Below are 144,179 nucleotides of genomic sequence, written 5' to 3'. Positions count from 1 at the left end.
AGGGCTTTGGTATGCTATGCTTGCCCTCTATTCATTGAGCTATATCCAGGAACTTTTAAAAACCACCTTTTTTAAAAAAAAAACTGTTTCTTTTTTGAGACAGGTTTCCCATGTGTCCAGGCTGGCCTCAGACTCCTCACATGGTTAAGAATGACATTGAACTTCAGATCTTTCTACTTCTCCCTCCCAAGTGCTGGGATTATAGGCATGCACGACCACGCCCAGAGAACATCTGATGCTGAGTGTAAACCCAGGGATTCCTGCCTGCTAGGCCATTTAGTGTATGCTACCTACCAACTGAGCTACGGTTCCAGTCCTTTTTAGCTGTGTTTGAATGTAAAACTCCATGGCAGGAAGTCCACTGATTCCGCGTGCAACCATTCCTTACGACTATCCATCTCTAGAACTTACTTTTTCATTCTCTCCAACTGCATCTCTGCACCCGTTAAACATTAACGCCCCGCCTGCCTCCCTCCCCTGGAATCCGATGGCCACCACTATGCGCGTGTATGAGGCTCATCACTCTCAGCATCTCACATACAAGGATCCATGCCAGTAGTTGTAACTTTATGACTGCCTTATTGCCCTTGGCGTGAAGCTTCCAAGGCTCATCTTTGGTGTACCAGGTTTTGGAATACTTTATCTTTTATTGTATTTCGTGAGGTGGGGTCTTGTGAAATAACCTGGGCAAGGCTCGACCTCATTCTGTAATACAAGCAGGCTTTGAACTTGGGTTTTTCCTGATTCTACTTCCCAACTGCTGGGATGACAGGCCTGTGTATAGCGGCAATTAACAAGGCAATTCCACGTAGTTTATCTGGTAATTAAAAGAGGTTCATTTCAGGGGTAACTTACAACCAATAAGGGGTTGATTATAGGATCTGGGAGAGGTGAGGTACAGTCCAGTGTAGTTCTCTGGGGACCTCTGACTTGGTCTGCAAATCCAAGAGGAGTTAAGAGAGTGAACACACACACATCTTGAGTCTTAAAGGGTCTCTTCTCAGGCACACCCCAGGGGCAGATCATAGGCAGTTGTGGCAGTTACTGGCTGTCTTACTAGGGGCAGTGTTTCAAGGTCAAAGCTGGAACAGCTACCCACTACTTATGTGCCACCACCAAGCCCAGGTCAGAATTTCCTTTTATACAGATAATATTCCATTGTTTGGTACCTTGCTTGTGTTTGTCCCGTTGTTTAACATTGTCTGTAGTTGTGTTATTTGAGTGTTCATTTGCAGATTCTCTGAATCCTCTGAGGGCAAAGACACGCGCAAAGCATGTGGCACGACACTTTTCAAAAGCCCCAGAGCTGTGCGATCCCAGATTCCCACACTGAAATTCAGCTCTCTGTAAGATGTTGAACAGAAGCGCTGTGACAAGCATTGTTCTCTCTTGTTCGTTTGTTTGGTTTGGTTGTTTTGTCCGGCACTGGGGATGGAACACAGGGCTCCACGTGTTCTAGGCAAACGCTGCGCTGCCGAGCATTTAACCCATTTTTCCTGTTTCCTTTGACCTCTCGGCCCTCTTGACTTACTTTGTTTTTATTTATCAGTCTCGTTATGTTGCCCAGGCAACCAGCCTTGAACCCACTCTGTAGTCCAGCCGGCCTTGAATCCGTGTTCCTCCTGCCTTAACCTCCCTAGCAGATGGGTGTATCAGCCTGTGACGCCAACCTTGGCTCAAGATAAACAACTTAAAAAATTATGTATTTTATCTGTATGAATGTTCTGCCTTCCTATGCATGCCTAGTGCCCTTGGAGGCTAGAGCAGGCATTGGATCCCCTAGGGCTGGAATTACAGATAGGTGTGAGCTGTCACATGGGTGCTGAGAATCACTCCTGGGTCCTTGGGAAGAGCAGCCAGTGCTCTTAAATACTGAACCATCTCTCCCGTCATCCCAACATAGACGACTTTTAAAATAAAAATAAACAGTTCCCCACAGTTGCAGGGTCAGGCTGTTTGTTTTTTGTGGGTGTGGAATCTATCTCTCTTGTACAACGTGGCCAAACACCCAGAAACAGAGAAGGGCTCTTACTCATCAAGGCTGTCCAGGAAACAGGATCCAACACACTGACTCAGCGTCTAGGCAAAGACACTGAGTATTTGCTCCCAGGCACCATTTCTCAATCTAAGTCATCACCTAGAGCAACTCCGTGCTGTGTGCTCACAGTAGCAAGTCCTCTAAGGTCCTCTCTTAAAGCGTCTGACAGGCAGATGTCTGACAAATGTGTGTGAATGGGTATTTTGCATTATTGATGTTAAGCAGGCAGGGGTAATCTGATCATTCTGAATTCATTACAGTCAGGTTACTTATGTATTGACAGGCTTCCATCTTGGAAGTATATTTTCTCTGACTCCCCCACATCAGTCTATTCTTTTGTTTGTTTGAGAAAAGTCTGGCTATGTATCCCTGCCTGGCCTAGAACTTGCTATGTAGACTAGGCTGTCCTGAGTGCTAGGATTACAGACATTCACCTTCATGCCTACCTTTGGTCTACTTTAAAAATAGTAGACCAAGACCAGCATCAGAATATTATGCTGATGATACTAAATAAAATTGTCTAATTCAGTGGTTCTCAACCTCTGGGTTGCAGCCCCTTTGGGGCTCACATATCAAAATCCTACATATCAGATATTTACATTATTTTTCATAACAGTAGCAAAATCACAGTTATGAAATAACAACAAAAATAATTTTATGGTTGGGGGTCACCACAATATGAGGAACTGTACTAAAGAGTTGAAGCATTAGGAAGGTTGAGAACCACTGGTCTAATTATTTTTAAATTGTATTAAGTATGCCGGGTGGTAGTGATGTGCACACCTTTTATCCCAGTATGCAGGAGACAGAGGCAGGCAGATCTCTGTGAGTTCAAGGCCAGCCTGGTCTACAAAGTGAGTTCCAGGACAGCCAGAGATGTTACACAGAGAAACCTTGTCTTGAAAAAATTAAGTATAAAGCCCAAATATGTCTAATTTCACACTATTGCAAAATTCCTTTCATTGACATATAAATGGTCTATTTCAATAAGTTTTTCTTTTTGTCTTTGTATTTTGTGGCTGCTGTGGGTGCAGACGTAGAAACTACTTTCATAGGAAGTCCTTGGTGTTGCAAAAGGAAACAGTTTTTACATCACATTGGAGTCCAGTCAGTCTTACCAACTTGAAGTCTTTACAAACCCCAAACATGGTATAGAATAAAATTCTCTAATTCAAAATACGCAATCATGGAGAATCACGCAACAGTAATGTCAGATGGAACTTCAAGGCTGAGTAATTCCATGATCCATGGTCTCTTGGGTTTGTAAATGGAGAATCCAATAAAAGCCCTGGATCTTTTTGCTCAAAAAAAAAAAAAAAAAAAAAAGGTGTGTCATTCTGTCCACTGGTCTTCTGATGCACATGGTCAGGCTTCAAATTAAGAATCTGATGTCAGCCAAAGAATGCATACTCACAGTTAGGTAGGATTAATGAACACAAGAAATGTGCTGTACAGCATACTTACTGATGATATAGTGCATTCTTGAAATATGCATTCTTGCCAAGATATTATGCTGGCCATGATGAGTACATATAATTTTATGGTTAAGCTTTAAAAAAAAAAAACAACTGATTTTTAAACAGATGTGGGCGTTATTTAACTCCTTCTTTTATAGTGGTTGGAACTGGGAGGCATGGTGACTGGAGGATGCTCATATGCTACAGAGTAAGGCAGGGTGGAGAGTTCACCACAGTGCAAAGTGATTGTTAATATCAGTTATGAAATTCTTCTGGGTGATAGTGGGTTTTTTGTTACTGTTTTTTAAGCCCTGGGAACTGAATCCAGGACCTCACACATGCAAGACAAGAATTCCATCTGAGCTATATTAACACATGCAAGATAAGAACTGTCCATCTGAGCTGTGTCTGTGCTCTGCCCTGGTTACGAAACTTGTAGCCAGAATTCACTTAACTTCGGTGGATGGATGTGAGAGACCCCCTCCACCCAAATGTGCCCTGCCCCTCAGTTTTACATAGTGCCTCATGTTTTCATCTGTAGGGTCCTTTGCTAACGTGTGTGTAGTAACTTTGACAAGTCTTTAATTACTGTGCTCTGTTAGAACACTAGGTAAAGGCATGATAGAGAATGCTATGGGCCCCTAGCCCGGAATCCAGGTCTCCCCACCTGCTGTGAAGCTTGATCACAATGCCTTTGCCCGCTTCTCCAAGACACATATCAGCAGAGCACCGTGGAGGTGCCGGAGAGACCTGGAATCTTTAAAACAACCTTGCTAAAGCGGACATGGGGCCAAGAGTCTAGCAGGATTAACATTAAGCAAACGCAACATTTGGAGAACTTCATCTGCTTCCATTTTTTTTTTTTTCTTTCTTCTAGCTGGAAGCCAGAGTTCTTGAAGTGTTTTGTATTGTAATACTAAGCAACTGGATTCCTGGCATTGTTGAAATGTATTTAAAAAAAAATTTTTTTTTTATGAGCCCTGACAATTAGCTTGGACAAACTGCACATGCTGGTGAAGGGCTATGTTAAGGCCAAGGAGGAAGCTTAGCTTGATATTCCAGGAAGGGAGAATTTTCCCTGTGAATACATTTGTTCTCCAACAATCACAAACTGAAATATGTAAATATAGCATTACACGGGACAAGTGATTTTAGGGACTACTCAGAATATATCTATGTTGTTTTGTTGCATGTATTTCTTAAAAATTTTAAAAATCTTATTATGTGTATGAGTGTTTTGCCTGTATGTATGTCTGTGCACCACATACATGCAGTGCCTACAGGAAGCTAGGAGAAGGCATCTGATATCCCCTAGAACTGGAGTTACAAATAGTTGTGAGCTGCCGTCTGGATGTTGGGAATTGAACCCAGGTCCCCTGGAGAAGCAGCCAGTGCTCTTAACCACTGAGCCATCTTGCCAGAATAATATGCATTTCTTTTTTAAAAAATTTACATTTTTAATTAATTTACGTTTTCCACTTAATTTACATATTGGCCACAGTTTCCCCTCCCTCCTCTCCCCCTGTTCCCTCTCCCCACCTCCCATCTGTCCCTTCCCCATTTACTCTTCATCTGTCCCCATTCCAAAGGGGCAGGCCTCCCGTGGTCTTGAAAAAGCATGGCACATCAAGTTGAGGTAGGACTGTTCCCCACCCCGCCCCAGGATCAAGGCTGCATGAGGTCATCCAGCAATTATTCTGATGATAAAGATAGTGCCCAGTATAGAAATTGCAAAATACAAGAAGAAGAAAATAAAATTGATGTAATTCCAATAAACAGAAATGAACGTGACATTTGATACATGTATTTTCAGGCTTCTTTCCATGACTACACATATATAATATAATTACCCATGTTTCCATTTTAGATCAAAGTTTGGTCATGTATTATATGGAAGACTGCATCTTGATATTTTCAACACATGTTACAGGATAGATTGTTTAAGTTATTAAATTTTCTTAGAAATACTTTTTTTGTTTTTAGTGGTGCTGGGAATGGAACCCAGGGCTTTCTGCCTGTTAGGCATGTGTTCTCCACTGACTGATCTAGAGAAGAACCCTATGGAAAACACCTCTATCACACATCCATTCTGATGTCTATTTAACCATTTACTCTGCTGTTAGAAACCCGGGTGTCTTCATTTTTCTCCACTGAATGCTGTTATGTGTGGATCCTTGAATATGTCTCTATTTTTGAAATTCTTTTTAAGTTTTTAAACCATGTATTACTAATATTTTCTCTAAAACTCTATAAAATTATACTCCCATGTATAATATATGAATGCACTCCCTTTCCTATTCTCTTATGAACATTGGGTGTTTGAAAATTGATGACAATTTGGTGGACTAAACATGGCTTCTGCTAGGGTTTGAATATGTCCCCCATGGGTTCCTGTAATAAGGGATATCCTGTGATGAATCTGAGTTTCACTGTGGCCATATTAAGGTTTGGTGGCTCTTTAAGAGATTTGTCTGGTGTGAGGTCTTCATCATCATCATCATTATCATCAACATCATCATATGTGTATGGGTGTTTTGTCTGTATATATGTCTGTGAACCACATGTGTGCAGTGCCTGCTGGTGCCAGAAGAGAGTGTCAGACCTCCTGCAACTGGAATTATAAGGGGTTGAAGCCACCATGTGAGTGCTGGGACTTGAACCCAGGTCCCCTGCAAGAGTAACCAGTGATTTTAATCACTGAGCCATCCATCCATCCAGACCCAGTGGGAGGTCTTTATGCCATCCCAGAGTGCTGCTCTTTGATAAAATTAGGGTAGTTCTTGTTGGACTCTGAATTAGTTCTTACAGGGGTTCTTATAAATGAACAGGCCTGCTGGGCCAGTGGGATGGCCTGTATACTTAGCAACATAGAAGGGTGGGGCAGGAGGATGGCAAGTTCAAGGCCTGCCTGGATAGCAGAGTGAGTTCAGATCATCCTGGACAATTTAGTGAGAACTTGTCTCTTTTTTTAATTCTTATTTCATATATTACATCCCAACTGCTGTTTCCCCTCCCTTCAATTTTTTTTTTCTTCTTTCAAGACAGGGTTTCTCTGTATAACCTTGGCTGTCCTGGAACTTTGCAGACCAGACTGGCCTTGAACTCACAGTGATCCGGCTGCCTCTCCCAGTGCTGGGACTAAAGGCAAGTGCCACCACACCCAGGCAATTTTTTTCTTTTTCTTTTTCTTTTTTTTTAATTTAAGACAGATCCTTATATAGCCCAAGCTGGCCTTGAACTTGCTATAGCTGAGGATGACCTTGAACTTGATCTTGAACTCCTGATGCTCCTGCCTCTACTTCCCCTGTACTGGTAGACAGACATGCACCACTCCAGTGGTTTACACCATGCCAGGGAGCAAACCTAGGGCTTTGTGAAGGTTAGGCAAACACTCTACTAACTGAGTTCCATCCCCAGGCCTGTCCCGTGATTAACATATTAACACACACACACACACACACACACACACACACACACACACACACACACACACGAGTAGGAATATTGCTCAGTGACAGAGACCTTGACAAATATGTAGGCATGTGTGAGACCCTGGGTTTAACATCTAGTACCACAGAAAGAGAACAAAGAGAGCAATGCAGAAAAGAGCCAACCTGGCCACGGCCTGGTTGCTCTGATTCCCCTCCGATGATGTCACCGCTCCATCTTACATGTGCCCCAACCATTGTGATTCCAGCCACCATGGGGCTCTCAGAGGAGCCAAGCCAATTTCAATTCCATGCCCTTGAACCTTCAGAACTGCGAGCTAAAACAGCCTCTTTCCTGTATGAGGTATCTGTCTAACGTCAAGACTTCAAAGTAAACCTCAGCTACATCGCAAGTCTCAGGACATTCACTCTAGTGACAGGAAGTTGACTAAGTTGCATCACTTTGCTTAATCCATGTGGGACAATTGGCAGCTGAGTGACCAAAAACACCAAAATGCTGAATTCACACAAACACTACAGAGTTGTACACCACACTGTGTTTCTAAAGAACATATTTTATATTCCATTAGATTTAATGTTACAAACAAACAAAAAAATAAACTGAAGCTCTCCATTTTAAGATTACATAAAGAAATAATTAGTCAAAATATGATATTTTAAACCCCCCTTTTCCTATACTTATTATTTCCTTGATTTTCTTCTAATGGAAATGTTTGCTCATTTTTCTACTGTAGTATTTCTCTTCTGTAGATTGGCTTGTAGTCATTCTTCTATATTTTGAGTATAAATTCTGTTCCAGGTATTGAAAACATTCTTTATCATCGATGTTCATGGCATTTCCCCCTGTGTCTCCCAAACCGTCGTACGTCACAAGCAGGCTTATAGAATGAATGGAATGGATTAGCCATAGGCAGGCCTTCGGGCGCTGGACACATCTGGTTTCTCTCAAACATTCCTATTTCAATTGCCAAAATTTTACCATTTTCTGCAGTGACTCTGACTTTACGTTTTTAAAATTGCAAAGCAGGTCTCTTTGGCGGAGGGTTGACTGAACCCTGCCTGGGATCAGCAAGGTAGAGGATTAGATTGAAGCCTGCCTAGGATCAGCAAGCCTTCTTACATTCTTACTCTGCTTTCTTCTGACTGCTCCAGAGATCCAGAGATCCAGAGATCTTGGCCTGGAGTTCCTCTCTGCTCCTCACTTCACTTTGTTCAAAGACTGTAAGAACTGAGCACACTCTATCACACTGCTCCTGGATGGAAGAGGACCCACTTCTCATTGGGTCTGCTTGGGCAGAACTATTTTGATTCGAAGCATTGCAACTTGTGGTCACCTCGAGACAAAATTTGCTAGGCTAAAATGCTTTTAGCTTCAGAGAACAGAACCCAATTTAAAGGCAGTCTAGCAAAAATGAGGGGTTTATTACGATTTGTATTACCTTGGTGTGTGTGTGTGTGTGTGTGTGTGTGTGTGTGTGTGTGTGTGTGTGTGTGTAGAGGGTGGTGGTGCCGTAATGAGATTGTATAGGTCAGAGGACAACTTGCGGAAGTCTATTCTCTCTTTCAACCATGTAGGTCCCAGGCCTTGAACCCAAGTTATCAGGCCCAATAGACGGCACCTCTACCGGCTGGGCTGAGCCATCTCACTGGACCAGTTTATTGTAATGTTTTAGGACATGGAATGTAGTTAGGACATAAGACTACCAGTCAAAAGCCAAAATGGTTGAAAACCTGAGAAATACGATTTCTTTCCTATCTGTTATTTTATTTGCTTTCTTATCTGTTATTTATCTGCTCCCCTGCTTCCTTATGAACTGCCTGCCTGTCCTTCCTTCCTCCCTTCCTGTTCCTGTGTGTTTGGTTTTTATGTAGCCCTGACTGACCTGGAAATTGCCGGGATCACCATGCCTCTGTCTGTAGAGTGCTGAGATTATAGTGTGTGTGTGTGTGACCATGTACCAGCCCCTGATTTTCTTTTAGATAGACTGGCTTTCCCCAGCTCTGAAGTCACTTTAGTAGGGTGGAGATGGCTGCTGGTAGCTTCAAATTTATTTGTCCAGATGTACAGAAAGCCTGATTTTCCTTCTTCAACTTTAACACCTGAATGTTTTCCAAACTCAGAAAAAGTACGAATAAACTCATTTCATGTTAGAACCAAGCTCAAATCCCCAACATAGAAACTGAACATTCCAAGTGTTATTTGAATAACTTAAAATGTAAATTATATGATATACTAGCACTTAAGAACCGACACAATACGAGAAGAAGGGAAGGGCTGCCTCCAATTGTTCTTTGATACCTGAACAGTAACTGTAGTTAGAACAAAGGAAACATCTGAGATATCCTATAGCCACTTTATCTAAAATTCCAATCTTCTCAGAGAATGTCGAAATCATCTCTTTTTAACCTTTCACAGCGCCACAGCTTTTGAAGACTGCCGTGATCAACAGCAGACAAATGTACTATTTTATACCTCCGTGAAGGGAGCAGAGATAGGTCTCAAGTTATCTTCATCCAGGCCCCTTAGACACGATGTTACATAAATGTTGTTGTTGGATAAATGAAAGCAAAAACGAAATGATCAACCACCATGCTTATCTTACGACACCACAGTCTCTTATCCTTTCATGCCATTATGCCAAACCATCTCTCCATTTTGTAGGATGGGGTGGAAAGGAAATAGGGAACTGGGGTTTGGTTCCGTTTTGCACAAGAGTCAACAGAAATTCTTTCTTCCTACCAGAGTAGTATCAAGATACCAAAAATTGCTCCTTGATGTGTACTTGATAGATTTTGCTGCGGTTTGGATCTGGAATGTTCTTCGTGTTAAAGGCTCAGTTCTCATCTTGTTGCTTTCGGGAGGTAGAAGAACCTTGAAAGGCAGAGGCTAGTGGGATGTTGAATGCAGGTCTTTGAAGGGAAAGGTGGGACCCCTGTACTTTGCACTCAGTTTGAGGTGAAGTAGCTTATTTTTTTCATGTGTTTCCACCATGATGTGCTACCATAAGGCCAAAGCGACAGAGCCTGTGGTCACAGATGTAAACCTTCAAAATGAGGAGTCAAAGTAGCTTTTCCTTCCTAAGAAGCTGATTGTGGAGGCCATTTATTGGAGTATGAGGACAGTCATAGCTGGGCTTGACCTGGCTCTATAATAATAATCAAATAATAGTAATAATCAAATAATAATAATAATAATGATAATAATCAAAACTGCAGTTATTTGTTAGGACTTGACATTTTTGATGTTATGCTTTGTAATTGCAGTGCTTTGAGGGGAAAATGTTCCCCATAGGTCTGCGTGTTTGAATACTTGGTCCCCAGTTGGTGGCACTATTTGGGAAGGAGATGGAACTTTTAGGATGCAGAGACTTGCTGGAGGAAGTATGTTATTGGGGGCTGGCTTTTAGAGTTTATAGGCTTGATCCACTTTCAGTGCCCATCTCTCTCTCTCTCTCTCTCTCTCTCTCTCTCTCTCTCTCTCTCTCTCTCTCTCTCTCTCTCTGCATCCTGTTTGTGGTTGAGATGTGACCTCTCAGCTTCCTGTTCCTTATGCTTGCTATCATGCCTCCCTACCACTACGGACCCTTATCATTTGTCGTATTTTGCTTTCCATTGCTGTGCTGGACACCATGACCAAAACAGCAACCTGGGGAGGAAGGGCTTTATTTGGCTTACAGCTCTTGACTACAGTCCCCCATGAAGGAAGAAGCCAAGGTATGAACTCAAGCAGGGCAGGAACCTGGAGTCAAGAACTAAAGCAGAGGCCATGGAGGAGTGCTGTTTACTGACTTCTTCCCCATGGTTTGTTCAGCTTGCTTTCTTATACAACTCAAGACTAATTGCCAGGATGGTACCACTCACAATGGGCTGGGCCCTCCCACATCAATCATCAATCGAGAAAATGCCCATATGCTTACCTACAGGTCAATCTGAAGGAGGCATTTTCTTAATTAAGGTTCCCTCTTTTCAGACACCCCTGTGAAGTGAGATTTTTTTCTTTGGTCTTTGAGGTCACAAATAATGGCATGGGGACATATTATTCATTATGAAAGCTCGGCCTTAGCTTAGGCTTGTCTCACTAGCTCTTATAACTTGAATGAACTCATTTATATTAATCTACATTTTTGCTTCATGGCTTTTTACCTTTCTTCACTCAGTATGTTTGACTCCCTCCACACCTTGTTGGCATCTCTTGGTCTCTTAGTGTAAATTGTGAGCCTAGATTCCTCCTCCACTTCTTCTTTCTCCCCAGAAATCCCGCCTATCTCTTCTGCCTACCTATTGGCCATTCAGCTAGTTATTACACCAATCACAGCAATGTATCTTCATACAGTATACAAATATTCAACAACACCCTTGCTTGTGCTAAGTTGACAAAAACTAACTGGAACCTCAAGGCAAAACAAATGCCTTATATAAATTGCTCTTGGTTATGGTATTTTATCACAGGATGAGAAAAATAGCTGATATATATATATATATCTGCCATTGTGTTGTGGAATACTGAACTATGCACAAATGAGTTCCATTTGTTTGTGATGCAGAGTAGTACTTCAACTGTGTAAAGGTGTGTTACATTTGTCCATGCTGCATTTGTTTAATGATGTAAGGATGTATGTTTAATCATGTACTGATGTGTTGCATTTGTTTCACCTTGCCTGCCTAGGGCTTCTGATTGGTCTAATAAAGAGCTGAACAGCCAATAGCTGAACAGAAAAAAGCATAGGCGGGGCTGGCAGGCAGAGAGAATAAGCAGGAAGAGAAATCTAAACTCAAGAGAGAAGAGAAGGAGAAGAGAATGAGGAGAAAGAGGGGACGTGCCCAGGGCCAGGATCCAGGCAGCAGCCAGCCAGCCAGACATAGAGACAGGAGGAAAGTGAGATATACAAAGAGAAAGGTAAAAGTCCCTGAGGCAAAACGTAAAGAGAAACACATTAAAGTAAGAGCTAAGCCAAGCCTGAGCATTTAAAGCTAATAACAAGTCTCCGTGTCATGATTTGGGAGCTTGTTGGTGGCCCCAAAGAAAAAGCTGGCTATACTGTTGATACTTGAAACAGTTTTTTTTTTTTTTCCTTTTTTTTTTATTTTCCATCACAGGCAATTTATTTTGTTCTATTCATTCACAGTTAATACAGAAAATACTTGGAAACATTTCCATATAATGTTTGACACAGAAATCATCAAATAGAAGTATACAATGTTGACAGGAGGCAGTATATTTATAATTTATAACCCCAAATGTATTTATAAATTAGAAATGGAAAGATCTACAAATGAAATTATGAAGGTTCACCAAAGTCATTTAATCTGTCAGTTTCTCATTCATTTTTATGTCTTAATAATATTCTATTGTATGAATAAGCCACATTTTATTTCTCTCCAGTATTTGATAGCTATTTGAGTTATTTTAACTTTTTTACTATTAGCAACACACTGCTGTAAACCTTCATGTACATGTTTTATAGGTGCACATTTTCAGTAGTTTGAGGATATATTCCTAAGGGTAGAATTGTTGAGTAACAGAGTAACAATGTTTTGCATTTTGACCAACCACCAAACTGTTTTGCCAAAGTGGCACACCATTTTACAATCTCACCAAATCCTTGTTTTTAAGGCTCTGATCTTTGTACAAAAGCATTCAATCATTCTGTCAGACCAAACCAGGAAAAGTTAGCTATAGTTCAGAGCTGTTCTATTCCATTTACTATGCAAAGCCATTCTTGGCGTTTACAACTCTCAGCCCTTTTGAGTATTCTTACAGTGTTCACCTTTTCCTCCACCACTTTTTTTTCTTCTTTTTTTCTGGTTTATTTCTATCTATTACAAATGTATAAAAAATCCTCCATCAACGCTGCTGTTAGCAGCAGAACCTTGAGAAATATACCTTTGGTTTGCCTCAGAAAAGGAACACATATTGCACTGTAAAGTTTATAAAATTGGCACAAAACATTGTGATAATGTTACAATACCAGTTTTAAGAGTTCAGTGACTAATGGGGAGCCAATGGGATACATGCAGAACTGTGAAAGCAATCTCACTTAGCCAGCTATACACGTAGACTGTAAATCTACATTCAGATCATTTCTGAACTAAGACTATCATCTCAGTTTATCTGTTGAGGTCAACCAGGAAACCCTAGAATATACCTTGATTTTTGCAAAAAACAAAATAGGGGGAGGGGTTTCTTCAGCATTTCAGTCCACGAGTAACAGTATCCTAACAGGCAAAGTGTTCTCTCACTGTCAACATAGAATGAACTGCTGCTGGAGGTCAACTTGGGCTTTAATTTGCATTAGCACTTACATGCATAGTAGTCCAAGTTGTTGACCTCATGACTTTAAAAAGTAACTCTAAAAAAGTACAATGGCCCTTCTTGGAAGACTAAAGAAAGACATCCAGCCACAGTTGTAAAAAGTCTCATCAAAACAATATACCCTTTTATGAATTACGCCTAATTTAAAAAAAAAAAAAAAAGTAGCCCCAAATAAGAAGCAGCTCTGAAAAAGAAAATATAACTTAAGATATTTGAAAAAAACAAGGTGAATACAGGTTCAAAAATAATTAAGATACATTTTCTTAAGGCTACCTAGAATTAGGCTTTAAAGAATTCTACCATTTCAAGTTTACTACTAGTTACTAGATACCTATTTACAAACAAGATGTTCACCTTTTTTGTTTCTTTATCAAGAGAAAAATCTACCTTCAGACTATGAGGGTGGTGATGGGGAGGAACTAGAAAACAAGATTCAAACAATCCCATGCAAATATCACATTTTTCAAATGGAAGAACTCCAAACTGCACTAGAAGTTCCAATCACTAAGACACTTTCTATTGAAATGATTTAAGTACAACTACATGGCACCAAGGTTTAGGCCTAATAAAGGCCTGACAACCAAGTCCTTGTTTTCTGGAAGAAAGGCCTCAAAAGTCCCACTCAATTCCACATAACAATACTTCAAAGATCAGTTAGGTTTTCCTTTCCTTAATATTTTTGTTTTTGACTTCTAATCTTAAAGACTAGATTAAAACTTAGCTCATTTCCCAGAAGGCATTGCTTCCCTTTGCTCTATGAATGAGTCCACCAAGACCTCTTCCTCAAAACCATCTAGCCCCCAGCCTCCAGCCTGTGCTTGTGATGCATCTTTCTCAACATCCTGATAAGGTAATGTAGGTAAAATATGCTCATAAACATTAAAACTAGTTGTTAGAAAGACGTAACTAGCTTTAAGTTTTAGAACATAAATACTTGCAGCTTAATCTGCACTGACAATAATTGTCGAAGCCTAGAATTCAACATTTACAAATTCTCATCCACACACACAAAACACACTATTATCACACAACTTGTATCTTGAGAGAATCTTCTGCTTTTTAAATCTTTGGCCTCCCAGTCAATCCCAAGTTCAACCAACTTTTCCAAGTTCTGGTAGTTACCTGGACCACTGAGCATTGCCACAAGACTTCTTCTCTTTTGAAACATCCTTTTTCTCTAGATATTAGGATAGCTACACCAGCTTGTTTCTTCTGTGGTGTATGTTGGTGTGGGATTATCTATTGCTTGATTTTTCATGGATGTGTTTAGCTTCTTTGGGTTGAATTTTCCCTTCTAGTGCTTTCTGTAGGGCTGGGTTTGTAGACAGGTATTGATTAAATCTGGTTTTATCCTGGAATATTTTGTTTACTCCGCCTATGGTGATTAAGAGTTTTGCTGGGTATAATAGTCTGGGTTGGCATCCGTGGTCTCTTAGTGTCTGCATGAGATTTGTCCATGATCTTCTAGCTTTCATAGTCTCTATTGAGTAGTCTGGTGTTATTCTGATGGGTTTACCTTTATATGTTACTTGGTCTTTTTCCTTTGCAGCTCTTAATATTTTTTCTTTGTTCTGTGTGTTTAGTGTTTTGATTATTATGTGGCGAGGGGACTTTTTTTTTTGGATCCAGCCTATTCGGTGTTCTGTAAGCTTCTTGTATCTTCATAGGTATTTCTTTCTTTAGGTTAGGAAAGTTTTCTTCTATGATTTTGTTGAATATATTTTCTGTGCCTTTGAGTTGGTATTCTTCTCCTTCTTCTATCCCTATTATTCTTAGGTTTGGTCTTTTCATGGTGTCCCAAATTTCCTGGATGTTTTGTGTTAGGACTTTTTTGTCTTTAGTGTTTTCTTTGACTGATGAATCTATTTTCTCTATCGTGTCTTCAGTGTCAGAAATTCTCTGTTCCATCTCTTGCAATCGGTTGGTTATGCTTGTTTCTGTAGTTCCTGTTCGTTTTGTCAGGATTTCTATTTCCAGCATTCCCTCAGCATGTGTTTTCTTTATTGTCTCAAATTCATTTTTCAGATCTTGGAATGTTTCTTTCATCTCTTTAATTGCTTTTTCTTGGCTTGATTTGATTTCTTCCCATTTTTTGTTCATTTTTTCTTCCATTTCTTTAAGGGAGTTTTTTATTTCCTCTTTAAGGGAAGTTTTTATTTCCTCTTTAAGAGAGTTTTTCATTTCCTCTTTAAGGAAAGTTTTTATTTCCTCTTTAAGGTAGTTTTTCATTTCCTCTTTAAGGAAAGTTTTTATTTCCTCATTGAGGGAATGTTTTATTTCTTCTTTAAGGGCCTCTATCATCTTCTTAAAGTCATTTTTAGGGTTGATCTCTTCTGTTTCTTCTGTCATGGTATGTTTAGGTCTTGCAGGTGTAGAATCACTAGGTTCTGATGTTGCCATATAGGTCTTTATGTTGTTGCCTGTATTTTTGCACTGGCGTCTACTCATCTTTTCCTCTGTGCGGTGCAGGTGGTGTCTGTGTCTGAGAGTGCCTCTCTTGTTCTAATTTTTAGTCTTGGTTTAGTAGGGGTTCTTGGTTAAATTGGTGCTATTGGGCTGTTTCTTCCGGGACAGCTGATTTCAGTCAGTGAATTATATACTTATGATTCTGGTGATCTGGTTTAGTGGCTGGGTAGCGCCTTCTTCTGTGTTCCCAGGTCACGTTTTGTTCATTTGTCAACTCCTCAGCTGATCTTGTTTCTTCAGACTTCAAACTGTAGGCATCTGAATCCTCTCCCAGATGGGTTTCAGCTGAGCAGGGTAGTCTCACCAACACCTTCAAGTTGTTGGGTTTCACAGGATCAGCAGTTGGGCCCTGGGTTGTCCCCAGATGGAGTGCCCAGACTCGCCCTGGTTCTGACCCATGGAGATAGCCTCTTCCCCAGGTGTTGGGGCTAGGGGCTTCCCTGTTCCAAGCTGTGTCCGCCCCTCTCCGTCCCCGGGCCTGTCCACCCCTGTGGCCCGCTGCCACAGGCCCACTTGTGTCCGCTTGTCTCCTCTGCCAGGCCTGTATGGCCCTGTCAGCTGCCGCTGAGTCTGTCTGCCTCTGCGGGCGGCCAACGGGCCTGTATGTCTCTGCCGGCTGCCACTGTGGGCCTACCTACCTCCGTCTGTCACTGCTGCCCTGCTGCCGGGCCCATCCACCTCTGCGAACTGCCACCGGGCCTGTATGTCTCTGCCGGTTGCCACCGCGGGCCTGTATGTCCCTGTCGGCCACTGCCACGGGGCCCTTCCACCTCCGCGAGTCACCGACCTGCGTCCGCCTGTCTCTGCTGCGTGGCCCGTCTACTTCTGTGGACCGCCGCCGGGCCTGAATGTCTCTGTCGGCCGCCTCCGCTGGGCCCGTCCACCTCAGTCTGCTTATCTCTGCCGCAGGGCCTGTCCACCTCTGGACCGCCGCTGGGCCTGAATGTCTCCGCCAGCTGCCGCCGGGACTGAATGTCCCTGTCGGCCGCTGCGCCGGACTCGTCTACCTCTGCGGGCCGCTGCCACAGGCCTACCTGCGTCTGCTTGTCTCCGCCATCTTGAATCTCTCTGAAACAGTTTTATAATGGGGGCTGGAGAGACTGCTCAGCAGTTAAGAGCGTTTCAATGGCTATTTTTGGTTGTCAACCTGACTACATCTGGACTTAACTAAAACCTGAGCATCCGGATATACCTGAAAGGTAGTTTTCTTAATTAAATCCTTTGAAATGGGAAGACCCACCTTTAATTTGGATCTTTTGAGGTGCGAGGAACCCCCATCAATCTGGGCCACCCCTTCTGGGGGCAAGCTATATAAAGACATGGAAGAAGGAAGCTTCGCTCTTGCCTGCTTGCTCTCAACCTTGCTAGCAAGTCCATCCCTTCGCTGGCATTAGAGCCTGCTTCTTCGGGTTCCAGCTGAGACACTCAGCGTGGTGGACTGAACAACTACTGGATTCCTGGACTTTCTGTTAGTAGACAGCCATTTTTGGACCAGCTGGACCACAGTCTGCAAGCACTCTAACAAACTGTGGTGGTTTGAAAGAAAATGGCCCCCAAAGGAAGTGGCATTATTAGAAGGTATAGCCTTGTTGGAGGAAGTCACTGAGGGGGCGGGCTTTGAGGTCTCTCTTGCTCAAGCTTCCTTCAGTGTGACTGTGAGTTGACTTCCTGTTGTCTGCAGGATGTAGCACTCTTAGCTCCAGCATCATGTCTGCCTGCACACCGCCATGCTGTCCATCATGATGATAAGGGACTGAACCTCGGAAACTGTAAGCGAGCCAATGAAATGTTTTCTTTACAAGAGTTGCTGTGGTCATAGTATCTCTCTTCACAGCAATAAAATAATAAATAAATAATAAAATAAAAATCTTAACAGAAGACAGAAGTCATATATATATATATATATATATATATATATATATATAGAGAGAGAGAGAGAGAGAGAGAGAGAGAGAGAGAGAGAGAGAACCCTGACAAATACAAGTGTGTTCTAGCCCTGCAGGAGACCAGAGTTACATTCCCAGTATCCACTTCAGCTGCGTCACAAACCATCTGTCACTCTCAGTAGGTGATAAACGCTTTCTTCTAGCCTCTGCAGGCACCTTCAGTCATGAGCACACACACACACACACACACACACACACACACACACACACACACACAAAGTCTTAAAAATTATAACAAAGTTCAAAAAGGAGGGATTACTACCCCGTGGGACCCATTTATAAATTAGGCAGGTTAGGTTTTGTTAGTGGGACATGCTTTTAAAAACTGCACCTTTCGAAGTAAAACCTTTAAAGCATTCGTCTGACTCACCATCAGCAAATCTCATGCAATTTCAGACACACCACTAAATCCATAATAAAGCTGTTGGGTTCGTGTGCCACATACACCATCCTTGGAGGGAGGGAGTGGAAGCCAAAGCCGCACTGACTTCCTGGCTGGTGAAACACAGTGAGGTCTTCAGAGCATGATGCCTCACTGTGCCTTGCACAGGTACAGAGAGGCGCCTTGTACAAAGCCTGTCATGGTGGACTCCCCAGGTCACCCTTAGCACCAGGCGCAGAGCTGACTCCATGCTTCTCCAGCGCTAGTGCCATGCCCCTCCCCCACACACTCCAAAGTGCCAAGTGAACTATAGTCAGCCATGTTTGCCACAACTATTTCACAGGTGGTTCCCATTCCTTTTTTTTTCTGGGCCCATTTGCCGCCTTTTTCTTGGGAAGAGACTGTCTTCTGCAGGAATTGGGGCTGGGACTGGTGGGCAGCCAGTCAGTGTGGTTGGTGGTGGTGGTAGTGAGGAGACACACTTACACAGCCCCAGAGGAAGTTCTGGAGTTTCAGGTGACAGTGTGATAAATCCTTCGGCCTCCAGGGAAATCATCTAGCCCCTGCCAAATATCTTTAGCTGAAAGTACTGCCAACAGATGCCAAAAGTACATCGCTGTTTATTTTCCTCCATGGGGAGCCTCTGTGTTCCCACTCGACCAGAAAACAGAGAGAAACCCGACGTTCAATTGAATGCTGCCCATTCCAAGATACATTTGTTTTCTGTAGACCCAGGGAAAGAACTAACAAGAGACACATTGGCGCAACCTGCCTCTGCCCTTTGGAGAAGCTGGCATCTCGAAGGCATTGTTTATGTTCCCTGTTTGCCGCCAGGTGAGGAGTCTCGGGCTGCTTCTCCACTACCGATGGGAACTGGCTTGCATTTAAACCAGATGGCATATCCAGTGCAGATTTATTAAATTTTGGAGGAGAGAAAGGGTGAGGGCTGAAAAAAAAAAAAAAAGAACACAAACAAAAGATGTCTGATCGTGGCGTGTAATCTCAGCTTGATCAATTAGTGTTTGAAAAATGTCCTTAGCAAAACATAGAATATGAACTGCTTTTTAATTGAGATCCATGTTATATAGACACTCCTATTAAATCCCTTCTGTGTAAAACAAATCAAATAACAGCTAGCAGAGAGCGTGTGTTTCTTTCTTGCGGTAACAGGACCAGATGTCAAGCTCTGACCTGTAGTTCAGGGACTGTTGGTTTTGAGGGATTTCTGCCTGCCCAGTGATGTTCTTCGAATTTATAAGAACCCAGTACAATGGCCCCTGAAGTCAATGCCAGCGCTCCTCTGCACCTGGTCTTGCTATTCTTCCACTTCAAACACCGCCAGCTCCCAGGGACCCCCAGACTGGTCACATCTACCTCCCCAAACCCTCAACCACGGGACCAGCTGTTTGAGTGTTGAACTCTACCATGCTTTGAGTCTTCAATCTGCCATTCTGTAGCTTTGCTTTCATTTCTCGGGGTAATATTAAGTGTCTATTATTGGTGGAAGTATTAAGGCAACTCCATGTAGTTAAAGGGGGGGTTTATTTTGTGGGGTAACTTACAAGTAAAGGGATTGGTTATAGGGTCCTGGAGAGGTGTAGTGCAGTCCAGTTGGGTTCTCTGGAGAACTGTGCTCAGTCTACATCCAGCATCCAGGATCCAGGAACCAAGAGAGCTGGCACGTTCGGATCTTGAGTCTTAAGGGCTCCTCTCTCGGCCCCGCCGGCATCCTCAATGGGGGTGGTACTTCCAGGTCAAAGCTGGAACAGCTACCCACTACAGCCTATGACTCAGGGAGGTTGGGAGAATTAGATGAAATATGGCGTGAAACGCACACAGTACCATGCCCTGTAGACATTGAAATTCTTAAGACCGCAGCCCCTATGACTAGCTGCTACTCTCAGACTTTGCAGTCTCTGGGGCTTGGGATCGGGGGTTTGGATGACACCATTCAAGCACTCTGCCTTCCTTTCAAGCTATGAAGTGAGGAGGCTGGTGGACATTTCCACTCAAGCAGCTGCATCTTGAGGACTGCTGCCTTCATCGTGGGCAGCAGGGCGGGGCCCCATGCTTCTCCTCTCTTGTCCTTTTAGACAGAGCCAGCGGTTTGCAACACAGCTCCTTCCTGTCTGGCTAAGGATAGATAGCAGAGATAATCTCACCTCCATGGTTTGGAATAGACCATCTCCCTTTTCATTCGGCTTTACAGACATGGAGGCCATCCCGAGGAGAAACAGAAAGAAGGAAAGAAATAGGTAAAGGGCCGGCATTCTTAAAGGTTCTGAGAGACACAGAAGCCAACCTCCCAGACTTTGAGGGGAGCTCAAGTTTACCTTTCCTTGAAGTGTAGTAACCCAGCCCCGGTTGTTGTTAGCTTTGCAGGGTCGATGGATTATCAAATTTCCTGTCAAGACCAGCCAGGTCCTCTCTATACTCCAAAGCTAGTCAGAACCTCCAGCCATGAGTACCTTCACTTTGGAACTCCAAAGCAGCTGAGTGAATGAAATCAGAACTATTTGAAGGAGCTGAATTTCTGGGACACAGTGTTTTCTGGAACTCCTAAAGCATAAAAGAAGAGCAAAATAAAGAAAAAAAAAAAACTCCTTTTCAAGACCCAGGAGGTGAAGTAGCTGTACTCAGTTCCCAGGGTTGCCTGGTTTTGAGCCCAGAATGTCTCTCATTGTGGGAAACCCCGTAGTTTTGTGTGAACTGGAACATTAGGTCACTTCAACAAAAAGGTTGAATTGCTACTGAGAAAATTAAAATTCCATGGCAGAGTGTGCTTAACTGATTTTTAGAACCATGCCTCTTAATACAGGTAGATGAATGTAACTAGAAAAGGCAGGGTGACAAGTTCTTTCCTAAGAAGCCGTCTGTATCTCAGGGAATCCCGGTCAGTTTTCTCTGTATTTTCATTTGGTAGCACTTACTCCAACTGCAAACTTGATCCCTGGGAGGAAATAATTAATGCTGATAGGGTTCTTTTCTTAAAAACCCAGACTGTCATATGACACCAAACACCCTACGGACCAAGGAAGAAACCAGTGTCCAAAGGAAGTTTCCTGTTTCAAGAATGAGTATTCTCAGGAAAGGAAAAGGGTGACGTGGCCTTTGAGAGAGCAAGCCTAGCCGGGCGGTGGTGGCGCACACCTTTAATCCCAGCACTGGGGAGGCAGAGCCAGGAAGATCTCTGTGAGTTCGAGGCCAGCCTGGTCTACAAAGTGAGTTCCAGGAAAGGCGCAAAGCTACACAGAGAAACCCTGCCTCGAAAAACAAAAACAAAAACAACAACAACAAAAAAAAAAGAGTTAGGTTTATGGGGTTGGGGATTTAGCTCAGTGGTAGAGCACTTGCCTAGCAAGTGCAAGGCCCTGGGTTCAATCCTCAGCTCCAGAAGAGAGAGAGAGAGAGAAAGAGAGAGAGAGAGAGAGAGAGAGAGAGAGAGAGAGAGAGAGAGAGAGAGAGAGAGAGAGAGAGAGAGAGATAGCAAGCCTGATGACGTGATGTAGAGAAACAAGTTGACAGGGATGGCAATGATGGGGTGAGTCAGACCAAGAGAGAAATCTGACAAGATGGAGGAGTGTTAACTACGCTGAAGATGGACCCAAGAGGGGTGTATAGGGATGGGAAAACTTAACTGGCATTTGTGGCTGGTCTTAGGGACAAGAGCATGCTGTCATTTGGTCTGGTACTGACAGATATGTAAATGGTGGACCTTTATCTGGGATGCCCAGGATGCTCCCAGCACCTTTGGCATATATCTGCAGCTTAGCTCAAGACATTGCCTTAAACACACACACACACACACACACACACACACACACACACACACACACACACACACACTCTTTCCATCCCTGAGAAGACTGTATGCCCCAAACTCTAGGCTAAGGCTCTGTGCATGGGATGTCGTTGTACTCACAGAGCAGCAGCTCCAGGGCAAACAGTGTCAGGGGAAGAGAGGCAAGTTAAATAAAAAGAAGGCTTACACTGGGACACTGGGCAGGTTTTAGAACGTTTATGGATTGGATCCACGACGTCAGATAAACATCCAAGGCAAGAGAGCTTCTGATAGTCAGAGTCTTCATTTGCCAAACTGCGACCACTGCATCGGGAAAAGGGAGTGAGGAGAGACTTGCCATCTGCAGGACGTGGGAGTTGCTACAGAGGCCCATGGTCCACATGCTTGTGCATATACATGGGCTACTTCACGCGAACAGATGTGGCTGCTTCCTGTCCCCACCTGGAATTTAAGGTCTTTCATACTTAACATGTTCTAGAAGGTGGAGTGGGCATGTCCTCCTGGCACATGAGAAAATTTACCACTTGGAATTGGAGCATGGGCTCAGGAGGCCAGGATGAGTGTCCATGGCAGAAGTTATACATAACACAGTTCGTTCCTCCCTCCCTCCCTCCTTCCTGCTATTTAAAATATTGTTTCTCGTCGGGGCGGTGGTGGCACACGCCTTTAATCCCAGCACTCGGGAGGCAGAGCCAGGTGGATCTCTGTGAGTTCGAGGCCAGCCTGGTCTATGGAGAGAGATCCAGGAAAGGCACAAAGCTACACAGAGAAAGCCTGTCTCGAAAAACCAAATAAATAAATAAATAAATAAATAAATAAATAAATAAAATAAAAAACGTTGTTTCTCCTGATTTACCATTTTAGTTTTCAATAGACTGGTTCAAAGAACTCTGTCCTCTTCTTTATTTGAAACCCACAAAGCCCACGGTGGCTTCCTGCTTTAAACCCTCTGCTTTCACACCTCAGGTGCTGGAGGGACAGGCGTGCACTGCCACACATAGCTTCAGGGAACTCTGGAACAGGCTTCTTCCAAACTTCCTCAGCATTAACTTTGCTCCAGGAAGATACTTTGCCTTACATGCCTGAGACCCTGGGCTCTAACTCTAGAACTGTGTGTTGGGGGTGGGGTGGGGTGGGGTGGGGTGGGGTGGGAGTCTCTCTAGTCATAGGGATCTTGAAGGACCTTGCAAGGAGAGACTAGTTCCTTGCAGGCAGACTCACTCACATCATTTATACCAGGCCTGGGAAGGGGCACACCTAAAGGCTGACTGGTTGGACCCCACTCAGCTCTCTTGAACAGATCAACAAAACGACAGATTATCTAATGACAAAGGGAGAAGACGTTTACCACGGAAGGATGCTACTTTTCTGATGGCTTCAAAGGGCAACAGTTTAGTCAGGGCTATTTGGATGCAATTTAAACCACTTTAGGACTGAAGGCGAGCTACTTAAGATCCAGCAGGGCACTGAAGGCTTGGCCCGGCTTCCTCCTCAGGCAGAGTTTCACATTATTCTATTTATTAAAAGCAGAAGTGCGGAAAATTCAGAGTTCACCCTCATGAAGACCGTGTGTGTGTGTGTGTGTGTGTGTGTGTGTGTGTGTGTGTGTGTGTGTAGGGGGAGGATGTGCTACAGTGCACCACCTCGCCTTTGGAACCAACAAACCTCCTAATAGTCAAGGGCAGACAGGTTGCTTCACATCTTTTAGGCCCTTCCTACTTCTGTGAAAAACAAAAGGGTCGGCCTCCGTGATTTAGAACACACACACACACACCACACCACATCACCTCTAAGAGAATACTGGAATCCTCGAGTGTTTCATTTCTCAGGAAGTCCTTCAGAGTGAAAGCAGGTAAGTAGTGACTGCTAAATTACTGGTTTTAAACAAGGTATCCAAGACTAACCCCGAGAGCATCCTTATTACAGGATTGCTTGCTTGCCCAGGACTTGATAATCATCATTGGGGTGGATTTCTCTGTCAGTTTCTCTCTTTGAAGAGCCGTATGCACTGAACATGGTCCATGAACATCGGTGTGTATGGAGTAAAGCTAGAGTATGTTAAACACCGAATTTAACCAACTCAGTTCAAATCCCTGAGGCTGAACTATTTGATTACTTGAAAAGATCTCTTGTCTTTATTTTTTGAGAAGTTCATACATGGATACAATGAATATTGATCATATCCTCCCAATTTCCCCTTCAACTCCCTCGACTCCCCTCCCCCACTTCCCCCCTAACTTCTTGTTCTTCCTTTCCTCTCTCCTTCCTCTCCCCATTCTCTGCTCACTCGCTCTCTAGAATAATGGAGTCCAGTTAGTGCTTTATTTGCACGGGGCCAACCGCTAAGGCATTAGCAACCCATCAGAGGCCTCACCCCCAATGAAAGTGACTGTCCCTTCCAACCAGCCTTTACCCTGCCAAAGGTTCCTAAGATAAGGTGATTAACAAACTGGGAGGCAATGGTGGAGGTGATACCCATGGTCTTGATGGGTTTCAAGGCTTTGATAAACTCAGAGGGGGTTGCTTGGTATAGATAGGATCTCAGACCAACTTCCTTTCAATGGAAACAAACCCAAGCTGAACATAGCAAAAATATGGCTGATCCCACCGTCATTTTCTTGGCTCCACAGAGCAGTGGGAATGTCGGATTCAAGACGTAGCATGTTTCATGTGGTTGTGACGCTAAATGGGATGGCCCAGGTAAGACATCTTGCATTGCCTCCGACCTCCAACCACCCACAATCAGGCCAGAAAGGTGCTGGCTCAAACCAGGGGAGTTGAAAACTAGGCTTTGGTGGACCTAGTTAGTACAAATGAGCCCCAATAACTCCTTATCAAATGGACCAAGGGTTATCTACTTTCACCTATCTGCCTTTTGTTTAACTACCCTCTCATTTTTAAGCTCCTTGACCCCGGTCCCTTGAATTCTGCCTGTTCCATAATGGTGTGGGTGTATGATGCAGGGAAGGGACAGTGAGTAAGAATGAGTAAGGAAGCCAGCTAAATCCTACGCGTTAGGGATGAATAAGAAATCCTTAGAGACCCAGGGCCAACAAAGAGCCAGATGCGGGGGAGCCCAACCCGGAGACCCCAGAGTCCCACACCAGCCTTGAGGGTCGCGTCCGGTGAGCCTCGCAGAGAGGGACAAGGTCCACGCCGCTAACCTTACCACCATGCCCGGCGCCCCCAAGCCTCGCAGCTTGTGCTGGCTTGCAACTCCCGCCCCTGGGGCGGTGCCGGGAACAAGCGGCGCCTCCGCCGGTCACGTGGGGGCCGCTCCACCGGGCGGCGCTGTAGCTTTCCGATCGAGCCCTCCCAAGCGCCGGGGACGCGGCGCTCGCGCTCCCGCCCGAGCCGCGGGGAAACGGAGACAAGGAGACGCCGCCGCCCCCGGCGCCCCGGCCCTGCGCCCGCAGCATGCCGGCAGCGGAGCCGAGCGCTGCCCTCCTCCTGCTGCTAGCGGAGGCGACGCCGCCGGCCTCCGGGCCGCCGCTGCGAGGGTAGCGGGGCTGGAGTCGGCTACCCAGGCACCGCGAGGCGGGCGGAGCTGGAAGAGGAGCAGGCATCCTCCGCGGCGCGGCGGGCGGCGGCCCTGCTGCCCGGCGCGCCCATGGCCCGGGAGCACGGAGAATGCGAGCCGTGTTGCGCGGCCGCAGCCCAGCTCCGCGCCGCTTGCCCGGAGCCCCCCAGAGCTGCCCGCGTCGCCGCCGCCGCCGCCGCCCCCCAGCTGCGGGCGCCCGGCTGCTGGCTGCGCTAGGGACCCACGGCCGCTGGCCGCGCAGGGGTGGTGGCCCGGGAGCAGCGGGAGCCAGAGGAGGGCCCGGGCGCCGGCTGGGGTGCAGCGCGGCATGCAGCTGCGGGCTCCGGTGCCGGCGTGAGGGTTGTCGGCGCCGGGCCCCGCCATGGCTGGCAAGGACAGTGGCAACCTGAAGACGGTGAGACTGTGGCGGGACGCCGCCCTGCGCGCCAGGAAGCTGCGGAGCAACCTGCGCCAGCTCACGCTCAGCTGCCCGAGGGCCGGAGGCGATTCACTCGAGTCCCCCGACGCCCCCCAGCTGGTGCTGCCGGCCAACATCGGGGACATTGAGGTGCTGAACCTGGGGAACAACGGCCTGGAGGATGTGCCTGAAGGTCTGGGGTCGGCTCTGGGCAGCCTTCGCATCTTGGTCTTGCGCAGGAACCGCTTTGCCCGGCTGCCCCCTGCGGTGGCGGAGCTAGGCCATCACCTTACGGAGCTGGACGTGAGCCACAACCGGCTGACCGTTCTGGGTGCCGAGGTGGTGAGCGCCCTAAGGGAGCTGCGCAAGCTCAACTTGAGCCACAACCAGCTGCCGGCGCTGCCTGCCCAGCTGGGTGCCCTCGGCCACCTGGAGGAGCTGGATGTCAGCTTCAACCGGCTAGCGCATCTGCCGGATTCCTTCTCCTGCCTCAACCACCTGCGCACCCTCGACGTGGACCACAACCAACTCACCGCCTTTCCCAGGCAGCTGCTGCAGCTGGCTGCCCTGGAGGAGCTGGACGTATCCAGCAACCGGCTGCGAGGCCTACCTGAGGATATCAGTGCCCTGCGTGCCCTCAAGATTCTCTGGCTTAGTGGGGCCGAGCTTGGCACCCTGCCCAGCGGCTTCTGTGAGCTGGCCAGTTTGGAGAGCCTCATGTTAGACAATAACGGGCTGCAAGCTCTGCCCCCCGAGTTCAGCCGCCTGCAAAGGCTCAAAATGCTCAACCTCTCTTCCAACCTCTTTGAGGAGTTTCCTGAGGCGCTGCTGCCCCTGGCTGGTCTGGAGGAGCTCTACCTTAGTCGGAACCAGCTCACCTCAGTGCCATCTCTTATCGCCGGGCTGGGCCGGCTTCTCACCCTGTGGTTGGATAATAACCGCATCCGCTACTTGCCGGACTCCATTGTGGAGCTGACGGGCCTGGAGGAGCTGGTCCTTCAGGGCAACCAGATCGCTGTTCTGCCCGACAACTTTGGCCAGCTCTCCCGGGTGGGCTTGTGGAAAATCAAGGACAACCCCCTGATTCAGCCCCCTTACGAAGTCTGCATGAAGGGGATCCCCTACATCGCAGCCTACCAGAAGGAATTGGCTCATTCCCAGCCAGCTGTGCAGCCCCGCCTCAAGCTGCTCCTCATGGGCCACAAGGCTGCAGGCAAGACCCTGCTCCGACACTGCCTCACGGAGGACAAAGTGGAAGGAGACCAAGGAGGAGGGGACAAGGAGAAGAACTACCTGCTTTTCCCTCCCCTTGGGAGCAAGGGCATCGAGGTGACCAGCTGGACTGCGGATGCTTCCCGGGGCCTGCGGTTCATTGTGTATGACTTAGCCGGTGATGAAAGCTATGAGGTGATCCAGCCCTTCTTCCTCTCCCCAGGAGCCCTGTATGTGCTGGTGGTCAACTTGGCCACCTATGAACCTCGCTGCTTTCCTACTACCGTGGGCACCTTCTTGCACCGGGTGGGGGCCCGGGTGCCTCACGCCGTGGTGTGCATTGTGGGCACACACGCGGACCTGTGTGGGGAGCGGGAGCTTGAGGAGAAGTGTCTGGACATTCACCGCCAGATCTCCCTACAGGAGAAGCACGATGCAGAGGGCCTAAGCCGTCTAGCCAAGGTGGTGGATGAGGCCCTGGCTCGGGACTTCGAGCTGCGCTCTGCCAGCCCCCACGCAGCCTACTACGGTGTTTCCGACAAGAACCTTCGCAGGCGCAAGGCCCATTTCCAATACCTGCTCAACCACCGGCTGCAGATCCTCTCCCCCGTGCTGCCCGTTAGCTGCAGGGACCCCCACCAATTGCAACGCCTCCGCGACAAGCTGCTCTCGGTAGCTGAGCACCGGGAGATCTTCCCCAACTTACACCGAGTCCTGCCTCGATCCTGGCAGGTGCTGGAGGAACTCCACTTCCAGCCACCTCAGGCGCAGCGACTGTGGCTGAGCTGGTGGGACTCGGCCCGCCTGGGTCTGCAGGCAGGTCTGACGGAGGACCGGCTGCAGAGCGCCCTTTCCTATCTGCACGAGAGCGGCAAGCTGCTCTATTTTGAGGATAGCCCCGCCCTCAAGGAGCATGTCTTCCACAACCTCACCCGCCTCATTGACATCCTCAATGTCTTTTTCCAGAGAGATGCTTCTTTGCTGCTGCATAAACTGCTCCTGGGGACCAGTGGGGAGGGGGAGGGGGAGGGGGAGAGCTTCCTCACTCCGGCAGTGCCCACCCCGGGTCAGGACCCACTCCGGGCCACTCAGCTTCATCATTATGTGGAAGGCTTTCTGCTGCATGGGCTCTTGCCGGCCCATGTCATCCGGTTGCTGCTTAAGCCTCACGTCCAGGCCCAGCAGGACTTGCAGCTCCTCCTGGAGCTGTTGGAGAAGATGGGACTCTGTTACTGCCTCAATAAACCCAAAGGCAAGCCATTGAATGGCTCCACGGCTTGGTACAAGTTCCCCTGCTACGTGCAGAATGAGGTGCCCCACGCAGAGGCCTGGATTAATGGGACCAACCTGGCTGGGCAGTCCTTTGTGGCCGAACAGTTGCAGATTGAATATAGTTTTCCCTTTACCTTTCCACCTGGATTGTTTGCACGCTACAGTGTCCAGATCAACAGCCATGTGGTGCACAGGTCGGATGGGAAATTTCAGATCTTTGCCTATAGAGGAAAAGTTCCTGTGGTGGTGAGTTACAGACCCGCCAAGGGGGTCCTGCAGCCAGACACCCTGTCCATCGCTAGCCATGCATCGTTACCAAATATATGGACGGCATGGCAAGCCATCACCCCTTTGGTAGAGGAACTGAACGTCCTGCTTCAGGAATGGCCTGGACTGCACTACACCGTGCACATCCTCTGTTCTAAGTGCCTTAAGAGAGGGTCCCCCAATCCACACGCTTTCCCAGGTAGGTGGAGAGGCTGTGCTGGGGTTCATTGGTGGTTTGTGTTACATTGTGGTTTTTTTGGAGACGTTTGTTTCTCACGTGGCAGAATGTTGCTGTAGCCTCATAGGCTCTCCAGCAAAGCTTTCCAAGGTAGACCCAGGGTGACTGCGGCATAAGCCAAAGCAACAGGAATTGCAAACCACGAGCATCCGTTCTCTTCAAACAGGGAGACTTACACTGCCAAATTTAAAACATTTCCGGGTCTCCTTTATCCTTCTTCGGAAGTCAGCCGCATTTTGTAGAGGGAATTCTCAGGTGGTTGTACAGGAGCTGGGATGAGGGTGACATCAGCCCTGTGCTGATGCTCACACGTTGTCGGAGGGAGAGAGGGAGGAGCCTGAGTCTGTGTTGGTGGTCATAGGCTTTTGTTTAAAGTCCTGGTGTATCTGGCAAGCCAGAGTTAGGGCTGGCTTTCCTTGAGCAATCCAAAGAATGTTCTGTAACTGGGGTGAGTGATGGCTGAGTGGTCTGTAATGCATGCCTGCCTTTGGCGAGTTCAGCCTTGACCAGTTCAGAACAGAGAGGACTCACTTCTCCGAGGGGAATTTCCTCCAATATTTCCTGGCAATTTTGAGTTTTATAGACGCCGTCCGATACGTTTCTCTGGTAAATGGGGCTTTCCGATGGTGGTTTATAAGTCATGGAAGGGGAAACGAGACAAGAAAACGCACGATAGAGTCATATTTTGTCTTTGTCTTTTGTCTTTTTCTTTTGTAAACAGTTACAGGCGAGTGAGAGAATTTGAGGACTAGTTTGAGATTAAAAGGAAAGAAATCCTCATTTTTTTTTTTTTTTTTAAATGAGCAGTTTTAAAGATGCAGCGGCACTGAACAGAAGGGTATGGGTTTTTCTCCACCTGCACCCTCCCTCACAGATGCACAGCCTCCCTGTCGTCATCCATCATCCCCTGCTCAGGAGCAGTCTATTCGCTCCTTCCCTCAACCCACTGGAGTGAACCCTTGTCTGGAATTCCTAGCTTACATTGGAGCTCGCTCTGGGTATTTATTCCCATGGGTTTGGGCAAATGCGTAATGAATGACATGCATCCATCACTGTAGTGTTATCAAGGGTAGTTTCCTGGGAAACCATCCTGGGAACTCCTGGTCTTTTTCTCTGCTTTGCCTGGGATTTTTTTTTTTTCCTGGCTAATTAGGCTCAAGTCTTCATCTAGGAACCGTCTCCTCATGGTTTGGAGTTCTTTAACAGCTGGTTTGTGTGTAGCCCACGTGGTCGATAGTGTTACAAACATCCTTAGCACAAATCCTGTAACAATGGTACCACTGAGCCTTTCTCACCTGGGTCCCGCCGCCAACCAGGGGTAGGCTGTAGGGTGACTGAATGCCACTCTGATCTTTGTCTGGGCGTGAGTGCCAACGAGAATGCACCTTGTAATAGTATCGGGAAGGAATAGGATACCAATATTTCCGGAGGTAAAGTCTTTCCGTTGCCCCAGATCTAGGTTTAATTCTTCAGCTTGGGGAAAAAAAAAAGGGAGCACCATATTGGGTTTCCAGCCTGTGGAGCCAGCCATTCTGTAGGATTATCTGGCATCTTGTCACAGGCCCGGACTTGGTGGGTGTCTCCGTGTATCTGACACTTGCCATTGTATTTTATTCATGGAAGCCAAACTCTTTCTTTCTCACGTTGCTGAGCTGTACAGAGAGGTTGGGAGCACTGTACTCATAACCTACTCAGTTGTTGCTCACTGCAGAGACAGAGTGTGAATTAAATGGATGTCCTCGCCCACGACAAAGGGAAGCACATCCTTGAGCAAGGACCAGTCTGGGCTGAGGAATTCTGTTAGTGAAACCGTGAGGCTAGCGTGGTTTTTACCGTCACCTGTGCTCTGAATGTCTTACCGTCACCGTCATCTACTGCATAGAGGAGCTGGCAGTGAGACGGGAACACTGAGCAGGGGGCGGGGCTTGCGTCTCATTTGCCTTTCAAATGAGGCCCGTCTGGTCTGGTTGGCAATCCAGGCTATAAGGGATTTTCAAGTTGAGAAAGGAAGAGATGTATGTAAGAACATACATCTATATTGAGACATATGCCATTAGTTATTTTTTAGTTATTTTTTTTATAACACGCATGGAATATTTCTATCAGAGATTTTCTTTTTTAAAGAATTCATTTTGGTTTGTATCCCCCCCCCCCCAAAGTAGAAGAGCGATCCGAATATTGGGGAAAAGTTGACAGTACTGTGTTTTTCTTTACATTATGACAACAGAAAAAGAACAGGATTTTTTTTTCTCTGACATATTTTTTTTCTGGGATTCTCATCATTTATTAGTAATTGTCATAATTCTGAAAGATCGGGTAAGAACTAAAAATACTGAAATCTAGACTGTCACATGGGAGAAATGACAACTTTTGATGTTCATTAAGGGGACACACACACACCCTTAGGTGATTAGAACATGTTTCAGTCATGGGAGGAGCTTTTGAATCTATGAGTAGCTCTCTGTCTTTCTGTGGAGTCTTTTTATGTCTTTCGTTCCCTTTTTAGGGACAGAAAATTGGTGACTTCACTACATTAAAGTATCAAGTTTTCTTGTAAACTCACAATTTTCCATGTAGTGGTTTTAAAACTGATTTTTTAGTTTTTTTTTTTTTGTTTGTTTGTTTGCTCTGGGACATCAAGTACCAATTCCCATGTTGCTCCGTCCCATTCTGCAGAGGCACTCCATCACATTAGTACCTTTTAAAATGTTCTTATATGGAAAATTCTCCTGGCCCTGCCCACCTGCATTTTCTGGCGAGAACTACTTTAGCTGGCTGGATGATGTGGGGCTGGGTTTCTCCTGCTTTAATTTTGGAGATCCTTAGCCAACAACCATGAATTTAAAATTTCTCACAGACAAGATCCAATCCCATTGTCAAAGGGATTACAGATTTATTTTACTGAAGACAATTGGGATGACATACAGGAGTTTAAGTAAAGATTTATTTATTTTATCTGTGGATGTTCAGTCTGCATGTCTGTCTGTACAGAGGAGAGTGTTGGCATTACAGATCGTTGTTAGCTGCCCTGTGGGTGCTGGGAATTGAACCCAGGTACTCCAGTGCTCTTACCCCCTCCCTGGGCCATCTCTCTAGCCCTCCAGGGTTCTTCCAGAAACCGAAGAAAGGTCACTGTGGCTCAACAGGTAAAGGCCCTTGTCTAGCAGGTCCCAGAGACCTGAGTTTCATTCCCAGAATCCATGTAAGGGTAGAAGGAAGAACTGGCCTCCACACATGTACTGAATCATGCGCGCTCACACAAACACAGTAAGTTTTCAGAATATCACTGTGAAAATCTAATGTTTCCTCTGGGTATCAGTTCCTGCCTATATACCACCACGACCCACCACCCTCTTCCATTTCTGCCCCATAATTGGTCCTGCGCTCTCATTCCCAGAGCATACTGTCCTTCCTATGGGCTGTCTAGTCATGTTTTTATTCTCTTGGCCTGTGTCATTTAAACCAGAATGATCGGCCCTCTGAGGCTGGCTGGCTGACCTGACGGACTAAGTGGCCAGAACACTGGACTGCACCACGATTGCTGAGCATTGATAGCATTTCAGCAATCACAGGACTGCTGTGTGGTTTTAAGCTGGAAGAATGTGGCTTTGTCTACCTGACTTTGAATATAAGTTTTCACTTTCATTGACATATCCACTCTACAAATTATGAGCTGTAATTTTTTAACAGTAAGGAGAAAGCAATCCAGTAAGTTTCATTAATTGTGTGGTTTTCTTCAATTTTGGACACATTCATTCACACAGAGCCTTTCCATATCCCACAAGTGCTCTTTGCTCCTCCATATTTTGCACCTAATGTGTACCTGTCAGACTGTATATGCCCATAAGACAGTGTGTGCCTGTCTGACAGTGTGTACCCATGTGTACAATGTGTGGTTGTCTGACTGTGTGTGTCTGTCTGTGTGTGCCTGTCTGGCAGTGTGTCTGACTGTGTATGTCTGTCTGTGTGTGCCTGTCTGACATTGTGTACCCATGTGTACAGTGTGTGGCTGTCTGACTGTGTATGTCTGTCTGTGTGTGCCTGTCTGGCAGTGTGTCTAACTGTGTATGTCTGTCTGTGTGTGCCGATCTGACAGTGTGTGTCTGCCTGACCATGTGTACCCATATGACCGTGTGTGACCATATTGTAGTGATGCCTGTCTGACAGTATGTGCCCATATGACTATGTCTGTCTGTCTGAAAATGTGTACCCATATAACAGTGTGTGTTTGCTTGACTGTGTGTACCCATGTGTGTGCAATGTGCACTTGTTTAACTGTATGTACCTGTCTGACTATGTGTGCCCATCTGACAATGTGTACCCAGATGATAGTGTGTGCCTTTCTGGCTGTGTGTGGCCATATGACAATGTGTGTCTGCCGGACTGTGTGTGTGTGTATACCTATCTGACAGTGGGTGCTCATAGAATGGTGGATGTCTGTCTGACAGTGTGTGTACCCATCTGACAGTGTCTGTTTGTCTGGCTACACGTTCTGACACTTGGTGCCTATCTGATTGTCGTGTGTACCCATCTGTGTGTGCCAATCTGACAACGTATGCTTGTCTGACTATGTATGGGTCTGATGGTGCGGGCCTGTCTGATGGTGTACGCCTGTCTGATGCTTAGCATATTTCTCTTGTTCCAGGAGTGGCTGTGTGTGTCACAATACCCCTTTGATTAGATTGTTCACTTGCTTCCTCTAAGAGGAGACCTGCCCCAGGCTTTGTGGTCCCCGGAAGCCTCTCAGGTGTTTCCCTCAGTGACGGTTTGGCACTTTATAAGAAGAATCTCTTTGTTGCACTGTCAAGTTCCCAGGTAGTACCGGATGGGGACGCTGCCCTGCCCTGCTCCCCCCACCTCAGATGTCCTGGCTCTCCTGCTGGGTTTGGACTGCAGCACTTGGCCCTGAATGGGCCCTTCATTTTGACTACTGAAGCGAAGCAAAGTTCTGGCCTTATTATATCTAAATTTTACAATTACTGGAATCTGAGCATGACCCAGTTGCTTGGATTGAATTAGTCATTGTTTTTTAACTCCACAAAGGTTATGTTATTCAGTACCTTTTTAATTTAGCTTTATTAATATTGATGCCCCTGGGTTTTTATTTTCATAAACAGGCCTCTTTGAACTTCGTAGGACTTTGCTCCGCATAAAAAGAAAAACCTTGACCATGTAGGAGGAGAAAGAAACGCTGTGCAGAACAGAGCTCAAAGACTGGGGGGAAGTTTTTAGTAGTGCTCAAATTATTTTAAGATTTGGAGTCTCAGTTCTACAGTGCACTTTTAAGGCTGCCCTTGCTCAGGTACTGGAGAAAGTCCCAGAGAGATACCTTTTGTTTGTGACACACAGTTTGTGTATGGTCTGCCTCCTGCTCCCCATGCTCCCTGGTGAGCCTGGCCTGGTTTAGCTCTCCCTTATTCCCATATCTAACACACTGTTGGGGTACACTCAGGGATGTTTCGGGAGGACTAGGGAGGATCTAGATAATAGTGCTTTCCTGGTGGCTGGGAAGAAGCGCCAGTTCTTGCTGGGGGTGTGGGAAGGGCCAATTCGGAAGTGAATGTTTCTGGTGGTTCCCCCACCTTGCCCCTCACCTCTCTTCACTCCATTGGCGCCCTTTGATTATAGACTCGGCAGCCATCACTAGCGGGCTTTTGTTTGTGTTGTTGAAGAACCAGGGCAAGTGCTGGCCCAGTCTTGACGCTTTCTTGTCGTTCCTGTGCTGTTCCCTCATCCACAGTCTCTGAGGAAGTACACCAGGCAGCCCTGTTCTGGGCAGGCCCCACTCAGCCAGGCCTCAGGTCTCTCAGACTCAGCCTTTCTGCTCGGAAGCCAGTTGCTGGGAGTTGAGGGTGTCCTCTTGTCCTTCTCTGGGCTGATGCCTTTCCCTCAGAGGAAGTGAAAGCACATTGGCACATATCCACATAATGCTCTGGCGTGAATGAAGCTGGCCTTCTTGTCTTGCCCTCAGAATGATTCATGGGCACCTCAGACACCCACAGACTGCATGTGATCAACTCATGGACCTAGAGACACCCCCCCAACCCCCATCTGAAGAAGGGTATCGTCTTGCGGGCCGCAGAAATATATCATAAGAACTCAGCTGGTTATGGCAAAGTCACTACCTGGAGGGATCAGGGAATTCCTCCAGAGGAAGCCAAATCCCAAGGAGTTTTTGGTGTTACTTGGCTTGTTATATATCAGCTGTCTTCTGTTATGAAAATCATGTGTTCCTTCATAGTTTTCCCAATTGATTTTTCCCTAAGAAGGGCTAACAATGTGGACTGATCACTCTCTAGACATACACATTCCAAGCATTTGGAGAACAGCCTCAGGAAAGGCTTTCTCTGGAATCAGATATCTCCCCTAGCCACTTTCAAGGACTAAAGGAGACATCACCCAGGTGGTCACCCAATTTCCGAGGATTAACAGTGATAACAACCCACAGGCGAGTCTCCTGACTTAAGGTAAATTCCACAAGGGGACACCGCCTGGGTCAGGTAGACATTAAGTAATAGCTTTACACAATTTAGCTCAGACCCCTCCTTTCTTACAGCCTTACTAACTTTATAGATCTCTAACTACTTACCTAACCACTTCTAGGAATATTTAGATAAACTTCTGTGCTAACAGATATGCTCAGCCAGAACTCCCAGTTCAAGCCTCCCTGTAATTATCATTATTGGTAGCATCCGGCCAGGTCCATCACCGGATGGAGGAAAGTACCTTATCAGAGATACCTCTGTACTCTCTAAGAACAGACTTAAGCATCCAGGCTACCTGTTTGAGAAGGCCTGGTGGATGTGCTAATTAAACTTAACTTCCTCCTTTCCCAAATCTTACCTCCAGTTCCAGATCTCCCTTTAACTATCACCAGGGGCATCTAGCTGTACACAGGTTGCCTAGAGACTGAGATCACTGCCTGAGGAAGTTCAGGCTGAGTGTCCTGGGTGGAGGGGAGGATTGTGATTTTGGGGAGATATATAACTGTAAAGCAGAGGACAGAAGGAAGAGAGAAGAGAATGGAAGAACGAGATGGGTAAGAACTTGAGAGGAACAAACTGAGATGGGGAAGAACTAGATTGAAGGGCTACAGGAGAGTACTAGAGGAACGAGATGGAAGATGAGGAAGAGCCAGATGGGGAAGAACTAGATGAGTTAGAATGAGAAGAGGAGAGAGGAGGTGGGAGAGGAGATGATATGGGAAGGAACAAGATGGATGAGAACCTAGAAGGGGCAGAACTAGATGAAGGAATTAAGATAGAACATAGAGGGGACAGTAGATAAATATAGAGAGAAATCAGACAAGAAAGGAGCTAGACATGAGAACAGAACTGAAACTGTGTATAAAGGATGTTATGCCAGAGGAATTAAAGCAAGTGGACTATAGAACTCGGTGTGCTGAGATTATATTTCCTGATAATAGTCCTCGCCGTTAGTAGTTCTCTCTCCTGAGCCCCTGGGATGTATAATATTGAGGCTGGTCCCTCTAATATTATACAAGACCTGGCGCCCTTGGGTACCCAGTCTCAGGAAGAGTAATCTACCAAGCACACTCAAAAAGCAGTGGTGTGCTTGGCGGAGGCTGTCCAGAGACGAGGCAGTCTCTCCGGGGAGTCGTAAAGGTGACCCCTGAAGTGCCGGCTACCGACGGACCTCACCAAAGGTGCTGCAGACCGGGAGGAACCCCAGGCCTCTTTGTGGTGAGTAGGTGAATAGTTAAATATCTCCCTTCCCTATTAAGAATCCTTCTTGCAGACGGGCGGTGGTGGCGCATGCCTTTAATCCCAGCACTCTGGAGGCAGAGCCACAGGATCTGTGAGGATCTCTGTGAGTTCGAGGCTAGCCTGGTCTACAGAGTGCGATCCAGGAAAGGCGCAAAGCTACACAAAGAAACCCTGTCTCGAAAAAAAAAAAAAAATCCTTCTTGCACCATGAGTCCACGAGTCAAAAGAGAATCAGTTTTTGATAGAAATTACAGGACACAGGCATAAGACGAAAGGCATTTCAGTCAGCTCTAGTCTGTTTACAGGCTTAGATAAGGAAGCAAAGACTATCTTAATTCCATAAAGCCCCCCCCCCTAAAAAATGTAAGGAAAGATTTAGGAGACCCCCTAAAAGCCACCAACCTTATGAGATTGATTTACCATCAGAATATGATAAGCGGCAGAGATTCTAACCCCTCCCTTTTAGGGAGAAACCTGCCGTTACTTCATTCAGGGTCTTACAAGGAGGTAACAATATTCTCACACTACCAGACCTCCTGAGAGCATAAACCAGAGCTAATGAAGTTCACTATGTTCTCCATAGTAGCAGCAGCGTCCTGCTACAAACAGCCTTTTTTGCTAAAACTACTGGAATCTAAGGGCTAACTTGAGCCCTAAACTTGCCCTGCAGCTAACTAGGAGCTCCGCTCCAGCAGCCTTCATTTAAATCAATGCAAGCCTCACAGCCAATGCCGATTTAAAAACTAATGGCAACTCCCAGCTCTCCTAAAAAAGTGTCTCTTTCTCTCTCTTTCCTTTTTCTGGGTTGACTATTAAGTTCTTGGTAATTTACAAAAATCTTGGCCAAGTACAAGAACTTCAGTTAACCCATTTCAAAAAAAAAAAAAAAAAACAGGTCCTGGTTAGGGGACGCCCTACTACGACCTGTATGGATTCATCAGACCCCTGAAGACGTTTGGGGGTCGGAATCCTAAACATCTGCCTTCTTCCCTCTGAACCTAACTATCTGCTATCTGCATCTCAGCTCACTTGGGCTCCACCCTTCTCCTCACCTTGCCATTCCCGGTGGCGTGGCTATCTGGCTTGATACAGACTGGACAAACAGGCTGCAACTGCTACAAAAAAAAAAAAAAAAAAAAAAAAAAAAAAAAATTTTCTCCTCCTTTGTTTTAGTTTGGGCCTGTAAATTTACTGTGCTTATCTCATTTCATGATACACCTTAAAGGATTTATTAAATTGTTACTCTCCTCATATACTATATTTTTGAATAAGAGTTCCTGTTTCTATATTAAAAAAATTTCAGTACAAACTTAATATTTTTAAGGCTAAACTGACAGGTATAAAACCAAAGTTCTAAGCTTATAAGGGCAACTAACTTATAAATTGTTAAGAATATGTTTACTTTAATTAAAGATAATTAAGAAATAAAACTTGTTGATTGTTTGGCCGACCTAAACTGTAAACTGTTAAGGATAAGTTGTATTTAAGCTATAAGCTATTAGAAATAATTTTCAGGATACAAATCAAAACTTGATCATCATAAATGATCAAATTCCCTAACGTATACAAAATCATATTTATGTACATGCTATGTATGCTAAATTTCATATAATCAATTCATTACTTAGCCCCCTAGCATTTAAAATGTTTAAGCTTTGGACAAAACTGCCATACCCTTTATTGCCAGGGTTTTTTCCAAACTATGCTTTGAGATAATTTAGATTATATTTCCATTTATCAGGTTTAAAGATAATTTGCCTTACTATCCAATTTCAAGTGAAAGATAGCTCACCTAACAGATTTCAAAATGACATAGATGCTTTTGGATATAAAGTTTTTATAAAGGGATATAAAAGTTTAGATTTAGAGAATGTTTAGGAAAGTTAAAGAATAATTTATGATATATGAATTGCCAGTTATTAGGATAGATCAATGTAACACATAAACATCTAGATGTTATTAATGATACATGAATCTCAGTAATAACCTAGAGATACTGAGGATGTATGCCTAAATTGGATCTATGGATAAAGTTTTTATTGAGGTATGAGATATATAAGCTTATGGACCTATATGCCTTAATACAAGAGTCTGGACCTTCCCAGAAGGGACACTGGGGCTAAATATAGGCTGTAACTCCTCTGCTGTACAAGGTATAAAAATTGTCCCAGTAAAGGTTGATCCTGACTTTACTAAAGAAATTAAGATTATTGTACAATTCTCTAGAAAACAATTCAGATTCATGCAGGGCAGTGCCTAAGGGAGCTGCTGGTGTGGATTCCAGCAATATGGCCTTCTGGGTTCAGGAAATTAAATATTCCAAACCAACTAAACACTTAAAATACAGGGGAAAAATAATTGGCTTGCTAAACATAAGCACGGTTGTTTCTTATATTTCAGGAAAAGATTTGCCAAGTACTTGAGACGACTATTACTCCTTTGTTTCTTATAGGCCTAGGTCAGCCTAATATTATTGCTAGCAGCTAAAAAATATTAAGATGGTCAGATAGATAAAATTATGACATATTCTGACCATATGTCATCCACCATACCTAACACACTATGGGAAAAAGACATACTGTAACAAATGGATGTACCATTAATTTCTGCTATGAACTAATATCATCTCAAATGCATTATATGGGTTTTAAACTTAAAGGAACTTGAGTAAACAAGCTCAAGGCATAATTGGGCCCTTTATCCCAGAAATCATACATGACAGACATAGCCTAAGGTATCAAAATTTATCCTAGGGGCCACTGTCCACTGTTAACTCCGTTACTTGTAAATCTGATGCTCCTATCTGGGTTAAGTAATGACCTTTAAATGCTGAGAGAATTGTAATTGCTACCTGCCTGGTGGAGGAAAAACTTAAATATTGGGCATATAAAGCCCCCCACCAGCCTTTAAATCACCCCAATATCTTTTTATTTAGGAATATCAGGATTATAGACTGTTACAAGACCTTAAGAAATTAAATATAATTTATTAAAGCCAAGGGGAACCTCACAGCCTGGCTTCCCATCTAACGCAGCCATCCCCAGAAACCAAAAAATAATTGCCATAGATGTACAAGATTGCTTCTTTACCATGCCTCCTCACCCTAAAGATTGTCAGCATTTCAAATACTTTTAGCTTGCCTACTCACCCTGCCATGATGGAGGCCAAAGCCGACATACAGAGCAGGAAATGCGAGTTCTGTTTATCCGGACTCATTCTTTGAACAGAGCTCCTCATTTTATCCATACAGATTAACTTTCAGAACTAACTGTCAGTTATAGCTTCCTCACAGTCCCCCAACCTAATAATTATATATATATGTATATGTGTGTGTGTGTGTGTATCTTACAATAATTTTATTGCACAGATGATATGTTTATGTCAAACTATGAAACTTATGAGTCTATAGAATGGCAAATAGCTCTACAGGATATACTGGCACCTTTTCTTATGTCTGTTCAACAATTACAAATTCTTCCCCTATGGAAGCTCACCAGTAGGCTTACATCCTTATGATTTCTGTTTATGAAATAAGAAGTAATACACCATTTATTTTACTGCTTTTCAATTTTAGGAATGCCTAGAACTCATATATAGACAACAGCCTTACATACACTTCAAGAACTCTTAAGAATTAGTGCTTAATTTTTCATATCTCCCACTACAGGCATTCCTTATTACCCCCAGGCCAAGTCACAAAGTTACACCTAAGCCTCTGTGATCTTCTCACTGGTTTTTGTAAAGGTCCTGATGTTTTCATACTGTCAGGAGGAGGATATGCCTACATGTCTTCACAGGACATTGACCTGCCTTTATGAATCCTGGATCGCCTGGTCACACCATAAGTTAGGCGCTACAGGATAAAGGCACTCTAAAGCTGCCAGACTGAATACAGACTGTTATTTACCTCTAGATTCTTAAATATTGAGTGTTAAATATAAATAAATTGATACAATTCCAGATCCTTTTGATGAATTGTTCATCAATGATATAAAACTCATAGAAATATGATTAGAAATAATAATTCTCTTCTACAAAATTTACCACTGTTATATTGCTAACATATCTAAGCTTTTGTCCATTAAGAAGGTTCTTACAAGCTTCAGGAGATCAAAATTTGCCAACGCTCACAAACCAAGAAGGACTGGGAGAAATGCAACCTAACTACAGTTCTTATCTCCCACTTACAAAATTTCTTTTTCTCCTCTGGATGGAGGAGGAGCCTTCCCTCTCCCTGGCCTGGTATCCCCTTCTCTTATCTGCTAACCATGCATTTAATGTCCCATAGGTACGCCTAAGAGAAAAAGTTTCCTCTTTAAAACTCCTCATCTTTAAAACTCTTCGGCTGCATGTTCTACCATTAATACACATATTTGTTTCCAGCAGAAACTCTAATCATTTAAAGAGTTACAGGTTGTCATCCTCTGGACCATGGACATGCTGTCTAGCTGCAGGTCTACACCCCACCCTCCAGCCCACACCGATGTGCTGTCCAGGCCCAGTCCTGCATCACGCCCTCCAGCCCACAAGACAGAAAATTCTGCTACACTGCCTGTCTCACAGAGCCTGAAACAGCCTGCGCTTCCTGGGTTTCCACTGCATCCCAGGCCTCAAGACCCCCAGCTTCGCCCCCATATCCGCAGGAAGCAACCATGGGAGATTTCTACAGCCCCCTTTGTCACGGACCCCTCTTTGTGAACTGAACTCTCCAGCCCAGGGGCTGGACTGCCCTTAAAAATGCTCTATTATCGATTGTATAAGTCTTGCCCATGATCCTGAAATGTATGTACTATCAGATAATTCTCCTCATGTACTTATGATATGTATGTAAGTCTTGCTATGTATACCCTGACACAGGTTATTGCTGTTTTCTCATAGCTAGTGGTTTAATATTGCATTGATTACAAATTTAAACTAGGTAAGCTTCATCTACAACATTGGTCCCACAGGTGCTCATGACTTGCTCAGGTAACTCTTTAACTATGCCTCCTTAAAAGACAGGTTAACCAAATTAATACCACTAACCAAAGATTAATAGATACAGTTAATGTTCCAAACTAACCATTTCTTTTTGATAAGTCACAATTATAGTATTCAGACACTTTTGACCATATTATGCCATACTAGCTAAGGATAGATTTTTATGATTAATCATCTGCTCCCTTTTGGAGACAGAGATATTCTAACTATATACAGATATACCTATTAGATGGTTAAACTAATCCTCAGCCTGCCATCTATATAGAGTATTGATTATAAATATATATTATAGGTACAATATTGATTAAATATCAATGTTAATTAATCATTATTTATCATTTTTCAGAAATCTCCAAACTTAAGTTTATCTACATATTCAATGTCCTACAAAAAAATTTTTTTTAACTAAATGAAAAAAGGGGAACTCTTGCGGGCCGCAGAAATATATCATAAGAACTCAGCTGGTTATGGCAAAGTCACTACCTGGAGGGATCAGGGAATTCCTCCAGAGGAAGCCAAATCCCAAGGAGTTTTTGGTGTTACTTGGCTTGTTATATATCAGCTGTCTTCTGTTATGAAAATCATGTGTTCCTTCATAGTTTTCCCAATTGATTTTTCCCTAAGAAGGGCTAACAATGTGGACTGATCACTCTCTAGACATACACATTCCAAGCATTTGGAGAACAGCCTCAGGAAAGGCTTTCTCTGGAATCAGATATCTCCCCTAGCCACTTTCAAGGACTAAAGGAGACATCACCCAGGTGGTCACCCAATTTCCGAGGATTAACAGTGATAACAACCCACAGGCGAGTCTCCTGACTTAAGGTAAATTCCACAAGGGGACACCGCCTGGGTCAGGTAGACATTAAGTAATAGCTTTACACAATTTAGCTCAGACCCCTCCTTTCTTACAGCCTTACTAACTTTATAGATCTCTAACTACTTACCTAACCACTTCTAGGAATATTTAGATAAACTTCTGTGCTAACAGATATGCTCAGCCAGAACTCCCAGTTCAAGCCTCCCTGTAATTATCATTATTGGTAGCATCCGGCCAGGTCCATCACCGGATGGAGGAAAGTACCTTATCAGAGATACCTCTGTACTCTCTAAGAACAGACTTAAGCATCCAGGCTACCTGTTTGAGAAGGCCTGGTGGATGTGCTAATTAAACTTAACTTCCTCCTTTCCCAAATCTTACCTCCAGTTCCAGATCTCCCTTTAACTATCACCAGGGGCATCTAGCTGTACACAGGTTGCCTAGAGACTGAGATCACTGCCTGAGGAAGTTCAGGCTGAGTGTCCTGGGTGGAGGGGAGGATTGTGATTTTGGGGAGATATATAACTGTAAAGCAGAGGACAGAAGGAAGAGAGAAGAGAATGGAAGAACGAGATGGGTAAGAACTTGAGAGGAACAAACTGAGATGGGGAAGAACTAGATTGAAGGGCTACAGGAGAGTACTAGAGGAACGAGATGGAAGATGAGGAAGAGCCAGATGGGGAAGAACTAGATGAGTTAGAATGAGAAGAGGAGAGAGGAGGTGGGAGAGGAGATGATATGGGAAGGAACAAGATGGATGAGAACCTAGAAGGGGCAGAACTAGATGAAGGAATTAAGATAGAACATAGAGGGGACAGTAGATAAATATAGAGAGAAATCAGACAAGAAAGGAGCTAGACATGAGAACAGAACTGAAACTGTGTATAAAGGATGTTATGCCAGAGGAATTAAAGCAAGTGGACTATAGAACTCGGTGTGCTGAGATTATATTTCCTGATAATAGTCCTCGCCGTTAGTAGTTCTCTCTCCTGAGCCCCTGGGATGTATAATATTGAGGCTGGTCCCTCTAATATTATACAAGAGTATCGTGCCCCAGGAACTCTTTTCTCTCTTGCCTTCTGATGTTTCATGCATTGGCAGTGGGAGGGTCTCCACAGACATTGTTTCTGAGAGATCAGGATATTATGTTATCTGAGTGATTCCTAGCAAGTGGGTTTTGGCTTGGCTTGTTTCTGGTGTTTTTTTTGTTTGTTTGTTTGTTTTTTTGTTTTGTTGTTTGTTTTTTGTTTTTAAATCTCCAAGTGTGTATGTCGAGGTTTTTCCACACAATTCTTCTAGTATGTTTTTAATTTTTGTGTACGAACTCTTACAGAAATGGATGGATGAACAAGGGGCAGATGATTAGGACACCAAGTTGAGTAGAATGTAGGAGCTGGCTGCCTAAAGCCTTCTGCTCCCTGACCTCTTGTTTATTCACCTTTCATCACTGGTCCCCCTTCCTCCCAAAGCAGAGGGTCTCATAGTTCTACCTCCTGTGATCGACTTCTACCTTTCCCTTAAATTTGACTCCCATGAGAAGGAAAGGATCAATGATGAGCAATACGAAGCTGTGACGGGTGGAGGTTGAATGGGTGCAGAAAGGCAGATTTCTTCTGGTGGCTCTCTGGTCTTCCAGGTGATGTTGCTTCCGGGAGCTCTGCCCTGCATTCAGCCTGCTGACTGGAGATCAGGGGGAGACCATGGTGGAGTGGCTGGCTGCGGCATAGACAACCCCATGTGTACTGCATACTTGGCAGCCACGTGGATAACAATTCCCAGATACCCTTGCCAACAGGGCTGACTTATTTGTAGAGAATGAGAAGGAAAACTTTGGAGTTATTTTTATTTTTGGCAGTAAGTGCTCAGAAACATGTCTTACTTATTTTTCTTGCATCTGTGTAATGTCCTAGCTGGAAATACGGGGTCTTGTTATTTTTTTAAAGAGTAAATGAGGGAGTAGCCCTGAGCAACAGTTATCTCTCTAACACGACACCCACAAAAGGTAGAGAATACAAGCAGTGGGGTGCAATGGACCTGGTGGTCGGAGGAGCCCGGCAGCTTTGTGGGATGCTAGGAGCCTGGAGGCTCTCCCTGCTTGCTTCTGGAAAGTTCCTGCTACTCCAAACCTTAGCACTGGGCACCCAGGCTATTCCAGCTGTCTCTCTTTCTTAACGGTTTGTACAGAGGCACTTGGTAGCAGAGCGTGTTTTGGGGTGGGGTGGCTTCATGAGTCAAGTGCCTGGAGTGGCTGCCTGTGCTGTTCTTCCCCTCTTTGTATGCCTCCTCCTCCCCTTCCTCCTCTTCTCCCTCCTCCCTTCCTTGTCTGCCTCTCTTCTCCCTCTGCCTCATCTCCTTTCTTCTTCCTCTCAAGGTGAAATTTATCAAATACAAGATCAACCATTTTCACGTGAATAGATCACTGGTGTGTCCTACCTTCACAGAGCTTCGGAAGCATTACCTCTGAGTTGAGTGCTTGTCTAGGCAAGGATCACTGGGGCAGGGCTTGGCCTCCTTCTTCCTGAGATGAAAGGGCCTGAGAATTCTTCCACCTGGCTCTGGGTGACAACTTTCTGTGCAGGGCATGACTTAAGAGTTAGAGTTTGGGTGCTTCCCCAGGGTTCTCCATTGACTGGACATCTCTCACATAGGGATACTGGAATCCTCTTGTTAGGGTTGATGAGGCTGCCTAGGCCCTTGGGTCTATCCGTGGCAGGTAGAGTTTACTCTGTGTGTGTGTGTGTGTGTGTGTGTGTGTGTGTGTGTGTGTGTGTGTGTGTGTGTTATATAATATGTATCTTTTTTTGGTAATTTTTGAGTGATATACCTTAGACCTTAGGTAGATAAGCAGGTAAGGGTTGGGAATATTTTAATATTATAATATTACCATATAAGACAACAAGACAAGTTATTAGTTTGAGTCTGCCATCAATTACCTTTGAATACCTACTGTATACAGACATTTGAGCTGAACTGGGAAATTTAGGAAAATAAAATACCTGACCTTGGCCATAGGGAGCTGAGGTGGGATCTTAACATGATGATTGATCCTTCACTGATGGAATCTGACCATATAGAGAGGAAATCATTGTGTGCTGGTGAGAAGTCTAGCTTTTTTTTTTTTAGGAAAAAAAAATCCATTCATTTAGAGTGAAGCCGACTCCCAGATTGAGTTTGCTTGATGAAGAGGAGTGGGTAGAAAGGAATGCCCACATCTCTCTCTCCAGCTGGCTTGGCGTCTAGATCGTTTGTTGTGGTAAATCTCAGGCAGAGCCTGAGAAGATGCTGGAACCAGCATCTGCACCAAGTCTTTCTGTGACCTTCCAAAGCTACTTCCTTGGTCATTTATTAGCTACTGGTTTGGAAGGATCAAGGTCATGAGTCATTTCCAAATGCCAAAGACTATGAATGTTGACTCTGAAGCCAGCACAGATTAAAGTGGGCGTTGTCAAGCGTGTGCGACTACTACTTACCGGTTCCTTTGTTGAGGGAGGCTTTGTTGAGATGTTTTCCTATTATTAGCCTATTAAATGTTGAGAGAATCAAAGAGTTAAACATCTCAGATCCTCCCTGCTTCCAAGATGCATCTCAGATCCTCACTGTCCCCAAGGTGAGTCATGTGCTGTTGACATGGAGTTAGAACCATGTGCTGATGAATTGGGGGCAGTAACACCACCCTTTATCTCTCCATCGTTCGTAAGGAGGGAGCTTAAGAATGGTTGTGGAGGTGATGGAGAGGTGGCTCAGTGGGTAGCAAGAGGACCTGGCTTCGGGTCGCTGGTACCCATGTAAAAAGCCACTTGCGACTGTAATCCCAGCATGCAGAGGTAGAGACGGGAGGATCCCTGGAATTTGATGGGCAGCTAGTCTTGATGAATTGACCTCTGGCCTCCATATACACATACATACACTTAGGTATGTACATACATACATTCTCTCTGTCTCTCTCTGTCTCTGTCTCTCTCTCTCTCTTAAGGTTTTTAAAAGGTAATGGGGAGTGACAATGTCAAACCAGAAAGATACTTCTCTTGGGTGTTTTGTTTGACTTCCCAACTCTATTGTTATTTTAATGGTTCTCAGCTTCCATGCCACGCACGTGTGTCTTTATAAAGGAGATGGTTGGGGGACACCATAAGACTGAGTGTATACTGATTTTTTCAGCATGTTCAGAAGCGTCAACTGGATGAGCTCATTCAGCTCCCTGGTGACCCTTATGAAGTAGGATCATTGTTGCCCTTATTTTCCAATGGAGATGAGCTTTAGTGAGTTCCCTATAAGAGCGCTCTGGGTTCGCTCCAGCCTTCTGTTTACCTCTCAGAGAGGTTCGCTCCTTAGCAGGCAGTTTGCAGTGAATGTCTTTCATATGCCCTGTAGGGAGTTGGGGGGTCAGCAGAGGTCATGGTCAGGGGTGTGAGCCACACGGAAAGCATGCCATCGTGGTTCCTGCAAGGCCGCTCTGCAGCTGAGTGTTAGAGAGAGTTTCCAGGTGACCACAGGAGGAAGATCGTGGGTCTCAGTATGTGAAGGGGACTGAAAGGCTAAGTGGGTGTGGCATAGATTGTGTGGTCTAAGCATTTGGTGTTTAGGAGTTGTGATAAGGAAGGAACTTCTTTAAATGACATTTCTGGACCAGCCAGCTTTGGCAGCGACTCCTGCTGGCCCTTGAATGAGAGCTTTGAAGCACTGTTCCAGCCTGGCCTTTGCCTTTGGACAGCTCTGCTGAGCCCTGGAAGGCATTTGCATCTGGGACAAGGGAAAGGTAGCCTCAGATGATCTGCACGGGGTACTGTGGTTAAGTGTGACACTGGCCACTTTCTCCAGGTCAGAGTACAGGGAAGAAAGGGCTGTTGATGATTGCCACAGCAGATAGCTGCATGCCTTGGTGATTCATAGACTTGTATGTGAGACTGATTTTTCTTGCTGTAATTCTTACCATAACAGCCCCTGAGAAAAGCAAATTTGGATCTAACACATCTCCACTCGCTTTATGCGTTGCTTGTAGCTCTAGAGTAAATGAAAATACCACTTGAATTAACTTTGCTTCCCAACACCCTTTTTGATGCATATCATTCACGTAGATATAACTGACTTCAGGGAGACAGGGTTTCTTGTATTGATCACGTTGCTCTTGCTTGAGCTTGTCTGTCCTTGCCTCTGAGTTCACCCAAATGCCCTCTGTTCCTCTTTGACTGCAATGCTTGGAAGTCCAAGATATTTTCAAATGTCCTTTATATATATATATATATATATATATATATATATATATATATATATTCTGATTTGACTTGAAGCATAGAATATATGTTGCTTTTAAAAATTGAAGCATTCTGAGCTGGTAATATGGCTTAGGGGGAGAGGCGCTTGCCATGCAAGCCTGAAGACCTGAGTTCAAGCCCTGGAGCCCCACAAAGGTGAGAGGAGAGAGTAAACGCCACAAGGCCGTCCTCTGATCTGTTTGTGTCCAGGCTTTTGCACTCTATATGTGGTATACATGTACTATACATACTGTACATCTACTGTACATCTGTGTGTGTGTGTGTGTGTGTGTGTGTGTGCGTTTGTGCACACACAAGCTTGTGGGTAAAATCTTTCTTTTTTTAATAGTGGGGCTATGGCAGAGTGCAATCTTTTAAGAACTAAATTTCCCCATACTGTAACATTATAAATTTGGAGGGCAAAGGGAAAAGATGTCACTCATGGCTGACATGTGCCATAATCACACTGTTTCTTTCAGTCCCCCCTTTAAGCTTAGGTTCTTAAAATATGTACTTAGCTCATTGTATAAATGATTTAAATATTGATTTTTTTTTTAAAAAGCTCAGCTCTTGTCCATTATGTTTCAGGGGGATTTCTACCTGCATAATAATTGTGAGTGTTTACATAATAGTGAGCAAGATGATTCTAGCTGTTTATTTAACCGTGTGGCCTTGGCTCAGCCATTCAGACACTTGCATTTTATTGTTGTAATTCTGTGCTGAACTCTTCTCCTTCTTTTTCTTTTCTGTTTTTGTTTGTGTGTTTTTTGAGACTTTTTTGCCCAGGATGGCCTCAAATTTGTAGCAAACCTCTTGCCTCAGCCTTCTGAGGATTACAGGCATGAGCTACCTTGCTTGGGTGTATTTCTTTCTGAAAGTTGTTTTTTGTTTTGCTTGTTTTTTTTTTCTATTTGGGCTGTGAACTTTTATTATTATTCACAGACTTTATAGATAAAAGAACCTAGCAAAAGTGTGTGACAACTGAATCCTGGATGTGTGTGTCACTGTATTTACTCACGGGAGCAACACTGTCCCCACATGGGGGGGTGGCGGGCAGCAGACTTTAGATGCTCCTCCGCAGACAGCCCTGGGCACACTTGGAGCTGCAGCCTTCCTGCAGGAGGGCGCCTGGTCTTTGCAGCTGCAGGAGCTGGAGCAGGTGCAGGGACTGCCAGTGGTGTGTGCAGTAGCAGTTGGGGTCTATTTCTCGTGTAAGTGAGTCCAGGTCCAAAGGAACCAGCAAAAATCGGCCATGCTTTTGGAAGGCGTGCCAATGAGATGTTTGCATTTGGGTGGCCATTTCTGAAATAGGATCACTAAGTGTTAGGCAGAGAATGTCATGGTCTCAGAACATGTTTCCATTGCTTTCCTGCTACCTGCCAGAGCCCTTAACTAGGCTTCCCCTCTCCTGCCCATCATCTTAACAACACACTGATAGTTCATGGCAAACAGCACCTCAGTGAGGACTCAGAGTTCTAATTAGTGAGGATGTTCACTGGCATGCGTGTTCCCTAATTATGTGGCAAATTTTCTGAGTTTTCAGATAATATCTTTTGGCATCATCTTACTGGCTTTCAGCTTTAAGAAAAATCATCACAGTGTTTTATCAGTTTAGATGAACTCTTCATGTATCTTTGTTGTATTTAAGGTTTTTTTTCCCCCAGCTTGGTTGCCTTTTTGGCTATCTAAAAATTTTTGTTTTAACTTTAATTTTTTTTTTTTTTTTTTTTTTTTTTTTTTTTTTTTACAATTGTCTTCTTAGAGAACTTAAAAAAAAAAAGAAATCCATCACATCACTGCAGGGAGAGAACAGGAATCATGCAATGATTTTAACAGTAAGAAAGTAATAGCTGCTTATGAAAAGTAAATTCAACAGCAGAAGCCCCGCCCCATCCCACCCCTCATCATCAACCTCACTTCTTATTTGTAAAATGTTTCTTGTGGTGTCTTGCAGGGATGTGTTAGCATGTACTTAACCTGAAAGAGGTCACCCAGGCTCCTTTTATAGCTTGTATTTGGTCACAATATATATTTTGGGGGCCTGGAGAGATGGCTCAGCAGGAAAGAACATGTACCACTCCCCCAGAAGTCCTGAGTTCAGTTCCTAGTATCCACACCAGGTGGCTTACAACCACGTATAACTCCAACTCTGGGTGGGTCTGACATCTCTGGTTCTTGGGACACCTGAACTCAAGTGCACATACCAACACACGTACACTGTTTATCTATATAACATATATGGATTTTGGAAATGCTGCCATAGTGGCAGCGTGAAAACAAGCACCCTCGTAGACACATCAGACACATCGCATATACATACATCTATGGCGTATCACGTAATATTCCGCCCTCTCCCTGTACTGTTTAGTCAGCCCGTGCTGACAGACCTTTGATGTCTTCCACCCTGTTTTCTAGATTTTTTTTTTTAAGCTGAAGAGGTCTTCTCCCTCCAGGAAGTTTCACAATGAGCTACTTTTGAAAACCTTCTGAGTTTATCAGGCTCCTTTGTGCTCAGAACACTCTGGAGATGCAATTAGTCAGAATGGCGGGACAGGACAGAGGCTTGGGAATTAGGAAAGCTCGGCTTTGTGATTTCAAAAGGAGGTAATGTTCCTAACCGGCTTCTGTGATGCATGTTGGAACGCTATTGCTTTGAGCATAATTATGCTTTTCACAGCTTAATTTATCCATTATTGTGCGATGCGGTGTTTAGACGTAGCCGTAATTACAAATCTTGCATGTTTATAAAATAAGAAGATCACCGATCAAAATAAGACTGTGGCGGTAGAATAATGCTTGGCCCATGTAAGAAATCAATGAAAAGTAATTGGTCGTGAACCATGTCCCACTGACTGAAAACACTGCCTCTGCCTCGCTGCTGGTGGCAGGGTGGGCTTCTGCACCATCGAATTTTCTAGACTTATGCTTGGTGTGGTATAGAAACCAGCACTGGATGTCTGGTTCTCATAGCAAGTGGGAGTATAAATTTTAAGAGGTTATCCATGTGGTTTGCCTTTTTTTTTTTTTTTTTTTTTTGTGTGTGTGTGTGTGTGCAATGAATATGGGATGGGTCTAACCTAGTGCAACTCAAGTGATTTGCCATGGTTGAACAATACAAAATTAAACTCTGTTTCTGTTGCTCCCGTGTTTTAAAGATCCTTGCTGGTACATTTCACAGGAAGCCAACAGCATCAGAGTTGGCTTCTTTGAGTATGAGTTTCACCATATGCTCTTTAAAAATCTTTCTCCTCACCCTGTGTGCCCAAAATCAATGCAGTCAGTATGGAGGAAAAGGGTGATTCACATTTTCTCTGAACATGTTACTAAAAAATATATTCAGACTAAAAAAATATATTCAGTGGGACTCTATAGATGCATGGGATAGCTGAGGTGACTTTGATTCAAGTGTTGCTCATGAATTGCATGGGAAGTACTAAAAAAAAGAAATGTGAATTTTCCAAAATACATTGGTGCCAAAACTGGCTCCCCTGTCTGCTGAGAGCTGGGCTGTTTCATGCCTGGGGGCACAGGAACAAAAAAAGGACCTTTGGAGTCCTCAGTAGCATTCATCTGTCCTGGTCCCTGACATGGCTGGTCCCCAGATGGCTCCTGAGTGGCACGGCCCTGGTTCTCTCCCTCTCTTGGGTGAAGCAGGTGTTCTTTTCAGCTTATTTCGTATCTTCAGCCTCTGCATTTCCACAAATGCAAGCGGGCAGCCCTCAGCTTCTCCCTAGTTACTATGTGACATTCTTTCTTCTGGGTGTAAGCAAAGGCAAGTGTACTGGTTTTCTATTTGGTCATTTCAGGAACACGGCTTCCAGGCGGTGGGTGGCTCAGCTTCAGTGTAGCTAGCTAGCACTCTTTATCAACAGACCATTCGCCTGCCCAGCCCCTTCTTGAGCATTGTGGATGCAGCTGAGCCTTGCTTCTGGAACATGCTGCAGAATTCATGCTTAGCCCAACAGGAGGGCTCATTGCATCTTGTTGATTACCAGAGCTGCCAAAATTCTCTTGCCTAGCCAAATAAAACAACAAAACAAAACAAACAACCCCCACCCGCAAACAAAATCAAAAACAAAAACAAAAACAAAAAACCCACCACCACCAAAAACAAAACTCAAACAAAAGAGGTGACCATTTCCAGGACCACATACCACCTGCAGCCTCAGGTGTTCCCCGGGCTGGAAGCTGCAGGCTCAGGGTATTTGGACCGCCCCATCTTTGACCATCCGTAAACCTTCTGATTTACAGTGCGCCATTTGTGATGCGAGACACGCTTATTCATGGGGGAATCTCCATCGAGATCATAAACCACTGGAAACCAGAGAGGAAGAACCGGTAGTTAGAATGGCGTCCATTGTTCTTTGTTAGGAAAAGAATGGCATTCTTTGGCTGTGGACAAATATTTGCTTTTGAAGAATCTGGTGGTGTGTCAGTGGCTTTGTTCGCGGCCGTGCGCGAACGCATGCTCTCACCTCCGAGGATGCTGCCGCATGTGCGCTGTGGATTTTATGCTTGGAGCCAGGCTGCTGCGCGTTATCTGTGCTTTGAATTGCTTTCTGCTTCATATCCCCCCCCCCCCCCCGCTATCGCCCCTCTTCTGACCCAGCTCATTTCTGTAAGGACCCCGATCTTTGTCTCAAGGAGTCCACACGGTTTCCTATGGAAGTCGGCGCCGAACCAGTGTCTCTCCTGCTGCAGAGGTGAGAATTGCCATACAGCTTTCTTTAGGCTAGACCAGCACCCGAGAAAGAGCCTTTGCTTCTGTTTCATTCACATGAAATTCAAAGCCATGGGCTGGGGCCTCTAGGAAGCTACTTGGTATCCTAAAGCCTCAGCTTTATCCGAAAACCAGGAGGAAAATTCACTCAGTTCCTAGCATTGGTGCCTGTGTCGCTGTCTCCTTAGAGATCATGAGGATTAAATAAATGAATAGGCGTCCAGTCCCTAACACAGTGTTTGCGACATGGTAAACACTCAATAAATGTAGACTGTGATTACCATGATCTGTGCTCACAGATAAGGAACACTGATGCCTGAGAGGGCTGAATACCTTGGGCACACAGTATGCAGCAGACATGAGGCTGTCCCCCCAGAGCCTACCACCTCTATTATTTTCAAACAGTTCCTCAGGGAAAAAAAAATAGCTTCCACCTGTCAAAAGTGGGGATGACTCGAATGCAAAAGGAAATGACATGTGAGAAATTCCTAAGATTGTCTTCAACATGGAAACTGGACTATGGCCGTGCGCTAGGGCTCTGCCATGACCAGGCAGGCACAGGGTAGGTCATGGGGCATCAGGGGAGAGGGAAGCCGCAGAAGGAAGAAGAGCAAGCTGTAAACAGCCTTGGTGCTCTGCAATCAATTCCGAGGGCAGAGGCCTTCTGAGACATGGGGAGGCCGGGGGGGGGGGGGGGGGGGGAAGCATCCATCTGGAGCCAAGTGGGTGGGGCAGGAAAAGAGGCCTCCAGCAAACTGCATGCCTGCAGATTTTCACAGAGCCCTAAGGGGAGGACGGAGGTGGTGGACATGTCGGGAGCTCAACTATTCCATCATCAACGCCCATGAAATGTAAATGTGGTATGTGTGTATTTTATGTATTTTTTTTTTTTAGAAGAGAACTCTTGGCAGCTCCCTATAATGTTAAAAGAAATCCTGGTGATTTTCCCCTGTGAGTCAGAGGGGCAGTATTGAACGGTCAGCTGGAATTGCTGGGTTTGCATTTTTGTAGACACTCTCGTGGCCGCCTCGTGGAAGAATGGAGTGAGAATGAAGTCCAGTGGCCACTTGAGCTCACTCAGATGTAATGAATGGCAAAGGCCCCAGAGCATCCTCGGGGACCAAGGAAACAGAGTCCAGGATGCTAAGGAGGCAGACCCGGATTCTTCCTCCGGCTCTGGCTCGCTCTCTTTGGGCTTCACTTTCCTTAGCTGTCATGTCAAATGCCAGACCCTTTGATTGGAGTGTACAGTTCAGGATCAACTTGAGGCACCGTGACATGAAAACTGGAGCATTTATTTTAAAAACAGAAAAGCAGAAGCGATCTGGTAACATTAGTCTCCACAGGACTGCTGACCTAATTGGTTTATGTAGGGTTATTAGCCCCGCCCTCTCTGATGGATGGCACATAAACTCCAGAAGACTTATGATCTTAGATTTGTAAGCCGTGCCATTCCTTAAAATTGGCAGGGTCCTATAGAAATAAGAGACTTTATAAATAGTATCTGGTAACTTTTCTCCGACTTAAAATATGGAAAGGATAAATGATGTCGATGGCGGCTCTCTTAGCATCATGAATTATGTATGTAGCAGACCGAGGCATTTTTTTTTTTATGGCTGTCCGTAACCAATCTTCTTTTGTTCTAGTTCATTTTCAGCCGCGGTGCCTGTAAAAGAAGAGGTCAGATCAAGTGCCTTAAAGGGGTCTGTTCAGGGTAGGGGCATCGGGTTTGCTGTCTAAGTCATTGTGTTGTTTTGGTTTGTGTTTTGTTTTGTTTTTTCATCATCAGATTTGGGGGTGGGGGGTGGGGAGGAGGGACTGCGCGCTGGTCACAGCTGTGGGTTGGGCTAATGATGGCAGTTCAGAGCTGGCAACGCTCCTTGGTTCAGGGCCCCTGAGATGCTGCTGGCCCTCCTGTGTCCTGACCGACCTCATTACACGGTATGCAAAACCAGGCTGCATTGTAACTATTTTCTCACCTAGGAAGTGAAACAAATTGGAGCAAATGATTAGGAGTGTGTCCCCGATCTTTTCTTCCAGCCATTTTTCTCTAGTCACTGGATGACATGAGAAAGGACTTTCAAATGTCGAGTGCAGAACCCTGTTTGCCTCCCTTGGCTTTACTCTTTCTTGGCCTCACGGTGATCTGAGTGAGTCCCGGAAGGCAGGGTTCAGATTCCTCACATGAAAGTGGCGAGGACTGTATGTTGAAGCCACTTGTGACGATGATTATTTCAGTCACTCCCTCTTTCTGTAGTGGGAGCTACTACCCAGCTGCCCGATGCAGGTGTCCTCAGTAACTAATTGGAAAGAGCCCCATCTACGCATCTCACCTTGGGTGTGTGGCTGTCTGTAAAATGGTCTAAATCAAAGATCCAAGTTGTTGAAAGTGACCTCGAATTGAGGAGAGCCCACAGCCTGTGGGCCAGCTCTGTGTAGAAGTGGAGGCCTGTCTGCCCAGGACTGCCTCCAAGGCATTTGTCAAAGCGGTACTGTGATCATTCAGGATCAGTTTAAAATGCTCTGGAGCTCCTTCTAAAGAGTTCATTTTGGGTGTTTGGTTCACTACTGGATTTAAAAAAATCTCAGCAAGAATAATTAAGTTAATTTATTGATTAAACGATGCAGCATTCTGCTCCTATAATATAGGAAATAGGATTGGATGAAGGATTTACATGGCCAGATGGTAGCTGTCATGATACTGATTCTTTCAGGCCTGTGTTCATTCAGCTGGAGCTTACTGTGGCCTTCCACCCGCAGGCCATTAGCAGGTCCATCTTTGGAACCTGCCCTCAAGGACTTGGGTTCAGGCTGAGCAAGGCTGTAACACAGTGCAAGAGGGCAGTAGACCAAATGCCAAGAGATTTCAGAGGAACAAGAATCCTTCTAACTGAGGGGGCCTGAGGAACCAATGTTCGGTTGATTACTGGTGGAAGGGGCGTGTGGGAATAAATGCTCTTCTTTTCCAATACACAGACCATCAGGTCCCCAGGTTTTTAACTCGTGGTTAACACTGGGAAGTCATTACTACTTTTGAATCACCGTTAGTTTGTTTTAATCTTTGCATTGCTTTTGAAATCCTGGGGTTAAATTAATAAAGGAGTAGAAATACTCATTACTGAAAAACGATTTTCTAAGGGAAGCCTTATAAGGAGATGAATATATAGGTCCTTTTATTTTTACACCCTATCAGGAATGCTTGTTGCCTGATCCTAGCATTTGCTAAAAAGCACCCTTTCAGGAGTGTGAGATTATATTCTTAACTTGTGCTATAAAAATGTAGCAGAATGTTGAGATGGAGAAGAATTTAGTTGGTCACTGTGCACTAATAATGTGATTTTAACAGCCATGGCCATGGGTTTTGTTTAGTTGTGTTCTCTTTTGGACCAGTCTTTTTTTTTTTTTTTTTTTTTTTTTTTTTGAGACAGGGTTTCTCTGTGTAGCTTTGCGCCTTTCCTGGAACTTACTTGGTAGACCAGGCTGGCCTCGAACTCACAGAGATCCGCCTGGCTCTGCCTCCCGAGCCAGAGCCCACCACTGCCTGGCTTTGGACCAGTCTTGAAGTACTCAATCCATTTGCTTTGTCATCTCGGTTTCTTCATCCCAAAGAGACGATTTCTCTCTCCTCTGTTTTATGCTAGTGGTAAAGGACACAGCTCAACTGTACACTAAAACCAGACCACTCCAGGTCACCTCTCTCTCTTCCTGTTACCTTTTACATTTGTATTATTTACAAATGATGACATTATGTCTTACAAATTGTCTTGTATATCTGTCTCTATAGATGTAGATCCCAGATACAAACCATCTTGTATATCTGTAGATGTATATTCCCATCCTCTAAACAAACTGTCTTGTATATGTCTGTTTATATATATATCCCCATCCTCTAAAGACAAGGACAACTCCGGTTTCTTCATTCCTGAATTCATATCATAACTATTTTCAAACTGCACCCAGGTAATTGTTTATTAGGGGAGCTCATAAGATGAGAGAGATCCAAGTGATAATAGAACATTTTCCCCACCACCCCTAAAGTTATGGTAAACGAGGCAGTCACTTCTGTGTGGAGACATAGGAGTCGGAGGGAAGGGGATTCAGTGACCATTTGGTATCCCAGACCCCCTTGCCTACTTCTTCCTAGGTAGCCATCGATCACTGTTTCCACCTCCATTTCGGTGTCTAAGCATTGTCTCTGAAACAACAGTCACCATTAGAAAGGGACAGGCACAGTACCTGTGCCAGGACTGATACCCAGGTGACCATGACCATGGGCTGGTGATAAAGGGCATCAAGCCTCCTGGATTCCCTGGATCTCCTTTTCTATATTCATATGGCTTAGAGAAAAAGAATAATAACATGACTTTAGCTACAAATAAACCCTCCCCCAAATTGCCTCACGATACCCCAGGGAGCCAGAATTTAAGTTTCTTTATCATCACCATGTTTTTCAGGTTGGCTGGCTGGGTGATTTTTTTCCCACAGCTCTTCTGTCCGGACAGCCAACTGGCAGACTGGATAAGGCGGGTGGGGACCTCTATTCTGAGGTAGGAATAAACCCTGCCCTAGTTTTTTTGTCTTCCTGAGTCAAATAATAGAACTGCAATTGTTTTACATAAGCAGTTTGGGCCTATGAAAAATTAAAATTTCCCAAGGTATTTAATATCAGATTTGGGAACACAAAGTAGGTAGGCAGTCTAAGAGTCGCAGCTTAATTTTCCTAATAATTACTAGAAATTTCTGGGACACTCCAGGCAGTTCCCCTGAATAGTTGAGGGTTTGGCAGGAGCCTGATATAATAATGTACCTGGTAGTCCGTCTCTAAAACTAAGCATTTCCAGATAGAAATAAACTAATGCCATGTGACTCTTCTTAGGGTTTTCCTGGGTGATGTCTCAAATTGGAGTCCCATTCCATCTGAGTTACGATCACCCAACCTTCATTATCTTCATCCCGTGAACCTGTGGCTACCTACCTAGTTTTGTCATAATCTCAACATTCCCAACCTCTGTCTTTTAAGTTTCTTATCTTAAACTAAGTGGATCTATATTTTCTCAACCTCTCATTTTGAGGTCAAAACCATCTTTTTATAACTTTAGATTTTTTTTTTTTTTTTTTTTTTGCTTAGATGAAATCCTAATTGATTTGTTCAGACACTGGATATCCTTTTGAATAGTGAGCATATGAGTCCTACACAAAATCACAGGGGGGCTCAAGTGATCTTTTAGGTGAGAAAATAGTGCTGTTACGTAACTATATATGACACCATCTCCTCTCAGTCCGTCCATCTGTCTGTCCTCTGCCCTTTCTTCCCTCTCTCTTTCTCAAGAGCCTGGTATTAGTTACTTTTCTAGTTGCTGGGACAAAATACCTCACAGGAAACAACTTAAGGGGAGAAACGTGAACCTGCCAGTCCCGTTGGGTCAGCCCACAGAGAACGACAAGGAGCGCACACTGGTAGTGACCTACTTCCTCTGGCTAGGTACCAACTTCCTCTCCCCCACCCCCAGCCAAGGATCCTGCATTTGAAAACAGGAGCCTATGGGAGCAGTTTACATTCAGCCAGCATGGAGCTGAGCTTGCACCAGCATCTATCACGTGACCCAGGCCCAAGGACCTCAGGCCTGAGATGCAGCTGTTACGTGATAAGTTTCAAAACTATCCTGGAGGTAGCCAAAAGCTGACGCACATAGTTGAGTATTTTAGGACAAGGAAACCTTAAAAAGTCACTGTGGTGGCTTTGAATGAGAATGGCCCCCATAGGCTCATGTATTTGAATACTTGTTCTCCAGAGAGTGGAACTGTATGAAAGGATTAGAAGGATTAGAAGGTGTGGCCTTGTTGGAGGAAGTGTGTCACTGGGGGGCAGGCATTGAGGTTTCAAAAGTCCACACTAGGCCTAGACTATCTATCTCTCTTTCTCTCTGCCTGTGGATCAGGATGTAGAACTCGCAGCTTCTTCTCCAGCACCATGTCTGCCAGAGTGCCACCATGTTCCTCACCATGATGATAATGGACTGAGCCTCTGAAACTATAAACAAGCTCCCGGTTAAATCCTTTCTTTTAGAAGAGTTGCCTTGGTCATGGTGTCTCTTCACAGCAATAGAGCAGTGACTGAGATAGTGACCAATGAAGAATCAGAGTCAGGGACAAGGACATCTGACTGGGTGGTGAGCTGGGAAGTGGGCCACTGTCTTGGCCATGGGCTGTTTCAGTTGGGTTTGAGTTGGGGAAAGGCTTTGCTTATTCATTTCATGGCCTGTAGGCAAAGGTGGCTTGGTGAGGTGAGGTCTAGACACTGAACTGAACCAACATGATCTACCTTAAGGACCAGCATGCTGGGGCAGTGATCCTCTGAGGCAGGTCAGAAGTAGTAAATATATATGTGTCTCTTATGGTCAAAACAGATTAGAAACCTTTCAGTGATATCATATAGAAAAATCCCAAGACTAGAGACCCAATATTGAGTGAAAAGTTGTGGTATCCATATAAATCATGGCTAGTGGGATAAGAAAAAAAGAAATTCATGCTAAAAAATATAGGTGATGTCAACTGGATAGGAATTCTTTGTGCCTCATGTAAGCAAGAGGTTGGTGTGTGTAGAAGGAGCCTCTGGGAACATAAGAAGAACAAATATGATAGAGTAGTAGCATCAGTTGGAAGCCATGTTGAATACACCCCTGGAATTGAATGGGCCCCTGGAAACCAGTCTACAGTCAGTAAGTGATTTAAGAACAAGAGTTCTGAGTTGGAGACCTCACTACCTGTTTTTACTATTTAGTTTGAAGCTATAGTTACTAAGACAGTATGATATTAAATATAGATAGGTAGGCCTGAAATATGTAACTTATTGGTTTTGGACAGAGTTACAAGTGTCCAATGAGAAATGGGCATTTTCAATCAACAAGGCTAAAACAGACAACTGTATTCATAAAAAATAAACCTTGACCCATAGTGAACACACAGATTAACCTGAAATGGATTACAGATGTAAGCAAAACATCCAAGATTATGAATCTTCCTAAGAATATATAGGAGAAACATTTTGTGACTTTTGTATAGGCAAAACTTATTATTGTTGTGATTTTTACAAAACAGTCCTTAGAGGTTTGTTTGTTTTCTGAGACAGGGTTTCTCTGTGTAGTTTTTGTACCTGTCCTGGATCTTGCTCTGTAGACCAGGCTGGCCTCAAACTCACAGAGATCCGCCTGGCTTTGCCTCCCGAGTGCTGGGATTAAAGGCATGTAACACCACTGCTCAGCCAGATCTTAGTTTTTAGGATTGTTTGAGGTTCACAGCAAAATGTATTGAAAGGTACAGGAATGTCCTTTATGCTCTAATGTCCCTGAACATGCAGCCTTCAGGGTGGACATTTTACTGTGACGGACCTATACTAAAAGGTCATTGTCACTTTGATTCCACAGTTTGTGTTAGGCACCACTGTAAGTGTATTTCCCACATACAGTGGAAAAAATGTACAATGACATGTATATACCATGTTTACTGAGTGTTTTCCTGCCCCAGAAATCCTATGTGCTCAAGTCTATCCTTCCTGCCTAACAGCAAATATTGGCTTTTAAATGTAGAAACTATCTAAGAAAAAAATGTGGTTATCAAAATGAAAAACTTTTGTCCCTTGAATGAACTGTTAAGAAAATGATCAGGCACACTGCAGTTAGAGGGCATATGCTTGCAAAACACTGACCTGGTTTAAAAAACAAAAAAAAGTAGAGCTACAACTCTGTTTTAAAGTAGCCAAATGGTAGCTGGGTGGTGGTGACGCACACCTTTAATCCCAGCACTCGGGAGGCAGAGCCAGGTGGATCTCTGTGAGTTCGAGGCCAGCCTCGCTTTGGAGTGAGTTCCAGGAAAGGCACAAAACTGCACAGAGAAACCCTGTCTCGAAACCCCCCCCCCAAAAAAAAAAATAGCCAAATGGATTTGAAGAGTCTTGTCCCTAACCCTGATATAGTAATGGAAAGTGAGTGTATAAAAATATGCCATCGAGTGTCATTAGAGAAATGTAAATTTAGGATGTGTCACTACATACCCTTGCCGTGGCTGAGATACCTATGAAATGTCAGGAAGGTATGTAACACTTGGGACTTCCACACTGTGATATTGGGAATGGAAAATAGTGTGGACACAGTGAGGAAATCTGTTAGTTTCCCACCAAGGCAAAACTACATTCACCACATAGCCCAGGAATTCATGCCTAGGTGTTTTCCCCAGGGAAATCAAAGCCTGTGTTTAAAGATGACTTACATAAATATTCCTAAAAGGTTTGTTAGTTTGTTGTTGTTTGATAATCATACACTAGAAATGTCTTGCTTGTTCAATGGTAAGAAATTGTGACTATGTAGCCATGAAAGGTAAACAGTGCTGATAAAGAGCCCGGATGCATCTCGGAATCCTAATCCTCTGTACTTTCACTCATGTGGGATTCTAGAAGATGCAAAGCTGCCCTAGTGACAGAAGATACTTCAGAGGCCAATGATGTAGGAAGGGGGTTATCTGTCAGGGGTACATGGATGTTCTATATGTAAGGCGAGAGCCCGTAGAGGTAGGTAGGCATGTTGTCCCACTCCCAAATTTAGATGATTAAGTTAAAAGACATGTATAGACGTTTGTCATTATTAATAAGCTGTTGTGAAATACAGCGTTCAGTCATTGAGCGTTTGTTATCCTTAGGAGAATTGTTTGGGTTTCAGACTGAAGCAATTAGCAGTTCTGGATTTGCATGCACACGTATGCATAAACATGTGTGCACATGAGCCTGAAGAAATGGAAAGAAGACTGATGATTCAGTTTGCATGAAAATTAAAACAGTCTGCCAAGGCAAGCTTTGCTCTAAGCTTTCCAGAGAAGTCTGTGTGGTTTGTCATTACTTAGAGGGTGACCTCACCCTGCCTTTTCCTTTCGTTACTGGTTAAGCACGTTGAGCATTAGTCCTACGAGCTGGTTGGGACGACTTCACAGTATCTCATTTGGAAGGAAAATGGCCTTGGGAAATTGGCTGTCACTTTGTTCTAAAACCTTATTTGCCATGGTTAGGGCTACACTCCACTTCAAATGAAGAGCCCTGGAAAGGATTGGAGGCATACTCTAGAGAGTTCGGGGTGTCCACACTGATCAGCTTGATGCCTTGTTTTCATAGATCGCTGATAGAGATCCATCTAGCAAAATGGGGATGGGTGAAATGCACCCCTTTACCTCCCCAATGGTGGTATATGTTCTTCTCTTTTTCTAATAACTACGTATAGGACCGAGGATGCAGGTGGTGATTATTATCTGTATGTGTCACAGCATAGCCCAGCAATCAGGTGACATTGTCCACACCTAGTACATAGCAGCCTCTTGTCTTTAAACATGTGCCACAGCAGAGCGAGTACCCAAGACATGATGCTGCCAGTGAGATCAGTTTCCAGGCTTTGTTCTGGATGCTTCCTGGACTCCTGGGTCTGCCTGTGGGTTCCCTCTGGCAGTACCTTGTTCCTGGTTAAAGTGTGCACTCTGAGCAGCCATACCTAAATTAGTTACTTCGAGAGGCATTTTATTTCAGAGGGGTGTGTGGCAGACCAGCCCCCACCCTCATTTACCCCAGGGACTCTTGAGGAATGAGGGATAAGAAACTTAGTTAGAAATAGAGGGGAAAAAAAACAGATAAAACACAGGATAGACTCGGGTGGGCCTGGATCCTTATCCACCGGCCGGCCCAGAGCTTTATTCCAAAGGTCTGTTTATAACAATGCCAAGGGGTGGAGCAAAAGACTCCCCCTTGCTAGTTACAGTCAAGTGTTGACCCTTACAAACACCTGATACTCAAGCCCATCGTCCAGTCAACCTTTTATGCAGTCCTGCTGGGTACAGCCACTAGGAAACCTTGTGGGTTCCAACAGGAAGGGGAGGCACTCTGAGGCTGACTTTGGTGCTAGTTAAATGTGGTTTCTAATCCTAAATCCTCTTCCTAAGGCAGTGGTTCTCAACCTTCCTAATGCTGTGACCCTTTAATACAGTTCCTCATGTTGTGGTGACCCACAGCCATAAAATTATTTTCGTTACTACTTCTTAACTAATTTTGTTACTGTTATGAACTGTAATGTAAATATCTGTGCTTTCCAATGGTCTTAGGCGACCCCTGTGGAAGGGTCCTTCGACACCCCCCGCCCCAAGGAGATCATGACCCAGATGTTGAGACCTGGCATGTCATTCTGGATAAATTATTTAATCTCTATGTGGCTCTCTGATTTGAAAATAGGGATGGATTGACTAGAATGTATAAAACCCTGGGTTTCACCCCTTGTACCACGAAATGAAGCAAGGGTTAGTGGTATCGTCAGAGGTAGTGTGAAGCCCCGGGTTGATCCTAGCACTGCTCAAACCAAACCAAAACAATTGTCACTTAAAACTAGAATGTGATTTAAAGCTTGTCATGTCATAAAACTGACTTTTTCTGGTATCTAGTTATGAATTTCAACTCGTGTTTAGATTCATGTAACCATGACCATGTTTGGGGTACAGAATGATTTTTATATTAGAGAAATTCTTCCCTGCTGTCCTGTGGATATATGACCTGTCTCTGTCTTAAACTACTCAACAAGAGGCTTGGGGTACAAATTATTCTTAGTTTATAGTTCATATCACCCAAAATCTTTCTTAGTAAATTAAAAATTATATATATGATATATACCATATATCATATATATACTATATCTTTATATGTGTGACAGGAGGGAGGTGGCAGTATGTACCCTTGTTTTTCTCTTTTCTCCTCATCCTTTGCCCAGGAAAACTTACACAATCCTGTATCTCCTTGGAGAAGGTGAAACTGCAGAGTGTCTGATTCAGATCTCCTCCTCTATATCGTTCTTTCCAATGACATCACACACCGTCATGAAACTCATGAAAACGTCTTGGGACTGGGAGGTGTAGCTTCAGTGACAGAGTGCTAACCCAGCATGCACAAGGATCTGGGCTCCTGGGTTCACTATCCAGCATTGGGGGGAAAATACAACAAGTATAACAAAAACATTCAAAAGTGCCATTTTTATCTTCAGCCCCAAGCAATGTTGTAAAACATACAAAAGAGAATAAAATAGAAAAATAAAATAGAAAAATTTAAGCACAAAATTCTTTATCTTTTGAGGCAAAAAAAAATTTTTTAATATAGTTGTAGCCTTTTCAGTTGGGTGGACCTAGTTTGTGACTTAGATTCTAATAAAATGAATCTGACTGTTGCTCCTTTTAGCTTTCATAATTGGATGTGCCGTTTAATTAATTAAATTTTCTTATACTTAATAGAGTTTTAAACATTAAATTTAGATGTTCTTTCACTTAATAAAATTATCAAAGGGCCATAAAAAGAAGTATAAAAATAGTAATTTTCTATATTTAGATTTTAATAGTACAAGGACACCCAAGTCCATTTTGGAGCTTTAAAAAGCCAAAATCTATGTCATAGTGCTATTATAAGGATTAAATAAAATCATTTGTGTAAAAGGGCATAACACAATGTTCGTCATGGAGTGGTTAGAATGTTTCCTTCCCTCCCTTCCTAGTTTCTCCCTTTCTTTATTACTTTTATGTGTACAGGTATTTTGCCTGCCCATATGTCTGTCCACTGCTTATATATGCCTGGTGCCCACAGAGACAAGAAGAGGGCATCAGATCCCCCCGGATCTGGAGTTAGGAACAGTAGTGAGCCACCATGTAAGTGCTGGGAGTTGAACCTGGGTCCTCTGGAAGAGCAGCCAGTGCTCCTCACTGTCCAGCCATCTCTCCTGCCACCCTTCCTGGTTTCTAAACTGCCTGCTCCACCTTTCCATCCTCCCACACCTCAGTTGTGTTCAACACTGTTGCTTCTGGATAGGCCAAGGGCGCCAGGCTTGCAGAGTCCTCCTACCCACCAGCTTTTGAGTTGGAGCGTTTTGTTTTGTGTTTCTTGGGTAGCCTGGTCACCCAGGTCTTCATCATAATGACTTCTGGGAAATGGGTCCTGGTAGGTGGAGATGGCGATGTGTGAGTGTCAGTAGGGGTGGGTCAGCAGGAGGAACTTGCACATAAGTAAAGCTTGCTTTAAGCCTTAGCTACTTGGAACATGAATTTCTAAAAGCTACTTTCTTTTAAACCAGTAGCTAAAAGGGCAGTCATCTATCAAGTGAATTTAGAAAGCCTGAGACTAATTTTGAATTTACTTTTAATTAATTAAAACATTCAAGTTCATTTTGGTTAGCAGTTGCCTGTACTCATTTAACAAAATTTTATACACACACTACTTGTATGTAATATATACACTGTACACATATACACACAAACATACACACACACACATTTTTATACATACATACTAAATAAGAGAAAAAGTCTCGAAAGCCCAGGAAATTGGCTTTGTTTCAAAGCAGAAAAAGCTGACATATTATTGCCTGGAAGATGTCTTGTTTTGGAGTCAGATATTTAAAATTACTCTAAAACTTAGCCTGTGTTGGTAAGCCAGTGAACATTCTTTGATTATCTTACACTAAGGCAAGAGGGCCACATCTGGAATTTATTTATTTGTTGATCTCTTATGAAATTTCTATTTAAACTTTACTCCTCTGAAATGGTGAAAATTTTTTTTCTCTCTGCATTGTTTAAAATGGGCTGAATTTGTTTGGGAGCTTTTTTTTTTTTTTTTTTTTTTTGGTTCATTTGAGAATTTGTTATTGCTATCCAAGATGTTTTCCTTTATATTGTTTTCAAACAAAGTTATAAAAAGGTTACACTCCCCCCCACCCCACACACACATACATAAAGTGATTTTTAAAAAAATCTGGTTTGGGGTGAATTGTAGGGCTAGGTCCCCGAAAGATGAGAACTCAAACATACTTCTCTTTATCCATTAGAGAATCGGACTAGCTGGAGGGACGGAGTATAAACAGAACCATGTGGTCTCAACATTTCCTGTGTGCAATAATAAACTACAGAGAGCTGGTAGGGACTCTGGCTCCCGGGGTGGAGACTGCGTGCAAACCATTCATTGCCGTCAATTGTTGGGATGTTGGTGGGGATGCCATACATAGGGAACAGACTAAGTTAGCATTTACACACCCCCAAGCAAGATCTTATAGTATGAAGCTAATTACTCAATTACCAGGCTCAAAGCTCCGGTACATACTCGAGCCTTGCCTAATGCTCATAGCTACCGTCCCGCTGTTCACTGCGCGCTTGGGAACTCCAGCAGGAAGCGGGTACACTACCTCTCACTTCCGGCTTCTTTTCTTCCCTGTTCTCATATGAGAAAACCTGGATTTTAGAGAGTGAGCTCCAGGGTGAGGTGGTGTGATGCGGCTCTTGAGGAGGCGCAGGGTGCCTTTCAGGTCAGCTATTTCTGTGCCAGGCTGTGTACGTCACACCTGCCCTGGCATCATGACAGGGTCTAATGTGAAACCTGGGATAGGTCATGGCAGCAGTGTTCTCGATTGACCTCATCCGACCAGTCTCCTCTAGTTGCCTTGCCCAGCTCTCACGGCTGATGGTATCAAAATAGCTGGAGAGGTTCCATCTGTGGGGCCCAGATCTCCTTTCACATCCGTGCATGCAGAAAGTGTGCGGGGAATCCCTTTGTTCAGCAGAAGTGGTAAAAAAGATAAAAAACAAAACAACAAAAAACAAAAACAAAAAACAAAACAAAACAAAAAAACCCCAACCATATGTGTGCTTGGTTTTTTTAAACTTTTAATTATTATTATTTTAATTGTTAGTTAAACTGTTGTATGAATGTGTGTCTGTGTGGGTTATGTGAACATGAGTCCAGGTGCCATGAAGGCCAGAAGAGGGCATCAGATCCCCCCAGAGCTAGCAATGTTGGCAGTTGTGAGGTGCTGAACAAACGATGTGGGGAACTGAACTCAGGTCCTCTGCAAGAGTAGTTAGTATGTACTCTTAGCTACTGAGCCATCTGTCCAGCTCTGTCTTTAAATTTCTCAGTGTGTTTAATGGCCAGTGTGCTATAAATCCCTTCACGTGACCTTGACAGTAACACCCTTCCGATGTGGATACTGGCAAAAGGCCCTATTCATAGCTATTTTTAATTATTCAGGTGTTGGGGTTTGTGCATGAAGTAGGTGTGGAATTAGTAAATACCTATTTTCTCACCCAGATGACGCTTTGTGGTCATGTGAATGTAACAGGCCCCCATAAGCTCATGGGGAGTGGCACTACTAGGAGGTGTGGCTTTGTTGGAGTAGGAATGGCCTTGTTGGAGGAAGTGTGTCACTGTGGATGTGGGCTTTAAGGTCTCATATATGCTCAAGCCACACCCAGTGTCTCAGACAGCTTCCTGTTGGCTACAAGTCAAGATGTAGACAACAGCTACTTCTCCAGCACCATGTCGGCCTGTACACTGCCGTGTCCCATCATGATCATAATGAATGGACTAAACCTCTGAAAACGTAAGTCACCCTAATTAAATGTTTCCCTTTATAAGAGTTGCCGGGGTCATGGTGTCTCTTCACAGCAATAGAAACCCTAACTAAGACACTCTTCAAACAGCCACCACAGGCCGACCATGGCTGGCTCTGCCTTGTGTTTACATAGGTTGGTGGGAAATGATCACCTGGAAGTTTCAGAAACCACAACCTGCTTTGGAGCTTACAGCTCACGATGTGGGCTTTACTCTGGAAGGGCGAGGGGTGGCCAGAGTGCAGTCATGGAAGACCATGTGGAACATTTAGAAAGTTTATGAATTAGGATCCAAGGACCTGTCGAATACACAGAATTCAAGTAAATGCTGTAATGCTTATTTCATTGTGAGGGATAAGAACCTTGGTGGGAGTCTAATTTAAGACTTGGTTTCTCCTTCCTTTTATCCCATCCCCGTCAAGTGAGAGGATTTGGCCAGTGCTTCTAACTCTCTATCGTAGCTTGATGTAGCTTCTTTGGGAATAACCTGTGTTATTCTCGGGTCTGATTGTCACACCTGATGCAGTGGAGAATGGGCTGTCTGGCTGTGTGGCTGTGGCTGTCATAGGGCAGGAAGTCATCTTGCCTCGTAGAAGCTGACCTGCCATCCTCTGTACTTTCCAAACTGGGCCGTGTTGTGCTGTCCCAAGGGACCACTCTGCCCTTATTAGTGATCCGCTTGGGGATGACGGACTTCACACCGAAGCTTCGCTTTGTCCAGAAAAGAGACTTTATCATCAAGTACGGGAATGGGGGACATGAGGGCTCTTGATAAGGCAGAAGCCTTGTCTTATGGAAGGTCTTGAAGCTCCCTGTTTTCCCTTCTCTCTTATATTACCACAGATGTTACGGTGAGGTTCAGTTCCAGTATTTGTTTAAGCACAGCCTCTGGTTAGTGTTGGTGAATGGAAGGAGACAAAATAAGGGCAGAGGATGTCATTAGGGAGTGGAGCTTTGCTTTGAGTTGTTTTACAACGGACCCGGTTGTTTACCAGCTCCTGAAAAGGCTGCTTTAGGGTACAATACGGTCTGATAAATTTGCCTGGACAGCCAAATAGGTTTTTCATGTTTAAGTAGCAACTGCACATTTAGATTTGGAGAGCTGTTTAATTGTATCCAGATCTCACATTCTGTGTGTTTGTTTGTTCAGTTGGTTTTTTGAGACAGGAGACTTACTTTGTAGTCCAGACTGGCTTGGAACTCACAGGATAGCCCAAACTTGCCTCCACCTCCTGGCAATCCTCCTGCCTCAACCTCCTGAGTGCTGGGATCACAGGAATAAGCCACCATGGTCTCCTTTTCTTGAGTATTACTGATATATCTATCTATCTATCTATCTATCTATCTATCTATCTATCTATCTATCTATCTATCTATCTATAGATATAGATATAAAATAAATTGAGTATATATATAATATTGCATATTATATATAAATACAATCTGCTGAGTCTGTTTAGTGTTCTTGAATGTGTATATTTTCAAGGCTGACCACTTGGTACTGGATAGCCAATGAGCTGATTCTTGAGGGCAGTTAATTCTTCTTGTCTCAGGTTGTTAATTTCCTGTAACTCTTTGTTTAGGGTGGGACCCCATGAGATTTCCCTTTTCTGAGTTAGCATGTCCGTTGGTATTGCCATTGCTCAAGTCTTGTTGAGGCAGCCATATTATTGACCTTTCATGGGTGTTAGCATCCCTGTCATTTCTAGGGGAGACAATCTCAAAGCAGACTTCCTGGACTTTGATGTTTTTCTCACTTTGAGACAAGGTCTCACTATGTAGCCCTGGCTGTCCTGGAACCCACTATGTAGACCTGGCTAGCCTAGAACTCACAGAGAATCAGGAACTGAAAGCACATGCCACCATGCTTGGCTTTAAGTAACTGTTAAATTAACCTTTACCAATCAATATAGCTCATGGTTTATACATGCTAACCAGTTTCTGAGCCTGTATTTCTCACTAGAGCTGAGCGTTGACATTTTGACTTTTAGCTCTGGTAGCTTTAAACCTAGTCAAGACAGAATGGTTCAAATAAAAGTGTCTTACCTGGGACAGGTGTGGTATTGGGTGTCAGTGTTGCTGGACACAATGATTTCAGAGTGTGGGAGGCTTATGTTACTCATTCCCTTATCTTCCCGGAAGGTTTCAACCATCCCGAGAAAAGGCCAGTAGCCTCTCTGAAGATCTAGCTACTCTCTGTCTCAAGAATATTTCTAGGAAAGCACATTTTCTCAAAATGGAATTGTTCCTGGGTCACACCAGGCAATGAGGGCTTAGAGCCATGAGGTCTCCCAAGACTTGGTTGCCCTTGCTAGAAAGTAAAGTTATCTCTCCTTATCTGTCGTTTCGGCAAAGGGCATCGCTTGACACAAAAGCATCTTTTGAGCACAAGGACGCTGCCTCCGAGGCTGCTCATTCCTGGAGTGCAGTCAGCGCCAGACTTGGGGCTGAACAGCAAGGAAGCCGCAAGGGAGTAAATGGGGCTGGACAGAGACCTTTACGATAACCCTGCCTTCGTCTTACAGGCACGAAGCACATGCGCACACACGCACACCTGCGTGTCTGGGCTGGCGAAGGAATAAAAGTCAGTGAACTGTGGACCCACAGGGTTAATTACTGTAGAGTTCTATGCTTTCGGCTCTGTACCTTTCCCATGCTGTTGGGAGGAAGGGTAAATTCAGCCACTTAGTAATTAAGAGGAAATAAGTATAATGGTGGTTGGAGTTCAGAGTAAATCTCTCTCCTACCTTTAGTCTCGGGGGGCGGGGGAGGGGCACGCTGGTGATCTGATTCAGCTGTCTTCTTCTAAGCCAGTATTACAGGAAGCCGCTTGGCCCAGCTTGGTGAGAGCCCTGCTGTGGACAGTCATCCCTTTGTGCTCAGCAGCCTGCCTGCTGGTGCCTTCCTAATGGGCACGCTCAGCTTTTGTTTGCTTTGAAAGGAAAAGTGCCCATGTGAAGACCTGAAGTTTTGTCCTTTCTCCGTCTCGGATAACGGCGTTATTGTGTAAACATAACCCCCTCTTTGACACATCAGGAAGCTAACCTTCACCTTGTGCAGCGTTTTAATGTTCCCCCTCAGGTGAAACAATGAGATGATGTTGGTGTCCCCGTGAGTCCCTTTCACTGTGAGAACGTTGTCTCGGTATTGATGGTTTTTACTTTTCTTCCTTAGCTTGGGGTGGAGAAGGAAATGGACTGGGGGACTTATATATATATATATTTTAATCTTCTTTATTTTGAAGCCTAATTGACTCGCTCATTGTAAAGTGGGAAGGAGTCACACCTTCATAATGGCTAACATGGTTCAGCTGCGTGTGAATCAAGGTCATGTTTCTTTCTTTGAAGGTCAGTGGGAGTGCTGTTATGGTAAATGTTGTAGACGCGATTAAAGATGAGATTTCTGCAGGGCACATGTGACAGTTTCAGATCCTCTGGTGCCAGGTGGGACACCCTGTGAGTGCAGTTTGAAGATACACAAGCAGGGATCGGCCAGTGTGGTTCAGGGCTACAGTGCGGGGCACCGGACCTCTCCCTGTAGTTCCTTACCCCGTGTCTAGTTTATGGGTTGCTGCTCTTCCTTATATTTTGTCGTGGCGTGGAGAAACAGAATCTAGAGTAGATAATGGCATTTGTACGTTGAGACATTGAACATTATGTGCGCTGCCACATCAGATTCACTGTGCTTACTGACATCTGCATTCTTCAGCATAAATATGGAAGCCAGTTGAAGTCACTCAGTTCTGTGGGTTCCCTCAAGTATCGGCTATTCTGCACAGAATGCTCCACTGATCCGCAGCTTGGCTTGGCCTACTGATGGTTAAGGTGGTGGGGAGCGGAAATCTACCTTTCAGCATTGTCAGGAATGTGGAATTTTAGTTAGCAGTGTTTTCTAAAGGTGTGGAATGTGCAAGGAGTTTGCTGCAAACCGCCTCATGCATGTGTAAGATGTCTTCATGAAGATGTTAATGGATGGCAAGTCTCAGTGCAAGTGTTTCTATTTCCCAGAGTAAACACAGCGGCTGGCTCAGGTAGTGGGGCTCGTATGCTTTTGCTACAATCTGAGTCAAGAACCTTTGTCTCGCCAGATAATTGTGTTTATTGGAAGTAAAACTCCAAAGCCCCATCCATGGCTTCTCCTTCCAGGGAGGCCTTGGGTTGCCTATCTGTTGCCGTGACAAAACACCATGACCAAGACACTATAGAAGGAAGAGTTTGTCTAGGTTTACCATTCCTAGAGAGTTAGAATCATTCATGGCAGAGCGAAGGCATGGAGCCATGGAGGGAAACTGAGGACTCACATCTTGAACAGCAAGCACAAAGCAAAAGAGTGAACTGGAAATAACGCAAGTGTTTAAGCTTTCAACTGGTGACACCCTTCCTCCAACAAGGTCACATGTCCTCTGCCTCCTCAAATAGTGCCACCAACTGGGGCTCAGGTATTCAAATGTCCAAGACTATGGGGCCCTCATGTTCCAGCCACCACACCCCACCATCAAAATGCTTGTTCGGGCCTCGGTGCATTCATTTCACAATGATTTAGGAGGTGAGCTGTTTCTGAGCTCATGTGGTTATCCCTGCTGGGGTCCCTAGAGCTTCTCTTGCTTGAATGGAGTGTCTTTATGACTGGATTTAAATTGTAATAATTATGAAAACGAAATATACTTTAGATTCATTTTATGTTTATGAATATTTTGCCTGAATGTGTGCACATGTACCATGCGTGTGCAGTGCCTACAAAGGTCAGAAGGGAGTGTTGGAGCCCCTGGAACTGGGGTCATGGATGGTTGGGAGCCACCATGTGGGTGCTGGGAACTGAGCTTTGGTCCTCTGAAAGAGCAGCAAGAGTTCTTAACCACTGAGCCATCTCTGTAGCTCCCGGAGCAAAGTATGTTTATTTCCGTTACTAGAACTGGAAATAATAATAATAATAATAAAAAAAACCCCTGTCTTCTCGTCATCCTTCGATGACTAGTTACTGTGTGGCACATTCTGTGAATTCCATCTCTTCTCCTCTAAAATGCCTACTATTGCCCCCTGTTCCCACTGCCACCCTGTGCTATAATCTAACCCTTCCCAAATGGTTGGCTACTCAGGTCGCCTCTCATTTTAATTTGTCACTAAAATGTGAAAACCATCATACAGAAATCTTTTGTGCACCCAGGGCTATTTTCTTAAACTGTTAGAATGGGAATTGTAAGATCTGGCAAAGTGTGCCATTGCCTAGTGATCTTACTGTAATGACTGCTACTTGAAAGAGTTGGTACAGGAAACACTGTTTCCACTCTTTATAATAAGGATGAATTTAAGTTTGTGCTTGCTAGTTTTAGGTCCACTCTAGCACAAGCTAGAGTCATCTGAGATAGGGAACTTCAGTTGAGAAAATGCCTCCATAAGATTGGGCTGTAGGCTATCCTTGTGGGGCATATGTTTAGCTAGTGATCAGTGTGGCAGGGCCCAACCCATTATGGGCGAGGCCACCCTTGCGCTGGTTGTTCTAGGTTATATAAGAAAGTAGACTGAGCAAGCCATGAGGAGCAAGCCAGTAAGCAGCACCCCTCTGTGGCCTCTGCATCAGCTCCTGCCTTCAGGTTCCTGCCCTGTTTGAGTTCCTGTCCGGACTTCCCTCAGTGATGGACTGTGATGTGGAAGTGTAAATCAAATAAACCCTTTCCTCCTCAAGTTGCTTTTGGTCATGGTGTTTTATCACAGCGATAGTGACCTTAACTAATCTCAATGTATATATGTGTAAAGGGTTCACTGCAGATGAATTTAAACATATACATAGAGAGGGTCTTCATTCAGCTAGTATGCAGTACTGTGTATATCACCAACACTATGAAGAGTCTGAGGTTTAACCTTACTTTCCTCTCAGTAAGTTAGTACAGCACAGTGTCATGGCTATTAGCAGAAGACCTGGGGCTTCTAGACAAGGGACAAGGAACGCTTTACTGGGGCTCCCTTGCAGTATGAGCCTGATGTTTGCACTGGCTCCTTTGCCCCCAGTGTCTCATAGGGCTGACGCAGAGTGGCCCAGATGGACACCATGTGTGTGTGTGTGTGTGTGTGTGTGTGTGTGTGTGTGTGTGTGTGTGTGTAGGTGAGCTCACTATGGGCAGTGCCATCCTTGGGCAAGTGGCCTGAGCTATAGAAGAAATGTAGCTAAGCAAGCTAGCCAAGAAAAGCAAGCCATAAAGCAGCATCCCTCCAAGGTCTCTGCTTCAGTTCATGCCTCAAGCTCCTGCCTGCCTTCACTGGATGATGGACTATAACTTGTAAACCAGTTGCTTTGGGTCATGGTGCAAATCACAGTAATAGAAAGCAAGCAAGGCCACCAGGTGTGATATGTGTGATCACCTCGGGGAGACTGCCCCCTAACAGTACAGTTTGACGTTCCCTTTGCACTCCCACTCTTCAGTATATGGAAATACCTCTTTCTTGTCAATTGTGGTGTTCTGAATGAGAAAGGCCCCGGCAGGTTCATATATTTGAATTCTTGGTCCCCAATTGGTGGGAGGGTTCGAGAAGGGTTAGGAGGTGTGGCCTTGTTGGAGGAAGTGTGTCACTGAGACCAGGCTTAGAGGTTTCAGAAGCCCATGCCATTCCCAGTTAGTGTTCCGTCCCCTGGCCTCTGCTGTGTTATTGTCTCAGCATCTAAGTTCTCAGCTACTGCCTCCAACACCATGCTCGCCTACCTGCCTGCCTCCTGCCCTCCTCCCCATCATGACGGTCCTGGATTAACCTCCTGAAACTATAAACAAGACCGCAATAAACTCGTTCTTTCATAAATGGTCTTCCTCATGGTATCTCTTCAGTGCAATAGAAAAGTGACTAAGACACCATTCTTACTGCCCCTTTAAAAAAAAATCACTAGTTATTAGCCTCCTTGATAAAGGATTGCCCTGAGAAGCTGAGCCATCTCTTCTCCCACCAAGTGCGGTTGGAGGAACCAGTTAGGATTAATTTGTTCCCTTCGCAGATACTTGTGGTTGCACATAGTAGGTGCACAGTGGGTTCCTTCGTGCATTCAGCCAGTGTCCACGTGTCCACAGTGTATCAGAGGCCATTGCAAGCACTGAAGGAAGCCACTGCTTTCCTGGATTTTAATACTGCTGGGTACCAACCAAGCAGAAAGAGGCTGGGAATTGTGTATTCCTGAAAGTAAAAATGAAAACCTCCCCCAGCAAGTGACGGAATGGATCTATGCAACAAATAAAGAATGGGCAACTCTGTGATCTGGGACATGCAAAGGGCCTGAACCTAGAGTGTTCCCAAGTTTCAGTAGGAAGGTTCCAAGCCAATGCACAATGGCAGATCCAGCAGAGAAGGGACTCATGCCCAAGGACAGTCTAGGAGGGTCCAGAAGCCAGCAGGGGAGGGACGTAGGGCTGAGAACATTTTATTGTTGTCTTTTCTGTGGTTGTTTGAGACAAGGCCTTAGTTTGTATCCTGGGCTGGCCTGGAACTCACAATCCTGCTGCCTCTACCTTCCCGGTGCTAGAATTACAGATGTATGCCACCATATCCAGCCTGAGAACAATTTAAAGATTTTAAAGGTCCCTGGATTGTGTGTGGTGAGCAGGCAGGGTGAAAGCAAGAAGGTTGTGTAGGAGGCCTGCAGGACCCAGAAAGAAGCTGTGGCACTTGTAGACTGAGTAACAGCGGCAGAGTGGGTGAATAGCTGTCTTGTAGATTGATTTGGAAGGCAAAATTAATGATCCTGTTGCTGCATTGGTTCTGTGTAGCACGAATCTTAAAAGTTCTTATTAATAAAAACAAACCTGGAGCCAGGTATTGGGGTGAACACTGGAAGATCAGAGAAGCAGAACAAGCCACAGCCACCTCACCTTGTCATTTTCTCAGCTGATCCTGTTTCCTCAAACTGGAAGCCTCTGAGTCCTCATCCGAATGGATCTCAGCTGTACTGCTGCTAAAAGCCCAAAAGCTTAAAAACAACAACAACAACAACAACAACTTCTAGTTTCTTGTCCTCACACCGTATATACCTTTCTGCTTCCTGCCATCACTTCCTGGGATTAAAGGCGTGTGCCACCATGCCTGGCTGTTTCCAGTGTAGCTTTGAACTCACAGAGATCGGGATGGATCTCTGCCTCCAGAATGCTAGGATTAAAGGTGTGTGCTACCACTGCCTAACCTCTATGTTTAATATTGTGGCTGTTCTGTTCTCTGACCCTCCAGATAATAAGGGTGCATAATATATCAACTACAGTTCTGGGTCAGGCAAGAAATTTTTAAAAAACCTAAAGGAAAGAAGAGAGAGAGAGAGAGAGAGAGAGAGAGAGAGAGAGAGAGAGAGAGAGAGAGAGAGAGAGAAGAGAGAGAGAGAAAGGAAAGAAGGAAGGAAGGAAGGAAGGAAGGAAGGAAGGAAGGAAGGAAAGAGAGAAAGAAAGAAAGAAAGAAAGAAAGAAAGAAGAAAAAGAAAGAAAGAAAGAAAGAAAGAAAGAAAGAAAGAAAGAAAGAAAGAAAGAAAGAAAGAAAGAGAAAAAGAAAAGAAAGGCCCTAAAGAAAGATTTGAAGGTTTGGGGCAACCAGCGTGATGGAATTGCCTGTGTTAGCCTGTGTTCTAGGGAGGAGCAGGCTGAGAGTAGAACATACAAAATACGTGTGAGGCCTGTTTGGTTTTTGTTGCCGTAGTTATGAAAAGCTAGTGTTTTCTTAGTCATCTCACTGCGTCTCCATGGAGATAAGTGTGCTTCTGTTATGTAGTCCCAGGGTGGCACTAAACTTAAGACATGGAATTTTTAAGCCAAGGAAAGAAAAACTCAAGGTCAAGACCAGAAAAGGCAATGAGGAGAATGTGTTTTCAAAGCCTGACACAGGTCTGGTGGAATGCACCTTCGAGAAGCTGTGTGTCTGTGTGAGCCCATCCCTACACAGGCTCACAGATCATGGTATTTACTTTCTTTCATTCCTGAGTGGGGTAATGACTGAGCATGCTCCCTGGTGTAGACATGGCTACCCAGAGCACTGTGTGCTGGTATTGACATTACTAAACAAGAATCTGGATTTTTTTGTTCTGCTGTATAGATGGATCAGTCATCATTTTTATCAATATTGATTATTCATTGTGAAAGCTCTTTACAAAGCTTTCTAATTTTGTTGTGCTTTTTGTTACTGGGAATTAAATCCAGACTCTCATGCATGTTAAGTACACAGTCTGTGATTGATCAGTACATGCTAGTCCCTAAGTTTTAATTTTTTTGTGGAATTATTTCTGTGTATTTATGTGAGAAAGCATTAAGTATGGTCTACCTGTATGTAAAACGTGCCTCTGTAGGTACAGTGTTGTGTGTGTGTGTGTGTGTGTGTGTGTGTGTGTGTGTATGTATGTGTGTGTATGTGTGTATGTATGTAGGTGTGTATAGATACGTGTATGTGTGTGTGTTGTGAGTGTGTATTGTGTGTGTATATGTATGTGTTGTTGTGTGTGTGTATTGTTGTGCCGGTACCTACAAGCGGGGAATCAGAGGACAATGTTGGGCATCCTACTCTATCCCTCCCTGTTTCCTTCTCAGATGACAGGATCTCTCACTGAACCTGGAATTGGGCGGCCAGCCAGCAGACTTCATCAGTCCTCTTATCTTTGACCCTCACAGTCCTGGGGCGACAAGCAGGCAGGCGTGTGGCCATGCCGGAACTTGTGATGTGGGTGTTAGGGATTCAAGCTCAGGCCCTCGTGGCTCATCAGCAAACACTTCTACCCACTGAGCCATCCGCCCAGTTCCTGGTTTTTGTTTGTAACTTTTTATTTATTCTTTGTGGATGTCATATCATGTATCTCAATCCCTGTCCCTTCTTATCCACCCTCCTCCCTTGCAACCTCTTCCTGAAAATAAAATAAAATTTCAGAGAGAAGAGGAAAAAAAAGAGAGAGAAATCTCATCATGGAAGCTGTGGTGTGACACAGTGAGTCACACAGTATACCCTTTGTCCATACATCTTTACTTGCAAGTGTTCATTGCCATGAGTCATGGTCTGGTTTGAGGCCTCTGCTATCCTATCCATTCTGGGCCCTCACTGGGACTCCTCTTGGATATCCTGTTGTTGCCCTGTGTCATTGGAGATCCTGCAGCTTTGGCTCTTCAGGACCAGCCCCTTCACATGCTCCCGCAGATCGCAGATGGGGGGTGGATTTGGGGGTGGGCCAACTCATAACCCTGGTTCAGGGCCTGGGTGGTGGCAGGGTTGGTCAGCCTGCCAGCTCTCTCAATTCTTAACACCAGGGTGAGCTCTCCAGCATTGCCCCAGTTAGTCACCCTATGCAGCAAGGATCAAGGGGCGGGGGCTGGTTCTGCTTTCATGCCCTCGGGGCTGGCTTTCCCACACCTACACCATCAGGGCCAGCTCTACTGTGTTGCCCAGGTAAGGTGCAGGGCCTGCTTTCCCGAGTGCTGCAGCCAGCGAAGGGCAGCTCTTATGACTTCAGGGCCAGCTTTCCCACCTGCTACAGGTGGTGGGGGAGTGGGGTGGGGTGGGGGAGGGTATCTCCCCCTCACCCATGCCACCATATAGCAGATGAGGGTCGGGGCCAGATCACCTACTCTCACGTCCTCAGAGCTGGCTCACCAGTGCCCTGTTCATAGCCTCAACTCTGCTATGCTTCCCAGGTGAGGTGTGAGGGATTGGGTTAGCTCCCCCCACTTCCTACAGGTGGCTAGAGGCAAGCAGAGAGGGCATCTTTCCCTCACCCAGGCCACCACATGGCAGATGAGGAGGGTGAGATCAGCTCTCCAACTCTCATTGAACCTCAGGGCCAGCTTCCCCCCCCAACTCCCCCCTCCCCCATCCCAGGGCAGACAGGGCCAGCTTTATTGTGCTGTCTACGTGAGGTATAGGACACTCTCCTGAGTGCTGCACCCAGTGAGAGGTAGGACCAAATCTGTGCAGCCCCTGTCTTCTTGGCCTTAGGTGGTAACAGGAGCCAGGGTCATCAACACAGCCTGTGGTTGCAGCAGGGCCATGGACCTAGACATGAGCCTTGGCAGCAGCCCAGGCCCAGGCATCACCATGGCCCAGGCTGGCAAACAAGCCACCTACCTCAACCCACTCCTCATGATATTCACCTCTTCAGATCTGCCTCTCTCCACAGTGCGTGAACCACCCAGTCTCTCGCTCTCTCTCCCAAACTCCACCATATATTTTCTCACTATAATAGTGCCCAGCTTCATGGCGCCTGGTGGGACTGTGTTTGCCTCTTGTCTCCTGGAGCAGGCCACCCCTGGCAGGTGTGTGGGTCCATATCCCCCCCCCCCCCCCCCCCCCCGTGTCAATGGGCTTTTTTTTTTTTTTTAACTTTTATTGTGATCTGGAAAATTCTGCTATTGGTTCAGTTTGGTACATCTAATAAAGAATGGCAGTTAAAGTGGTTTTTTGGTTTGGTTTGGTTTGGTTTGGTTTTTTGACATGGTTTCTCTGTGTAGCCCCGGCTGTCCTGGAACTCACTCTGTAGACCGGGATGGCCTCGAACTCAGAGATTCGCCTGCCTCTGCCTCCCGAGTGCTGAGACTAAAGACGTACACTACCGCTGTCCAGCTTAAAGTACTTTTTTTTTTTTTTTTTTTTTTTTTTTGGTTTTTCGAGACAGGGTTTCTCTGTGTAGCTTTGCGCCTCTCCTGGAACTCACTTGGTAGTCCAGGCTGGCCTCGAACTCACAGAGATCTGCCTGGCTCTGCCTCCCGAGTGCTGGGATTAAAGGTGTGCGCCACCACCGCCCGGCTTAAAGTACTTTTTAAGAGCTCCACGTGGTCTTTTTCTTTGCAGTTGACAGCAGACTAGTTACGTCTGTGTCAGGGGCATGAATATCTTTGTCTTCAGGTTCACCTTGGTCCATTTTATCTTATCTTATAGTTTCCTTTTTGGTGTCATTACAGTGAATTCTTCTCATTCTTCTTGATTTTTTTCCTTGCTCTTGTTCATGTTCTCAGCCCAAACTTGCTTTGTTGTGCAGATCATATTTAAGCCTCCTGTTAAATCATGCCAATAACCTAAACACCAGGCATTAGCACCTACGCAGGCCAATGGCTGTAGAGCAGCCTTAGTGCCAGGACAGCGGAGGGTTTGAGGCTGCCTCAGTGACGAAGAGAGAGGAGTGGTCCTGCACCTCAGGAGTTGAGAATCTAGGGCTTAAGGAAGGAAGGTTGGCGATCCAGTGTAAGATATATAGTGTAGTGTGAACTTGAGGGCATGTCACAGAGAGTCAGAGCACAGAGGTGGTGGGCAGTGTGGAAGAGACCGGAGAAGGAGGCACCCAAAGCATGCATCTGTGGTGTACAAACACCCCAGCCTCGGACGGGTGGCCGGAAGCCAGTCCTGCCTCCTCAGAGGTACACACACACACACACACTCGCATGCTGTGTTGTTCCAGATCTCAGATAAGATATGAATATAGAGTCGGTTAATTTTAAACAACGATAGGAGCGGAGTCTGTGCCAGTGCATATTTTATTTGGTGTTTTTTTTTGTAAAGAAAACTGCTGAAATGTGAAGAGAACTGTATTTTAAAGGAGAATGTATTGTTTCCCATAATGCACAAATGACATACATTGAAGCCGTCTGCCATCAACATCTGTGAGGTTTTTTGTTTTGTTTTGTTTTTATCTCAAACTTGTGATCCTCCTGCCTCAGTTGGATGACTGGTACTTTCCTTCTGGTTTTAAGAGAAATTGTAGTAACGGAGCAGTGACTATTTGATTTAGGGTCAGACAGTTTTGGGGGCTGGTAGGGAAAGATCCTGGGGCTTCTCCTGGCTGATTTCGTCTGTCTCTTTGGATGCCAAGGCCAAGCCTGAGATCCTCTGTCAGTGTTCCCAGAAAAGGCTGTGAAAAGACATATGCCGCAGGGAAGAGGTGTCCCTGTCACCCAGCATGAGTGACACCCGTGCAGTTAGAACCCCAGAGACGAGCAGACTTCGACTTCTGTTAAGAAGCCCCTACAGCTGCTAAGCGGATAGCTTTCTGCTCTTTGTCCTTTATCTCTGTAGGCAGGCTGTTCTGCTTTTGAGATTGTGAAAATGGATAGTTCCCGACTTCCGTGTCCCTGACCAGAGGTGTGACAGTTAAGCTTGGTAGATATTCCTGTATCTCATTTAATGCCAGAATGTATGCATGAGGGAGCTGATGTGTGGGGAGAGCAGGCACAGGGGGAAACGTGGGTAGATGAGCAGCCTCTGCACCTCCCCTCCCCTCCCCTCCCCTCCCCTCCCCTCCCCTCCCCTCCCCTCCCCTCCCCTCCCCTCCCCTCCCCTCCCCTCCCCTCCCCTCCCCTCCCCTCTCCTCCCCTCTCCTCTCCTCCCCTCCCCTCCCCTCCCTCCTTCCTGCCTTCACCCTAGACTCATCCACACTCTACGTAGTTCTTCTCTCTTTGGAGTGTGAACCTCTCTGTCCCCTGCTTTCATCTCTCGTTCTTTGGTGCACATCAGACACCTGCTTTCTTGCTTGTTTGTTGTTTGTTTTTTTCATTAGTCAAAGCTGCTGATTTGTCAGAAGTCCAGGCGAGGAAATGAAGAGATGGTGGGAAAGGCGGTCATGTGCATCTCACGCCCCAGAGCACTGGCTGAGAAGGACTGTCCTCGGGCAGTGCCCTGCCTGGGACTGCCTAGGGATGGTTTGAGTGGGTTAAGTGGTTACCAAGCTTGGTGAGTGCTTCTCCAACTTGACCGTGCTGGGAGAGGGTGAGGAGCGTGGAGATGCTTCAGCAGATAAGAGTGCTTGGTGCACACGCTTGAGGACCCGGGTTCATAGCATGTTAAAGAAAATTGATTAAAACAGCTAGGTGTAGTTGTCTGTACCTGGAGCTCCAGCTTGTGGAGCCTGGAGCCGCAAGTATTGCTGGAACTTTCTAGCGGCCAGCCTAGAACCATGTTCAGTGAGAGACCTTGTCACAGAGGAATGCAGGGAGAGATAGAGCGGGACATTTGACATCCGTCTTTGGTCTCTGCATGTATACACAGACATGTATACCTGTACTCCTCTGTGTGTGTGTGCGCGCGCGCGCGCGCACACACACACACTACCCGTATACACTGCAAACACACAAAAAATTGCAAAAAACAAAAAAAGCACAAAAACACCCAAAACTTTTATGACGCTCACTTAGTCCCCTCAGATGGCGGTCCCAAATCAAGAGGTCAGGACCAGCGCTGCCATCCCAGGTCTGTGTTTCCGAGCAGCTCCAGGTGAAACAGCTTCTCAGCCTGTAGTGCAAGCATCTAGCAGGATTTACATCTGCCTCCACGTCTCTTTGAAGCCCTGATTCACTGTGCGCAGAGGAAGTGATAGTATCTAAAATTAGATTCTGCAATTGTAGCCACTCCAGAAGTGAGGGTGGGGTGTGCTTCCCCTTTCGGGGCTTCCCTTGAAGACCTGCCCTGGGCAGTCCCGTGTCGTGTCGTCTCAGGCCGGGTCATTGAAGAGGAAGAGCCTCTCTGTACTCTGCCCCACGTTTTCGCTCTAGAGACAGACCCGAGTTATTTTTAGCCTCATGCCTCACTGAGACTGGGGTGAGGTTTATTCTAGTACTGGTACAGAACACACATCCTTCTTTTTTAAAAAAATGCATGAAACCTCACATGGAGTTTCCAAAATAGGAGGGCATATTTTAGACAACTGTGAAGCCGCACAGGGAGGGGCTTATTCTGGGGAAGTGCGGTGAGGCTGTCTTTTGTTCGACACACAGGGAGTCCAGGGTGCTGTTGGCATCAGTGGGGTTTCGTGGGGCTGTGAAGTGGGGTCTTCTTCCTATGAGGTTTCTGCAGCCTGTAAGAGCTCTCTAAAGCCATTGGCGCCTTGGCGTTAGCATTTCTGAATGACCGGTTCTCAACCTGTCAGTTCTGTTTGCAAGGCCTCTTCTGTTCGGTGTGCTTGCTTCAGGAGTGAGGGTGGGTGATCTGTCTGTGATGAATTCCTTCCTACGTAAAAGAGAAAGCATCAAACCTCCCATCAGGTCCTGTTTTCCCTTGGTTGTGTGGTGTTGGGGCTGGCGCCCAGATACACAGGCGTGCTAAGCATGTACCCTGCCACTGAGCTGCCCACGCCCCCTTCGGTGGTTTTCACCCCCTACATGTTAGGAGATGTTGCCTATTTAGCATAATGGTCTTTATTAGAGAGCTCTGCTTTATAATTGCCCTTCATTCGATTGCTTTCTAGTTATCTGGGTTTAAATGAAGACATTTAAAATGTCCCATACAATGGAGCTTCTTAATAATATCCGAGTGTGTGTGTGTGTGTGTGTGTGTGTGTGTGTATCCAGATAGTCTTGGATCAACTCTGAAATAATACACTTCTTACGCTTTGCTTGAAGCATGTCCAACATGGAAATATACTTTTATAAGACGTGGATCTTTTCAAAGCATTTTTAATATGTTCTTTATAAGCAGAGAGAGTCTTTTGGGCTTCTTTTACACCTGCCTTTGATGGCACAGCGCGGGGCTTCCCGGAGCAGCTATCCCATAGTAGAAGCATCGTGGGTAAAATTTGAGAGGCTGGAAGGGATTCTAAGTCCCAGTAGCATCTGATTATCTGACTAATGCCACGTTCCCTAAAGGAGTATCTAAAAAGACCGTGTTTGTAGGAATTAGAGTCTCATTGTGCTTGTGTCTAGGGTGTGTTCAGAGCTGGCTTCATCATCAGGCCCACGCGTGGCTGGTGAAGTCATGGCTGCTGGACTAGCGTGCACAGGTGTCAGTCATATTTCATCTACTAAGTCTTCTGGGTAAAGGGCCTTAAATACGTTGTGATGAGCAGCAGACCTTTAAAAGTATTGAGCTATACCATGCATACACATATGTATATTATTTTATTCCTATTCTTTAGCCAAGAGAAAATGAATCAGACACTAGGAAAGCTGAGTAAAGTTTCTCATTCCTTAACATGCTTATTTTGAGCTGACATCAAAGTTACCCAGCAGATACTCATCTGAGAAAGGCCAGATGTGGGCATTGTCCCTACCAGGTCTTTATTAACGCTGCGTGAGATGTTCTTTGTTTCTTAGGAATGGTTAGATTCCATGAGGTGGTTGCTATTCCTTGGGCTTATGGTAGAAGGACACCGTGGGAGATTTCCATGGATATTTATAACCAATCATGGATAAAGTGATTCAAACCAAACTCAGTAAGCATCAGTAACACCGCCTTTGATTGACAGGACCCCCGCACACATGGGAGTCTGTGGCAAGTGGTTAACTCACTCGAAGGGACCCAGTTCATAATCTGTAGAGTCAGGGCTCAAACTTGGATAGCTGCTTTCTCCCTAGCCAAGGGTCCTTTCTGGTCTCCTTGTCATGGCAGGGTGGCTTGATGGTTGTGACAGCATTGCACTGCACAGCACTTTACAACTTGACAATGCTTTGTACAAATTCTACTTGTTCTCCAACAAATGGCACCTGTAAATTACTGATCTTGGTGACATTCAAGAGGAAATACATTTATTTTTCTCCACTAATTTTTCGCATCTAACCCTTTCAATGTATCCTTACATTATTTTTGGCTTATTCTCTCTGTCCTTGGTTTAAAATTGAGGAGAAAAACGGAAATATTTAGTTTCCAAAACATATAGTTCCTATGGGAAATGGGTTTATTAGTATCGGACTAAACTTTTGCATTTATTTACTTATTTTGTGTGTGTATACTGGGGGGGGGGCACTTATGCCACTGTGTGTGGGGTCAGAGGGCAAGTAGGGTGCAGGTTCTCTCCTTCCACCTGTGGGTCCTGGGGTTTGGACTAAGCTTGCCAGGCTCGGGGTCGGGTGCCTTTCCTCTCAGAGCCGTCCATCTTGCCAGCCCAAGGTATCACACACTTTCATGTTCTGGTCTGTCAATACTAATCTCATTTCTTAATAGCATTTGCCTGGAGGGGCTGGAGTCATGGCTCAGTGGTAGAGTGCTGGTCTGGTGTGCTCAAGGCTCTAAGTTTGATCCCCAGGGCTGAAAAGACCAGACACAAAACAGCAGCATTTGTCCGGTCCACGGTACATCCTTATCTAAATTCATAAATGGCTTCGTCTTTTCCAAAGCGGCTGTACCGTTACATCCCTGCCAACAATGTGTGAGCATTGTGACTGTTCACACATGTGCCAACACTTACTGTTGGTGTCTTGCTTGTTCGTGTGACTGGTCTAGGAGACCTTCTCCGTGTGGTTTCCATGTGCATTTCTCTGATCGATCACTGATGAGAGCCTGAATTTGGTTGTGGATCATTTGGTAAGTCTGTGTGAAGTGTCTGCCCCCACCTTTTACTCAAGCTAGAACTGGGTTGTTTCCCTTCTTCTTCTTACAGCTTTTTAAAAGTGCACACACGCATGTGCACACACACATACCTTTTTCAAGATGCAAGTCTTCTGCCAGATTTGTATATTAAAATATTTCCCCCAGTTGGCAGTTTGCTTTATTCTTTTCTTTTAAAAAAATTTCAATTGTCTTTTTTGGTAATAATATATTATTATATATAATAATATTATATAATAAACATATGTATCAATATATTAAATACAAGTAACAATTATGCAATATTTTATTATAATAATTAAAATAGAGTATATATTTATAATATAGAATACATTCATAAAATATAAATATATGTATAATAGATAAATATATGATATAGTTTGTATATAAAAGATATATGAATATGTTTATATTTATATGTGTAAATATATTATAGATATATAATATGTTTTATTTATATATTCTATAAAATATGTTTATAATATTATATAATTATTTAGGGTGTGTGTGTGTGTGTGTGTGTGTGTGTGTGTGTGTGTGTGTGTATATGTGTACGTACAAGTGTTTGCAGAATGCAGAAGGGGGCATTGGGTCCCTTGGAGCTGAGTTGTAGCTTTTGGGGTACTTGATATGGTTTTGAGGGCCTGAACTCCACTCCTCTGATAGAGTAATAAGTGCTCGTAAACCCTGAGCCACCTCTTCAGCTCTTTTTTCATTTTTAAAACTCTTTTGAAGAACAAGAGTTCAAAATTTTAATTTATCATTTTTCCCTAGTGACTTTTCTTTTTGCATCCAAGGCTAAGCTTTTCACTTGAGTATTCTCCTAGAAGTTTTGTGTAGGATATATTTCAGGGTTGTTTAAAGTTGTTTTGTGTCTATGATATGGCATAAAGTTTTGAGGTTTGGTTCTGTTCCACGTGTTTCAGCTATGTTTTGAAAAAATAGGCTTCACCTTTTGAATTACCTAAACCTCATTATCAAAAATCACCCAACCAGCCATTTTTGTGTTTGTATATTTCTTAATTCTGTTTGGTCTCTTTGATTTATGTGTCTGCCTAGATACTTTCATTTCTGTAGCTTCAGAATAAAATTTGAAGTCAGGTAATATTCCATAGAGAGTATATTTTAATTTTCACCCTTTAACCAAATGTTTTTTTTTTTCAAAAGCATTTCTGCTTCTCAAAATAGAAGCATATTCCTTGTAAGGTGTCGTAGTGTGGGTTGTTTTGTGCTCCTTATAGAGCCCTAACCTCTAAATGTGGAGATGGCCTGTAAAGAGGTGACTCAGGTTAAGTGAGGGTGTACACCCTGATCTGATGCCGTCAGTGTCCTCAGAAGAGCGGAAATGAGAAAGTTCCTCCAGCTTCCCTTCATGTGCAGCCCAGCAAGAAGGACTTCCCAGCCCCTATCTGTGCAGGACTGAGTGTCTGTCGTTTATGCTACCCAGCCTGTAAAATTCTGTCACGGCAGCTTGATGCATCTGAGACATATATAGTAAGCCACATTTAAAGGCAGGCCAAGTGTATTGAAATCATAGGATCTTGCTACAGGACCACAGGATGTCAAGGTCCCTGGCTCTTGCAATGAGAAGATTCACTTGGAGTACTCTAGGATAGTCACTACTAATGTCTATGTTCATCTTGCAACTTGTAATATCTGATGGACCATGTTTTTGTTAGTCTTTTCTGTCAGTGTAACACAGCCTGAGTTATCAGAGACATCTGTGGTCATGACTGTTTGGGATTGTCTTGATTATTAAGGTTATAGGAGCCCACTGTGGGCGGCATTCCCTAGGCTGGTGGTTCCGGGCTATAAAAAGGAAGCCAGCTGATCATAGACTATAAGCCAGCCAGCAACCAGCCCCTTCCATGGTTTCTGCTGGGCATTCTTGGCTGTGAAATGAGTTCCTTGCTCAGAGGCAATGCTGTGTGGAATAACAAATAAGCAGGCCTGCTTTGGAGGTCCTGCCTTGACTTCCCTCCGTGATGGATCATGACCTGGAATTGTAAGCTGGATAAGCCCTTTTCTTCCCTGAATTGTTTTTTGTTAGTGTACTTTGTTGTGTTGGTGGGTTTTTGTTTGTTTGGTTTTATTGTTGTTGTTTGAGACAGGGTTTCTCTGTGTAGTCCTGGCTTCCTGGAACTCACTCTGTAGATTTGGTTGACCTCGAACTCAGAGATCCCAACACTCGGGAAGCAGAGGCAGGTAGATTAAATGCATGTACCACCATGCCTGGCTTGTCTGTGTATTTTTGTCACAGGAACAGAAATGAAACTTGAACAGACCATAATTTATTTTTGCTTTAATTCAGGCTTTAAAGTAGCTAACCAAAAATAATATTGGGAAAAAAATGTGCAAAAACAGTAGTGGATGATAATCAGTATATACTGTCCAAATGCTTCAGGGAAGTCCTGATACAGAAGCAGGCCCTCCAGTTCCTTGTGGATATTTTCATGGTTCTTCCTTCCTTGAGATTTTCACTTGATCTTTCTGACATCTCACTCTACATAAACCTGGTCCTTGGTTGGTTCATAGTTTCCCAAACCAAAGACATCAAGCCACTTCCCCTAGTTGTCTGTGGCAAGATCTCAAGACTGGGGAGAAATGGAGCCTGTTTATCGCCTGTCCATGAAGAGGTGGTCCCAGGACCAGCCACTCAACATCCTCTGAGAAATGCAGAATCTCAGACCCCGCCAGGTCAGGTGGGCCCATTCCAGGTTGCTCCTGTTGAACATGGAGACTCTTCTGTATGGTTTTCTCAGCATCTGGCTCCTGCACACCTCAGCAGGTGACTCCATTAAAGGCCAAGTTCCATTGGTGGCTTGTTCTGTTTGGATTTCTTTCTTTTTTTCTTTTCTTTTTTTCTTTTTTTTTTATACTGATTTGTCTTCCTATCGTTTTCAGTCTAACTTGAAGTCATTCCTTCATACTGCTAATGCACCTGGTATTGGGAAAGCTGGCGGGGAGTGCGGGGGCGGGGGTGCAGTAAATAAGACACTCTTGCTTTCTCCAAACCCCAGACGACTACAAAACAGAGCAAGAAGTCAGTGCAGGGCATGTCCGGGCGCTGAGGAGATGTGAAGAAAGAGAGGCTCCTGGATTCATGGCCAGGGCGTTAGGAAGGCCTCTAGGTAGAGGTGCACTTGTTTGGAGACATAAGCTTGGTAGGAATCTACTGGAGGGGAATTATGGAATATGGCAAAGAGGAGGTGGACATTCAGATACAGGGAAGAGCTCTGTCCAGGCTTTGGGAAGATGGGGGACCCTGGGAGGTTTGAAGTGGCTTACAACACAGGACTTCCAAGGTGGGCAGGGGCAGCCGGCAACCCAGTGAATAATGGCCAAGTGGTGAAGCTTGAGCTAGGAGCACAGAGAGCTGCCCTAAAGGTGGGTGCTGACTGCAGCAGGGAGGATGAAGATGTACCCAGGAGAGCCGCCGAGCCCTCTTAGCACACTGTGGGGCAGAACTATGGCCTTGTACGGTCCAGGCTGCTGGACCTGTATGGAGACCTCAGGAGACAGTACTGCCCCCCTCCCCACCACCACTACCACCGATTTCTTCACTGTGTTCAACTCCAGTTTCTTAGGAACCAGTGATTTCGGATTGCTCCTGTGAATGAAGAAGACACAAACCTTGCCCCTAGGTTTAGTGTTCAGGGGAGCTTTGGGAGTCTTGGATTGAGTGCTCTTCTATGTTGGTATTGCAATGCATTTATCTTTTGATTTCTTCCTGGGGGGAAATGTCTCTTAAATGTGCCTCTTAACTGGCAGTATCGAGAACAGAACATACGGTCCAGGCAGTGGTCTCAGTGGTGTAGAGTAGGGCCTGGGCTGATCCCTTCTTTCATTTAAGATGCTTTAAGATCAGGCTGGGCATGGTGGATGCACATCTGTAATACAAACACTGGAGAGGGTGAGGTGGGAGATCCTGCCTCAGACATCAGTCAGTCAGCCGGTCAGTCAATCCAGGGTGAGCTCTGGAACTGCCTCTTTTCAAGACAAGTATTAGTGAAAGCTACTGGTCAAATCCCAGAGCAGATTCTCTTCCTCACACTGCACCCCATGCCTTTGATCCCCATGCTCCCATTTGTGAGGTTTAACTGACTCCTACCAGGCGGTGGCGGCTTGCTAGACCATCCCTGCTTCTCTGGTCTTTTGGGGTCTTTGTGTCCAGTGTGATTGTGATCCAGTTGTTTTATTTCTTGGTTAGAAGACAGACAGACGACACCAAAGCTCCTTGTCTATTTTCCTGACCTAGAAAGTCTGCAGAGATAGGACCTAAGTCAGGCCCTGTCCAAGGTCACCATCCACACTGTCCTCAGAGCATCGGGAAATACGCTTTCCAGTAAATAGTGGCTGAGGCAGTTGAGTAGCTAGTGGAAAAAAAAAAAAAGAAAGCTCTCTCTCCTTAGATAACAATACATATATCTGCCTAGGAGATTTAGATGGACTGACTTTGTCAAAGCTGTGAGAGGAGGAAAGCGTAAATACGTCGTGGAGTAGAGGTAGAGGACAACGTCCTGCCCCTGTCCAACACACTCAGACATTGTAAAGGAAAAGACTACGGAAGAAAGATCACAAGAAAGGTTAACGGTTTTGTTTGGAGGAAATTTCCGTGAATGAAATAAAAATACAAGTAATATTTGTTTGGGGGGTGGGTGGGGAAATATTGTCAGGGGGCTTTTTGCTTTTGCATAGAAGTGTTAGGAATCAAAAAAAAAAAAAAAGAATGATGAGTTAGGACTGATGGAACTTTCCAGAAGTATGTACGTGTTTCAAAAGGGGAACGAGGGCCCGTGGGGTGATTCAGTGGTCATTGGCACTTGCTTCCAAGTGAGCCTGATGGTCCATGAAATATCTGCTCCAGTAGTGGGTAGAGCAGTCATCAAAGCATGGAACCACAGGTATGCACACAGCACATACTGTGGAGTGTTGAATAAATACAGCACCATGCTCTGCCATTCTCTGCATACTACTTAGGAAGGATGCGCACAGTACTGGATGAAAAAGCCGACTCAGGCTTCACAGCGTGCATGTTAAAAAAAAAAATGTAGAAGATGGTATGTCCGTGTGGAAGATAGTAGCCATAAAAAGAAAAAAGATACCGTCCAAGTTATATTTGCACAAAAATGTCCTTGTGTAACCCAGCACTATGTACAATGAAAAAAGGAAAATAGAGCAGAACAAGAAAGAAAGAAAGCCTAAAGGGATTGTATTTTCCTTGTGAATAGGAAGTCCACATCTGCAGTGCAGGGTTGGTATAGGGTCTCCTTTGAGCAGGGTTAGTATAGAGCAGTGGTTCTTAACCTTCCTAATGCTGGGACCCTTTAATGCAGTTCCTCATGTTGTGGTGACCCTGCAACCATAAAATTATTTTGTTGCTACTTCATAACTGCTACTGCTATGAATCCTAATGTAAATATCTGTTTTCCAATGGTCTTAGTGACTTCTGTGAAAGGGTCAGTCAACCTCCCCAGGGGTTATGACCCACCAGTTGAGAACCACTAGTCTAGGGTCTTCCTGTGTACTGTCCTTGACTTGCATGCCATTTTTCTGTTCTGCAGTATGGATTTTGTGCGCCTCAGTACTTATGACTACAAGGCAGTTACAGTCTACCAGACCGCCCATCTGTACTTCCATGAAGGAAAGGGCGTAAGGGGGAAAACGTAGCGAGGTGGGCATGTCTTGTATCATAGAAGCAGAAAGGTATTGAGAAGCCCCCAGCCACTTTGTGCCTAGGTTTCCTTGGCTAGAATTACCCCACGGCTTCCTAGACCTGCAGGGGAATCTGTGAAAGAAAACAAAGGTTTTTAATTAGGGTTGTGGTCTGTCTTCATACACCATCCAAGGTTCAGTGAGTATGGAAGAGGATGAGAAGGGATACTAGGTGGGCAGTAAAGGTGTGGGATGCACACAGCCTCACGTCTGTCTGTTGACACCGTCTCTGGAAGGTGCCTGAGAAATGGGTCCTCCGTCACCTTTGCAGAGTGGCTGCCCGTCAAGAGGAAGCAGACAACGATTTCTCACTTCAACTTGTTCTTTTCCACTGAGATTTTTTTCTTTTAAACAATGAATATGTGTTAACTTTAAAGGAAGGAAGTTGGTAGGAAGTTGACATCAGTCTGTGACCAGAATCCATGGGGTGCAGCTGTCCGGCCAGTTATTCCGAGCTCGGTCATGGATGATGAGTCTTTAGCTTCAGCTGTCCAATGAGATGTTCCCTTAAGTGTCGCTGTGATTCCCTCTATCTTAGATCTGCCTCAGCTATGTTTACAATTCCAGGGGCCGAGAAGAGGGAAGAGTCAGTCTTTTCTGCCAGAGAAGAACATCCACAGCTCCAACAGCTCCTTAATCTGTGTGCTGAGTTCCTCTGTGTCCCCTCCAGATACTCGTGCTGAAGATGTGGCCCCAGTTCTGAAGGCTGTGGTTTGTTTGTGTGGGGGGGATGGAGATCTTTGAGGGGTAATGAAAGCTAGGATCGCCCTTCATCCAGCAAGGCTGCTCTCCTCATAAAACCGGAGAAGGGGATACACTATACACAGAGGAAGCCTCCCCTGCCTCCCAGACACAGAGACAGACAGAGGAGATGCTGTTTCCCAACTAGCCGGAGAGGCTTGTGGAATCCAGCTCTGCCAAGCATTCGTCCCAGTGAGACACTAAATATCCGTTGAGCCCTGCAGCCTGGGGACTGTCTCAATAGCCTGGCATGGGAGCTCAGGCTTTTAGCCCTTCCTGCTTTAGGGAGGGTGGTTCTTCATGACGTTTTCTGCTTTGTGCTATGTTGTTTGGGAAAATGGGGATGGGGATGGGGATAGGACACGGCCCAGCATGGGCTGGCAAATGCTGTACCCATTGAGCATCTCTAATCCAGGAGGGTAGTTCTGTGTTTTGCTGGCTCTCCAGGACAGCATGGATGTGTACCAACCCTGGCTGCCACCTCTGCCCCCTTCCCTGGTGTTCACAGGGAGTCTAGCCTATGCAACACTGACTGGGTTAGGAGCCGGAAAGCAAGCAAGCTTTCTTCCGGGCCTTGACGTTCAGTACTTGATTCCCTGGTTCCTCTAGCCTGCCGACTTATGGTCTGATCCATCAGTTTTGTCTAGCTTCGGAAGGCATGGGTGCCCTCCTGAGCGCCTGAGTCCTTGCCTAGCTTCTGGCTACTAAGTCTGTCCTGATCAAAGATGCTGCTCCTTTTAGAGATGGTCCAGATCTCTACAGTGGGTGAGAGCAGGATCCTGCATAGTATGAGGTACCCTGGAGCTGAACCAGGGCCTTGTGTGTGTTAGGCAAAGTAAACAGCCACTGAGCCATAGTCCCAGTCCCCGAGAGTCACCTTAGAACACATACTGTCAGGAAGCATCTTGTGCTCTCCCTATCTGTTCTCCCTCCCTCAAACCCAAAGGTTTTTACACAAGCTACGCAAGTGCTATATCCCCAGGTCTTTTCTATCTTTGTTACAGTAGTGTGTAGCCCAGGCTATCCCCAACTTGCAGTCCTCCCTCTTTAGCCTCCCAAGTAGCTGAGATTCCATAAGCATTCTGTTGAAGCAGAAAGGTACTTGTGTATGCATGTGTATGGTGTGTGTGTGTGTGTGTGTGTGTGTGTGTGTGTGTGTGTGTGTGTGTTAGTTAGTTAGTTACAAAGTACCATAGCCCTTCAGACCCTCATTCCAGCAGTCTGGTTTGAACCGGTCCCTAGCCAGGGCCAGGAGACCCTGCCAGAGCCTGCAGTATTCTAAATTAGAGGAGACTGTTCTCTTCTCTGGGGCTAATGAGGGCCTTGCAGGGGCATCCTATGCACCGAGAGGAGCTGGCTGGCCGGGTTTGCATGCCTGGCAAGGACAACCAAAGATGCAGAGTTTGGAATCTGAGCAGTCAGCTTCCGCCAGGAGGTAGCCTTCCTCTTCGACCCCCCTGCCTGCTGTTTACTGACTTCCCCAGGAAGTGGGGCTGGAGTGAAGACGGGGTATCCTGGCTGGCCAGGAGTCAGAACAGAGCAGCGCTGATGGAAATATTTAGGTCTGGCTCAAAGGTGTGGGGTGGTGAGCGCCTGGCTCCTGTTTTCCTAAGTGGGGAATGAGGGTCCTCCCAGAAGAGCTCATACCTATGATCCCAACACTCAGTAGGTTCGGCTGAGGCAGCTGGGGCTGCAAACAGACAAACAAACAGGAATTTTATTCACATGGAAACTTACATTTCATTTTTCCCTGGAGGGGATGGGTATGATTTGCCTTTGTTTGCGTCCCTCTGGGGGAATTTTGCTGTGATGGAGAACAATGGCATGTCTTCTCTGTGAGCACTCAGATCAGACAGTGAGCGCCATGTGGTTGAGCTCATAGGCTAAGGTGGTAGATTTCTCCGCTGTTCTTTTTCTTTTTCTTTTCCCCTGGCCATAGCCACTGTGGGTCTGCTGAAATGTCACAGGTTGGCCTTCTTGGGAAGCTGGGTGGCAAAGGGTGCTGATGGAGACGTAGAGGAGTGGCGGGAAGGTGACTCGGGGGAGCCAAGGATATGTTTGTGTGCTCAGTTTCGGAGCTGGCTCTACTTCACACTGAATTTGCAAGGATTTGAACCTGAGACACCTAGGAAATTAAGTAGCAAATGTATCTGCATGGTATTTTAAGCCATCCCTGACAATTAAAGCTAGATGGCCCCCAAGATAAACCAATTCAGAAAAACCAGTTCAGTCTCTTCCTTTTAGAGTTGACACTAAGGCCCCAGGGTGCACTTTGCCAGAGAGGTGTTAGTTACAAACCAGCACCAGAGCCCAATGCGGCAGCCCAGTGTCTGCCCTTTCCTCTCTGGCTGGAATGCCTACTAGGCTTCCTCAACAGGATTCTCTGGGTAGACAAGAAAAAAAAAGCCTACCATAAAGCCCAGGTTTCAAGAGGTTTTCTTGTAATAATTTATTAGAGCCACGTAATAACTTGCAAGTAATAACAGCTATCGAGAAAGGCATGCTCTCCGTAAAAGCTGCACTTAACTCGTGTGGTCTAGTCAGAGCAGACGGGCTAACCTGTGGTAGGAAGCCAGGTTTCTGGTGAGGGGAGAGCAGTCCCCAGAGCCTAAGGATAGGAAAACACACAGCTTCCCCTGGGGGCTGGTCCATGTCACCATGCTTCTGTCCCAGCTCCTCCCTCTTCTGTTCTTCATCCCAGATCCGGTGTCTGTCCCCTCTGCCCTCAGGTTGTGGGCACATCCTGTCTTCTTTTAGCTGTCGGTCTCCCTTCCTCTATCCCTGGCCTCTCACTCCATCTGCGGCCCCATCCCCATCTCTCTTCTCTGACGCCATCCTGGCCCCTTGTCCCATTTCAACTGTGCCCATCGTGGTCCTCTGTCCCCATCCTGGTTCCCTGACTCATCTCATTCCTCTGTCCCCATTTCAGTCTCTTGTCCCCCACCCACAGGTAAGTATCCAGTCTCCATCTAAGTTGCTAGACTGGCTGTGTCCTCTGCCCTTATGTCTCCCTCCCCCCTGCACTTACTTGCCTGTGCCCGTGTCTCCTGCCACAAGCATGGCCACATTGCAATGCCATCTCTGTCGCTCCCCAGGGACATGCTCTCTTCCCTTCTCCGCAAACAGCTCTCTGCAGCCACACAGGATCTGAGCACCCCCTCCTGCCTCTTGGCTTCAGCCCCCCCCCCCCATCCCCCAGATTAATTCTGTCTCTCAATCCAGTTTCTTATTCCCCGTGGAGCAGTGTGACTGTTCTGCTGCGGGCAGGTGGCGGCTTCACTCCCCATCCTGTGGGGTGCTGCCACTGTGACTTGCTGTAGCTCTGCAGCCAGGGTCCCCGGGAGCTCCCGCTAAACACTTGCCTGTGTTAATCCCGTCCAATCCTTGCAACAACCCCATGAGCTTTGCAATGGAGATGCAGAGGCTCACAGGGCAGAGCCATCCAACCCATCGCCAGGGACCCACGGACAGAACGTAGTAGATGCGGGAGCCACCCTCTCCTGAGGGTAGTGCACTGTCCTGTTGATGCAAGGGTTATCTGAAGTTCATCAGCTCCTATCCCAGCAGTCACCCTTCTCTGTAGGGCGCTTGTCTCATTTCAGCTGTCCTTCCAAGACCTCTAAATGCATCTAATAATCCCCTGATGGTGCCTCTTGCAGTGTGGCTCCATGAAGCCAGAGTTCATCTCGCCTGTCCTGCCCAGGTACCTGCTTTGCATCAACACTCTTGTGCCTTGGGCCCCCTGTAGGGTCAGCCCAGGTTTCTTGAACTCAGACACCATGGCCTTTCAGCAGTCACTATAATGACAGGGCTCGCCGCTAACTGACTGATGGTCAGGGAACACGTACAGTGAGGATTTCCTGATAGAGGGGTGACCCCCTATCCCTGGAAGGACAGACAGACAGGGGTTTTCTTATGATGCCTCACACAGTGCACAGTACAAAACTTAGCAACTACTTTTTTTGTGGAATTTCCCATTTGACATTTTGGACTGTAAGTAAAAGGAAGATAAACTGGGGGTGGCATAAGTGCTGTGAGAACTGACTGTTTGGGGGCCTCTAGGTGATTTCTAAGAAATTTGGATTGGGAAACTGCCGCCTGTTCACTAATAGACTTCCCAGGCTTGGGTATGGAGGAAGACTTCTTTGCTATGGTTCAATACTCCATAGACACATCTAAGGGAGTTTTAAACCATTAATACTGTCTAGTGAGGTTTTAAAAAGCTACACCCCCTCATTAAACAAATAAACGTGAGGCTCTGACATAATTGAACAGTGGTAACTGATTTGTATTCTTGAAACCTCCGGCATCCAGAGAGACTTCCAACTGCCCTGAAGACAGAAAGTCTGTCTGGGAGGTGAGCATGTCTACGTCAGCCTTCTGGCCTAGATAAGTACTTGGGTTCTGCAGATCTGCCCAGCTGAAATCTAAGAACCAAGAAATGCAGGCTGGAAACCCGCTTAGTGTAAGCGTCCTTCCATTTCCCCCTCCCCTCCTTATTAAGATTCTGGGATCTGGGATCTGCTGCTGGGTGGCCTCAGAGGCATCTGTAAGCTAACCCAGGAGCCGCTAATCCCCTCCACCCCCACCCCACAGTTCATTCTGTATCCATCTGGCATCTGCTCCTGCACACCCAAGGGATGGGCAGGGAGTGGCTGCTGGGCCTGCAGACCCCTGGCAGGTGGAGAATGTGCCCATGTTACAGTGGCCAGCTCCTGTCCCTGCTCTGACGCACAGGCGCTCTCGTGTCTGCCAGCTTTGAGAGGTAGGAAGGAGGGAAGGGAAGGACAGTAAAACTAGAAGCTTGTCCATGCTAGGGAGTTTTTCTCTACCACTAGGGCTATCTTGTCCTAGTCAAATGTGTGTCTGGGTTGGTGAAGTCAGTCATCCAGAGTTGTCTTTTGGGCCATTTAATTCCATGATACAAATGGCACTGCTCTAACCTTTGCCTGGAATCACGTCCCATGCTTGGCCAGAGCCATCGTTTAAAAGTCTGGCCAGAGGCTAGAGGTTGGCCAACGGCACCACTGATGTAGTCCCATCCTAAGACAAGGGGCAGGAGCCAAGAAGGAGAGCCTGTGGAGAACCATAGGGTTGTCCTGGGGATGTGAGGATTCAGCTCCATGAAGATGTGTGAGACTGCTGTTTAGGAAGTGGGGGCGCAGGGGAGGTGACTCGTGTGTGTACAGTTGTTGGTGTGAATGCCCGGGGGTGTCCATTGAGATCAGGTGAAGAAGGCTCTTAATCACAGGTCTAGTTCTCTGACAGCAGTGTGTCCGAGGAAAGAAAAAAAGGTTGCAGTTATGCTTATGGTAAGAGAGCAGGAGGGAGAGAAGAGATCAAGAAAAAAGCGCCGTGTGGATGAAAATGTGTCAAGAGTGAGGACGGACACTCACATCAGGCGAACTCAGGAAGAAGGGGGGGAAGGAAAAGTGACTATATCCTTTAAAAAACTGCCTATATTAATGTATGTCTTTAGACTAGCATATATGAACAAACCTTTATGATACAATATTTCAAAGATAAGCAATACGGATGGACAGATGGCTCAGCACCCAATAGCCCTGGCTGCTCTTCCAGAGGACCTGGGTTCGATTCCTAACACCCACATGGCGGCTCACAACTCCCTTTAACTCCAGTTCCAGGGAATCCAGCACCCTGTTCTGCTCTCTGTGAACACTGGACAGGAAGGTGGCACACAGACATTCATGTAAGCAAAACAGCATAGATATGAAATAAAAATATTAATAAATAAAAAGGCAGGCCAAGTCATTTGTATTAGTCCCTTTGACAGGTTTATGACTACAATCAAGGAGGAAAGGTGTACTTTGGCTCATGTCGTAGAGGAGTTCAGTCTGTTATCCCAGGGAGGGCTTGACGTAGCAGAGCAGTTTATGACCGTGGAACATGAGGGAGAGCTGTGTGTATCACAGTCAACTAGGAAGCAAAGAACAAGGCAGGAACAGGGGCCGGGTATACGTTTCAAAGGTCCACCCCTCGATGACCTGCTTCTGCAGCCAGGCTCACCTCCTAAAGGTTCCGCAACCTCCTTCCCAGCCACTTACTAGAGAGCAAACACTCAAAACGCGAGCTGGTGGGGGACATATCAGATTCCAACCATAACACTGTTCTAGGGAGGACAGGGAAAATAATTAAATGCACACAGTTGTTGTTTTTATTAAAGGTTTTTTTTTTTTTCTTATTTGTTTGTTTGGTGATTTTTGAGACAGAGGTCTCATTGTGTAGTTCTGTCTGTCCTGGATCTCACTCTGTAGACCAAGCTGGCCTTGAACTCACAAAGACCTGCCTAGCTCTCCTCTGGAATGCTGGGATTAAAGGCGTGCGCCACCATGTCCAGGGAGGTTATTTCAAGTTTTGTTTTTAGCAATACAAGCTGTAAAATGAACAGAAAGCCTAATGAGGAAATGAGTAGCATCGTTGTTCCTCTCCATACATTCCCCCCTCCTGGAATTGCTTGGCTCTGGCCATGAGTACACAGGTGTACACACACACACACACACACACACACACACACACACACACACACACACACACACACACACGCTGGGGGGGAAGGAGAGAGAGAGACAGCGAGAGAGCGTGTGTCAAATGGTGCCATAGTATAAACACTGTCTGGTATCCTATTTGGAAGTTGTATAGAGAGCTCCCCAGTCCTTTCCCGGTTGGCTGCCTGACGTTGCCTTGTGAGAAGAGGTTTTATCTAACCAGCCTTCTGCTTGTGATCCTCTTATCTGTCCTCAGTTGTTTGCTCAGACCTTCAGTGAATCCTCTGGACTGTGCCTGCAACACTTGGGGGTAGACCCCCAAAACGAATGTCCTGAAGTAGATCTGCCGACGTTCTTTCTGTAGAGGAAGTACACACATACTTCCCTTGGAAGCATGAAGGCGTGAGAGCTTCGGAGAGTGAGGGCTGCTTTCGAGGTAGACTAGGGTCGGCCTGGTAGACATGGAGATTGTTGGAGAAGGAAGTGGAAGCTATGAATGGAGCACTTACCATGGCCACTGTGTTTCTAGAAGTTACTTTTGCTGAAACTTGGGTTTTTTACATTTTAGTTGAACAAAAATGTCAGGAAGTAAACATTTATCAAGCCGCTGTTCTGTGCCGGGGCTAGGATTAGGTCAGTGCCAATGTCGTCATTGAAATTCCTCCTTAGCATTCCTAGGAGGTATACATTAGGCACTTTGTACTCACAGTTAACAGTTAAGAAAAATGAGGTTCAGGGAATCCAAAAATTCCCTGAGTTCCACAGTGGGTAAGAATATAAGCCAGCTTTTCAACAGACAGACAGACAGACACACCAATTAGAAATGTCTGTACATTTTGCATTATGAAAAAAAAATCTGAAGATTCATTGAGCATTGAAGTAAGTATAAGACCAATTTCCACGTGATTCTGTGACTTAGTGTCTTAGAAGTCCCTTTCAATAGGTTTGTGTGGTTTGCAGAAAAGGCTTGCTCTTGGATTATATGAAATACCTTTAACCATAAAGGGGCTGCATTCTTAGAAATTCTTAGTCCACTGACTGTAAAGCAGAATATATAGCCCTGAGACAGCCGTGGCTCTGGTTGGGCTTCCAGGCGGGTCCACACAGCCCACAGTGTTCTGAATGACATTGGTGGCCACAATCCCTTCCTGTCCTCAGTCTCCAGCAGAATACAAGGCTGAGAGTGGAGACTTGCAGGACAGAGCTGCAGCAGGGTTGGAAACAGGACAGGCTCCCTCTCCTATATGTGCAGAGGAGCTTGTGGGCCCCGAGGCTGCCAAGAGACTGGGCTGGGACTCAAGGCAATAGATGCCCTACTTCAGTGGCGTCATTAGAGGCCTGAGAGAGGGGCTGGGGCCGAGGAGACGGGGCCGGACACTGCTTTTGAAAATCAAGTGTGCGTGGGTGAGTGCCTGTATGTTTTCATTTCAAAGAGCTTCATTAGATTATTTTGCATTGTTAGACAGATACAGCTGAGCTCTCCCTTAAAGAGCGTAGATGTAATTTGGTCTAATTTCTCAGCTCAAGCCACAAAGTGCTTTTTGCTTTATTATTATTTTTGCTTCCATAAAAGCCAGGGAGATTTTTTCCCCCATAGATGATAGAGACTATTATGGTAGTTATTCATTTTTTTTTTCAGTTCTATTTCTCAAAAAAAAAAAAAAAAGTGTAATTTTTGGAGCAGATGGAGGGAACACAGTACCCACTGGTGCTGATTGCGTGAGTCTGCCACTAACTCCTCACATGCTTTGATCCGAAAGGAGCCACCATCCTCACTCACACCCCCACCCCGCTCTCCCGGAAGTTAGGTGGAATAGTGTCGGGTAAACTCCAGTTGTGTGTAAAAGGCAGGGTGTCCAAGAGAAAGCAGAGGAGGGAACAGTCAGCCTTCCCGTGCTCATGTAGGTGCAATAGTCACTAGGTGCACGTCCATATTGCTGCTCCCCCTCTAGAGCTTATTTTTTAATTTATTTATTATGTCTACAGTGTTCTGTCTGCATATATGCCTGCAGGCCAAAAGAGGGTGCCAGATCTCATTACAGATGGTTGTGAGCCACCATGTGGTTACTGGGAATTGAACTCAGGACCTATGGAAGAGCAGCCAGTGCTCTTAACCTCTGAGCCATCTCTCCAGCCCCCTAGAACTTATAACCATCAATTATCTTTAACTCTTTGGACCTACAGCATTTAACAGCCCTTGATAAATGGTGGCGTCTCTTGGTTATTAGATACTAAGTGTTCATGTTAGATCCACTTAGGTGACTGTACAGCTCTGACTAGGGTTTGGCCCAACAGGGCATCCTTTTATAACCATCACTGAGGGTCCCAAATGCAATAGCCATAAATAGATGCTAGCAGAAGAATCTCAGGGGAAAAAAAAAATGAGATGTACTTGAGTGGCATTCTTGCCTTCCCACAAATGGGATCTAGGAGATGCCCCAGTTCCAGAGTGTGGGACTTGTGGAGAAGAACAGGCACAATGTGTTCTTCCTGTAGTCTGTCAAACGATTTGCTGTTCTTGAAGACAGTGATGACGGGTGCCTGCTATATTCCGAACATCGGTGTCCTCCCTAGTCTATATGTCTGGATCCCTAGTCTATATGTCTGGATCTAAGACCTGCTGCTGTGATATCGAAGGGCAGAGTCACTTGGAAATGGTTAAGCCATACAGGGCTCTGCCCTCGTGGTGGTAATGAGTACCCTCATTAAAAAGCCTGAGCAAGCTGCCCTCCCTCGACCTGCTACCCATTCAGCCATGGGAGGATACAGCAACGTGGAGCAGAACAAAGTTCTCACCTGATGGAGCCCCTGCCAAGAGGTGGCCTCTGAGGACAGCATCCCATCCTCTGATGAAGCCAGGTCCCTCTGGTGACCTCCAAACTTCTTTGCAGACCTGAGTACTTTTGTGGCTGTTCCCTAGCTTTATCTGTGAGCATTCAGTTTGGATGCCTACTGTCTCTGCCACTTGATATATACCTGAGAAATAAAGAACTGTGCATGATGGTACACACCTACAACCCCAGCACTCAGGAGACTGAAGCAGGAGGATCACTAGTTCGAGGCCAGCCTGGGCTCCATAGTGAACCACATAGAAAGATAACTCACCTGTTCACAGTTGAAGCTTTCAACTGTCAAGGCTGTCAAGGAGCCTAAGGGGGCTGGGGACATGTCCCTTCTCAGCCTGTTCACACATCAGAGTGGTATTCCCTTGCAAAGTAGCGAAGTGGAGCTGGGTCAAGTCTCCTTCTGGCCTTGAAGTGCTGTGTTTCACTCCAGGCTGAGGTTTTTCCGTCTTCCAACCCCTTAAGAAACACCCCCACCCCTTCTCTCCTGGCCCGGGTGGGTTTTTATTTCTCTTCCTCCTTCTCTGCTGGGGGAGGGGGAAATGAAGTTGCAGAAGTTCCTCTGCTTCCTTGTTAGGAGACAAGAAGTGAACGAAGGCGAAGGCGCGTGTGTTTCTGGAGAGTCCCCAGCCCCCTTCCGATTGCAAAACCAGAAACGATGCCGATAAGGCCCACAGGCCGGCGGTTCAGATCGCAAGCCATAAAACCTCCTTTTATTTTCCACTGACAACTAAGAGAGAGAATCTCGGAGTCTGAACTCTTCTGTGCCATCTACATCAAAGTCTCCTCCCTCCTCCGAGCCTGGAACCTTTTCCCAGAAGTCGGGGACAGGCTCTGCAAACCAAGAGTCACCTTTGAAAGCACTTCAGCCCAGCAGAGCAGACTTTTTATGATCTTGCTTGAGTGTGAGAAGGGAGAGCGGGTGGGGGAGGGGGGGCTAAGGCTTCTGCTCCTCCCTCCCCCCCTCCCCAGCCCCTCAGCACACTTTGATCTGTACTGCTTGTCTAATCCTCAGCCAAGCGCGCTGGAACTTCAGCCAGAGCAGGAAAAAGAGAAATAGTTTTCCTTTCTTGGGTGGATTTGTATTTATATAAACCCTTAGCCCTGAAAATGAGCCAAGTGGCAGGCACACGCTCGGAGGGAAGGTGCATGGGATCGAGTGAAATGGCGGGAAGAGGCGAGGGCCCTCCTCTTCTCTGGCCCCCCGGTTGGAGGAGCTGGGGTCAGACTGAGTCTGGGCCTTTCGAGGGTCAAGGAGGAGGACAGGGTGGCATGTCCTCTGTGTGTTTTAAGGACACAGAAGGAGCAGGGCTTCTGCAGACAGCCGGCGCTGAGCTAGCAGCTCGGTCGGTTAACTCTGACTCTGGGACATTGCTACTGTGTGCGCGCGCAGTTACCGCTGTGGTTGGTGGGGTGCGCACATGGGCGAGCAGCGCTCTCGACGCCGTGGAGAGCGGTGTTGTAGAAGTCTTAGGTGGCCTCAGAGTTCAGTCCCCCTGTTGATTTCCTTGCCTGGACTTTTTCTTGAACAGCTCTTTTCAGTTTGTCTGTCGCTTATGTTTGCTGTCCATTGTTCAAGATTTCTTCTCGCATGCCCGCCTCCCCCACCAACCTTCATAGTTGCCCGGGTTCTGCTTTCTCTAGGACATACGGTGACTTATTTTTAGCCCCTCTAGAGCAGTGGTTCTCAAGCTTCCTAATGCTGTGACTCTTTAATACAGTTCCTTGTGTTGTGGTGACCCCCAACCATAACGTTATCCTCATAGCTACTTCATCACTGTGCGTGTGCTACTGTTAGGAGTCATCATATAAATATCTGATGATATGTGACTCGTGTGAAAAGGTCCAAAGGGGTCACGACCCACATGGGAACCACTGTTCTAGAGAATTTTCTCGTGGAATCTAAAGCAGAGAACCCTCGTTCCTCACCAACCCTTGTTACTTGTATAGTGTCTGGGCGAATCTGGAACTGGGGGGAGATGCCGAGGATAGCTAGTTGAAAGAATCTGGACAGAGAATGACCTTTTTACTTTCTTGCTAGTTTGTCTTTTGCACCCAAAGCAAAGCCCTTTTGTTGTAGGTCAATCAGCTTCCCATAACCCCCCTTGAGTCCTTTCTTTCTCTGGCTCATTCGTAAGCTCGGAATAAGCCATGTCATCCTGAGATGTTTGTTCTGGCCCCAGCAGAACAAACATTTTGTATATGTTAGAGCCCCACACTTCAAAGTGGAATCTTTTTGAAGTCTCCACCTGGGTCTCCCTAGGGACCCCACGGATGCTCACACATGATGCTTCACTGTAGACCTGAGTACCGGAGGAAAGGAGGGAGGCTCATGTCACCAAGCACAGGGGAGCAGTGAGGACTGGAAATGGGAGAAGAAAACTAGGAAAAGGGCTAAGTTTGTGATGTGAGGGGGCTGCGGAGCATTTACCCACCAACCCCACAGCTCCCCAGAGTTTTCTTGAGTGCGAGCAGCAGGAAATATTAGATAGAAGGATTTAGATTGTGGAGATAAACAGACAGAAAACACAGGATAGCCTCCAGGGGGCCTGGAACCTATTCCAATCAGCCCTGACTGTCTCTGCCCCAGAGACGCCAAGGGGTGGAGCAAAAGACCTCCTCCCCCAGCACAGCCAAGTGCAGACCATCTCAGACACCTGCACTCAGGCCCGTGGTCCAATCATCCTCTCTATGCAGACCTGCTGAGTAAAGCCACAAGGAACCTGAAAATGGGCTCCCACAAGGGGCTAACCTCAGGTGGAGTTGTAGAAAGAAACACTGTTAGTACCTTTGCCCCTTAGTTCTCCTGGGTGAACTTTTGGCCACACATTTTAGCAATGGTTCTGTGATCCAAGGCTACAGTTCACCCCCTTTTGATCTTTCAGAATATTTACATTAAAATATTTACCCCAAATACTCATAATTATATGTATACTATTACAAGTACCCCTATAAAGGGTTATTAGTTAATGCTGGAAGAATCAGGAGTGATCTTATGTCTTCAACTTCACCTTCTATATTTTATTATCATCAAGAAACAGAAAACAGGTTTTATAGCCAGGCTCGATGGCTCACACCGCACTTGAAAGGCTGAGCTAAGAGAACCACTGAGAATCTAGGCCGGGTTGGGCTGCATAATGATTTTCCTTCAGTCTGGGTGATGGTGTGCGACTTCATCTCAAAAAGAAAAAAAAAAATCTTTTCCATTTTCTTTAATTATGAGAGAAAGGTTTTTCTTTTTCTTCTCTTTCTTTTTTGAATAATGGAGTCATTTCTGTAGTCTAGGTATCGCTTGGAGAACACCTAGTCCAATACAGTCCGTAGTTGATCTCGATGCTGCGGAGTCAGGGAGGGGCCCTGACTCGGGATGTTCTGTCACAGGATGGCGCTCCAGAAAACGTCACCTAGACAGTAACACAGCTGGTGACTGATCCACCTGGCCGCAAAATTAGCGCTACTGTTCTACTTTCATTCAGGAATGTGGCGTTGGGGACACATGCCCTGTGCACAAGTGCATTCTCTCACACCTGAATGGAGCATTCCTTTAGCCTAGGCTAGCCCTGCCTACAGATCTTCACTCCACCTGAATGGAGCATTCCTTTAGCCTAGGCTAGCCCTGCTTACAGATCTTCACTCTGCCTGAATGGAGCATTCCTTTAGCCTAGGCTAGCCCTGCCTACAGATCTTCATTCTACCTGAATGGAAGCATTCCTTCAGCCTAGGCTAGCCCAGCCGACAGATCTTCACTCTACCTCTCACCAGCTCTTCTGTGGTCTCCAAAGGTGTTTTCCTGTTTGTCATGGGTTCCTCCACACATTGACCCCAGATAAAAGTCTGTAAAGGGACACCTTTGCGGTGGTTTGAGCCTTTCTGAACTCACACCTTGTTAGTCTAGAAGAGTCCTGGGTGATTACCTCCAGGGACTCCCATGGACCAAATGGAACTCTTCTTTGATTAATGTGCCTGAGATATTTAGTGTCCCTTTCTCCTCTCTCTCAAATGAGGGAGAGAACCTTATGTAATTAGCAAGCAAATGTCAGGGAAAGCTGAGCTTGTTTGCCCAGATGGGACACCTGCCACAGAAGGCCAGTGAAAGGTGGCAGCCACTTGTACCCAGGGAGATTACACCAGGAGACAGACAGGGTGGGGGTGCTGTGTGAGTCACCCAAGAGGTCATGATTATGATGGTTGCTCCTCCTCCTCCCGGTAACTGTCACCTGTCAGCACTTGGGAGCAAGTTTGGAAGCCGTGGGAAGTTCATTGCTTCCTAATGACCAGATCATAAACACCCACTGAAGATAGGACCATTCTGAATCAAAACAGACAAGAGAAGTGAACAAGATGGCAGTTGATGAGAGCTCAGGGATTCATGATGAAATAGCCATTAGTTTAGAAGAGGGTGATAATTTTGTTTATGTTGTTGCTGTTGTGGTGGGCTGGTTGGCTTTTGTTGTTTTTTTTATGTATTTATTTGCGTGTTGATTTATTTACTTTGACATAACATCTCACTATGTAGACCAGGCTAGCCTCAAACTCAGAATTCCTCTGCCTCCTGAGTGTTGAGACCACTGAGTATCGGGGAGCTCACCATTTTTGACGCTGTAGATTTTGGCAGTTGCCTGTCAAATTCACATTGAGGCATGTGTCCAGCTATTCAGGGTCCCTGTCTTATTTGAGTAATTTCAAGAGCAGCCGTCTGAGCCAAACCCTGTGACCGGGAACAATGTAACCCTTTGCAGGTTTGGGGACCACTCTCTGCTTCTCAGAACTCCTTAAAAGAATGGGTGGCCTAGATGGCTTACCAAAGGGCCCCAGATCTCAGTTGATTCTGTCTGTGCCCTAGGCAGTTTCCCAGTGAGCCCAACAGCAGCAGCTCTATCCAGAGTTTTGAATGGGGAGTAGCTTCCCAAGGACTCTGTTCAGGACCCCATTAAGATCCCCTATAGTTCCACAGCAGGCTCACTCTTTGTATCAATTACATTTTCATCACTGTGCCAGAAGACTTGGCAAAAGCAATTTAAAGGAGAAACAGCTTGTCTTGTAGTTTAGGCAGGATATAGTCCATCAAGGCAGGGACGGCAGGACAGCCAGACCACCACGGCAGACTTCCTGTAAGGCAGCGAGTAACACTGCTTCAGTAGACAGGAAGTGGAGAACCTGGCCCCAAGCAGTGCTAGACTGAAGCCCTGAGATGCTGGCCCCTAATGGCTCACGTCTGTCTGCCCTACTTCTCAGCTAGGCTATGCCCCACAGCCTATCAAAACAGCGCCACCTGCTGGGGATCATGTGTTCGAACATAGGGGCCGGTGGGGGAACAGTTTACCTGTAAGCAGGAACGCTCCTTACCTTGTCCCCACGCCCACAAAGACAACTTACCTGTGATTTTGTTGGCACCAGGGGTCAAGGCCAGCCTGCTAGTTGGTTAGCTGACCATGGACTATTCTGAATGGGTTAGTGTTCGGGCCAAAATTCACAGTCCAGGGACTTGTATCACATACTGTCCCTTGAAGTCAGAATCACAGCCTCAGGGAGGGCTACCCTCACTGCCAAGTTCCTTCCCCCTGAATATTTCTTTTCAGCCTTTAGTGTTCTCTTGTAATCTTCACCTTGGTTGTTAAATTCTGTATGTAGATAATGTTTATTTCTACTAAGCTGAACTCTGAGCAGTCTTTCTCTTATTCTTTCATGGTCTGGATGCTTGTTTTCTCCTCGGATATCACCTGTGTGAATTTTATAAGTTCTGGAAAGCTTTTTTTTTTTTTTTTTTTGCATGGTATTTAAACCTGGCATCTTTAACCTAGATCTGGTTATTTTTACTGAACAAATATTTTGAATTTCAACACAATGGCTTGCATTGTTGTTATGATAAACCTTTAGTGTTTTGCATAATATGCCCAACAGTGGAGAGCTCTGACGGGGTGAGGGGTGGGACTCATTTCAATGATCTGCTGTTGATTTGTTTAATGTCCTAATAGGACTTGGTGTTCTTTTCTTCAGGCGAGGGGAAAGCAACTGTTAAGAGCCGCCTGTCATTCTCCTGGCACAAATCTTGAGCCTGAGTAATGAAGCAATTTTTTGCTGTGTTGAGGCACAGAGGAGACTGCCTAGTAGACACCATGCTGCTCTTCTGCATCCCTCCTGATGATCGCAAGTGCACACTTTGTCAGAGAAAGAAGAAAGACCATCACTTAAAGTAAATGATTAAGGCCACTTAGTCCCCAAGGACCCATTCACTCTGAATTCATGTTAGAGACAAAGCTTCAAGGTTTACATGGAAATGCCATCCTTGTAACCTTCATGTTCTATCAAGTATCTCTTGTTGTGTATTACAGTAGCGTTTCCCCCATTGCAGGACATTTGAGGATGTTACCACACTTCTTCATGTTATAAACAGAACAGTCTGGGGGCTGGAGAGATGGCTCAGCGGTTAAGAGCACTGACTGCTCTTCCAGAGGTCCTAAGTTCAATTCCCAGCAACCACATGGTGGCTCATAACCATCTGTAATGAGATCTGGTGCCCTCTTCTGGCCTATAGGCATATATGTAGGGAGAACATTGTATACATAATAAATAAGTAAATCTTAAAAATAAGTAAGTACATAAATAGTGCAGTCCGTTAATTTTTGTCAGAAATAAAGGCCTCCTTTCTTTAAGCAGGATATTTATTTGTCGTGTGGGGTGTGTGTGTGTGTGTGTGTGTGTGTGTGTGTGTGTGTGTGAAGATATCCACAGAGATCAAAAGTCTGGAATTACAGACATGTAGAGCTGCCCGATGTGGGTGCTGGGACCCAGACGCCGGTCCTTTGACAGAACAAGAAGCATTCTAAATAAACAGCTGAGTCCAGCCCCATAAGAAAGTTTTAGAAATGGAACTATACGAGGCTCACGTAAATTTCTCCTTAGTCTGTTGCTACAATGCCCTCTGTAAACTTAACTATTTTTTTTTTTTTTTTGGTTTTTCGAGACAGGCTTTCTCTGTGTAGCTTTGCGCCTTTCCTGGAACTCGCTTTGGAGACCAGGCTGGCCTCAAACTCACAGAGATCCACCTGGCTCTGCCTCCCGAGTGCTGGGATTAAAAGCGTGCGCCACCACCGCCCGGCAAACTTAACTTTGTATAGTGCCCACCCACTCTAGTAATTATCATTTTAGCTTACTCCACTATGGATGACAGATGTATAATGGCAAACATTTTCATTTGAATTTTTTAAATTTCTGGCAAAGTTTTGCCTGTGATAACTGACAGTCTCCTGAACTGTCTTACTGCAGGTGACCTAGTGCTCACAGTGTGTTTATGTGAATTCTTTATATATTTGGAAGATTACGCTTCTATGGAATCTTATTTTTGTAATAATATTGCTTCAAACTTAATCATATGCCAGACAGAGTGTTTAGTATTTTCCATGTGTTACCTAATTTAGTTATCACAATATCCCTGGCACGGGACATTCTGATACAGTGCTTACGAGTTGAATTCAGTAGGTCTTGGTTCAAATTCTGATACCGCTGATTCCTCTTGTGACCTTTATATACCCTGTAAGCCTCCCCTCGTGTTATATTTTTATTTTGAGGCTGGCTGGTTGGCTGTCCCCACCGCTGTTCTATGTATATGTATGTGTGTGTAGGTATGTATATGTTTGTGTCTCTGTGTGTGTCTCTGTGTGTGTGCAGGTCAGAGTCTCTAGGTTCTAGTGATTGAACTCAGCTCATCAGGCTTGGCGAGCGCCTTTACCATCTGAGCCATCCTGCCAGCCCCGTTTCCTTTTCTACATATTGATAATAACTGTCCCTATCTTCTGTGGTTGTGAGGATTGAGATAACACACACACATGACATCGAGTACACAGCACACACTCATTTAATGTCCGTTGGTCCAGTGGGCATTGTTGTTGCTGTTTGTCCTTCCCTGGGTTAATTCAGGTTTGTTTTCAGTTCAGTATTTATTACAGCATAGTGGTGAGACACCATACACACGCTATTCTCTGTTCTGATAACGAACGTTACTGGGTATGGCGCTTTAGCTATCAAATATGCCACAGGTTATTTTTCTGACAAGGTCTGGTCATTTGTAGCTATTAAAAATTCTTATTTTTTTTAACTGGACTGACCGAGACATGGAAGCAGAAGTTGTCAGTGAGGAGACTCTGCATCTCTTGGGCACTCTGTTCCAGGCATTTTCTTTGGCTTCCCTCATTCTCTTGTAGAAAACGTTCAGCATATTCTGTAGCCTCCTCCTCATTATTTTTCTCCATGTGTTGTTTCCTCGAGTGATAGGTTGGTGTTGGGGTTCCAGGATACGTGGAATAGCTGCGTGCTGACTCTCGGGGGCTTTGGCTCTGTGCTTCTGCCCTTTGCTTATGGTCTTTCTGACAATATTGGCCAATATCACCTTCTTTAGAGAGATTGAAAAGCTTTGGGATTCTGCTAGCTCTTTTGGGCCCCCACCACAAAGGGACAATAGTACCTGTCAGTCCAGGAAAATATCCTTCTCTCCTCTTAGGATGACCAAGTTGAGAACACTCAGCTTGGCGTCCACAGTGCATCCCAAACAGACTTGCACTTCCTCTCTCCAGCTCTCCTTGGTCTATAACAAGAATGCCCCTGCCTCAGCAGCAGGCACACTCTGCCATGAGTCTAGACACCCTACTTTATGGGAAAAGCTTGCTTGTCATTCCCACCAGATCCCCACCCTTCTGCTCTTTACCCAGAATATAACCAGCTATTTCTGTGGGCACGAGCTTCTCATAGAAAGTGTGAAGTTTGCATTCACAGCCCATTTCAGTGAGTTTCTGACAGCCCACACAGGGAAGGAGACATTTAGCTTCATCTTGATATGGCTGACCACCAAGGGTAGTGTTTCTCAACCTGTGGGCCACGACCCCCTTGGGATCAAATGACCCTTTCACAGGGGTCACCTAAGACCATCAGAAAACACAGATATTTACCTTACAATTCATAACAGTACCAAAAAATACAGTTATGAAGTAGCAATGAAAATAATTTTATGGTTGGGGGTCACCACACGTGAGGAACTGCATTAAAGGGTCACAGCCTTAGGAAGGGTGAGGACCACTGGCCTAGGGGGTACCATGGAAAAGAGCCATAGGCTACCTTTGATGTAAAGAGAGATTTATTTAGGCTTATAATTTTGGAGTCGAACCCAAGACCAGGCAGCTTGTTAGTTTGCGCAGGGACAGCACATCATGGCAGGTGCACACAGCGGAGCAAGTACTCACATCTCAGGCCAGGAAGCAGGGAGAGAGGAGACGCCTCAGGGTCCACAGTTCCACTGGTGTGCATCGGGTGTCCTAAGGACCACCTCCAGACCTCAGCTTTGAAGCCTTGCAGCACCTCACTACCAGACCTGCCATCCTGGGGGCCACCTGTGGACCTCGGAGGAGCTCCCAGCCCATGGCCCTGGCTGTGTTTTTTGACTGAAAGCTTTTCCTCCATAGTCTGCTGGTATCCCTGGTGAACTTCCTTGCCGCCCAGAAGCAGGACTGAGTGCTTGGTGCCTCTGTGTTCCTTCAAGCGTTGAGCTCCTGTTCTCCCAGGCATGCCTGGAGGCAGAGACCCAGATCTTCTGCCGGCCTTCTACACAGCAGGTAGCTGCTCCACCAAACGGTGTGCATCTAAAGCTCTAGCTCGTGTTCAAGTTAAGGACACTTAGATCTGTTGTTTTCCTCGATAACATGCATTTCTGACCATTCCTCACATCTCTGCTAAGACAGATTTCTCTTTAATACAGAACTGTGTGTATTTCTTCACTCCTAAGAATACTGACACTGTACGATTAGATTGTTGGTGGTATGGGTGTGCTTGAGATTATGATCTATTGACTTGTTCATTTTTTTTTTATGAAGCAATTTTTTTCCCACATATACTGTCTACCTCTGTGCTCTACAATCCATGTGCATCCATCCACTTTTCTTTACTATGACGGAATACCAGAGGCAGGCTAACTGTATAGAGAAACGGTTTTATTTAGTTCATGTTTTTGGAGGCAGAAAGTTCAAACACCTTGACACAGGCCCTGGCTAGGGCTGTCTCTGGTTGCCTCCCCCTCACAGACAGCAGATGATGAAAGCATAAACATGTGAAAAGACAGATTAGAAGCCAGAGCCTGGGAAAGGAGTCCCACCATTTTCTAAGGTCGTGGTGGCGATGCACCTAAGTTTTTCCTCTTGTCTCCATCTTTTCTCAGAATCTTACCATGCTGGACAAACCTGTGACATGTGGTCCTTGAGGGATAAACCACACCCACAGCGCCTCCAGGCAGGGAGGCACCTAAACCAAACTGTCTACCTGCCTCCGTTAAGAGGGCAGTGGAGCTGCTGATTTTATAGACGTTGGTAGCCAAGACTTAAAAATTTGCCGTTTATTTCCAGTTTATTAAAAACTGGCCTCGTGCTCACCAAAGACTACAGTGTCTTCAACAATAAAACAGCTGTGTGTGGCTGGTGCCAGGGACCCATGCAAGGGATGGGTCTTGGCACCTGCAACCGTTATCTGGGTACTCAGGCAGTCCAGAGCAGATGGAACTGGGGCCTGTGCGGCATGGCAATCAATCAGGGCAGAATTTCCAAGGGGGAAAACACAGAAAGCCCAAGCTGTGCTCAGGCTCCGGGGTGATCTCAGGATTCTAATTAAAAATACCAGAGAGGAGCCAGGAGAGGGCTGGCCAGGGCCAGCTGAAAGCACTCAGTCCTCGAGGCCCTGGTGGTACTGTGACACGCTGCTTGGATTACCCGCACTCACAGCTCTGAGCCACTCTGTTAAAACGCAGACATCTGGCTTCACCACTGATGCTAGACTGGATGGCTTCCAGGTGTCAGTGAGCTCTGACTTGCTCTGACTTGGGTCCATCGTATTGCTTTGACACCACACCCTCTTTCCATTTGTAGCTGGCCTCTTTATGTTTCTGACCATTTCCTAGCTGGTGTTGGCGGACACAGAGTTCTGACACACAGGTGTCCACAGGACCAGCGAATCACGCTAGATTGACATGTGCAATACTTTTATAATTTGCAGGAATTGGGCGAATGGACTAAAATTAGATTCAGTTCTTATTGTGCAAAACCACAGAAGAATGTTCCGTTTGGGGAATTAATGTGCCTCTGAAGGTGTAAATATGTCAGTGCCTAAATTCATTTTAAAATAGTGATGTTAAGCAATTCCTCCAGGAAAGATGCACCCTGGTTGGAGAAGCAGCCCCTGCCTTGGGGGAGGTACTGGAGACTGGTAGCAGAGGGTTTCTAAGCCCATGTCCCCATGTCTGCCACTAATTAACCCCTGCTGCTAGGTATGTAAGTTCCCTCAGCAGTAGTGTGCTGAGCTAGTTTTATGTCAACGTAACACAAGCCATAATCATTCTGGAAGAGAGAACTGTTAACGCTGAGATTCTCAAGAGAAAAAAACAGTTCCACAGTTTTGAGCCAAATTTGAAGCAGGCTGTAATTAAATACTGGCCAGGTGGATGGGCTCTGGCCAAGCCCACCTCTGGGTTCCCAGAAAATGGCCATGAGTCACATTTTTGCAGGGGCTTAAAAAGTCAAAACCCATAATTCATTGCTTTTCTTATTGGGTCCAATCAGGGGCAAGCATACATCCTGACGTATTTCCTGTTCACCTACCTCCTGCGCACATGTGATCAAGCACATCCAATAGTAGATGGGCCAGACAAACACAGAGCCAACAGGAACTTATCCTTAACTGTCTTAAGTGCAAACAGAACCTTGAACCTGCAAGGGGTAGTTTCCCTGTTTTGGTCTCACAAGAACCTCAACTGGGGAAAATTCCCCCACCAGACTGGCGTTTGAGCAAGCCTGTGGTGCATTTTCTTGATTGATGATTAATATGGAGGGCCCAGCTCACTGTGAGTGGGCTACCTCTGGCCTGGTGGTCCTAAGGGATATAAAAAGCAGGCCAAGCAAGCCAATAAGCAACACTCCTCCATGGTCTCTGTGTCATCTCCTGCCTCCAGGTTTCTTCCCTGTTTGAGTTCCTGCCCTGATTTCCCTTAGCAATGGAGTGTGGCCTGAGAGTTGTAAGCTGTGATTAACCCTTTTCTCCCCGACGTGTTTATGGTCATGGTGTTTATCACAGCAATAGAAACCCTAGCTCACTTAGGCAGCGGCTTCTTCATTGGTAAAATGAGGATGAGCCCTCAGTGGGACATAGTAAAGGCTTACATGATGTACACTCCAAGGTTCTGATTCAGTGTGTACACCACATCACTTCACATCATCACATCACATCACATCACATCATCACATCACATCACATCACCACATCACATCACCACATCACATCCATTGCCACATGCTCCATCATCATGAGCTCAGCTGAAGGTGAAGTTTCAGAAAGAACAGAATTTTAAATGTATGTGTTTGAGTGTGTGTGTGTGTGTGTGGTGTGTTACACACGTTTTGCTGCACATGCCGTGGTGTCAGAGGACAAATATGTGGAGTTAGTTCTTTTCTTCCACCTTTCTGGGGATTGAATTCAGGTCATCAGGCTTTTGCTGCAAATACATAGCACCTTGCTGGTCCAACTACAGGATTTGAAGCAAAAGAACTTGCTGTCTTTAGATGCCAGCATATACTTTGGAGTCTCCAGAACTTGAAATGCTCATCAAAACTGACGAAGAATGTCAGTAGGGTCTTTTCCCCTATTTGGCATGCCTTTTGGGCCCTTGGTGAGTTATTTACTTCTAGGCTTAAGCAGGGCCATCAGGCAAAGACAAGGACGATCAGGAACCAGCCAGGCACTGTCGGCTGAGTACTCTAAGCAGAGAAGCCTGAAGGGCTGGGCCTGAGCACAGAAGGTGGAAGGACGGGTGCCCAGATGAGGGCCCTGCCAGGAGGAAGCTAAGACGTGGAAGTTGCAGCTTCTCCTGAAGAGCTAATGATCTCATGGCAGCGAGGTCATGTGCAGGTGTGCCCAGTGTCCGATTTCGTTTGGGTATTGAGTTAATCCATTAAGTTAATCACCTGTTTCTACTAGGCCCCACTAGACATGTGATAATACTGTGTGCTTTGACTCAGCCCTCAGGAACTCCTCTTGCTCCAGGAGGCTGGACTGCGGTTCTACTGTTTACCATGTTAACACCTTAAACTTGCCACACGTCGAGATCATTTGCACAGAGCTTTGTTGCGAGCCCCCCAGCTCTGCTGAAAACTCATATGCCCAAATCCCAATTACAGGCCCCTCATTGGCAGCCCTTCCTGCCTGGCATGAAGATCTCAGGAGTCAATCTGAAAAGAAAGGTGGTCATGGTAGGTGCTTCCTTTGTCTGGAGGTCACACCTTCTTATGACTGCCATCATCACGTAAGAGCCCTCTCTGTGGTGATGCGCTGAGCATCCAGGCCGCCGGAACTAAAACCCTGCAGTCCAGCAGCGCTGCTTACATGTTGGTTCTCTGTCTCCATGTTTATAGACCATTTACTTCCTCACTACCCGACCGGCCTTCTGCCTCCCTTTCCACTTTGAAGATGCTGTATTTCTCTGTGTAAACAAGCCCCACTCTTTTGGACCTGTTTCCTGATGGGTTTTCTCTCTCTTCTTTGCAGGGGAGTTGCTGAGCCAGCCCAGGCCAGAAGGGGTGGCAGAGATTATCTGCCCCAAGAATGGCAGCGAGCGAGTGAATGTGGCCTTGGTTTACCCACCTACACCGACTGTGATCAGCCCCTGTTCCAAGTGAGTTCCCAAGTCCCACCGGGCCCTACACCTTGCTGCTGACTCTGGCTTTATAGTTGTGATAGCCCAAAGCCAAGTTCCACCTTGAAAAGTCCCGAGGGCAGACGCATCTCAAGCAGCAAAATAGAAACTTATTTTTCCTGCCTTTGTGTGTGACAGTTTACTTTGCTGATGAAGCCAACAGTTTTTTAAAAGCTTCTCAGATGTATAATTCATAAACCACACAGTTTACTCATTTAAAATGCACGTAGAGTTCATTGTTTTTTTTTTTTGTCTGTTTTCTGATATGTACAGCCAAAAAAAAATATGCCACCCCAATAGCATTAATTCAGAGCTCTGTTGAAAGGCTGTTAGGGTCCACCATCCTTGTCCCAAGTGAGAGTTCTTAACTGTCATTGCAGAATTAAGTGGGTTTCACTTCAAAGAACAGCAAGGGGCCATTAAATCAGAAAAGCCTGCAGAAAATCTATAATGATCTGATTTTGCAGGGGTCTCTCTTTCTCTAATGGGTCCCAGAAAAGCAAAGACTGTGGGCTGGCTACAACCTTCTCCCCAGATGGACTGACGGGGAATGCATGCTTGCAAATAAATAGTCACTCAGAATATATGCTGCATATCTACAGCATACATACAGCTACACATTCTGTTGGCTCCAAGATTTTACTTGTATGTTTTTGTCATACTAGAAACCAAAGGGGCTGCTTTTAAACTGAGATGAAATGACTATAAGTTGGTAAATCAGCAACCACAGACCTTCCTGGATTGAAGCTCGTTGTCTTGGTGATAGCGCCAGTCACTTACCAGCCAGGTGGCCATCATCATGCATCATTTTGGTTTGCTGGCCAGATTGTGTGCCTCCCCTCCCTATGCACACACACACAATGGGCAAGGTTTTATAAGGCATTGGAAAGTTCACATGGGAGATCTGTGACCTCTGTCATCCAGTCACTGTAGGGAGGAGGACAAAACCAGGCTTTCTTCACCAGGAACTTGCTGTCTGGTCACATGCCAGAGTTCTGTGGTAGGAGTGTCATCCAGGCAAGGGCGGCTGTCGTCCTGTGGTATACTTCCTCCACAGCCAGGTCTCCATGTTGTTGCAGTACATCTAAAGTAGAAGGCAAAAGCCTCCATCCATTTCCTCTAAACTGGGCGGCTCATTAGGCAAAGCCTCTCTAACAGAGCTGTGCTGGAAACTAGTCGCAAGCACCTGAGGGAAAGACCTCTCTGGCACCTTTTATCTAGAATGCAGCCAGCATCATCCATGCCTGAGAGGTGACGCTCAGGAACGGAGGTTTTGAGGGGCTTCTCCGGTATCACAGTGGAACCACACAAGGAGCCCTCATTAACTTGAGTCTCCCCTGCCCTGAACATATCACAACCCAGGCATTTGCCCGCCTTGCAGTTTCTTGGAGTCTGTGCCTACTGTGCCCCGCCTTTCAGATCCTCTGGGGTGGGGCTAATGGGGTGTTAGAGAGGCAGCGGGGGATTCAGGACACAGTACACTTTGTACCGATATAAGTGTCCCTGTGCCACCAGAGACACTAATCTCTTGTCTTCACATGGTCCGTGCTGTTTAATAGACAAGATAGACCCAGGAGTTAAATATCGGCTTATGCCAGACACCCTGGTGGCATAGAGCCAGAGTTATCAGGCCAGTCCCATGGGCGGCTTCATATGCTGCCACAGAAAGACCCCATTTACCAGCCTGGGGGAAAAAAAGAAAACATATTATCAGCCTCTCCTCGACAGTTTGTTGAATCTAAATGAACCACCAGCTTTAAATTTGGGCATCATCAGAATGGCCATTGGCTTAGGCCTCTCTCGTTGCTGGAGGGAGGGACCACTGGGGACTGAACCCCTGTTGATATAGCAAATAATGTATTGGCAATGTAATTCTCAGCTCTAGATGGAGGACTGGTCCCTAACTATGAAAGCTTTGCATCTTTGGCAAGACTATTTTATTATTATTATTATTATTATTATTATTATTATTATTATTATTGAGACAAGGAGACATGTCCACTCTCGTGACTGTGTGGATAAGAGCCTGTGCCTGTGTGATGCAATCTGAAGCCAATGCCTTGAAGCACCCACCACCCATAGCCATGAGCATGAAGCAAAAGCAAACTTGTAGGCCCTACCCGGCCCACTGGAAGGTCTGGAGCATGATGACTGACAGCGTGTCCAACTCTGGGCAGCTAACCTAAGTAGCTCACTGCAAAGTGGTCTCTACCCTTATAACAGTCTATAAAATGTAGGCAGTTGGGCAAGACGAGACTGTGGTTAGCAGTCACATGCATCAGAATGTCCGGAGAAAGTAGTGAGGTGTGCATCTTTGAAGAGACACTGAAGTCACGGGGCTGGTTCTCAAGTATGCGTGTTAGACTTTATCTCCTTGATTCCCCTGCCCCTCTAAGCATGGCCTCTCAGCCAGGAGTCCTTCACTTTCCCCGCTGGACCTTTAGAAAGTCAACTCCAAAGGAGACCCTGGTACCTGCCATGGTGTTGCCGGCCACTCCTGTCCCCCTTCCCTCTTGGCTAGGATGATATTCGGTTCACTGTTCGTGTCAAGAAAGGATCAAGAGTCCCAGGAAGGATGTTCATTATTGTGTTGGGGCACCAGGTGCTAACCAGTCCCGAGTACCAGAATAAACCCTGCTCTCTGTCCTTGACCTCCATCTTTGAATGCTTTGAAAAAGAAAGGTCTCTGCAACCCATTATTTGCCGGTTTCCTCTCTCCTCAGGTTATCAGAGACTTGACATTTAATGGACTGCCTTTAGCCATATGTGAAATAGTGATACAGTAGACTTTATAAACAAGGGAGAATCAATGGTCGTTATTTAGTATTACATTATGAGCCCCCGAACTTTTCTATTTCTCACTTAAAGCAAATCCCGAGTATAGAATTTTAAAAACAACAAAAGCGGAGTGTGAGTGTGTGGAGAGAGATGACTCTGCATCTGAGTGCCACTGCAGTAAGAGTGCCATCCGCTCTTGGAGACGATCCAAGATTGATTCCCAGCACCCATATGGGACGGCTCGCGACAGCTTGTAACTCCAGCTCCGGGGACTTCCCTAGCCTTTATACCTGAACTCGTACCCACACCCCCACCCACTCCCACACTCCCCACACACACAATTAAAAATAAAAAACAACAAAAATTTCCAGACATTTTTCCCCTATGAAAGAGAGAAGTGGAAAGTAAGGAATAAATAGTAGGTTTTGGATTGAGGGCTCATAGTCGGTCCTTGTTGAGGGCTCATTCTCCATGTGACTTATAGCTGTGACTTGTCTTGGCGGTGGGTGGTTGAGGCCTCTCCAAGCATTCCATTGAGAAGGTTTGGGGAATGGATGAACTGCTATTTCCACCCACTCCTGCCCTTCTTGCTCCAGGGGAGAAACAGGTACCTGGAGGCGTCTTGTGCACTTGGCTAAGCTATTCAAATATGAGTTATTTCTGCACTTTGGGAGTATGATTGTGAAGGACACCTTTACAATCATGGGATCATAATTGTGGTCACATCAGGGGATGACCATGCATCTGACAGCAGACATTCTCAGAAACAAAATAAAACAAAACAAATAAACAACAACAACAAGAAGAACTTCCTCAGCATGGATTATGTCCTAAAGCTCTGTCGATGTCTAATTTACACAGTGGTTGATGGTTCCTGGTGTATTTTAAGTGGTGTGCCTTCTCCACTCCTTGCCAATGTCTTATTTTAAAGTATCTTGATCACCCTCAGAAGAAATCCAGGGCTAATTGCCATGACGGTGTCTAATCTAGTGTGGCACCTCATTTGTGCAGCCAATGTTTTTAGTGTTGTTTTCCAGAATGGTTCTGCTGGCTGATGTGTCGGCATTAAGTAAATTCTTAAGTTTTGAAGTAAGTTTTCGTAAATCCTTTGTGACTGGCACAGTTCGGTCCAGATGGAATGATGTGACTTGTGCCATGTGTCACATGCCGCCCCTTGTTTCCTGGGTGATGAAGGAGAGGCAGAGTGGTTTGGAGGGAGGTGAGGAGCATCCTTCAGAACTTCCTAGCTGGAGCCTCTTGACAGTTCAGCATCCAAGCACGCTGCACCGTGGGCGTGAGGAGTTGATAACCACTTGGGGAGTGTAATAAAGCCCCACCTCTCTTCCACACCAGAATCAGAAGATACTCAAGTCCTTGTATAAAATGGCACAAGCTGGGCCTATGGTGCTCGCCTCTAATCCTGATAATCCGGAGGATGTTGAGTTCTAGACCAGCCTGCGCTACAGAGTAAGACCTGGTCTTAGGGGGGAAAATGAGCTCATTAATTAAATAAAATGACATAAAATGTGTATGCACTTTCTGCATATCTTTGTTACTTTGTTACTTATTAGAAGTACTGTAGTTGTTACATCATATCATTTAGAGGATAATGACAAGAAAGGTGAATGACCAGTACAGACACACCGGCTTCATGTACCAGTGTTTCCAATCTGCAGTCGGTTGGTGCTGAGGATGCTCAGTCTCAGGATGGAAAGGCGGAAGGAGGCTGACTGGACTCTCAGTGCAAACAGTACAGAGAGCAGACACGGCTGATTTTTTTTTAATGCCTTAAACAATATCTTTATTAACTTTTGATAATTTCATATGGACATATACCTTCATACCCCCCCACTCCTCCCCCTAGTTGTTTTATGCCCAGATCCATCCCCCAACCCCTCCAACTTTACACCCTCTTGTTTGTTTTAAGTAATCCACTAAGCCCACAAGCCCACTTTGTGCTGCCCATGTAATCACAGGTTTGGAGGCCATCTGATAGGACCACACCCTTAAAGACAACTGACTCTCCCCCAGAAGCCATCAGCTGTCAGCAGCTCCTCAGCTAGAGGTGGGCGTTGTGAATTTACCCTACACAAGGGATAGTGTTCTTCCCAGAAGCCATAGGATGCCCGAGGAAAAGCCCAGTGCCAGATGAAGGGTACCTCCCCTTGAGTTGTGGGTTGAAGTGTCTTGGTGATACCCCGAAACAATGCAGGCTGTTGCCATCTGCTCTTGGTTACTTACCTGAACTTGATGTGAGGACTCTGTTATTGAAAATACCGTATGCTTTGATCATAGGATGTGGAAAGATCAAGTTGGTACTAATCAGGAAGCCTCTTCCTGCTGGTCAGCTTTCACAGTACCAAAAGGTGCTATGTAGGAGAGAAGTCATCAACAGTCTTACCCACCAATAGACTGACTCTGTGAGTTACAATTAGCAATGAGCATGGCAGAATAGGTTCTTGGATGCAATAGAAGCATGACTGTTTAGGGGGTAACCAGCTCTTTCCTGATTAGATTTAAGGCCCGCTCCACAGGAAGAAACACATGCCTGGCACTATAAATCTGGCCAGGAACCCATGGTTTGGGAGCTCACTGAACATAATAAATAATACTACTATTGTTTTGTAACTGGACATAGTAGCAAGCTGCACTCAAAATTCGTATTTCTATACCTGTAGAGTGGTACAGCTCTCAGACCTCATCAGAGAAATATCTCAATGCAGTAGATGACAGTTAATGCAGAAACTCACATCTGGTCAAGGTGCAGAGAATGAATGTCTGCTGAGTGCTCTGTTACAAATGGGACTTCTGGGCTGGAGAGATGGCTCAGTGGTTAAGAGCACCGACTGCTCTCCCAGAGGTCCTGAGTTCAATTCCCAGCAACCACATGGTGGCTCACAACCATCTGTAATGAGATCTGGTGCCCTCTTCTGGCCTGCAGGGACACATGCAGGCAGAATACTGTATACATAATAAATAAATAAATCTTTAAAAAACAAAACAAAACAAAAATGGGACTTCTATATCACGCTTCTCCCCTCAATGCTTAGGGACCTTAGGGCCAGAGGTAGGGGAGAACCAGAGCAAAACGAGGGAGGGAGGGAGGGAGGGAGGGAGGGAGGGAGGGAGGGAGGGAGGGAGGGAGGGAGGGAGGGAGAGAGAGAGAGAGAGAGAGAGAGAGAGAGAGAGAGAGAGAAGAGAGAGTGTTAGTTCTTACCTTCTGAACAAGAGAGGGTCGCTGCACTCACACACTCACAACTACTGTGGTTACCTGCACAAGATCAAGCTGAGCTGGTCAGCATTCCAGAATCGTTTACATTTTTGTTTGTGAATCTCTAGTTCTGTACAGTCTCTCTTCTGGTTGAGACTCTTAATGTTCTAGTCTGCGGGCGTGTTACTTTCTTGGGCAAATGGCAGAGGGCCAACCACACTTCATTTTCAGGTGTCCTGCACCTGAAAACTGTTTCTTTTTCTTTCCAAAGAAATTCTGACCAATGCCTCCTCTACTAACTAAACTGTGTGTGCTGTTATAAACTGACTGCTAACCCCAACTTGGCTACTGATTCTCTTGTGATGATCAGAAAAAAGTCAACAGGCTAGCCAACAAACAAACAAACAAACAAACAAACAAACACTTTAGCTCTCAGCATACTGGCATGCTGCCCATGTTCTTTCGTGTGGTTCCTTTAGTGGGCTGACCCTGGAACATGCAGGATGTAGGACCGCCTAATTTTTATTTCTTAATAGTTGACATTTCTCTTGTGGTGCTATTGTGTCTGTGTGCTCCATGACCTGGGAAGAGGTGGAAATTCATGGAGAATAAAGAAGTTAGTTCTGACTTTGGCAGATGGCGTGTTAATAGAATTAACAAAAATGTTGAGCATCGCATTTACACTTCCCAGAATGTACTAACAATAGAAGGCAGAGATGAGATATACATTTCAAAACTCTTATTTTTGTTGTTGTTTTGAAAAACCTTGATGATTGCTTGTGTGCAGGAAAGCTCATATCCTAGCAAGAACCCTACTCGATACCAGTTTCTTTTGCTATTCTAAGTATTCTAAAAAGTACAGTTATTGTTTCATGCAGGAAATTCTGCAGTGACATTGTTATGACATAAAGATATTTAAGACCCACTGACATACCCTTTTATATATAAAAGTAGGGCGAAGACTGTGGCTTTTATCTTACCAAATAATTAGGCAAAAATTTCAAAGTCTCTCTGGACTAGTTAATATGGATTTGAAAACATATTTTAAGGGGAAATGGAATGATCTGAATTTGGTGTTATCACAATGGACCATATTCATTAACTACAAAATTTTAAAATAGAGTGGGGGTTGGGGTTCTGGTATTTACAGTTAAGTGTAGAGGCTGCCTGTCTGGAGGCTCTCCATCAGTTTGATTTATTTATTTTGTCCTTGGCAAGGAGGGACTAGCCCATTGCCCGGCTGCCTTTACCGGCTGGGAGGAATTGTGTTTCTTGAATCCTGCCGTCCCCCATCAGCCACATTGATCCTGGAATTCTCCCCTCTCTGCTTAGGTATCTCCATACTTTCTTGGACAATTAAGTGGAAAGGATGGTGCTCCTTTCCATCTGCTACCATTTTTACTGTACCCAATCTGTGACTTTAGGAGCACCAAGTTTTAAGGGTAAGTCTCTGGGAACCACAGAGTCTCTTGAATGGGTCTGGCCCTGAAAACCTGGAGAACTTACAAAGGGGACGGGGTGGGATGGGAGTGAAGAGCGTCCATAGGACAGAAAGCTCGAGACACTCTACACTTTGTTGGTGTAGAGTCACTCATGCTTGGGATAGAGAAACATCAAAATGCCCGATTCTTCACTTAACTTACAATAGTATGATGAGTCAGTAATCTTAGATCCACGTTGGAAAAAAAAAAATGTGTGTTTTTTTTTTTTAATTTACCTTATTGTACAGACTATAACATCAGAAAGAAGGCAAGTTGGTTAATACCTCATGTAACTTTGTGAAAACAATGTTTATTTTCTCAGGGTTGTTTGAGCTCTAGGATTCCACTGTACTAGCTTGAACCAACCTCCCTTCTTCCCTCTTTCTTTCTCTCTCTCTTGTCTCTCTTTTCTTTCTCCCTCCCTCCCTTCCTCCCTCCCTCCCTTTCTCTTCCTTTCTTCCTTTCTCCCTTTCTCCCTTTCTTTCTTTCTTTCTTTCTTTCTTTCTTTCTTTCTTTCTTTCTTTCTTTCTTTCTTTCTTTCTTTCTTTCTCCCTCTCTCTCTTTCTCTCCCTCCCTCCCTCCCCCTCCCTCCCTCCATCCCCTCTTTCTTTCTTTCTTTTTTCTTTCTTTCTTCCTTTCTTCCTTCCTTCCTTCCTTCCTTCCTTCCTTCCTTCCTTCCTTCCTTCCTTCCTTCCTTCCTTCCTTTCTTTCTTTCTTTCTTTCTTTCTTTCTTTCTTTCTTTCTTTCTTTCTTTCTTTCTTTCTTTCTGTTTTTAGACAGTCTTGCTATGTATGTAGTCCAGACTAGTCTGTACCTTGCCATCTTCCTGCCTCTGCTTCCTGAGTGCTTGGATTACCGACATGGATCGCCCAGCCTGGCTCCTGAGTCTTTGCTGTTTGTTAGAACTGTGATGTTACATCTGTAAAAATGTAGATTGCGAAGGTACTTATTTCATGAGATTGTCTCATGAGAGGCAATTTCAAACACAGCATTTAATATAATTTCATAGAGCAAATGTGTGCTCAATAAATATACCTGCTTGTTGTTTCTACTGGGAACATATGTGTACACTGGATGGCCTAGACAGTAAAAACTATAAACAAAATGTTTCTACAGTGTGGGTACTATGGTAAAATCTGCCCACTGGCTTATCTAGACACTTATTAATGAAAGGGTCTGCCAGTAGAAGGCTGATGTGTGTGCTGGGTAGGTAAGCGAGAATATTGGCTTCCCTTCGCCATTGCCAAGGGAGAATAAATGAAAACTTGTTTCTAGGTGTCCTCAGTGCCAACCCCATTCTCATAAGAAGGAGGTGTTGGTGTGCTGAGCTGTCTTTCATATTGTAGCCACTCACACCCATAACACCTAGACAAAACCCCTCAGAGGAAAGGTCCCCGACACATCGATCCATTCAGTAATCCTGTAAGGCAGAGAACACTGCGTTCCCACCCGATGGTGTCCCCCCAACCCCAGCCACCGAGAACACAGGCATGCCTTTCGCCTCACCGTCCACGTCCTTAGTGCTGTTTCCACAGTGCCGATACTCTCGTTTCTGTGCCTATTTTAAAACACAGTGTGTTCCCCCTCGGAAGGAAAATGAGGCCAGCAGACCAGCAGACAGCTAACACTGTAGAGAAGCGGGCAGCCACACGAGGGAAGCCTGGGCTTGCTGGTGGGACAGAGGCAGGAGCAACTATGGGCAACAGCCTTGATTTCCCAGGCAAGGCTGGCCTGTAAGTGTAGGACTGACTGGGTGGATACAGAGGCCATTGCTAGTTGTCTGTTGTCAGGTTCTGGAGGGATTAGGGCAGGACAGTGAGCCAGGGTGCGAAAGCCAATGAAGGAAGTGGGTGGGATCTGAGTTATGACCTGGCTAGTCTGGGTGTGGAAGACGCACTGGCGGGCAAAAGTTCATGATGGTCTCTAGGAAAGAGATTCCTCCAGCGGGACCAGTCCCACCAGGATCGATGCCCTCTACACAAAGCTCAAAACACAGAAAATGAAAGCTACGAGTTATACACACTAGGGCTTCACTGTCAGCCTAGACAGCTAAATATTTCGAGACATCATTTCTCTTTGTATCCAGAGTTGAGGCAGGCGCTCCAACCTGGGAAGAATCTAGATCTAAGTCCCAGTATAGAGCCTTCTCAGTTGCTCGCCTCATGCACCAGCATCCTCTCTGGCAGCCCCTTGAATGACCTGTGGGCTTCATGGTAGAGAACTGAATCCACTCCCTTCTTCCCTCAGGATGCTCCATTTCTCCATTTCTGTCCCGGGTGATGGTAGAGTTTTGTGCCTGTCTGTCCAAGCCGGGAATCTTTCCAGGGAAGCCATTCCCAGCATTTCTAACTCTTGATCAGTTGTTTTGTCCGGCACACTTCCTCTTTGTTTTTATGCCCTTTAATGCTAGGCTGCCATAGGAAGGTGCTCACAGTACCTTGACAACTTTTTGTCTGTGGCCTTTCTCCTCTCTTATTCTTTGTGTAGCTTTGTCGAGTATTTGCACACTCGTGGGCATTGCAGCAAGTGTCGGGGAAGTGACCCGCCCTCAAGAATCACAGAGTGGGAATCAAAGAAGTCGCCAGACAAAGGCATGCGGGATTGAAATAGAAATTTGACGACAGGTTATGAGTAGCACTGAGAATAGTAGGAAAAATCGGGTCAAGGTCCAGGAAGTGTCATTTGGGGTGGACCTTGAAGGGCTGGAGTGGCTCGTGGAGATGGGAAAGCAGTAAGATAGAGAAGGCTGGAGATTTGGTGGATGAAATGTGTGATCGCGGTGTCCTGGTTTCTTTTCTCATTGCTGTGATACTGTGTGTGATGTGCCCTGACCACAGCAGCTTAATAAGGGAGAAAGGGTTTGTTGTGACTCATGGTTCAAGATCCAGTTCATCACGGAGGGGAAGTGAATGCGGCAAGATCTCAAAGCAGATGGTAGCATCCACAGTCAAGAAGCAGAAAGCTTGGCCAGGCTGTGCTAGGGGGAGGTCTTTGCTCCACCCCTTGGCATTCCTATAAAAAGCCCTTTAGAAGAGACAGAAGGGGCCGGTGGATGTTGATCCAGGCCCTCCCGAAGCTATCTGTCTCTCTTCTCTCCCCTCTATCTTTATATCTAAATATTTCTCATCCCTCTCCCCTCAAGAGAATCCTGGGGAAAAAGTGGGAGTGGGTCTCTCACAGAGGCAGATGCAGGAGAATCTGAGTTCGAGGGCAGCCTGGTCTATAGAGTTAGTTTGAGGACAGCCAGAGCTACATGGAGAAACCCTGTCTCAAAAAACCAAACCAAAAAAAAGAAAGAATGAAAGAAAGGAAGGAAAGAGAGAGAGAGAGAGAGAGAGAGAGAGAGAGAGAGAGAGAGAGAGAGAGAGAGAAAGAGAAAGGCAGTGAGTGCTGTTCTGTTCTCTACTTACACTGACCAGAATCCCAGCCAGGGAATGGTCCCACCCACAGTGGGTGGGGTCTTGCCCCCTCAGTTAATGTAATCAAGATAGTCTCCTCCAGGCCCTTCTCTCTGTTGATTCCAGATTCTGCCAAGTTGACAGTGAACATGAACCATCACAGTGTGGGAAATGCTGCATGTGCTAACGAGGAATGTTCCCTGGAGCAGCCTTGGTTAGGTGATCTTGGGTTTCTCAGACTTGCATGTGGCTCAGGGGAGCAGACAGCAGACACAACTGTCTGCATTTCTGGAAGTTCATTCTATTGACTGAGGGAAAAATAGTTACTGCCCCATGAACCGAGAGCTGGCAGCCACACCGCTCCGTTCACTGCCCGAGTGAGACATGTGTTTCTACATGGCCATCCTCTTACAGTTAGGTGTATCATAGTCTTACTGGAATTTGAGACAGTTTCAAAACCTTCCCTGCCAGGAGTTTATTATATTACTAGGTTTGCATACGTTTTCTTATGAGTGAGTGCCAAAGAAATGTGAAACTCTTCAGGGTCCCAAATAGCCAACATCTCGTTTACCCATCAAGCACGCGTAGGAGTCTTGCTTGCATTGAACAAAGTGTAGCTATACCGTCACCCATGGGCATCTCACCCCAGGGCCTGGTGGGATTGGTAAAATATTGAGAAACTGAGCAGCGATGTACTACAAGGAAAAGTGCACCCCTAGTATGTGAGAAATAAACAAAAGGCTTCTGGTTTGGGTGATATTGATATGAAGATGATTGAGATTATTCTTCTAAAGAGTAGACGGGCATATTAGGTGGACAGCCTCGTGAAATAAAGTAGCATTGAGAGAGACAGAGTGGGCGAGCAGACCACAGCCCGGTCCGTTCCTTCTTTGTCTTGGTATGCCCTTATCATCGGAACACTTAGAAAATCCATTGCACAGCCTGGTAGAAAGCCAGAATGAAAGCCGCAGACATCTGACCTTCCCGCCCTGTCGTTCCGATCAAATGCCGCTGTTCAGTTGGCTGAGAATGTTTTCATCCCGTGCTCAGACACCCTGGATTTGGGCTGACACCCGTGCTTGTAACACTCCAAATAAAAGCATGCTTAGTGGTGGTAGACAACCACACTCCGGTTGAGGCATGCATTTCTGAGCCTGGGGCGGCACCTGGGTGGGGGAGGGGGAGGCAGGCGTTATTTATGTGTCCGTGTGTGTTTACTGAGGAAGTGAGGCTGTGTTTAGAGTCTGTGTTTGCTCATTACGAAGCTAGTTCATCTGTAAAGCTCATCCAGCCAGGTAAGTGGTCATAGCCATGAGTGCCGGTCCCCATTTATGTCGGACCTATGCATAGCATCGCCTAATCTAACTGCTAAGTGGACTCCTTGCTTGGCCTGGTCATAGAGAATTATAGAAATAGACATGGACATCTGTGCAGACTCCTTAATGTCATCCCTCTCTTTCCTCATGATTGAGACTGCTGTTCTCCTATGTGACTTTGTCTTCTCGTCCCATCTAGGAAGAACGTTGGTGAAAAGCACAGAAACCAGTGACATTCGTGGCTGTGGGATTTCCATGGAGTCAACAGAGCATGGGCACTGACTGGGACATCTTTTGCCCCTGGTGAAGCCTGCCATGCTCCCAAGCGCCTTTGGGGCCCAGGGTGAGACCATGCACCAGGTGCTTGCAGAGGACCCTCGGTGGGGGGTTGGAGGGGGCTGGGAAGATGGGAGCGAACATTGGAGCAAACGTTTCACAACCTGAACCTCAGAAACTGTGATCCTCCAAGGAGAGAGCTACTTGAAGAAAAGCTAAAAAAAAAAAAAAAAAAAAAATGTCGAATGGCTTCTCAGGGATTTTGTTTTCCGTGTCCACATAAGCCATAGTTCCAGTCCAGGTGGCAGCGTCTAGCGCACTCAGATTTCAGTTCTTGTTCAATGTGAAGGAGGGATCGACTGATGTTCATTGCTGTTCCGTCACGCGTGTAAAATATGTATATGTTAATCTTTATTTTTATAATATGCAAATACATTTAAATTTATACAGTTTGACGCTTCTAGCATCGGTTAACACTGGGTGCAATATTCTGCATGAGAACCGTGCCAAGGTGGGGCTGGTGTCTTCTTTTAGTGTTAGACCTTTTGTTCTTCCGTCGTCCCTTAGAGCTAACCCGCCTTCTCAACTGAAAAAGGGAAGGGAGAGCTAACCTCTTCCTGTTAGTCCATGGAGGGATTCAGTGTTGGTTCCTAGAACTCTGATAATCACCAGGAACGTGCAGCCCATTGAGACAGAGCCCCTCCCATCCTTTCCTTACACCCCCTGCCTGTCAGTCACTGGACATGATGGTAGAATGGTTAGTTCTCTCTCCCTATGCATCGCCACAGCTGGAGCAGAGGGAGGCCTTCCTCGGGGCCAAATGAGGTGAAGAATCTGTGAAAACCTGAGTCTTGGAACAATCTGAGGTCAGTTCTCAACCTTGCAGTGATTCTGTTATGCACCCCTTTCCCCCCTGGAACAGTGGGCATGATTTAGCAGAACCCCATGTGAGCTTCCACATCTGCCCGTGGACCTGCAGGTAGGAGCGTGCTTTCACGGAACTCCGTGCCTCATGGGCTGTTGATTCATTCAGAGCCACTTGGAAGACATCTGCTGCCAAGATCTAGTAAAACCCTTGTTTTGAAATCTCCGGGAGGTAAACACTTAAAAACAAACCCCCAAAATCGCTCTCTAGTGTCCTCCTAGTTGGGGCCAAACGGCATATGCTGTCGTAGTAACACATTCTCTGCAGAACGTAAAGGATTCTGTTTACGTCTGCCTCCTCCGTGTGTTGACAGGAAGCGTGTAAAACTAACTGTTCCCCATAAGTAAAGTGAGTCAGCTGGTCCTACTCTTTCGCTTGTTTATGAAGTATTGACTCTTAGAATGCCACAGCACACGCAGTCACCACGAATCTTAAAGAGAAATGCAAGCAGGCGGCTACACCGTGAGAAATTACTCATCAATTTATGTGGAATCTGTTCTGTTGACTTCCCTGCCCCCGCCACCCCCCCCCAGCCCATTCCACGACCATGATTTTTTTTAGAAATCAGAATTGAGTGGGAATCCTCATTTTTTTGTGTTTTGAATACTTAACTATGACAAGTCCAGTTGGAGATTTCCTTTTAGAACACAGTCGCAGGATCGATCAGAATTTGATCTTTTTTTTTTTCTGTCATAGTTCTCATGTGTGTGTATGTGTGTGCAAGTATAAACCGAAGGGTTAACGTTTTGTTGCTTTTTGGACCACTGAATTATTTGGGCCATAGGTTTTTTTGTTTGTTTTGTTTTTTAATTGGCACCAGCCAATTCTGACACTGTCAATCAAGAAACTTTGACCAGTCTTATAATGTTGTGTATGACTTTGGGCTTACTCCCCAGAGGGCCATGTTAAATAAAAATAAGGCTCCTTGGGGAACACACCCTGCAAATGGTTGCTATTTTCATAAACACAGATGCCCATGTTCTGAATATCTGCTACATTTTGACAAGTGATGTTTTGTATTGTCATCTGAACCCTAGAGAAGCAGCGTAGAGGAGGGAGCCTTGGTTGTCACGTGTGTTGTGGCCAGGGTCCACATGCTCAGAGGGTCATGGGCCTGAAAAAGCTCCAGCAAAGGATGAGAATTTGCCTCAGTGTGGGGGGAGGCTTGGAGATACAAGAGCCACTCCGCTCAAGAGGAATTTCAGTGTCTGCGTAGGAAATTCTGTTTCCTCGTTTCAACACCTGGGAAGACTCAGCGGCCAGCAGCTGAGGGGCCGTCCACTAAGCACAAGAGGCATCGATCTACCCAAGGAGCCCCTTGCCTGTCAAATGCTCTCCAAGTTTGTTATGGTTTCTATTCCTGCAACTATGGTGGTATCCAAACCACTTCCTGAGATTGTAAAAGTGATGCCAGAATAAATGTTTTCCCCTTCCAAGGAAAGGAAAAAAAAAAAAAAAAAAGACAGTGCTCATATTTGACATATGTCCTGGACTCTTTCGAATGAATAAAGAGGAAAGGCTTGATGTGATTCCAATGGAGTGTGTGTTTTTCATGCTGCAGTCTGTGAATTGTAATTGTGGTTTCCCGGTTCATTGTCCTAACAGGGCAGAAATTAAAAAAAAAAAAAAATCAATAAAAATACAATGAAATGTTTAAGCCATGGCAGCTCCAGAGTTTGATTATTTCTGGGTTGGATTGGTTTTGGTTTCAATGTTATCAATTTAAAGGAGTAACAGTTTTCTATTTTTAGCTCAAACTTGAGCCAGGGAAAGTAGGGCTGGCTGTTTTCATCTGTTCGGGGCTCGAAGCCCCAAAGGAAAAAGAAAATGAAAGAGCCGCTCTTTTAATTTCTTTTTCTCATTCCATTTACTTTATTTATTTGGGAGTGTGTGTGTGGGAATGTGCGTGCCACAGCACACGTGTGGACATGAAAGGCGAACTTTGGAGAGTTGGTTCACTCCATCTACCATCTAGGTCCCAGGGATCAATCTCAGGTGGGCAGGCTTGGTGCTCTGCCACTCAGACACATCCCAGGCCCAGCATCGTCTGCCCATCAAGTCAGACTCTTTGCAGTGAACCCACGTGCTTCTAAACTGGAGCTCATGGACTTGTGATTGGTTAGAAAGTTCCCATCCCCCAGGCTCCCTTTTTAAGGCTCATCACAGGAACTCTGCCATAGCTTGTAAATACTGTCTGGGAACACTCTGGAAGGCTGACATTACAGGTCCCTTAGGGCCTATCCAAGAGCATTGTTCCTCTGTTTGCTCATTTGTTTTAAAAGATACGGAAAGAAAAATTCATGAAAACTCAGACAAGTCGTGTCGTCGTCGTCCCCCCCCCCCCCCCCCCCCCCCCCCCCGCACAGAGGACCTGGGACACAGGAACAGGACCTGCTCAGAGCAGAATGCTGAAAAAAAAAGCTCTGAGATTGCCTAAAAAGCTCTGGAAAGGAAGGCGAGGCTATTGGGTACCCTGGTTCAAATATCCCCCCAGAGGGAAATATTTGAAACTACCTGAGGTGAAACAAGGGCCGCGCTCCGGTGAGATGGCTCGCCTTGACAGCTGAGCCCAGGTAAGTTCTGACACCCATCCCTCCTGCTGCCGGCCTGCTTCTGCTCCGAGAGCAGAGTTTGAACATATGTCAGCAACTTGCGCCTGGCTTTTATCAAGACACTTGGAGTTCTTGAAGCTTGCTCAGCAGGTCACACAGCAAAGTAGCTGTCAGTGGTGACGTGATGATGAGAAATGCATTAGACCTCACAGTTACGGGTCCCTCCAGGCGCTGTTTCCCCTATCTCAGTGAGAGCTTTCTGAAGTAGGTACCAACTTCACAGAACTCCGAAGCCATCCTACCTACCGCATGCAAGGAGACAAGAAGGTCTGCTGAATCCCAGTGCCCAGGGTACCTTACCCCATGACTGCTTATGTGACCCAGGGATGTCACCCAGTATGGTAGGCAATGAGGGAACCTGCTGTTGGGCTGTGTGGGAAGGGGCTGTGTGTGTATGTGGCCGGGGTGGGGTGGAGGTGGGGGTTTAAAAGGCAAATGAACTCATCTGGCTTAGACAGCATGAGAAACAGCACCTGGTAACAGAACCCCATTTAACTATTTGTCAACTCGGGAAAGAAATATCTTTTGCTCTTCTATACAAGCAAGTTTTGAGCGAAATGAAGATCTTTCTAAACACTGGACCTGAAAAGCCTGGAATTGGCAGAGAATGCCCCAAGACCAAGTTCTTAGCCCAAAGATTTATTTGCCCCAGAGGGACAGAGGGCTGGGAATAAGGGACAAAGACAGGAGACAGGGAAGAAAGAGAAGGGAAAAGGAACAGGAGAAAAGAGGGGGGTATTTGCTCAGGAGGGACAAAGGACCGCCTCTGGAAAGGGAGGAAACAGAGGTGGCCCATAGGCAAATGGCAGTTTATAAAAGGGGAAAAGAGAAACCACATATTAGGATAAGGTGTTTAATTTTGATTGGACAGATTATTTGCAGTAGCCAAAGGGGACTTCTGATTGCTGGACTTCAATACTTTGATAGTTGCACCTTGGTGGTCAGCCTCAGGAGGAGGAAGTGGCTGGCTTTAGGAATGTAATCTAACTGTTTTTTAGCAAGGCAGAGGGAATGGGGGAGAAGGGCAAGGCCCGCCAGAGCCGTGTTTACCATACTCAGGCCTGCTAGATCCCTTAGAACCTAAGTGGGTGTTTCCCAAACTGGTCCTTGGAATGTCTAATCTCCTCATTGCTAACACATGCTCCCCAATGGGCTCCAAAATCCAGGCACTTTAAGAAATGTTGTGTTAAAGCAAATGAATATTTGCTGCTGGCCTCTAAGAACCTTCTAGACACTATTACAAAGCATCAGTCTTTACAGGCAGAATATGCCTGCTTTTGAGTGTGGAAGGAAGTCTTCTAAAACGGTGTGTGGACATGGCCTGTATCAATCAACGATCTCTAGGGGGAATGAAATTAGTATAAAGAATGAGTTAGAAAGGGCGTTTATTAGATTGACCTACACAGTAGGGTCTAGGTAGTCCAAATGTCTGCACACTAGAGAGACAGAAAATCTGGTAGCTGAGTAGTCCACAAAGTTAGGTGCATTCACAGTCCCACTCTGGTGCTGAAGGCTGGATTCCTGGAGAACGGCTGGTCTCTGGTTCATATTCAGAAGGTGGAAGACTCCAGATTATGGTGTCAGTGAAGGGTAAACACACTCACCAGGATGAAGCCGCGACAGGCAAGTAAGTGGCACAGCTATTTTTCCTTTCTTTTTATTTATTCTTTGTGTCTTTCACATCATGCATCTCCATCCCATTCATTTCCCCGGTCCCTTTGAATCTGCCCTCTGCCCTTGCATCATCCCCCAATAAAATAAAATAAAATTTAAGAGAAAAAAGAAAAAAGAGAAGGGGAAAGTCATGGAAGCTGTAGTATGACGCAGTGAGTCACACAGTAAACCCTTTTATCCATATATCTTTACTTACAAGTGTTCATTGCAAAGTGTCCTTGGTTTGGTTCGAGGCCTCTGGTTTCTGCTACACTATGGATGCTGGGCCCTCACTGGGACTCCTCTTGGTTTTCCTGCTCTGCCCTATGCTGTGGAAATCCTGCAGCTTTGGGTCTGCGGACCGGTCCCTTCACGGTGGCCCAGCTTTTCTTTGGAACCTCTTGGCATCAGCAATGCTGAAGGAAGGTACCCACTGTGGAGGGGGGTGGGGGGGTGCCTTCCCTCAGTGAATCCCTCCTGAAAGTGGCCTCACAGACCCCACCAGAGGTGTGTCTCTTAGTTGATTCTGAATCTGATCAAGCAGACAAAATTAATCTTCACATATTGCCCAGACAAGTGTTTCTAAAGTGTAGCAGATTCAGGGATAACCTGGGCGGGTTTGAATGTAATCACTTCTTTGTTTTCTATGTGTGAGTGAAAGAAATGGGGCTGTGAAGAAGTTGGCCACCAGGCTGCCCCTCAGCCCTGTCTCTGCCATCCATCCTGATGTGCCTCAGTTTCCCTGTATAAAAAAACAAAGGGAACTGTCTATTTTTTTTTTACTCTTTTTTTTGGGGGGCCGCCAACCATCTCCCAAATAAATCACACACGGAGGCTTATTATTACTTATGAGTGCCTGGCCTTAGCTTGACTTAGTATCTAGCCAGCTTTCCTTAATTTTAAATTATCCTGTCTCCCTTTTGCCTCTGGACTTTTCCCGTTCTCTCACTTCTATAAATCTTACTCTTACTCCGTGGCTCGCTGTGTAGTTGGGTGGCTGACCCCTGGAGTCCTTCTCCTTCTCTAGCTCCCAGATCGCCTTTTCCCAGATTTCTCCTTCTGTATATTTTCTCTGCCTGCCAACCCCACCTATCCTTTCCTAGCTGCCTGCCTTGCTATTGGCCGTTCAGCTCTTTATTAGACCATCAGGTGTTTTACACAGGTACAGTAACACAGCTTCACAGAGTTAAATAAATACAACATAAACAAAGGTAACATGCCTTAAAATAATATTCTACTACAGTCTATGTCATATAGTTATTAGGATTATTAAATGAGATGCTATATGTACTTATGACTATAAATAGAAATCAAGGACACTGACTATTAGTCCCCTCTATTGTTCTCTGTTACCTCATCGGAAATACACCTCTACTGCAAAAGCTTTCACAGTCTCTAACTAGAATTTTCGACAAGTTTTTGTTTCCTGTATATTGGCCAATTAGCTATTTGCACTAATGATAAAACAGTTTTTGCTTAAAAAGAGTGCATCTAAAAATATACTCTATGTTGGTGCCAAGGATTGAACCTCGGTCCTCATACCTGCTAGGCAAGTGTTCTACCACTGGACTGAAGCACTTTAGGATAAATTAGAAAGAGAAAGTTATGTGAATGAGTGCAAGGAACACACAGGTATAGGGAAAATGTGAATGATTTCCAAAGCTGTGAAGCTGCTGTGTGCTCATGTGGATAATGGAAGAGCAGAGGAGGGGACCACTGGTCTAAGGAATTTGTCCTGGGTTAGCACAGCTCACAGAAAATCCAGGTCCTTTGTCTCCTTAGGTCTAAGGGACTCCAAAAGCTTTTAGAGATAGTTCTCGCAGCTTAAGATTGCCAACATTCATCAGAAGAATGTTTCTAGCAGTATATTGTAAAATTACTTTCCTAAATTCAAATTTTAAGGTGAGTTAAGCATCTTTAAATGCTGTTTTCACATAGTCAAAGATATTGTAATTCTGAAAATGGGAGACATTTATTTGATCTGTGAAAACTAACATTTTTTTTAAGGAAGACATTCAAAGTATATACCATTTCTCTGAGAGCTTTGCTAAAGTGAGACTGAAAAACTGAACTCACCCCATAGACTCATTAGATGTGAAAAAATTTACTAACTGGTTTTGTGAGGTGGAACAGAACAAATTACTTGGATTTATCTTATGCTTGAGGAATCACAGGATGAAATGAAGCTGTACACAGGCCGCTGTGAATATGTGGGTACAGACATTTGTGCCTCTGTGTGTTCCCAGACTGTGTGATGCCCTAGGAATTGACAGTGCATTGGCTTGTGCCCTTCCCACGAACAGTTGAGCTGGACGTCCCAGATGGCAAAGGAAATTCTTGCCAGCACATTAGGGTGACAAGGAAAACCTGTTTTCAAAGAAAAAGCAAAAACAGGCACTTAGAATCTTCGGGAATTTTCCTAAAGACATAGGGCATCTGGAGAAACATTTGTTCTGGAAAATGTAGGTTAGGTCTCCTCCCTAGCACCCATGGGTTCAACAGTGAAGCCTGTAAGAAAATCGGGTATAGTGAGCATGCTTAGACACATTTCTCATCATTATTGTCTGAACAATGCAGTGTAACAGCTGTTTGTAGAGCAGGTTTTAACCAGGTGTGGGTAATCTCGAGGAGATTTCAAGCATGTGGGAGGAGGTAGGCAGGTTATATGCAAGCACTAAGTGTTTTACATAAAGCTTATACGTATAAGTTAGCATGCTGAAGCATTTGATATGCAAGGAGAACCCTGGAACTCTTCCCCAGTATACTGAAGGGTCCATGTACTAAATATTGATAAGAATAATCAGTGTTGGGGGCTGGAGAAATGGCTCAGAGGTTAAGAACACTGGCTGTTCTTCCAGAGGTCCTGAGTTCAATTCCCAGCACCCATATGGTGGCTCACAACCATCTGTAGTGAGATCTGGCGCCCTCTTCTGGCCTGCACAGACACGTGCAGACAGAACACTGTATATGTAATAAATAAATAAATCTTTAAAAAAAAAGAATAATCAGTGTTGATAGCATTTGAGAAATACTGCGACATCCTTTTTCATGCCTGTCTCTTAGTTCTAAGCTCCATAACTACATGCTCCCACCCCATTTATAACTGGATTCTGGAAGGTTTGGGAATTGACTTGTGACTTTGTCTCTCATTTCTCCTACTTTAGACCAAGAATAAAAGTCTTCTAGAATGTTCCATTGGTGCTGATTGTATTGCTTTCGTCACTCTGAGAGAGGGAAAAGGACCCAGTTTGGGGATAAGAACTGGTAACAAATAGATTAATTTAATGATTTTTAATTTTTATCCAGAGAAAAGACTTGGGCAGGTAGCTTCACAATAATATCTACCAAACATTAAAAGAACTATATGCTGCCTAGTTTATGCCAACTTGGCACAAGCTAGAGTTGTCTGAAAGGAAGACAACTCCACTGCGAACATGCCTCCATTAGATTGGGCTGTTAGGCATTTTCCTAATTAATGATTGATGGGGAAGGGTAAAGCCCATTGTGGGTGGTGCTATTCCTAAACTGGTAGTCCAAGGTCTATAAGAAAGCAGGCTGAGCAAGCCATGAAGAGCAAGCCAGTAAGCAGCTCCCCTCCATGGATTCTACATCAACTCCTGCCTCCAGGTTCCTGCTGGAGTTCCTGTCCTGATTTCATTCTGTGATGAACAGCAAAATGGAAGTGTGAGCCAAATAAACCCTTTCCTCCCCGTTTCTTTAGTCATGGTGTTTTTGTCACAGGAATAGAAATTCAAACTATTACAACCCGCAGTTTCTTTCAAACTGCTATTTTGGAAAACAACAACAACAACAATAAAACAAACAAAAAAAACCTCACAGAGCATATTTCTCTTTTCTTCTCATTCCACTGAGATCAACAGAGATTTCCATGTTCTCAAACTACCATGGATCATTCCTCCCACCAAGAGGCAGGCAATGGTTTCTGCAGATTATCTACTGGGTATCACCCCATTTAACTCACTTCCTCCACTTTACCTGGCCATCACCAAACCCCACAGATTAGGACTCAGTTTCCAAATCTGCCACCATCTCAAATGCCATCATAAGCCCCAGGTAGTTTTCCCTGAGCTTCTGATCACAAGCTATAAGTTAGGGTTCCCAGTGTTAGCACCTTCGAGAGCAAACTCCTCTACCAATGGTCTGTCGAATTGTCCTTTCCTTTATCTACAGTTAAAATTTTATGACATGAGCTGAGCATGCCCAATGACATTCCTGTCCATCATTGTAGCCTTTAAAAATTTTTTAGAGAATATATTTTGATCATATTTGTTCCCTTCTCCCAGCTTCTCCCAGATCATTCCTCCATTCCCTATCCATGCTCTCTATTAAAAAAATGAAAACAAAAAAAAAATATAAAAGGCACACATATACAAAACCATAGGATCGGCTTTGAGTTGGCTAAGTCCTGAGCATGAGACCTTCCTAGGAATATGGTTGATATACACAGTATCACTCCATTGAAGAAAACTAATTCCCCCACTTCCAGCAGCCATCAATTATAAGTATATATTTGGTTAGGGGTGGGACTCTGTACCCACTTCCTCTTCTCTGTGCTGGATATTTGTCTGGCTTGAACTTGTACAGGTTGTGTGCATGCCACCACAACCTCTATGAGTACATATGTGCATCAGCACTGCTGAGTCTGGAAGACCCTGTTTCCTTGGAGTCTTCCGTCACCTCTGGCACTAAGAATCTTTCCATAATTTCTTCTGCATAAGATCCTGAGCCTTGAGAGGAGGGCTGTGATGAAGACATCTCATTTAGGGCTGAGGACTTCAAAGTTTCTCACTCCCTGTACATTGTCAGTTGTGGGCCTCTGTGTAAATCACCATCTACTACAAGGAAAGGCTTCTCTGAACACAGCACTGATCTATGGGTCTAGCAGTATGTCATTAGGAGCATTTTATTGCTATGTTCACTTAGCAGAATAATGGGTTTTCTCCTAGGGCTCATGACCTATCTAGTCTGAGGTTCTTGGTCTCATTAACAGTGTTGGATATGGGTTCCATTTCATGGAGCCAGTTGTAAATCCAGTTTTAAAAAGTGATTGGTTACTCCCATAATGTTGGTGCCACGATTTCATCAGTGGGTCTACCTTACAGGTGGGACACTTCTGTAGTTTCAGTGGTATGTAGCTGGGTAAGACTGATGATAACTTTTCTTCTCTGTTAGCATGTATAATACCCTCAAGCACTGTGAATGCTAGTGAGTAGGGGAGAAGCCTCTGGTTGAGCACCAGCCCATAATGACTTACATCACAGCAATGACTTGGTCTTACCATCAGGGTGTAAAGAGCAACCAGTAGCATCGACAATAGCCTGTGATGTTTGGGGGTTTTCATGGGATCCCTTCGGCCAATGACTCAACAAGATGTAACCCATTTCTGGTACTGGTGGTTTGTATTTCATAGCATATGGTGTCTAGTTGGGCACTGCCTCCCCTATCGTATGAGAACTATTTAAGTTACTTTTATATATGCACATATTCATAGGAACCTTTTATATAGTCAAACACATATTCCATGACCTTGAGTTAAGTGTGCCTATAAATATGTTTATCTCTCCTTCTTAAATTAGACCTTAAACTGAGCATGCTCAGAAGGGTGCCCACTAGTAAATCGCTCCTCTCCATGAATATGAATAGGCTACATGATTAATAACCCCATGGTTCTTTAGTTCAAGGAAAGATGTTGCTTTAGAAATGACTTCCATAGTCGCATTATTGCTGCAGGGGACACAGCTTTCTCTGCCTTTTGTTCCTTAGCCATACTTGTTTTGGTTTTTTGCTGACTGAGATCGAGAATCTGTCACACTCAGTTTCACTAGCACTCAGAGATCAACTAATTTATTGATGCCTCCCATGCTTAGGAAAACACACAGAGATTGTTTTCCTTTTAAAAATATTTTCAGCTGGGTGGTGGTGGTGCACACCTTTAATTCCAGCACTCGGGAGGCAGAGCCAGATGGATCTTTGTGAGTTCGAGGCCAGCCTGGTCTACAGAGTGAGTTCCAGGAAAGGTACAAAGCTACACAGAGAAACCTTGTCTTGAAAAACCAAAAAAAAAAAAAAGAAAAAGAAAAAGAAAAAAGAAAAAAAAATTCAGTCGGTGGTGGTGGTGGGTGGTGCATGCCTTTAATCCCAACACTTGGGAGGCAGAGCCAGGTGGATCTCTGTAAGTTTGAGGCCAGCCTAGTCTACAGAGCAAGATCCAAGACGGGCACCAAAACTACACAGAGAAACCCTGTCTCGAAAAAACAAACAAACAAAAAACCAATTTTTCATTTGCTATTATTATTTTAGTGTGTGTGTGTTTATGCACGTGTATGTGGGTGTCCATGGCCAGAGGTGTAGGATCTCCCTTTTCTTAATAAGTTTACTGTTACTGTGATGAAGCATCATGGCCAGCTCAACTTGGGGAGGAAAGGTTTTATTCAGCTTGTGTTCTCACACCACAGTTCATCATCAAAGGAAGCCAGAACAGGAGCTCAAAAGGGACTGGAACCTAAAGGCAGGAGCTGGTGCAGAGGCCATATAAGGGTGCTGCTTACTGGCTTGCTTCTCATAGCTTGCTCAGCCTGTTGTCTTATAGAACCCAGGACCAGCAACCCAGAGATAGCACCACCCACAATGGTCTGGGTCCTCCCTCATCAACCACTAAATACGAAAATTCCCTACAGCCCAATCTTATGGAGGCATTTTCTCAACTGAGGCTCCTCCTCTCTGATGACTCTAGCTTGTGTCAAGTTGTTGTAAAACTACCCAGTATGCCCCTGGAGCTGGAGTTATATGCAATTGTGAGCTAAACAACATGAGCGTTGGGAACTAAACTTAGGTCCTCTGCTAGAGCACTATGTGTTCTTAACTACTGAGCCATCTCTCTGGTCCCAATTTATTGATTTTTTTTTTTTTTTTAAAGAATCCTACAAAGGGCCGGGCGGTGGTGGCGCACGCCTTTAATCCCAGCACTCGGGAGGCAGAGCCAGGCGGATCTCTGTGAGTTCGAGGCCAGCCTGGGCTACCAAGTGAGTCCCAGGAAAGGCACAAAGCTACACAGAGAAACCCTGTCTCGAAAAAAAAAAAAAAAAAAAAAAGAATCCTACAAAGGATGCAGGTGGAGCGACACAGGGGAATGGGGACTGAGCTTCTATGTGTTCTCCGAGAGTCTCACCTTTCTAGAACCTTCGTGGATTTAGCTAGCTTGAAACCTACCAAACCCTGTTCTTTCTTTTGGGGCTTCTATGAAGACTTCATTGTGTAGGAATCATTGTATAACCCAACATCAACAGCTTGGGTGAAGGAACCCAGAAAATCCTGTCCTCTTCAGCATTCTTGACCTGTCTTTCAAATAACTGAATCAAAGAAGAGAAATTTTGTGCTCAATTTTGTGCTGTCTAGGTTGCTTCTCCTTTGGAATGGGGAGGGTTTTACAACCTGCTATCAGAAAAGGGTAGGTCATAGCATTTTTTTTAGAGTCAGCACCAAGACAGAAAGGTTGGTTCAGAGTTTTCATTTTTTGCTTTAGAGAAGATCTCTCTCTCTCTCTCTCTCTCTCTCTCTCTCTCTCTCTCTCTCTCTCTCACACACACACACACACACACACACACATACATGCACACATATATATATATATATCATATATGTACACCATATACCATAACATATATGCAATAACATTGTATCTTCATAGATCTCTAACTCAAAATTCCCAAAGAATTTAGATGTGACTAGAAAACAGAATTCAACAACACATACAAGTATATTTGACCAAACTAAGTTTATCACTAATACACAGGCAGCTTAATTTGAAATGAGTTCCTATCACATCTCAGCCCCTTGGCTAAGATCAAATGTAATATCTGCTGTTATTGATTTAAGGTCAGGTACATCCTCAGTCTGAGCACAATATATTAAATGACTCTGGGGTACAGAATGGTGAAATTGCTCAATTCATTCCACACATTCACCTGATACTCCAGAGCCTCCAGGAATGGTGCAGCCTCTCAGCAGACTTTAAAAACCAATATATGTATCAGTGGATGTCTTAGTTAGGGTTTCTATTGCTGTGAAGAGACACCATGACCACGACAATTCTTATAAAGGAAAACATTGAGTTGGGGCTATGTTACAGTTCAGAAGTTTAGTGCATTATCATTATGGTGGGTGGCATGCAGGCAGACATGGTGCTGGAGAAGGAGCTGAGAATTCTACATCTTGATTCGCACACAGCAGAAGCAGTCCATTTCCACACTGGTTGTAGCCTGAGCATAGGAGATCTTAAAGCCCACCCCCACAGTGACAGACTTCCTCCAACAAAGCCACACCTACTCTAACAGCCACATCTCCTAATAATGCCACTTCCTATGGGGGCCATTTTTTTTTTCAAACTGCCTCAGTGGAATAAAAACCATGAGTATCACATTAAATTTCAAAATCAGCTAATACCCATTTGTGATGTAAAAACAAATGAACATTGACAAACAAGTGCATGAAACTAGAAAGGGAAGGGAACCCCCTCAGTTTGATTTTTTAAAAAAATATCATCTATAAAAGTTCAAAGCAGGTGCCATCTTTGATGGTAAAATACTCAAAGCTTCCAAGTTCAGGCATAATACAAGGCCGTTTGTTCTCATGAACTGCTACTGTGTACCAGGGATTCTAGCCAAGCAAGAAAGGAAGAAGACATCCCACCTGGAAGTAAGATGTCTTTATTTACAGGCAATATTCCATGATTCAGCAAGTTCTAAAGAATCTACAGACAGGTATTTTTAATGACTTCAGCAAAGTGTAGGAGACAAGATCACCTAAAAATCATCAGTGAACATTTCAAAAATTAAATTATGAAAATTACCTTGTCTGTAGCATTTCTGCCACATTTTGAGAATGAAATGTCCTCATAGGCTCAGAGCAATGCTGTTGCGGGAGATGGCAGAAACAGATGATGAGGTCTAGCTAAAGAAATTGGTTCATTCAGATGTGTCTTAGAAGGAGCCTAGACCCTGGTCCCTCATTCTCTCTGTTTCCTCTCCATAATGAGGTGAAATAGCTCTTCCCTGAATAAAGAATGTGAAGACTGCTGTGAGGTGTTGTATGGACACAAAAACTGTTGATAATTAGACTAACTACCATTTGTGATACTGTGGCAAAGAACATCCCAAAGGCTTTGTGGGATGCTAGGTTTAACCATGACCCACTAATTAACTTGGATGAGAGCATTTCAAGGGAACCCAGGATTTAGGTTTTGGTGTGGTTACTGATGGTAGGTTTTAGCAAAGTTTATAGTAGAATTTGGAGTGAAGGGTAGAGCCAAAAGCCTGTTAAAACTTGCATTTTGGTCAGGAAGGCTTCTGTGAACTGGGGCTAAGAAAGATGTGATTCCTGATAGGATTAGTACAATGAAAACAAAGCCAAGATGGACTTGGTTGTGCATACTCATAATACCAGAACTCAAGAGGCAGAGGTAGGGGGAATGTAGAATCTTTGAAGACAGCCTAATTACAGAGAAAGTTCTATAATATCCAGAACTACAGAGTGAGACTCTGTATCCAAGAAAACAAAAAAGAAAGAAAAGGAAAAAAGAAAAAGAAAAGAAAGTGCACCCCCTCCCCCCAAAAAACCCTCTGAAAAACCCAAACCAACTAATCGAACAAAAAAAACAAGAAAGCCTAGGACTTTGCATCCAGACAATAGAGAAGATGCTCTAGGGGCATTTTAGATACTTGCCAGGTTCCACCCATTGCAGGCTAAAAGGCATGAAAGAATAAACTAATGCAGGAGGTTTGCTCAAGAAGCAAGCTTTTCAGGGGCACCTTGGTTGTACAAGATTGTCTAGGAAGGGTTTTCCCCTGCATTTCTTTAACCATGTTCCCTCTTCAGGTATTCAGAGGCCAATGTAGCCATGGTCCACAGGGAGTCAACTACTAGTTAAGCCGTCGGCAGATCATAGTGTCACCCACACCATGCTGGGTTAGCATGGTCAGACCCTGTGTAAGAAAGCTGTGAGCTAGCCAGGCAGCCATAGCAGGCCTCTAATCTCAGCACTCAGGAGGCAGGGGCAGGAAGATCTCTGTGAGTTCTAGGCCAGCCTGGGCTACAGAGCAAGTTCCAGGATTGCCAAAGCTACAAAGAGAAACCTTGTCTTGAAAAACCAAAAAAAAAAAAAAAAAAGAAAAGAAAAGAAAAAGAGAAAGGAAGGAAGGAAGGAAGGAAGGAAGGAAGGAAGGAAGGAAAAGAAAAGAAAGCAGTGAACTTTGAACTTACAGTGAACTATGGATGGGGGAGAGTGCAGAATGTTCTTTCCACAAGGTGGCTTTCTGAAAAGAATTGCAGAACTATGATAAGTGGATACACTTATCATAAGCAATGACATGAAAGGAACACCCTGGCATGTCCACATAATCTCTGTGGGAAAGGCATAAAGCATGGAAGGAATATTCTTGGTTCCTTTCACATGACCAATGATGATAAGACATAACTCCAGGTGTATTCTGTGGTGATTTGCATAAGAATGGCCCCCATAGGTTCATTTATTTGAATTCTTAGTCACCAGGGTGTGGCACTCTTTGAAAGTATTAGAAGGATTAGAGTGGGTGGCCTTGTTGGAGGAAGTGTGTCACTGGTAATGGGCTTTGAGGTTTCAATAGCCCATGCCAAGCCCAGTGTCTCCCTCTCTGTCTATAGATCAGCATGTGGCTCTCAGCTACTGCCCTAGCACCTGCCTGCATTCCAGGACTAAGCCTCTGAAGTTGTAAGCAATCCCCCAATTAAATGCTTTCTTTCATAACAATTATCTTGGTCATGGTGTCTCTTCACAGCAACAGAACAGTGACTAAGACAATTCCCTCATTGTACTCATATTTGCTTAAGCTAACTGTAAACATCACCTCATGTTTTGCTTGCCTTGATACTAAACATGAGAAATGCTTTGTCTGTACTATTCTTGAGCTCAAAGGCCAGGAGTCCTTTGATCCCCTCTCAGATCTTTGGACTAGCCTTCCATCCTCAGGGACTTAGCCTCACTGGCCACAGAGCGGGTCAACAGAGCAGGCATACAGAGTGAATGCAGAGTTAGAGGGCCACAGATGCTTCCACTCGCATTTGGAAGGCCTAAGAGGCCAGGCAGCGTGTGACTGGGTTAGAATACTCATGAGGGTGACACCTAAAGACCAATAGCCCATGAAAAGATAATCAAAACCATTCGCCATCAGGGCAGTATAAATCAAACCACAGTATGATACAACTTTGCCCCCAAGGTAATAGTGCAAGTATCACGAGAGTGAAAAAGAAAACAGAGTGAACAAGTTGTAATACTTAGTGTCACCTACGTGTCACAGAATTGGGGAGAGAGTGGTGATTTCAACTTTTTCCATCTCAGGATGACCACGTGACTATGCAATTCTATTCTTCCACCTCCAGTGGAAGCGTGTGCCCACTTAAAAACTCGTCCACAAACATTCACAGCAGCATCATTCATGCCCTCCTGGAAGTCACAACAAGCTAAATATAGATCTGCTGATTAATGGACAAATAAAGTGTGACAGGTCTAAGTAATTGGCTATCACTTGGCATTAAAGGAAATGAAGCATGGATGCATGCTGTCACCTGGATGACCCACCAAAAGACCATGCCAGGTGGAAAGCCATCACAGAAGAGCACATGTTGTAAGATTTCTTATTAAAGTACCCAGTACAGGCAAGCAGAGATGTCTAAATACCGGTGGCCTGGGGATGAAGGGACATGGGATAGAGAATGGCCATTCCTGGTTTCCTCTAGGGAAAACAGAAGAGTTCTAACCTTGGATTGTGGTGATGGTTGGATGACTTGGTGTAGGGGTGGTTGTCTGTGCTTCACCCCTGAAGCACCACCCCTAGTAGGCAGCAGATAACTGCTAGGTACTTGCCCCCACCTGGGGCGTGGCCAAGATGGGGACCCCTTAAGACGTGAAATGCATATGTGCTCGCTCTCTCTTGGCTACCTCATGATCCTGGATGCTGGATACTAGATGCTGGTACTACGGACCAAGTCAGAGTTCTCCAGAGAACCACGTGGGACCAGGCCTCACCTCTCCTGGATCCCGTAACCAACTCCCTTTGCTTGTTGTAAGTTAACTCAAGATAAACCCCTTTTGACTATGAGAAAAACTACGTGAAATTGCCTCATTAATTGCTACTATGGCTTGGTGCACTCTTAGCTGATGGATTATATGGCAAATGCCATAAAGATGTTCTACCAGTGGCCGGGGAGAGTATGAGCACCACCATCTAAAAAGGCACACTGCATGCAGTGTTTAGTTTTTAATCCATTAGTGGCAGCATACGGTGTTATAAACACTGCCTTAAGAGTTCCTACTCTGCGTGGTCATGAGAAGAAATAGTAAATTCTACTTTGGATAACTAATTAGTATTGCCTTGACTCTAAGAGTATGTGTTTAATTTTTGTCAGGCAACCTCTTTGAACTTAGTTCTGAAGGTGTTTCCTGTGTGCAGATTACTGGGGGAGGTAGGTAAACACGGCTCTTTGTTTCCCTGCTATGGACACAGAGGGAGGAGAAAGACAGTCAGTTTGATGTCAGGGAAGTGCTGAAGCAAGGAGCCACCCGTGTGGATGCGTGAGCTGGGGAAGAATGGGTAGCCACACGTGACAACGAGTGAGCTATGGAAATACGGTCAACCACATGGGCCCGCGTGTGAGCTGTGGAAGAACAGGTAACCAGCCACATGGGCCCATGCGTGAGCTGTGGAAGAACAGGTAACCAACCACATGGGCCCATGCGTGAGCTGTGGAAGAACAGGTAACCACACATGCCCATGCATGAGCTGTAGAATTATGGGTAACCACACATGCCCATGCATGAGCTGTAGAATCATGGGTAACCAACCACACATGCCCATGCATGAGCTGTAGAATCATGGGTAACCACACATGTCCATGCATGAGCTGTAGAATTATGGGTAACCACACACGCCCATGCATGAGCTGTAGAATTATGGGTAACTACACGTGTCCATGCATGAGCTGTAGAATTATGGGTAACT

At 45.3% G+C, this 144,179-nt stretch overlaps 1 protein-coding gene, 1 long non-coding RNA gene and 1 other non-coding gene across 4 annotated transcripts; 2 read left to right on the top strand and 1 right to left on the bottom strand.

The window, feature by feature from the left end:
* Positions 1 to 18,859: 18,859 nt before the first annotated feature.
* LOC121823437 (uncharacterized) lies at positions 18,860 to 20,353 on the bottom strand. Its single transcript, XR_006064906.2, has 3 exons — positions 20,214 to 20,353; positions 19,614 to 19,834; positions 18,860 to 18,997 (listed from the first exon to the last, which is right to left on the bottom strand). It is a non-coding gene; the product is annotated as an uncharacterized LOC121823437 (long non-coding RNA).
* Positions 20,354 to 25,755: 5,402 nt separating this feature from the next.
* Positions 25,756 to 128,523, top strand: Mfhas1 (multifunctional ROCO family signaling regulator 1). Of its 2 annotated transcripts, XR_001577439.3 has the most exons (4): positions 25,756 to 28,741; positions 113,330 to 113,456; positions 120,799 to 120,908; positions 125,861 to 128,523. XR_001577439.3 is itself a non-coding variant. In XM_006973960.4 (3 exons), exons 1-3 carry the CDS (start codon positions 25,756 to 25,758, stop codon positions 125,892 to 125,894), a joined length of 3,147 nt encoding a protein of 1,048 aa, XP_006974022.1. In that variant the 3' UTR covers positions 125,895 to 128,523. The 2 variants fall into 2 exon arrangements, 1 of the variants encoding a protein (XP_006974022.1); XM_006973960.4 differs by lacking the exon at positions 120,799 to 120,908.
* Positions 128,524 to 138,965: 10,442 nt separating this feature from the next.
* LOC121823598 (U2 spliceosomal RNA) lies at positions 138,966 to 139,149 on the top strand. Its single transcript, XR_006065114.1, has one exon. It is a non-coding gene; the product is annotated as a U2 spliceosomal RNA (small nuclear RNA).
* Positions 139,150 to 144,179: the final 5,030 nt, after the last annotated feature.

Source organism: Peromyscus maniculatus, chromosome 17, assembly GCF_049852395.1.
Source record: "Peromyscus maniculatus bairdii isolate BWxNUB_F1_BW_parent chromosome 17, HU_Pman_BW_mat_3.1, whole genome shotgun sequence".
Classification (NCBI taxonomy): Eukaryota; Metazoa; Chordata; class Mammalia; order Rodentia; family Cricetidae; genus Peromyscus; species Peromyscus maniculatus.
Note: the sequence above shows the minus strand (reverse complement) of the source record. Positions and strands in the feature narration are given on the sequence as shown.

Excerpts from the sequence above, each read along its gene's own strand:
- Mfhas1 (XM_006973960.4), top strand. The coding sequence starts at position 25,756 with ATGGCTGGCAAGGACAGTGGCAACCTGAAGACGGTGAGACTGTGGCGG. Across the intron at positions 28,742-113,329 it reads CAATCCACACGCTTTCCCAG|GGGAGTTGCTGAGCCAGCCC; the intron begins GTAGGTGGAGAG and ends TCTTCTTTGCAG. Across the intron at positions 113,457-125,860 it reads GTGATCAGCCCCTGTTCCAA|GAAGAACGTTGGTGAAAAGC; the intron begins GTGAGTTCCCAA and ends CGTCCCATCTAG.